Source organism: Calonectris borealis, chromosome 10, assembly GCF_964195595.1.
Source record: "Calonectris borealis chromosome 10, bCalBor7.hap1.2, whole genome shotgun sequence".
Lineage (NCBI taxonomy): Eukaryota > Metazoa > Chordata > Aves > Procellariiformes > Procellariidae > Calonectris > Calonectris borealis.
The window spans coordinates 18,366,254-18,510,432 of NC_134321.1; the positions used below are offsets into that span (position 1 = coordinate 18,366,254).

General features: G+C 40.5%; 1 long non-coding RNA gene across 1 annotated transcript; it reads right to left on the bottom strand.

The window, feature by feature from the left end:
• Positions 1-17,593: 17,593 nt before the first annotated feature.
• On the bottom strand, positions 17,594-103,040 carry LOC142086307 (uncharacterized). The gene is made up of 8 exons (XR_012675079.1): positions 102,992-103,040; positions 102,595-102,892; positions 101,461-101,509; positions 99,046-99,171; positions 98,332-98,375; positions 79,721-80,153; positions 77,371-77,811; positions 17,594-17,912 (listed from the first exon to the last, which is right to left on the bottom strand). It is a non-coding gene; the product is annotated as an uncharacterized LOC142086307 (long non-coding RNA).
• Positions 103,041-144,179: the final 41,139 nt, after the last annotated feature.

Consider the following 144,179-nt stretch of genomic DNA (forward strand, 5'->3'; position numbering starts at 1 on the left):
ATTAGAGCATGATAATAAATAAATTGTGCTGAAAGCTCCTCCAATCACTGCACGGAAACACTTGCATGGACACAAAAAGACAGACTTGAAAGCCAAAGCTTAACTGAAAAAGCCTGTAAGAGTACATAATATAAAGATGTACCAAAATGATGTGGGAGACACCATGACACCCCAGCCTCCCAGGCAAGACAGACAAGTGGCACTTACCTGGCACTGGGACACTTTAGTGACCTTACAAAACACGCTGCTGAGTCCTTGTGAGCCTCAAGTGACCAGCGCTCAGGGAGCTGGGTCCCATCTAACGGATGGGGCCTCGACAGCATGCGCCAAGTCTCAACAGAGTTTTCTTTCCTCTCCATCTCTTGCTGCAGCACCTCTCTGGCAGAACAGATCTGGGGGAAGAGGGGGAAAAAAGCAGCTATGCTATTAATGTGACTGTAGAGAGATTTATAAACCCAGCACAGAAAGGGGAGCTTCCTTTGAAGCCTGTTGTCTCTTGCAGTACTGCCAAGAGGGGGGAATCAGAAAGGACCGATCATATTTGGTCTTCCACAAAGAAAAACACCTCTTCCCCCCCCGCCAGGCTGAGTGTGTTTCAAGGAAACCAAACATTTTCTACCACCATAATGAAGCTTATGTCTAATCAGAAGGCAACAAGAGAAAAGGCTTTTCAATCTATGATAGATAACCTGCACTCCTGTCACAGCCCAAACCAAGTGCTCTTCGTAGCTCAGAAACACCCCGCAAACATGCAGCAGCCGCACGCACAGAGCTGCGCTGGGGCACGGCAGAGCACGGGGTGTGCCAGGGAAGCGGAACAGGGCTGCCGGCTCAGCTGGGCATGGAGCGCTGCAGAGGGCGAGCGGCTCAGCTAAGAGCTGGAGAAGCGTGTGCCAGCTCGACGGGGTGCCTCCGTCCCAGCCTGGGCATTTATTTGCTGCCTTGGAGAATTTTCTGCCTAATTAACAAACTAAGTGGGGGGTTTCTTTGTTTTCCAGACCACCGGGTCACAGACCAAAAAAGCTTCCTTTACTTCTCACTCTGACTCAATTTCTGTGCTCGCTGCTATTCTCAGGAAAGAATCGGGCATGTTATAATCATCCTCAAAGCTTTATTTATCCCCCAGTGCATACCGGCTTTACCCTGCTGTTTTCTCTGGCTGAGTGGATAGTATGTCTACACAACATGTGAACGTGTGACGTGTGGTGCAAACGCCCAAGCAGCCTGTGCACAGAGACAGGACACCCACAGGGGCTTGCAGGATGCTACAGCTTGTGCTGAGGTCAGGGTCCGCACACCGCTGCTGCAGGGGCTGGCAGGCTCCAAGCAATAGTGCAAGCACCCTGTTTTTTTCCTGCACGCGCAAACCCTGAGACTGGTGAGCATCTTGGTTTGCAAAACTCTGTTTTGCAACTCCAGCTTATGCACGTAAAGAAACCTGCGCTGGCTCTTAACAGCCTGCAAACTGCTGTTAAGGCCTCTGCAACTTTCATCACAGGAGGGATTCAGCGTGTGTCACCAAACGGGCACCCGCAGCAGTGGGTCACTGAGCCAGTGGTGGTGTGGGGAGTTTTGGGTGCTGGCATTTCCCCCTGGGGAAAGGCACAGTTATAAGAAGAAGAAAAGAAAAGCTGTTTGGAGCACTTGCACAGATCAGAGGAGAGACAGACACTGCGGGCAGCACCTTCTTGTAAAATGGCCACACTGGGGCTTCAGCTGCTTGTATCTGATGGACCAAAAGGACTACGACCAGAAAGGCACAATGGAAGAAATGCCTATGGAAGGTCACCACTTTGCTGGAAAAGCTGGGACCAGCTTCAGGTGCAGGAAGCTGCCTCGAGTGCAGGAGTACAGATCACCCCCTACGGCTATTTCCACATGGGTCCCTGCATGGAGAAGCACCACCAGCTGGCTGCCCATCCTGCCTCTGGTTGCGCTGTTGCCTGCTCCTTCAGGGACCCTGCACACCCATAAATATTAAACAAGGCAAAAGGACCAAGGGGTTAAAACCACTTCGGCACCAGCTGTGTTGGATAAAAGCATGGAAGATGTTCTCACTTAGATCAGAATAAATCAGAAATACCTCCACTGACAAAGAGGCAGCGAAGTCTGTCTGGGTGAACAAGGCTGGAATCAAGCTAACAACAATTAGGACTCTCTCACTATTTTTCTCCTCCGCTCCAGTTGTTTACCTCTGCCTCCCTGCCTGCTCCCTGCTTTTGACATGTCAACTAAAACGTATTTGTTCACAGTCTCATGAATCCTTTTTGCAGAGCCTTCCTTGAAATGTTCAGATTTCAGATGGTCACAGGGTTTTGCCTTTAGATTTCAAGCTCCTCAGGGCAGAGACAATGTCAAATCAGTGTGAGGCACTGTGCATACTAATAAGGCTATAGAAACAGTAACTGTACATATAGTTAACATATCTTTTCTAATCCACATCCTTCAACCATTTTGTAATCTACACTGCCAAGAAACAAGGGCAGAAAGAGCAGGGATGTCTTGCTCCTTCCATTAGATTTTACAGCTAACAAAGTACTTTTTCTGGTGTGCTACAGCATATCCAACTCAAGCACGGCCATACACTGTGCTCTGCAATCAAGGATCTTTCTTCCCCTCTGCCACACATCTTAAATCACTTCAGTCACTTACAACGTGCTGCTGCCTGGAAAGAGTTAATAAGTCTCTGTAAAAGGGCTGTATTATTACAAATTCTGGCAGTGGCCCATATATACCAATCACCTCAATACAGGATTTTTGGCAGGTATTTATGCTTAATTTTCTATTTAAATGCCTATTTTATTAAGAAACCACATGTAGTTGCTTGACATTTCGCTTTAGCATGGATGAACTCTGAACGACACCTCCTCCTCTTTCAGTGGGTGCTGCACTCCTGGACTCAGTGCAGACACACGGACCGCAGCATCCAGCACCCAGATACCACAGCCTCCTACTCCAAAGGATGGAGAACAGGAGGTTATTGGTGGGGCTACATGAAGTACATCCCAAAATAACATCATGACTTTAGATAGACATGATGAGGAATATTTTACTGAATGCTTCAGGATTTAGAGATGGGCAGCTGAAGACCATGTTGTTCAGATGCCTTCCTGCCTCCCAGATGGCAGACGTTGAGCAAGATCTTGTGCCGCTGAGGTGACCTTTTCTGCTCCCCAGAGTTCATCCTCCCAATTTCAAATGTTAGTACTTTAATGTCAGAATCTAACACAAGCCAACAGTTCAAAGGTGAAAAGCATTTTATAACAGAATGAAAATCATAACAGTGTTCAGGAGGCTCAAAATGACTCATTTCCCAAGGGGAAATTATTGATATTCTCTCTCCAGCATCTCTGCTGGTGTCAGTGTCATTAAAAAGAGGGAGTGGGAAGACAGATAAACAAAGTCTTAAAAAGCAAATATGTTCTAACTAGTGGTTATCACTGCACTTAATAATTAGGGTACTAATTAAGAGGGTAAGTAACACAGTAGGTATTAGCTTCTAGTAATTAGTGTTTTTTCTCTAGATAATAACAAGCTGAAAAAAAAATAAAAAGACCTGAATCCATTTTGCCATTCACCCTGTCCACCACATGAAAACCTATTACACATATTAATATTAATCATTAGCACCACAAAGCAATACTTTCAGATTTTGCAGCATCTTGTAGCTCAGCATTTCAATGTGTTTTTTGACACGCACAGACTCAACCTTGATGATGTCTAACGGGACTACCATTATATGCATAAGTCAACTCCTTAAACCACCCAGCCTTAACACTGGCACGACAAGGTAGCTAAGAGATGCACGCACACACAAATGATCCAGAGCTGGGCAGCATAATGCTACCATAGCAGGGAGAAAGCACAGAGAAAGCCTTTTTCTGAGAGCAGGGCAAACATTTTTCAGAGCAGTGTTCTCATAGGTGAGAGACCTGGATTTAAATACCTGAAGCTAAATCAGGCAGGGAGTGAGGCCGAGTTGTCTCATATACCTGTCAAGTTGTGCTCAGGGATAATTTACCCCATGATTTACAGTCCTTTCCTCTGTGACACAGGGTTTTCCTGCCTTCCCCCTCAAACCATGGCCCTGCAAATGTTGTAAGAAGTGGAGAGCAGTGCCCTGTGTTAAGGCAGGCGGAGGGGGGTGATTTCCTGGCCGGACCCAGCACAGGCCGACCTCCCCCTGCCTTGTGGTGCTCTGTTTTTGCACTTATAGCCTCAGCGGTGGTCAGATAGCAAAAATGGATCAGAAGTGATGTTTCTTGGATACCCTTTAAAGCTGCGATGGGCAGGCCTGTAAGCAGGTGGTATCCAGTCGGTGCATCTCTGCCAGCCTTTTGGTTGTTATCAGGAGGGAGCAAACCTCCCATCACCCTCCACTTACTGTGCTTCAGTTCACAATGCAGAGCAGTGCTGGAGTGTGACAGCTGCATCCCCTGGGGTTAAGCTAAACCAGAAATTGCACGTGAGCTGTGCACCTCATATGCTGGCCCTCGGGACCTTACCAGAGCTTGTGCGAAGCTGCCCCATAGGAACGTGCACGGTGTGGATGTGGGTCCCCAGCACCTGTGGTCTTACCTCCACATCCATGGCACCACAGCGCTTGCTGATGGAGACACAGCCAGTGATACAATTGCTCAAAAAGGATCTCAACTTGGGAAAGAAATGAGCCACCTGGCTGTTTTTGACTACTTATGCAGAAAAGATGATGCTTGAATTACGTGAATTGGGTTAAAAGTAACTAAACAATAAAGAATTTGAAAATTCTTGCATTTCTGCTTTTATGGAGAAAAATTATCAGATGACGATTTGCTTGTACATGTTGCTTTCCTTTTGCTGATTTCAGGGGGTTTATTAAGATGATGAAAATACTTAATGCTGAGCTGCATTCTGTGTGTTCACTTTTAAAATAAATCTTTGTGTGGGTGTAATTTAGGCTGTGGGTAGATTAATACTTTCAGATTCGCCCATGGATAAGAATATCCCTGCAGCTATATTAGTTACAACAAATCAATAATGTAAAATGTAATATCTTGCTAAAGCATCTTTTTTTCCTGAAAGATACGTCAAATTACGATATCACTGAACACACTGTAAAGGTGTTAGATACCACTGAAATAGAGTACTATCTGGGGTAAAAGCCAACAGCCACTCAAGCTAGCAAAGTTACAGAACTGTAATGAAAGACAGTGAAGAAAACGTTACATCTTATGCTGCTTTTAGACTTACCTCTTATATGTATCTTCTCAACACTGCTAGAAAGCACAGGAATGGTTCTCACACTGCTATTGTCTTGAGTGAGCTGGACTTTCCCTGACTTTTAGAAAAAAACCACTTGAAACAATGAAATCAAGAGTTATTATCTGCTAAAGCTGCATTCCTATACTCTCATACATTTCAGGACCATTTTATGAGCAGACACACGCACGTGCATATGCATTGGTCCCACTGGGGAAACAGGGTTATTTAAAAAAACCCACATAACTAAGAGCAAATATGAGCTGCTTAGAATTTTTTTTTAATTTGTATTATTTAAAATGCATCAGTTGCTAAATTTAAAATTGTTGGTAAGTAAACAGTAGGTAGCATTATAGAGAGCCACTCTTCATAAAATTCTAATTATCCCTTTCCTATTTGTTGTGACATGCCTTCGCGCAGATTATGGGTTTGGACTGATGCCCAGTCTTCTACTTCGAAAATGCAAAGTAAGCACGAGAGGTTTGTATAACCTCCAATTGGTTTTCTGTGCATGGTTAGGACATTTTGTGAAGCTGCTGCAAGTGAAGGTAGCTCAGGCTGCCTCACCTGCTTCTTCTCATCCTTTCCTCCCCCCCGGAGCAATCAGTATTTCTCCCCATTGCACGCTCTGCAAAGTGGAACTCCTCCAAGACCCTTGTTGATGGGCCAGCGATGATCCCTACAGAAACACACTTTAAAATCATTCACAAAAGGCATTTCTCTCAAGATACACTCCATCAGTCCCCCGGCAGGATCCCCTCACTGAGCCTGATGTCGTCCATGCAAGGTTGTTGGGTCAATGCAGCATTGCTCGGTCGCTCTCTTGCCCTCTCATGGGAGCAGTTCCCGTTGATGTTCCCATCTGTGCTCTGGGATGTTGGAGAGTGAAAACAAAACACTGCTCTCAAGTCTTCCAAGTTTCGAGTGGGAAGCAAGGAAGAGAAAAGCACCAGTGGGTTTGGGTGCATCCAAGTCACCAATATTTCTTTCAAATTAGCATGGATTTTTTGTGTCCCAGTTTTTTGCGTCTGAATGCACAGGGTAAAAGACTTCCAAGTATGTTGTACAGAAAACCTCCCCTCAACCCTGAGAGCCAAGGAAGCCCAACTCACAGGACACGGTGGGCGCAGTGCGCTGACCATCTCCACGGCTCAATGACTGGTGCAGTGTGATCAGCAGTAAGGATATATGTGGCAATAACTACTATATCAGCTCTAACATACTGTATTGTGTATTTAACCTCAAGGCTATTACCATTATCCAGCTTAGCCAAATGAATGTAGTAGAAAAACATTTACAGTTGCCAGAGGATTAATCTTCTGAATGATGCATGGATTTTAGAGAAAATGTCTTTGATTTATATAATGCTATACTAGGGGATATAATTTCAATTACTAATTGCTAATTTTGATTTAGTATGTTACACACTGGATATAGCAGGTTTATTATGGTTATATTATCTAATTTATTATGATATATATTTACTGTAATGGGAATATATATTAATCAATAGATACGCTTATTAACTAGCGACTATTCACTACACTGCAACACTGGAATAACACAATCAAGCCAGTAACAGACACAGAGTATTGTCAGATGCTGTGAATGATATATCTAATTCTGAATTTTACCCTGGAACAAGTACAAAAAATAGGCAATGATCGCCAGGTTCAGAAATGAACATAACTGTTTTAACAGGCAGCATTTCAGATGTAGTAGCTAAGCTACTTGCCCAGAGAGTCCAATTCTTCTCCAAGTGGATGATTTATATATTTTAATATGAAACGTATCACTCACCAAACAGTTTCTTTCAGTGTGTGATATATACAGTCCACCTGTCAAGTACATTTTGATACTGTAATATATCCCGTTGCCTTACTTCTTTCAGGGGAGTCTGTTTCTAATTCTTTACATGCTTCCTGTGTCAGAACGGTATCAATAGCATCTTTCATGAAGTTAGTCTCATGATGGCTACACAAAAGCTTTGCTTAGTGCTTTGCATAGAGGATTGTAAGCAGCTGAGTTGCCCTGGAGAAATCAGGACCCGGTAATGCTTCCTTTCCTGCTCTGCTCTTGGGCATGCCCCATGCTGCTGCCTGGCAGCACGGGAAGCTGCTAAAGAAATAAAGAGCTTTATCCAAAAAGACACTCTTTCCCCCAGTCTCTGACAAAAGGTGTGGGAAGCTGTAAGACTGAAGCCAGAGGGACAGAACCTCTGACCCCTCACAAGCCCTTAGGAAAGCTGCTTGTGAGCTTGTTCCACTGTTATGCTTACAAAAACATGTACCAAGTTAAGGTGGGAATAAAGGCTCTGGCTCTTTGGTTTGAAAGAATACCGGCACAGCTTTCTACAAGTCTCTGTCTGTCTTTTCAAAGCTGAGTTTCAGTGGCAGTCTACTGCCTTGATGGACAGTGCTCCTATGCTGAGCAAATAAAAATGGAGAGCTGGGAAAGGCCTTGCGAGATCTTCTAAGAACCCCCTCGGTGCAGAGGCAAGACAAGTATCCCCAGACGCTCCCTCTTTCTTCCAGCCTGTGAATTATTTTACACATATAAGTCAAAAGAGCAGGACATTCCCAGCCGTCAGATGGAAGGAAACCAGCACTGTGACAGTCACCGACAACTCCAGTCACACCAGTAAGTGAAGGGTCATCCTCTTTTGCCCTTCTTCTTTTAGTGACCTTCTTCCAGAGCTGCATTCCTCAGGCTGTTTTCTGCTCAGGACCATCCGCACGTCCGCCCACTGGAGCTATAGCCCTCAGCAGATCTCCAGCATCTGCAGTTCCCCAGATGAAGACAGCCACTTTCCTTCGTCTGTAAGGACTCAAACAATGCCCCACGATTCCAAAACCTGTTTGTTTAACTGGTTCTCCAAAATATTCACAAGCTGCCTGTGCAGCACATTGCACACTCTCAATCCCCAACAGTCAAGAAACACTTCTTAATACCCATTTTCTTTGCTGCAAATTCTACATCCTTTTGATTTGCTCTTATGGAGAGAGAGACAGAAGACAACAGGGAAATAGTCCCTTCATCTATGGGATGGCTACTGTCATAGCTGAGACTTTTCTTTCCTGTGCTGAAACTCTGCTTTTGCTCACAGATCATTTTCTCTGACCTCTTCTCTTTCTTATTGCCATCTTTCAGAACATCTCAGACTTGTCCATATCTTTCTCATCCCACGTTGCTCAGAACTGGAGGCAAAGTCAGACATAGACCTTACCAGTTTTAACGGACACAGAATAATAACATTTTGTGACATAGATAGGATACATCCAACAGCACATCCCAGAATGACACACGCCACAACGCACCACATTGTTGGTCTATATTTAGTTTGTCAACTTGAACTACAGGTCTTCTGTCATTTTTATGTCTAGCAGCATTCCTCCATTTTGTGCTTGGGGGCTGATACACCACTTTTATCTCTCCGGACAGTCATCCTCAGCACCCCATGGACAACATTGCTGCACCCCACCATGAGAAAAGGGATGCCAACGGAGAGGCCAAGCTCCGAGATACGACCCAGATCAAGGTTCCTATACCCCATTCACATCCCGTAAGTATCCCCACAGCAGCAGAGCAGTGACCCACACGCTCCTCTCTGTGGTGGGTGCTCTGGCTAACGTGCACCCTCGTTATTTGGCCTGGGATCATAGAATAGTGTGGGTTGGAAAGGACCTCTAAAGGTCATCTAGTCCAACCCCCCTGCTATAAGCAGGGACATCTTCAACTGGATGAGGTTGCTCAGAGCCCCATCCAACCTGACCTTGAATGTTTCCGGGGATGGGACATCTACCACCTCTCTGGGCAACCTGTGCCAGTGTTTCACCACCCTCATCATAAAAAATTTCTTCCTTATGTCCAGTCTGAATCTACCCTCTTTTAGTTTAAAACCATTCCCCCTTATTCTATCGCAACAGGCCCTACTAAAAAGCCTGTCCCCAGGGATGAGAGGGGAGAGCAGACATTTGGATGATTGTTGGATGATAGACAACAACTAGAGAACCTACTGCACCAAAATGGGAAAGGGAATTGTCACCTGTAGACATTAGTGATTATAAATCATGTCAATGTCAGCTGAGATCAAAAAAATACTTCCAGCTCAGCAAAAGTAATTGGAGAACTTCTGAGAAATGCAGGAGAGGGTGAAAGGCTGTTTGATTACCAAAACCAAACTCCTCAACTCCTCTTCCCAAGGCAGATCTAGAGAACACAAAACGTATTAATCTACAGGATTTTGAGGGCCAAGTGCACCAGAAAAGCCACTGTTTGCAGAATAAGCAAAAGCGCTACTTAGCATATGAAGAGCATATGCAGCGGAGGAAAACAGAGGCTAGTTCCAGCAATGAAAAAAAAAAACAGCTCCAGAGTGTAGATTTGAAAACCATATGCAGGTTTCTAAGTAACCAGCCCGATTTTTCTGATGTGTTGAGGGCTGACTAGTTCCCAGTGAAATCAATAGGAGATGTCGATTGCTCGGTACTTTTGAAAATCAGGCCAACTCTTCAGAAGCATAAGTAGGGGCCTGAAATGCCTGATTATGCCCCATTTGAAGTCTGAGCCTCGATGCACAGCAATGCGCCTGCTGTTCGGAAACATGTCTCACAACATGCGCATCCTCTGCGAGGATGAAAGAGGAACCCTCCCTGCGACAATCAGACTGGGGACAGAAACCTCTATTCCCTCCCCCCCTTTTAAAACCGAATATGCTAGCTTCAATTATGAAACAGGAAAAACCCTTTTATAGATGCTGCAGCGCATTATCAAACGCTGTATGTTATATAATGCAGAGATAAAGTAATGGAAACTTAAATTTGCAGGAAAATAAAAGCCGTGATGTGCGTATAACTGTGACCTGTCCTAATCTACTCACAGGCAGAAAGTAAGCCAAGAGGTGAGGAAAGGGTGAGGCAATCAGAAAGTTAAATCCAAGCCTTACAGAATATATTTCCTAATTAAAAAATCCTCCAAATATTTGCTCTGAAGCTTTATTTTTCTAGTGCTGGCTACTGGCGTGCTTCAAAAAGCACTTTGTCTGGGTTTGGGGCAGGTCGTGTGCTCAGCCGTTATTTCCTTTATTACCATTTGGTGCCTAACAGCTGCATCGGAAAACACATCGCGTCCTTCTGTGAGCACCTTCCCACCTGATGCATGCTCTGGCATCTGTAAGTAGTGATTTACTGTTGAATCACGCAACAAAACTGACTATATCCTTTATAAATTCATAAATCCCGAGTAGGACGGTTTTCCTATTATGGCTGCAGTATTGTTTCAGCGGTGTAACCCGCGTTGCTGAAGGAGGGACAATAAATCGTGAGGCTGTGAAATCCATTGTGTTTATATATGAGGCTGCTTTTGGTCTCCATTTCCTAGTCACAAATAAACTGAGATCTTTTGAGTTTGCCACAGGGATATTTATAGATTGCAAATGGTGACACATTAAATCAATTGGCTTCTATATTTTCTCCAGGATATTTTATTGTTTCCTGCAAGTCAATGAATATTTTCCCCATCCTACAGACTCTTTTCCATGTGGAGAAAGTCTGGATGAGCTTAGGCTTTCTTCACAGTCTTCCTTTATACTTATGAGGCTGTGATTTATACATGTACACCCATGCCCTTCTTGCAGCAGACAGAAGCAGCATGAGAAACTGTATTTGTTATATGGCTTTTCTGTCACTTTTTTGTCTTTTACCTACTAATGCCTCTCCTTGGAGTTACTTATATAACATTCACAGAAATCCCTATTATAGCATTTATAATAATGATTATTCAAAGGTTTTTTTGAGAGTTTTTGGCAGTACCATTGTATCTAGGATGTGGTCCTGGCCCAGGACTAGAGGTGTTAGACACGGTCTCATCCCAAAATAAGGACTTTCTGAGATCTAATCACCATAGTTATAAAGCAATACACAGGAGATGCAGCCAGATAGTCATATACTCTCCTCTCGTCCCCCAAAGTTAAATATCAATAGTTTTAGAGGACCACAGCAGGGAACATCTCCCACTCTAAAAATCACTCAAAAACTTAGGAAGAAAATTAAATCCATGAAACTTACCTGAGCTGTGTGCCAGCTGAGTGAGGGAACAAAACAAAAAAACAATTTGTTTTTTAAAACAAATCAACAATTGTGCTGGGGAATGGAATCATTCCGTAAATTTAAAATCAAACAAAGAAGATAGAGAACAACATAGAAGGTATCAGTAGCTAACTTGATGGGAACACCACCAAAACAAATTAATATCTTTTCTTTCATCTCCTGCCAATTGTGTCTTTAAGTAGTGGACATTCAAAAGACAGGATCTATCTGTGCACTGTATATACTTTGGGATACCGATATAATTGTCAGGTAGTGTGCATGGACTGGTCTGTGGTGCTGTGGGACCTATTCAGCTTCCTGAAGAACAAAAAAACCCAACTTCTGTTTCTTTATTTTCTTCCCTGGTGTGGCGATGCTACCAAAAGCGTATATCAGGATTTTCTCCAAGTTTTGCAGCAATCCTGTCCACAGCAGCTATATCAGCAAGACTAATTCACCAGGTGCCGATGAGAAGCTAAAGTGTTTGGAAAGTGGTGGTTCTTTTTTTGCCCTTTTATTCACATGCTCAAAACGGCAATAAAGATTCAGGATTTTTATTTTGTTCTGTTAAAGTACATGCATTTATGCTTAAAGACTTGAAACAAATTCTGCTTACTGCTGAAATAGCTTTATGTTCAAATTAGTAAAATATGAGAAATGTATTGTTGGATACTGTAGCTTGTCCTTCTGCTTTGACTTATTTACTACTTTTCTGCAGTACTAAGTAAGTTTTACCAATAATTCTGTAACTCTCTGCAATCATACTTCTACATGCAAATTTTGGTGTTCAGATCTTGCCTTTTCTGTTATAGGCTTGAGCAGGATGTCTAAAGAATATCTAGAGCCGCAACACAGACAAATCTGTTAAAAAAGAAGGCAAAAAGCTCTTTAATTTCTTCTGCATCTGTCAAAACCAGAGCTCCACATTACACAGAACACCAGTGACAGGAGCAGGAGAAGAAATATAAAGTGCAGTTCTGTGCTCAGGTTAAGTGAGAAGCGATTAACATGTTTTCCCAGTCCGATTTTGAAGTTTGAAGCTCTAGTAATCTTCTGGCATTTGATTAATCCTTTTATTTCTAGAGCAATGGTTGTAAAGATCAGAATTTAGACAGGACTACAAATGATGCAAGATTAGCAGGCCTCTAACTCATCATATAAAGGACAAGCTGTTAACACGGTATAAATAGGTCTAGCAACACAGGAGGCTAAGAAAGCCTGAAGATACTGAACAAGGACCAGCAACACCCATCCAGGCTCCAGCAGTCATCATGCCATGGCAGCGGGGTGCAGAGGGCTCCCCTTACCCAGCTCTGCACTGGGAGCAGAGCACCGTGCCAGGAGGTGGAATAAAACTCTTCCCCATGGCAGGTGGTAAGACCAAGGCTGCAGCACCGGACTGGGGCTCATGGTGATGCTGCCTCTGACAGTGCAGAGCACCAGGGGCACAGCTCACAGACCCCAGCCACAAACATCTTCACTCTTTAGAGACTAAAACCTATTTTGGTTATTAAAAGCCAGCACAGTTCACCAACAGAACACGCTGAAAGATGCTCAGGAATTAATAACATCAGGAAAGTGTCCTCTTACTGCAACCTAACAATGCAGATTTAGACACCTCCCTGTCTGAGGACTCACCAGCCCCATCATTCCCACACCCTAGTGCTCTGCTGACCTTCCAGCAGTTCCTACGGCAAGAAGCTGGAATAGATGTTGCAAACTAAAATGATCAGAAACTGATTTGGGCTTAAATATATAAAACGCAAACATTTCTCCTACCTCTAAAAAAAAAAAAAAAAAATCTGCTGCTGTTAATCTTCTTCCCAGAGAGCAGGGCTTTGCACATCTTACCCCTAACTCAATAAAGTTCTCACTAAAATTTTAACTGTTACAAAAGATCTTTGAGTCCTTACTCTGTTTTATCATCATCAATTCCAAACATACACATCTCTCGGTAGCATGTTGTAAGCTCAGGGAAAGATGAGCAGAGAGCAGTGGTAAAGCTGTTGCTGTAAGCATGATACAGTTCCTTAACACAGAAGAAACTGGAGGATCCTAAATAGCTCTGTGTCCTATTTCAGAAGGACATAAACCCAAAGGTCCCTGCCTGCTCCCCGCGCATCACAACACTGGGTATTTAGGTTTCAGGGAAGCAAGGTGTGTTGAAGTCATTGAAGAATGAGAATGAATAGCACATTCAGTTTCTCTCTGAAATAGCTGCAAGTTACTTGTAAGAAAAGATAGGATGTTTCTGTGGTTGTCTACACAAAAACTTTGCTTTAATTTTAACTAAATTAATGGAAACAATTTAATCAGTGCGAAGGCCAAGCTGGGCTGCTGTTCTAAAAGTTTATCTTTTGCTGAAGTCATCTTTCTGCCTGCTGACATATCAAACAGGGCAACAGTGTCAGCAGAGGATGTCCTGGAGGAGGCAAAAGAGAATTGCCAGAGAAGACATCATGGGAAGAGAGAAGAGAGCATCATGAAGGTTAACAGACAGTAGGAGAGAAGGTGGGTAGCGGGAAAAAGCCTTAAAAATTCTAAGAAAATACAAAGCAGCAGATAAACATACAGGGAAATAAGAAAGGGCAGCAGGAAAAAAGAGGAAATAGAATAAAGAGAAAGTTGAAACAGTGGGTTGATTTACCAGGTGGTGTTCTGTGCTGTAGACAATACAGTTGTGCTGTAGATTAGTTTAGCCTAGGACATAAAACGCAGTGGAAGTTGCAGAAGAACCTATTGTTCACAGGTTGATTGGTTTCAAGTATCCAGCAAGAAGCCAGGAATATCTGGACACATTGCATCCTTTTTTGAAATACCAATGGCCTCTAGGAGAGTTGGAAAGTTAGCACTAGCACAATAATAATTCAAACAGATTGAATCTCTCTTGCCTATTCCCAGTGAGCTCCCAGACAACATGCATGCAAAGCATGCAGCACAGCAGAAATCCCGTCTACGCTGAAGCAGATACAGGCATTTACATGGGAAGTTTTAACTTCAATCAGTTGGTGCATTCTACAAAAACAAACCAAAAAGTAAAACAACAAAAATTAAAATGTGTCCAGTGTGCTGCAAGAACAAACTCAGTACCTCCTTCCCAGGTTTGGATGCACATCTGCCTGTTGGGAGGCTCAATCCTTCCTCCTGAACATGTTCTGACTCCCAGGACTGCCTCCCGTCCACTGCCTGTTGCAACCACCTTCTTTCCTGCATGGCCCAGCACTCCCAGTTGGCATCAGAAGTGTCTGTGTATAAGGACAGGAATGAAAGCTGTCCCTTTCAGCTTCCTGCTTCTCTCCTAAGTGCACACAGAAGTGGAAGGGGGGGGGACCTTTGCTGCAGGCAGCAGGGGCTCAGCACCTCTGCTTCTCCTGTATCCTTTGCCTTTCCATCTGTCAGGGGATTTCCAGCTGCAGCAGACACAGACATTAAATTCTAGGCCCAAAAAGGGGCAGGCAAAGTGAATGCAGTTTGAATTTTGGACTGGCTTTTTAGCCATGTCCTTCCCAGAGATAGTGCAGGCACCTTCAGGTCTTCTTCTAATTGCAGACCTAAAAGCCCTACTCTCACCTCCCAATAGTCAAAGTGAAATTAGCTACTCTGTAAAGCTCTAAAATGCAGCCACTAGACTGAACTCACTTTCAAAGTCCCTGCTAGCAACTGATCTCTGCAGGAAAAGTACTTGTATTTCACTCCAATTTTCAGGTATTTGTAGAGTACAACAATAGGAGGCGAAAGACACAGGTGCTTTGTACCAAAAATACTTTGCACATGCACTGTTGTGTTCAGCTCACACAGAAATTCCATGTTTAGATAAAGATGTTTTGATAAAGGGGCAAAAGGATCTGTTGCAGGTACAGAAACAAACTGCTGAAAACCCAGGGAGATGATAAGAGCCGAGTCCCCTGAGCTGTAGCGCTGTGCTTGAAGCACAGCCTCTTTGCTAAACGGATCGGGGAAAGGTTGCTTTCCTTACACCACCTCGAAGCAGCTGATTTGAACACCACTGTATCTTTTCATACAGACAAGAAATTAGGTCAAAACTTTCTAGGAAATTTCTGCCGCCTATTTTAGAACACAGTTCAAAAGATCAAAGGAGAGAAATTCTATAGAAACCCGTATGCAATCTCATGTGGAAATGAAACATTAACAGGAAGAAATCTTGTGACTGAATACTGCTGAGCTGACATCCAGGGGCTTATCTTTTTAAAAACCTCAGCACAGCTCTGCAAGGCAAAGAAAGCGAGTAAACTTAAAAAAACCCCTTCCATCGGCACCCACCCCAAGGACAGAAACACCATTCATTTTGTTAATATTATGGCATCGTTTCTCCCTGCTCCCATCTCCACCAGCAACTTGGCTGCAAAGAGCCACATTAGCCTTTTACCAACAGTAACAAATCTTACCCGAGCAGCGGAGTTTTTATCAGTAGTTAGAGCTCCTCGCTTATATTCAGTATTAAAGTGTTCTTTCTTCTAAAGCACTATTTTGATTAGATGATCTCTTCCTTGAGAAAGAAAAAAACACTTAGGGCCAGATTTTTAAAAAGCTATTAGGCTCCTGCTTAATTTAAATGCATAACAGCAGGCAACTCAGCCTAATTCTCTACTTGAGCACAGAGTCTCCTGATTTATACACACAAGTGGAATAGCTTTTGTGGATGCATATTTTGCCTCTTGTTTTATCCTCATGTTTTAATAACTTACCTTTACTTATGATTTTCTTAATTCAGACTTAAATTACACAAATAACCATTTAGCACACAGACTGCATTGACCAATTTCCTCTGTTGCTATGAAAATAGAGTTCATTGGACTCCCTTTATTCCAAGTCATCTTGTGGTGCAGGAGTTTTGGACCAGTCCTACGTTTGAGAGAGAAACCTGGCTCTTGTTGCGAGTCACGGAGGGGGAAAAAGCAGAGGGTTTAGCTCCACACATCATTACCTCCTCCCAAACAGCCAGAGGGAACACTGAATCTCACAGTAAGACAACTTCTATCGCTGATATATCTTCTTGCAATTTCCACGCTGATCTCTCCATAGATTCCTTTGATTTATGAGGTCATTTGTCTGTTGACAATTGATTGAATTAACTACTCTAGAAGAGCATTTCTGTCCCAGAGCAGGGGAGGTTTTTTAACCCTTTTTTGCTAGCTGTAGTTAAAACCAAGTGATTGGACGTGCAGCTCATCTCTATGTGATGGCTACACTTCAAAACATTCCAGAGACGTACAACTTTCTTTAAAAGATTCAAAAGAGACAAAGATCTCCTTGATCAGGTGAATAGTGTTTTTTTGCACTGAAGAGAGTAGCAGGTTGCAGGATGTAATATTAGGTAATATTTCCTAAGCATATAATCACTGCTGATTGTAATTTATATTGGAATACAGCTCAGCTAGCATCAGTTTCCAAAACATTTCCACCTGATCATGCAACTCTTCCTAAAAGGACACCAGAAAATTAAGCTCCTACTGAGAATGAGATTACCACCTGAGGATAGCGTAAACATACAAAATAACATGGATCGGACACTAATTCTGCAGACTTAGTGGTGCACAGACCCCAAGCCACAGATAAAAACTCTAATAGACTGGGGCTGTGTAACCTGAGTAGGGACAATTCCTAATACTGTGGGCAAGTAGGGACTGAGCATCGCAGAAATGCCAAAGGGGATGTCCTAACGCTGACGGACTTGCATTCAACATTGTGTGGATTGCTTCATAGATTTACAACCCTAGATAGGTGGTGGGGAACAGGACCCAAAAGAAATGGTTAGAGGAGAGAGTAGGAAAGGTGAACTTTTCACTTGTACAGCTACAGTTGACCACAGAACACCACCAGTGTTGTTTAGGCAACCACTGACTATGCAACCAAGGCTAAGGGTTACATTTAGTCTTCCTAGAAGGATGTTGCTCAGTTAAGTGCCTCCACTTACTATATTTTCAGTAATGCATGGGTTGGATAATAACAGAAAGGGTCAGCCCAGAGCAGCTTTATCTGGTAATGATCCTTGTTCATACCGGGGTCCCCACCAGCGGGGAACAAGACCTATACTTCCTTGAAACTCAGCAACTTACCCTTGAACAAGACTTGTCCTTGCAGGTTGGGTTCTTAATTGCCATGTTATTACTGTTTCTTAATGCCCTTGAACTTACCAGAATTTCAACACTCGCATTCTTTTCTTTCATCTATTTCTGTAAAATTATGCTATCTAAGTTTTTCTTTCATGCAATATTGTATTACCTCTTTTGAGACATTGGTTGTACTCCATCATTAACGTTCTCAGTGCATTTTTTTCTTTAGAAACAGTTCTTTGGACTATCTTGTTTTTTCTGGCATTGATTCCCTGATTTTTTTTGTTGTTGTTGTTCACAGCTCACTTCTCAAGGCCAAAACTCCACAGGCAGGATTTCTATCAATTTTAGTTGGAGTTCTCACCTGATTAGAAGCTGCAGCAGAAAGTTTTATAATCGCACCCAGAGCGTGAGGTTTCAGCTTCTCCTGACGGATCACTATTTCCAGATTTGATTTCAGTCCAAAGTGTGCATTGCAAGTTGGAATTAAAAACCGGTTCATTTTCAAAATTCCCTGTAAAGGAGAAGGCACTGAAATAAAAATGGTAAAAAATTCTTCCCCTCAGATTAATACTGAGGTAACTTGAAACACTGGTTTTTATTTAATTGTTTATGTTTCTTATTTGACCTGGCTGTATGACACACCAGTAACAGTATTACTTTCTAATCACAGCATCTAATCACAGTATAAAAATATTTCTTGGTAATGCATAACAGTTTTTCTGAGCTGAGAATAAAATGTAATGTTCATCTGCCTACAATATTTAAAGTAAATAAAAATGAAATACACTATTGGGATTACACCATATGAGATGATTGGAAATGCTGGCGTGATTTGACATGTAACAGCCCACTTTGCTGGTATTAGCAGGCCGTGAAATCATATAAAAAAAGTAATAAAACAGAAGAAAAAATAATGAGTTTCATAAGAAAAATGCACTTTTTGATCTTTTCTCAAAAAGAAACTTTCTGTTCTGCATTTTGTCCCACACCACTTTTAGGGTTGTTAAGGAGGAGCCTTTTCACAAACTGCACTAATTAGTCAGTAAAGTAATGAAACCCTTTGCAGACCAAGCCTAACTGAACCAAAATCTAACTGGCAGTTAGCTGATCCCTGACTCTGTTGGCTTCTTCAGCTTCCGCCTGTGTTGGCCGCTGTTCAGTCTCTATCAGACAGCTCAACTGGTGAAGTTTTGCAGCAATTCCAGCCATGGTTTAGCTTCACCACATGCCCACGTTGTGACCAAACTGGTGACATTGTCCTACAACCCCACTGGTAGTCAGAAATCCTCCTGGGGCAGCTGAGATGCTGAGGGTGAGGAAACCAGGGCCACTGATGGACATGACACCCTGTAGATGAGGGCAGGCCCAGGCCTGGCGTGCACTGCAGACTGGGTGGATCCAGCCCCTTGGACTGAACGGGTCACTTCTGTCTCTCCGGACAGCCTACAGTGCATGATGCATAGCAGAAGAGGTCTTGGGGTTGCTCCGCCTTTGCCTGTTCTCTACCCAGATGTTTAGCAGGTGAAGAAGGACAATCGTCAGTCTTTGCTGCTGTCTGTGCTGTTCAAGAATTAAATGATTTCATTGTATTACCCTTCACTTACAGACAAGTGCCTGTTGGCGCTACAACACGGGAGCCAAGGAAGGAGGAAGAGAAATAATGACGGAAACTGCCCCAAATGAAAGCAATGCAGTTAATGATCAACAATACACTGAAATCACTACAGCTGAAAATATGTTTTCCTTCCATTGAATAGTCTATTCATTAGAAGGAACTTAAATTTCACTGGCTCTCAGGTACTTTCTCCCAGCTAAGACTTTTAGACAAGATCTGGGTTACAACATCCCCATGGAGGTCTTACGGAGTTATGGTCCTACTCCCTACTGTCGGCTTTTGAGATGGACGTAATATATCATAAAATTAACTTCTTTTGAGGTATTTCTCTTTGTGGTATTAAGACAATATTTCATCCTGCAAAGAACACATACACAGAATTTTTGCTCCACGGACTCCTGAAGAGTTTTCTGTGGAAATGATTCAAACTTTTTAAACATGACACAAAAGCCTTTTACTTCATGGATCTGAGTATAAAACATACGAGGAGCTACAGAGACCTGCTACCTGAAATGAGGGAAAGCAGTTAGATTTCACAAGATAAACTGAACTGGCCAAGTCTATCAGTTGAGGGCACATCCAGGAGGATACCCAGTTGCTGAAGGAGCTCATTTGGACAGACAATGGTTTCCCACCTGCACTGACCAAAGGCTCCAACACCACGGGAAATAATGTCCTCTCAGCCTGAGCTGCCACTTCAAAAGTAGCCAACAGCAGAGAAAACCAATCCAGAATATTTCTGTAGGATAAAATGGAAACAGTCTCTTTTTTAAAACTATTGCATTCTCTCTAATGTCAGAGACATTTCATCAACGTTTTGTAAAAGCACACAAAGTCATTTGGTCTGAAAAGCACCACATCAGTACATTCTGGCTTTCAAACATGCATTTTTCCACAACCATCATTTTTATGCATGCAGAAACTTCAAAGGAAAAGATTAGAAGAAACAACACTTTTTATTCCTCCCCTATTTTATCTATCATCAGGATGGTAATCTTTAATACCCACTGCAACTTCCGCTTCAGTCAGCACTGAAGCAAATGAGTATTATCTGCTGAGTAACATCATTATTTCATCAGCAGTTCCTCTGTTTCATTTGGAAGCTCCTGACCGAGGCACTGCTCCCGCCTTGAGCCTGGTTAGTGCATTAGCCCTGGCAAGATCACAGCAAAAGTCGTATGAGCAAAGGTCCTCAGAAATGGAAATTACTCCATGAGCTTTTAATGCAAATAAGAAGAGGTCAGTCAAAATAAGCACCCACAGGAAACTAATTGGAAGTGAAATATGGACTCAAATGATAAAATATAGCTCAATTTTATACAGCTTGATGCTCACATGCATTTATTTCTAACACCCAAGGACAACAGTATGAAAACATCAGCCTAAGCAGCTGGTTTGCACTTTTCTTCCTGTCTGTAGTGATACCTTTCAAGCACAAAGAATCAGCAAAACCAAAATGATCTCAGGTGGGTAACATTATCGCTTGAATCATTTCATTAGAACTTCAAAATATTTTATTTAAGTAACGTCACAGTCCTATAGGCATCATTGACTGAAGTGACTTGTTAGCCTATAAAATCTGAACACACGACAGACACGAGGCTTTTAGACACAACAACAGTTATTAAAATTCGGGAAAAACATACAGACATTTGTGAGGATGAGGACAAGCAAGCCCACGTGGTGCTTTATTGCCAGTTTAGGACCCACATGGAGCACAGAGAAAGGTATTTTAAATTAGGACTGTTAATAGGCCCAGTTTGCTTCAAAAATTTACAAATTTTGCAGTGAACCTGCCCAACAGTGAAACTGTGTTACTGAATGGATGGAGGAAATGGGGGCTGCAGGCTCGCACCTAACCTGGAAGTGCAGGGAGGTACCAAAGCAGCAAACAGCAACACCACCGAGCTGCAGGGCTTACAGCTCCCTCCAAGGTCTGCAAGATTAAGAGAAAGGACCAGCCATACTTGTGTGAATTCTTAAGAAATTGTGGAAATTAATTCCAAGCTAAATACAGACCTCCGTTTGACAGCTGACCCATAGCTATGTTAGAGCCTAACCTAAGACATGGAATTCTCTTATACAACTCAAATGCTTGTAAGTGAAAGTGTGCTGCTGAGGCTGCTCCTGCCCTTCCAGCAGCCTCTTCTCCCTTCCCCAATCCTCCAGTACAATTAAAAAGAATGACTGGACTGAAGCAGTGTTGGGGCATAGAGAGAAACCACTTCTGTGTTCTGCTAATAAGTCATGGGCCAACTTTCAAGCAGGTGCACATGTAACTTGAAAAAAGAAAATAAGAGCAACATGCTGGCACAGCTCTCCTTTGGAGAGGTCACAAACTGCTCTCCCTTCCAGCAGGTGAAAATCATGCCAAGGGAAGGGGGCTTAGCACCTGCAAAATACTGACTGATCATGGTGAATATATAAGCATCTGTTTTCATGCACCAGATAATTGGGTCCTTGGGAAGCAAATTAAAAACACGAAGAAAATCTCTAAAATTCAGATTTTGTTTTAAGCCACTCACTTTTTGCCAGCAATCATTTTATAGAAGAGCAGTGACCGAGTACAGATGCAATTGCAGTTGTCCTGTCAAGCAACCATCCATATTTCTTGGGTCCTATTCCTCTCTAATGGGCATCGTTTCCCAGAGATCACGGTGTCAAAGCACTACCACTTTTTACTGTAATCTTTTTTTTCACCTCTTCTTTCTCCCTGCACCCACTGAAATCTGTGTGAACACCTAAAAATATGTATGGCTTGGCAGATCTACGCTGGGGCTCCTCACACATCAGCAGTCTGCCTAAGGCGTTGTGTCCAAAAGCTGAACATCATTATAAGTTATCCAACTAGCTGATAAAAATGTTACTTCATTTTTGTTTCCATGCGTTGATTTCCCCCTTGATGTGACAGCCCAATCTCCCACTCACTCACTGTCAGCTGCTGTTTTCTATTTGATGCTGACATCCAGTCACTCAGTCTTTTCAATACACACCGTCATTAGCATTAAATGTACACTTGCTATGGGTTTGGCATGCTGAAATTGCTCAGGAAAACTTTATTTCTTTAGTTTAAAAATAATCTAAAATATTTCTTCATTGTTTAAGGTAATCACTTCCCCTTGGCGAATGACATCATGCTGTCTTTTATATATGTATACTGTATATTGCAAACAAATATATTGCATATATTTATATTTTATATATATATCTGTATTTCATGCCTTTTATATATATAAAGCCAAAATCTTCAGTGACCACTTGCAGTCACTATGGATTCCTGACCACCCATCGGAAGTCTGCACTCAACTGCTCACCAAAGCCCCAGTAAGGCAGGTGCCCACCTTCACCCTCGATGCCTCTAAAGTTCATTAGCAGACCTAGCTGGAAAGATATGCTTTCCTTCCTCAGCTAAACAACCCATCAAGCTTAAGGCCTGTATTCTTGCTGGGATTCAAACAGGCGAACCAGGAGGCACTGCAAGTCATCTGCAGATAATTGCATCTTAAAAGAAAATCAGCATTCATAGACTGAACATAGTGCATTTGTTTGATTTGATGTTTCAATTCTCTGCAGAAAACTGGGAATGCATAAAGCACTGACATTTTGATTGCCAGGGTTGACTGTGTTTTCTGCGTGGTAAAGTTGGTCTGATATGTCAAAGCATTACAGCCAGATTTTTGGATAATGGGTTTTCTGTTAGTGACTGATGTTCCTTCCTTGAGCTTTGCATCTAAGTAAAGCTTTTGAGATGGTCTTTCTTTCTACCCTCCAGTTATCCCAGCCCAGTCATTCCCCAAATGGTTAAAGCTATCCTGACTCTTCATACAAGATAAAGGGTATGCGCATCTGAAGACCAGATTCAGCTTGGCTGCTGAGTTCAATCATCCACTGCTGGGAAAGCATCAACATCACGTGCATTCTTTAAAAAAAAAAAAAAAAAAAATTTTGAAGAAGGAGCAGGTGCTTCCACTCCCAGTGCCCATCTTGACACACCTTAAAAAGCCTCATTTTCTGAGGATAAACATTGAGTCAGTTTAAGATTGTTAATTCCTTTATATTCCATTTTCTAAACTTTCCATAACATTCAGAAATCTTTCGCAAGGGAATAAGTAAATCGAACTTTTTCTTATAATCTCATAATACGTGCTCTAGGTAAGTTCTGATCACTCTCTGCTCCTTAAGGGGCACTTATCACATCCCAGTGATGACCCTTACACGTCCTCTTCAAAATAGTGAATGATAAAACAATGCAGTCATGATGAACAGTGTTATAGTGAACAAATAGTAAGTATGATTAGAAACAATGGTTAAGGTAACTGTCAGATCTGGAGAACACCTTACTGAGAGTCAAGTTACAAAACATATCTTCATCAAACAATGACTTGCCCCCACAACAGCACTTTTCACCATCTCTATATGAAACCACTGTCAAAATTGTTTTGTTTTTTAAGGTTCTGGAATCACTTAGCATTTAAAAAGTACTTGGTTAGAAGAAAAAAATGAGGCCAACTTCCCTGGTACAAACCTTTTGGAATTTTTAAGAAAAAGAGAACTATATTGGACAGTGTGAATTTTGCATATATAAGTGTGTTTTTGGAAATTTGCAGTTTCCAAATGTCGTGATATGCTCAGTATTACTCTTGATGCCTGTAGCTACAGGTTGTCAAGAGAGAGGAAATGGCAACAGTCAGGCAAACAGCAAAAAAGTCAAATCCAATAGCAGTAACCCGCTATTACCGTCTGTCACTTACACAAAAACAAGCAAAGATGAGCACTGCAGCCAGACTACCAGGAGATATACTTCTTTACAGATGGTGGGCAAGACAAGCAGAGAGCCCTTTGAGAGGTCTTGCAGTCTGGACCTGATCTTTACTTTAATCCAAAATAGCCTGAACTATGTGGTATTTGGCATGCTAGAAAAATCCCAGGTTTTACAGGATTTTTCACAAGGATATGCTTCCTGTACAGAGGAAGGTGAACAAAAGTTCCTGTTGCTGCTGCTGGGAACTGAGTCCAGCAAAGGATGTGCTTGACAGCAAAAGAGATTTCTATCATGGCTCTCTCAGCCTAGGGAAAATTACATTTTAAGTCTAAAACAAAGGACTGAAGGTCAAATTGCAAAAGAGCTGGTATTCATAATTGTGAACAGATTTTAAAAGAGTTCCATGTATATGGGCTGAGTACTTCTGAGTTTCTGACCACAAAACCAAACACTAAATTTTTATAAAAGCTCTGATGCCTCAAGCCATGCTACAGCCTATATTAAAATATCTTTTTAATATTTCAAGGTTTTCTCAGTGCCAAGCTATTAAATGTGTAGACTGATTTCCTCAGAGCAAAATCCCTCCCCAAAAACCCAGACAGAATGTCAATCAAAATAGTTAATTACTAACCAAAAAATCCCAGTAATTGACTGCATGGATTTTAATTTTATGAGATAGAGTTATCCTTATGAGAGCTCTCCAAGCTGAGGTTGGAGAACAATGGCTCCCTGAACATGAAAGCTTTTTCCAAATCACAGCAGAGATGGTAAGGTTGAATTTGACCTCACTGGCTCCAACAAAAATTCAGGTTATGTCCATAAAAATGAGTGAGAAATAGGTAACAAAAGGGGTGACACAAGAGGAGGAGGGGTTTTTTGAGGGACCCTTTTGCAAAAAGCTACAGCTAAAACTGCCTTGGGCCTTTCATCAGAAATGGTCTCTAGGAGGTAAACAGTTTAGCAGACTGCTATCTACAAAGAATCACTACAAAAGCATCTTAAAAGTCATTATTACACAGAATTCTTGCATATTGTTTCTTCCCTGCCCAGCAATAATTGGTCTCAAACAGGGAACAGTGACAACGCAAGTCCTCCACGCCAGGTGATAGGTATTCTCACAAAGAACGGCAGTACCCATTGTCAAAATTTTGTCTCAAGTTTCACACTTGGATTTTTTTCTAGAGACCCTGCATTTATGTAAGAATCACCAGGAGGGTATTTTAAAACTATTATTAAGGTTCAAAGTTGTGGTGGAAAGCTCTGAAGTGTAACACAGAATAAAAACTGCATTGCCAATGCTCAAAGCCCAAAGGCTAATTAAAAGGCTCCACCAGCTTCTGGCTGCAGAGCAATGCCGATTTCGACTCCTCCACGTGCAAGGTGCCCCACTCACAAGCGCAGTCCTCCTGCTCTGAGCTTTGGCATTCAGCGTGATGTTAGCGCTGAAAGGGGAGAGGACCCAGAAGAGCCATACTGAGATTTGCGTGCCATGTCCATCACCTACAGCACCAGCGTCGATTATCCATGATGTTGCTTGTGCTGGTTTTGGCTAGGATAGAGTTAATTTTCTTCACAGTAGCTCGTACGGGGCTGTGTTTTGGATTTGTGCTGGAAACAGCGTTGATAACACAGGGATGTTTCGTTCCTACTGAGCAGTGCTGACACAGAGTCGAGGCCTTTTCTGCTCCTCACCCCACCCCACCAGCGAGCAGGCTGGGGGTGCACAAGAAACTGGGAGGGGACACAGCCGGGACAGCTGACCCCAACTGACCAAAGGGATATCCCATACCATGTGACGTCACGCTCAGCATATAAAGCTGGGGGAAGAAGGAGGAAGGGGGGACGTTCGCAGTGATGGCGTTTGTCTTCCCAAGTCACCGTTACGCGTGATGGAGCCCTGCTTTCCTGGAGATGGCTGAACACCTGCCTGCCGATGGGAAGTGGTGAATGAATTCCTTGGTTTGCTTTGCTTGCGTGCGCGGCTTTTGCTTTCCCTATTAAACTGTCTTTATCTCAACCCACGAGTTTTCTCACTTTCACCCTTCCAATTCTCTCCCCCATCCCACTGCAGGGGGATTAAGCGAGCGGCTGTGTGGGGATTAGTTGCCAGCTGGGGTTAAACCATGACACTGCTATTCCAAGAGTCTGGCTGCAAAGCAATCCAAAGCTAAGAAGAAACTGCCATTCTGAAGCTAAATAAAGTCTGTTCTTTGAAAATTCAAAACCGGGACAGACAAACCATGGCACTCCCATACCAAATGGAGCAGTATGGGTATTACAGCAATTACCGCAGGATATGGAGCGATGCTAGACAGTCTTCCTTTCAGCTGGTGGGCACTGGCAGGCAGATTTTCTCCTAATACAGAACTCACTTTCAGATATACCTATGCGTCTCATTCAGTGTCACCTTCCTTTTCTCACAGATATTGTTTTAGAAGTGTTTAAAGATGAGTAGTTTTGCCTAGGTGTCCGTAAAGTAAGCTAAGGAGATTTCTAGTAACTCCCCCCACCCCCCTTAAAAGGTCATTACCTAGAGGCTGGATAAGCTGAAGCAGCTCTTACTAGAAGCAGCCGAATACCTTTAGATTTTTACTAGTCACAGCACCAGGTAACTTCAAAATTTTGAAGTTGTTTATCCCCTCTTGGTTATGCTATTTGGTTCAGCATGGGGTTTTTATTGTTTCCTTAACAATTTGACATACCTCCATGAGCTAAAAATAGCAAACTGATAGTGCATCCATCAGCGGTGTTTCCTAGAGAAAACTGCACATACTGAACGTTTGAATCCTATGCAGTGATAGGCCAAGCCTATGCACTGTCCTCTGCTGGAGTATCACTAATTTTGCCCACTTTACCTTTTTTTCCTCTTTTATTGCAAACAAACTAGTAAAGCATGCCCGTGTTTTACTACACAGGTGGCCCTTCTCTGTATTTAGTACACCACACCCCAAAACCATGGATAAAAGGCTCAATAGATACAGTGTTGCCTGCACCGAGTGGAAATCTTTGAAGTACTGTAAGACGTATTTTAGGTCTGAAAGTTTGTCTCTGGAAACTTCAATGAAGTCCTTACATACAGATAATAAACAACTAATGCTCAGTGCTGGTGTGACTGACATGTGGCGATGTTCTCCGAACTGGACAGTTTCTCCAGCTGGAAGCTCACAGTAATAAAATTTATACCTTTGCTTCATGTCAGCAGCAACTGAAACAATGTGGGACTAATAAGTGGCAGGTTTAATTACAGCTCAGTTACTTCATTAAAACAGCTGTTAATTCAAACTGGAAGGAGAATCCATTCTTTTGGCTGCCCACCAGAAGTGCTCCCCACAAAAGGGGAGTTCTGCTCATCAGCTCAAAAGATCCTTTGAATGATGCACAGGAGAAAATTAACACAAGGAAATGCAAAGGAGATCCTGTTTATAGCTGGTACCACAGCTGGATTCCATTTGTGAAAGACTGACAAGAATATTTTAAACTCCCAATAAAATTTTAGGCAAAAGCAGAACATCTTGGAGAAATCACTTGAAATTTTGTACGCAACTGTTCTAGCTCACTATGCCATCCTAGTAGCTTTACAGGTGATATAATTCTGTACTTCATGTCACCATTCTCCTTTATGACCAAGCTATATATTTTAGGTAATAAAGCAGGTAATAGTTCCCCTCTGTTGGCCATTGCAGAGTATTTACAGAGCTCCACATAACAGTTTACTGCAGGATGTACAATTCGGGCATAGACACTTGCTCAGAGAAGAAACTGAAGGCAGAGAGACACCCAACTGATGTCTCAGAGATGCTTTGCTTCTGCTTTGGCAGAATAGAATAGAAAAGAAATTTCTATCCAAATAGAAAGTTTTCAAGTTTTCAATGAAAACAACATACTTAGAAAAAGGAGGGGGGAAAAACCCTAATGAAATCCCATTGATGCTAGTTAAGACCACCGAAAACATGCAGCAAAGGACATTTTTTGACCACAAGATTTCAAAACAACAGTATCTACCACGTTATATATTTAATACGATGTAGCAAACCACGGACTTGAGGATCTATTATTTCCTCTTTTCTGGACAGGCAAAAGAGAGCCAAGCCTGTAACTTCTTAACCTCTGATACTGTCTATGTTATATCCTATCAAACAAGAATACTGCTTATACAGTGTGTGTATATATATATAAAGTATGCTGTATATATGATGCTCCAGCTCCCTCCACCTACCCAGAAAAACCCTAAAAGCTACTGTGCATTCTGCTGTAAATTAGAACATAGAAAAAAATCGTTCTCATTTGTCTTCACAACTACATACAGTTTATGTCGATGGGCAACGCCTAGGACCACATTTCAGCACAGCCAGGACTCTACCACACTGGGGTGATCACTAACCATGAATCCAGGGTCTCTTCCTGCATGTTTCCCACTTGCTGCAAAAGCCCCAGGCTCTGAAAGTGGAGGCAGGGATCTCGCAGAGACAAGCTCCACTCACTGCCCAACCAGGATTTGTTCCCTGATTCATCTGACACATGTAGCGAAGGAGCAGAGATCCCATGGAGGAAACAGCAGTAATTATAGAACAAGGCTAATCACCATGTGCCAGTTCAGTGAGGAATGTGCAATTTAGGAAACAAAAAGACATAGTTATTCACATAACTGTTCATACACACAACTACATTCAGCTAAACTTAAGCACACATGAACAACAGTTCTCAAATAGGACAGAGGTTGCAGGAAAAAGCGGCTCAAAGAGTGAGTGACTCAATTACCCAAAGGCAGTACTTGGCAGGGTTGAGCCTCCAATCAAACAGAGGGATTAGACAGTCAGGAGAAAAGTGGCATAGCAAAGAAAAACAAAATGAAAGGAAACAGAGATGAAATAAGATTCTCTTATTGATTTGCACTGAAGATGAATTACTTGGTTATCACTGCAGTTGTAAATGAAAGCCATGCCAAAGGGGTGTAACTTCTAAAGGAAAACAAATTAAATATGTTTTCTTCCTTGCTTTGTGTAGAGAATGTGCCTGACTTCAGAAAGTCACTGCAGCAAAAGCTGAAAAACAAATAAAACAAAATAAATGTGTCCTGCACAGGGAAAAGCAACTTAAAGTTGTGCATTTAGCAAATGAGTTCACAGCAGTCCTACAACTAGAATCATACACTTCTCACACCTAAGGGCATAGCAAGATTGCACAAATGAGGATTTCCAACAGAAACCAGCAAACTTGGCATCTCGAAGTCCAGATTGTCAGCAAGTGCTGAACCTCCTCCTTACACAGAAAACCTGCCCTGGGAAACCACAAGTCTAACACCCAAAGATGAGCCATGTGTGTAAGATCCTAACCCCATCCTCTGAAATCACGGAGAGGCTGTGTGGGCTAGAAGAGGAGAGACCAAAAGGAGAACAACTTCCAGTATTCTGTCCACTGGGCTGGTGCCAGGGAAAGACTCCTGCCTCTCACGTCCTTGACCTGTTGTTCACACCAGTACCGCATCAAAGGCGCCGGCAGTGCTACTCTGTTTTGTCATTGCTACTTCATAATTTTTCATAAACGAAGCCAGATACTTTAGTGATAGCGAGTCCGACTTACCAAACACATTGTACACTCACAAATGATCTGAAAACTGTGTTGGTTTTGGTGCCGATTAGACTTCCTATGGCTGAGAGTGAAAGCCCAGTTGATGTGATATGCAGGGAGTCCTCTCTCCAAAAGAAAACAAGTCTCTAACCCAGAACTACAAGATAATGGACTTCAAAGCTGTGCGGTTTATGCATGGAAAACCTGTCACTGGTGTAGGACTGAAACCTGCTTATCTTGGCCTTTCACATGGTGTAATTTGACAGAGCCCATAGCACGTCTAAAGGGAAAGAGATGGAAATGCATCTAACTGTATTGAATTTATTTACTTATTTATTTTTAAATAGTGGCAGAAGTTACTCTCTTCAGCTTGTGAGCAGTCCCTGTAGAAGTGGATTAGTACATGGGGCACAGCAGGTAGTAGAAAGTAAAATCCTTTACAAGGTTTGCCCATGCTGGTCAGAAATATATCTGTAAGTTGAAGAAATCATTATACTCCTGAGAGTCCTTGGGTAGGAAATGAGTTTATCATTTGCTAGCAAATGATTTTGACCCTTCTGGCAAAGGTTAGAGGACAAAGATATGTTAACTGGAGTAATTTAAGTCAAGTGTAAAGTAACAAAGAGTTACATGGCCTTGGGGAAGAGTCTGAAGTCTTAGTTGCTGAAGATGTTTCAGCATTTGGTGGGGTTTACTATTTTAAGAACAAAATTATCATCATAAATTTCTGGGTTTTTACCTGGATGGGACTGGAACAATTTAAATCTCTTAATAAAGTTTATTGCCACTTCATCTGTCACTTGATACTTATATCACAACACTACACCAGGCTGCCAGGGTTATGTTGTCAGCTCTAATACAGATCATCTTTGTGATCACAGAGACAGCACTTGCACTCCGCTATAATCTTCATGGGTGTAACTGTAATTGAGTTTATTTTGGGGCTGCACAGCACTGTCCATTAAAGTTCGTGAAGAACTCAGGTCCTCAGATGGCTGGATGAAGTATGTCAGATAGAAATATTTTAATAGATTCCTCACTTTACCCCTATAATCTAAGACTTGTTTCAACAAGCAGGAGCTCCTACGATGGCCTCCTGCCACCTGCATGTCCCACTTGCACATGCAGCCCATGAGCAAAGCAAGTTTCAAAACCAACTTGTGTTTCCAGATCAGGATAAGGCAGCTCAAGCAGAGCCGAGAGCCTGGTCCAAGCATGCACCCTGCCCTGTGCACCCCCCACTCTCCCCTAGTCAAAGCCCCAAGGAGCCTGGCACAAAGTTGCCTTTGCAGGGAAGTGTCTGCCGCAAACACTTCTGACTGCATCATGCTGCCAGTGGCAAGCACTCCTCAAGTAGATTCTCCTAGAACCAGGATGGATGTTTCTGAGTGCCACATTTACTTTCTCCTCCATAAAAATCAGCCATATGAAGACAGTGACATGCAATGCAAAAATGAATAACTCACAGGAGTGTTACTCTCATAACAACTCACATAAACCAAACAGGCATCCTTGATATGGTAACATACTCCCCCGAGTGATCCCTCCTCAGCAGCTCATTGTGCCCATATCTCACAGTCCCACAGCTTTCCAAGGAGCTCCTTGTGCACGGCAGCACCTGAACATGTTGGGTTTCGCAGTCACCCACAGAGAAGTGCTGCCAGTCCCCAGCACAAGCATTAGCTTGGTGGAGGTCTCCTACTTGCCTGAGGGCTCCTGAGATCCTGTTTCATGCCGTGGAGGTGATATACTCAACATAGATGGTGAATTATCCATGTTATAGTGGACCAGAACAGCAGCATCTACAAACCTGTAGGCTGAGATGAGAGAGCTTGGGTAATCTCAACTGTTAATTCTATTAGTTCATTTTTGTTAAAGTGTTTTTTCCAAATGCCTTTGATTTTTAACAAAAAAAAATATCCCTCACTACAAACCTTTCCCAAGACCTAGCTCCCTCATTTCTCCCCCTTTCCTTCTACTCCCAAGTAATTCTAGGTACATTAGGAAACACATGCAACCAGATTTCTACCTGACTTCTCCAATAGTTAAGGTCTGGACAGGTCAGAAGATATTATTACCCAAATGATCAAGAGTTTGCTTCCTAATTTTATCATGCGTTGGCCTCTCCCATTATCATTTTGCTATGATATAAGACTACCACTTCCAATTGAAATACACTTTACTATAATACCCAAGGTAAGAGCTTGCTGAAGCAATACTTAAGTTCACTACCTTAAACAGTATATAACTGCTTTTTCAAATCTCAAATGGAAAGCAAAAATCCCTGTTGTGCTCAGATGCCTTGAACTTTGCTAATTCTCCATGTGCTACCCAGATTATTGCTCCTTACGTCAGGCATGTCAGATGAACATGTGTGGTCCTCTACTCTCACTCTGCAACATAATGAAAACCAGCTTACCTCACATCAGTTTCTAGAAGAGCTCAGCTATCTAAGGTTATCCAGGACTTGCTCTATTTTCTGCCACTAAATTAATGTTTGGGGGGGGAAAAATAGCATGTGAGAGATGCAAATATCATTACTGAAAACAACCAGTTAAGGAAGTTAACCCAGTATCACATACTGACAGCGTTTGAAGGCAATGCACAGAAAAGCTAAATGTTCAGTCTTGCTAACATGGTTTTGGAGGGTTATCTACAAGTAGGAAACACTGAAACAGAAGCTTGGGAATACGACGATTCAACTCTTACCCAAAATGTCAGCTAGCCAAGCCAGGGAGAGACATTTCTTCCTAATGCTGAGAAAATCCATCCTAGGGAAAGAGGTTATGTGCTGTTATTTTAAAATTGGCCTAAGTTCTCCCACAGTTTTCAGCTGAATGATTTTTCTTTTCAGGGTAGACTCACAAAATGGAAGAGGACAATAAACACCTTCTACTCAACATAATAAGGACATTTACACAGAATATGGAAAACCCAGACATTCATTCTCTGCCCGATTCACAACACGGATTTGAAACAAGTCTTCCCATTTCTTTCGCTTTGGAACAAGAGTGTGTCCCAAGGCTGTGCTGTGCAAGCTACTGAGCACGTCCTCCTGGTGAGCATGAAATGTCTCTAGAGAAGCCCCAAGAAGTGAATCCTTTAGGGCTGCCGCTCCGCAGCCCAGGGAAGCGGGAAAACAAAGCTTCAGGACCTCTCTTCCAAGGTGGCAAGAAAGGCTCAGCCTCTCCACCGCTCATCCAGTTTATAACAAAGACTAATAGCTGCTGAGCTGGCAATGAAAAGAAAGTCTCCCTGGCCTGATTAGAGCATCTACTTAACAGGCGGGACACGGAGGTATCAGTTCTTCTCTCATAAATATTTATGTTCTTTAGACAAACTAGAAGAGTACTAACAAAAGACTGAGAACAACCCTACAGCCTCTACCATGGTGGCTTGAACATTGGCTGCTGAGGTCCTTTTAGGTAGGAGTTTGTCACACCTTCAGCAAAGGCCATCACCCCGACGTACAGTGTCTGAGGAAGAGGGGTATCTGCACCGCCTCCCACCTCTCTCCCTCATGGCTCTGTATAAATCCAGCTCTTCATTTCCTTTGCTCCTGTGATGTTAAAGATATGTTTAAAAATGGGTACGACTTTTTTCCTCAGTCATGGATTTGATCCAAATTAATTTCTGCTTTGTTTTTTATCTTAATGAAAAGAAGTATTTGTTAAAATTCAGACAAAACTGACTTTTTCTTTCCAGCAATAAAAAAAGTTCACACAGCAATGCCTTATACTTCCTGAGACTATGGAGAACAAGGAGAAAAAGAAAGTTTTAATAATAGTAACAATATTTACAGTTTAAAAACAACTTTTCCATCTCAGTGTTATTCATGTTTTGTCTCAGAGAGTGAAACTGGTGCACCATTCGCTAACTCAAACTGAAATCCACAGCAGAAGACAACCATGAGTCAAACACTGTAGATCATGCTGCCCTCAATGCCATTTGTCAGTGCTCAAAGAATTTTTTGTAGTCAAATATGAGTTGAAGCACAAACTACATTTTATAAGATACTATCATCACTCTTTTGACAGTTCACAGAGTGAAAAATCCCATTTTTTCTATGACAAAGTAACTTTTCCTCAGAAAATCACAGTTTTAGTCTAAAGAAAACTCCAGCTTGCATTCAATGAAATAGCAAGTGGAAAAATGAAGATGAAGAGTTTTCAAGAACTGCAGCAAGATCTTGCCAAACATTTGTCTGTTCTGGGCTATTTTAGCATTCAGCATTTTCTAATGGCACTTACTCTTCCTCTAGTCATCTAAAAATTGAGGTCAGATGGTCTATTGAAAGATTGGGCCCTAATGTTACCAAGGTCCCAATTTTCACTTTTAAAAAATATTTTGAATGGGGAAAAAAATCACAGGTAACATCTTTTCCCTGTGATCTCTGCAGCAGCTACAATAATCACGTCCGTCTCAACAGTTGCCTCCAACAATGGCCTTCACCTTCTCCCAGAGACCATGAGCCCATTACTCATCCAGATGTTCTTCCTTAAGTAACTGCTTTAGTGCGATGAATGGTTTCCTTGGTCCTGGCAGGACAGACATCACAAAGAACTAAAAAAAAAAAAGAGCCTGAGATCATTTTTTTAAAGACAGAGGGAAGACAGAAGTCATGCAGTTTAGCTACAGCACAAGAGATGACAAAACTAACAACCTGCCAAAAATTATGAATGCTGTGCTCCAGTTGGGAACATACCTTCTTCCCTCCAAAGTAACGGCCCCTTTCTGTCTACCCCTTACTTCTGAACAGCCATCTGGATGCAAACCAAGTTCGCTTACTGACTTGGTCATAATTACCTTGAAACTTGCTGACAATTACTGCGCCGGCAGCTCGATGCAGCTCAAAATCAAAAAGAGCTGAACTGCCCTCTCCTGGGAGCAGTGCAATCAGCAGGGCAGCCTCTAACAGTCAAATGCATCATTAGCAGGTGGAGAAAGCTGTGGAAATGGGAAATGAATGCATCAGGCAGCCTCCTCCAGATGGACTGCCCAGCTTTTCAATTTACAGTTTCACTAAAATTGGACTTTGTGTTTTGGATTCAACTTAAACAGCATTTCTTCTGCAGTCTTCAGAAATAGGTCTTTTTGCATCAATTTCTTCACAGGTTTACACAGATAGGAACCTACCTGTATTTTAAGATTAAATCAATAGGGCAAAGATTAAGTGAATGCTGTGTCAGAACAAGAGCTTACAGAGGAGTTTTACAAGACTGACATAACGCAGTCTGAACAGGTAACTGGTACTGTACATAAGCTTGTTTGCACTTAGGATTTTTCCAAATCTCCTGTTAATTTACTAGAAAGAAAAAGGGTCCCAGGTCTATGAGTGATGAGGGAAAATAAATCAGCCTCCAGCTATAACCCAAAAGACATTGAAAACTTGAGCTTATCGAAAACAAAAAGAGCTTTCATTGTTACATGTTTTTATGATACCAGACTTGAAGCAAAAGACCTGTAACTGGGGGACGGATTAGTGACAATAACATACACTTCAGTCATCATCAGCCTCCCCTTTCAGGTCAGAAAGTAAGGCGTTAGCTTAAAAAGGCCGCAGGAGAGATGTATATATATACACACACACGTTTATTTCTTTTTAATATACATATATAATATTTTTAAAGTAGTTCTAGCGACAAGAAGCTGGAATTGCCAGGAACATCTCTCCACTAAGTTATCAAGAGAAATCACAAGGTGGGTGATTTCTGCAATTTAAAGAGTGGGAAATGGCAGTCATTATGCTAATTAGGAGAAGTTCTAGGGAAAACATCTAAAGCAAAACCCACCAGGAATAAGATGGGTATATGTTTTTAAGATTAAAAAAATATTCAAATTGCCTACTGTAGCCTCAGATGTTTTTGTTTCTTTGGGGGGTTTTTTGTTTTGTTTTGTTTTAAAAACAAAGTTATGTTTCTCCAATAACTTGTTCTTCTTCTGCAGGCACTTGGGATAAGGAGGATCAGGTGAGTCACTTCATGAATATTCCTGCATCCATATGGCACGTACAGGAAATCCATTAGAATTAATATTTCTTTGCATGGTTATTTATTTGAGTAAGCCCTCCCTTCAAAGTGCTGCTGCTGTTCTCTTAACATAATAATCCTGATAAATTACTCTTCTTTTCAATGCCCCGTAAGCAAGGAACATAAAGACTCAGTGCTGCTATGTTAAGACCCATTACTCTGGCTCATTGCAAAGAAAACACCATATTTTTAAACACATTTCCTCCAACAACAGATGCCTCTCTACATTTTAGAAGCTTCAGATGCAATTTTTAAGTAAGAAAAAAACCAAGTCAGCCACCACTTGTAATTATTAAAAATTAATTTGTTTCTGACTGCTTATTGCTCCCACATAAATTTGGGAGACACTACCATTCATTTCCTGACTAACCGTAGCTGCTTCCGGACTTCCAGTCTGCCTGGGGTCTTTGACAGGGCTCTTGATGAGACACACACAGAATTGGCTGAGTATTTTGCATGTAACTGGATACAATAGCTAGATCCTCACTAGATTTAAGCCAGAGTCACTCTGCTGAGTACAACTCAGCTAAGCAAATTGCCACCTGTTGAGGATCTCCTGAGCTTCCCATGTAAGTCACTCCCATTTGCATTCAATTCCATTCGAATTAATTTCTCTGAAGAGCAATTGGGGTTTTTATTGTGGTTTGATCATAATCAGGTTCACTAAGGCTTTAGATACATGGGCTGGTTTGGAAAAATTTCAGTACGCTCTACTCTTCATATTTAATTTGTGGCTATAGTTTTTCTTGAGGAATACCTGTAAGCCGTGGGAGGGAGCCCTGTGAACATCACATCGAAAGCCTGACCTCCTTTCCAGGACCAGCAGCTCTGCTGGACATAAGTCACACTCACAGGACCGAGGGGTCACAGCGATTTCTGACCCTTCCTTTAATATTCTCTTTCCTCCTCCTTCTCCTCCCCAGGCTGGCATCCTCCCCTAACTGGCCAGTATAGTTCAGTACTAAGCCTTACTCTTACAAGGACGGGAAGGGATAGACAAAAAGGCACAGAGCTGGCAGCATGAGCTAGAAAGCAGAAGCAGAAATGGCAGAAGAACCTGAAGACTATGAAGCCTTAAAGAAAAAAGGATCTTATCCTGTCTGCCAGTGGTGGATGGGATGAGGTGCTGCTCACAGGAGAGGGTGGGAAGGAGAACCAGAATAACACAGTTACTCTCTATGGACTTCAGGAAAATAGATAAACCTGACTGTCTCCTCCTCATCTTGCCCAAAACAGACTCCATGGCTAGGAAGCCTTGCAAGGAGCAAAGCACTAGCAGCAGGTTGTGCCATCTGTCCCACTCTGATCCCTTCTTGCTCAAACAATTTATGTCCCAGTTAGTGAGGAAGGTAAAAAAAAAAAACAACAAAAAACAAAAAAACAACCCACACCTGCCTAATAGCCAGGGAGCGGGGGAACAGGAGGCAAGGAAGCAGAAGGCTAATTTTAGTTAAATAAAATAAAAATAATAATAATTTTTTAAAAAGTGACTGCTAAATGATGCCTTCTCTCCATGGTCTACTTTTTTGCCCCTGTGCCTGAAGATGAATGATTAGATAGAAAATCAAACCACAGTATGGTTTTACCAGTAACACTGCTGCTTCTTTGGTGTGAGAAGATACTGGAGGCTGGAGCAGGACGACAGCCCCATGATGCTTCTCTTCCAGCTTTTCTGCTCTGCATTGGAGGGAATGTAACTTCAGAAATTATTACCTGAACATCCTTTGTGCCCCACATGTGTGCGTGCAGTCTGGTCTCCACTAGGCAAAGCCAGCCCACAGACACTTCAAAAATATTTTCTTGAATATTGCATGCAGTGTGAGTGGGAGCATCCATGAGACAAGCACAGCCGGAGCTGCCATACGTGCAGCCCCACATGGTACTGGTATTGCTGTGCTAAAGGACTGGAAAGGGTGTGTTGGTGTCGTGGTTTAACCTGGCAGCAGCCAAATACCACGCAGCCGCTCGCTCACCCCCCCCGCCAGGTGGGATGGGGAAGAGAATCAGAAGGGTAAAAGTGAGAAAAACTCGTGGGTTGAGATAAAGACAGTTTAATAGGGAAAGCAAAAGCCGCGCACACAAGCAAAGCAAAACAAGGAATTCATTCACTGCTTCCCCTCGGCAGGCAGGTGTTCAGCCATCGCCAGGAAAGCAGGGCTCCATCACGCGTAACGGTTACTTGGGAAGACACACGCCATCACTCCGAATGCCCCCCCTCCTTCTTCTTCACCCAGCCTTATATGCTGAGCATGACGTCATATGGTATGGAATAGCCTATTGGCCAGCTGGGCCAGCCGCCCTGGCCGTGGTCCCTCCCAGCCCCCTGCACATCTGGCAGGGCATGGGAAGATGAAAAGTCCTTGACTAGCATAAACAATACCTAGCAACAACCAAAACATCAGCGTGTCATCAACATTATTCTCACACTACATCCAAAACACAGCACTATACCAGTTAATAGGAAGAAAATCAACTCCATCCCAGCCAAAACCAGGACAGTTGGTATCACAGGGTGAGGTTTCACATGCAAGTTTGTGTGTTCTGCTGCCAGGCAAGTTCACTCACCTCCACTGACTTCCTTCCTTCCCCTGCAAACACCAGAGCCCAAATCAATAAACCTTTCCACCTGCACAGAGCAGTCTCTGTGCCCTTGCAGTGCTGCACGCTCTGGGCAGGTCAGCGAACAGTGGAGCAAAGTGCTTCCCCATCACGCCAGGAACCATGTTGGAGAGGGAGACCAGCTCTCATCACTCTCTCTGTTACTTGAAAGTTAATACAAGTATCAACAACCCCTGAGCCAAAATACAAATGCCCAGGCCATGTTGGGAGAGGCTGCATCACATCCTTCCCTACTGTTATCACTGTCTAACTTGAGTTTCCCACTGCAGTACCACCTTTATGAAACATGGGTAGACACTGCCTGGCGCATCCACCCTTCCCTTCTGTCACCTGGGGCTGATGTACATCAGACAGGTTTGCACCGTTTCCACCAGTGTTGCTTTGCCTATGGCCAAGATAAGGCATTTTCTCTGTCAAATCTATCTTACGTGTCACAGGCAGTATCCTCTCTTATCTCTGTGATATATGTATATGTATATATATGTTCCCATGTATTAAGCACTCTGGAAAATGCTGAACAATAAATACCAGCTCCACACTATAAGCAAGACCCTGTTGCAACCTCAGCAAAATTAACCAAGACCCAGCGTGCTCTTTGGTTCTACACTGCATGTAGCATATGAGAGGCAATTTCTTCCACTTGGACTAAATCAGGTTGAAAGAAATAACACTTCATTCCCCTGAGCTCATGACTAACTTTTTTGGAGCAGATGTCAAAACAAACACCTTAAATACAAGATAAAATTCATGTTATAACAAAGCAGCAACACACACCCCCCCCCTCAATTTATGAACTGCAAGAGTTGTAACTAAGTTATGAGAAAAAGAAAGGGATTCAATTCTGAATGATAAGGAAGAAATGACAGAAATTATCTGGCACAGCTTAAATGAATTTTATTTTGGAGCCATTCAGAATTTAGACTTTGGATGAATTCCTTATTGAGGCAAATAAAGAATTTGCTGGCACAATGAGGAATAATCTCCTATCCCAACAAATGAAACAGAGTTTAATTTGACTTAATTTCCCCAATGGTGCAATGAATAATATTCTTTCTGGATCTTGTTTCCACTGACAATGATTGTGCTATTGCTGTGCTTGACATGCTCATGTTGGAGACATTTTGCATTGGATGTTATAAGAGAAGAGCTTAGAGGAATCAAAGATGTCACCATGCTGCTATTGTACTTCCCAGACTTGCCCATCCAAGCACTGAACTGTGGGAAATATCATTTGATACAGGGTATGTATCAAGATAAAGATAAGAGAGGAAGCATGGGAGGTGGATTGGAAGGGTTGGAGGAGGAAGGAGAGAGAAGGTAATCCCCTTTCTGTGCCATATACTTCCTAAAAGCGATGCCTGAGCACACTAAAAAGCAATAGTGGGCACATGCTCCTTTGCAAGTGGAAGTAATGAAAGAAGGACTAAACCAGCAGTTGCCATCCAGTGAGGAAGGAAAGGACCACTAGACCCACCGAAGGGATTAAACACACTGGGCCAGAGCAGTTCCTGGAACAGCTACACAACAGGAATTTATTCCAGAGATTAACTCAGTTTCTGATTTTAATTTTCGCACAGCACCACAAACACCCTTTATCCACCCTCTGGGTACCCCTTCTCTGGAGACAAAGAACATCTAGCAAATGCTACCGCATGTGCTTACCGCTGCTTGCACTTGGTTTTGCTTTGGTTTTTAAACACTGACTTTCCATAGTTTAAGCCTACCTAATCATATCAGGGACTTCAAATTTGGTTTTACTTTTAAGAATTCAAGTTTCCTCCCAGTGTGACATGTTTTAATCCACCTCCCAGACATGAAATCAGGCTGAAAGAGCCGTTTCCATACGCTCTTGTTCTGAGTAGGACCAGAGGTTGCTGTGCTAGAGGACTTGCTGCCCTTCAAACACCATTTTATAAACTCATGTCTATCTTTTGGACTTGCATGGGCACTGACTGTTTTGCAGAAGAAAGGAGACAAATCTTCCAGAGCTTTCCCCTTCTCACTCAGTACGAGAACTACACCTTTTTTTAAATAGACCTCCAACATTTGGCCTTCAGCACAATAATTTTCCTGAGGCCCAGACTTCACATCCAATTTATACAGGGTGACAGTGCAATGAAGAATCATTGAATACTACAGAGATGCCCACAATTGTCCTGAGATTATTCCTGTGCTATTATAATATTGAGCATGACTGAAGCAACAAGGAGATGTTGCACAAAGTATTTTCAATTCTCTGTTGGCCACACCACAAAACTCCTGAGGCCCCTGACCAGGATGAGACAGTGATAAATCTCAGGACTCTTCATGTTTGCTATTCCACACTCTTCCCTCCAGACATCCATGGCAATTCACAGCCAAAAGCAGCTCTGACACTTTCCAATCACACATAACTTCCAATGGAACAGGAAAATAACATAAACCCTCCTCTCATCACAAGCTTGGCATAACCCAGCAGCTTTCATTCGCATAGGGATGCTCTGCTCCCCATGTCATGCTCAGAAGTGCAGTACTGAGCGTTTTGACTAATGCAGCACAGAGATGGGCGTTTGTGTTACCTTTTGGGAAACCTTGAGCACAAACACTTCCCGTTCTTCCTCCTCCCCTTACAAGTAGTTATTCACAGTTCAGCAGCAAAGGCAGGGGAAAAGGAGGCTGGTGTAGGGCTCATGATACAATAACCACAGGTCGCTAGTAACCAAACACATCTCACTTCCAAGCACTGAAAGACATGAATAATAAGCATAGAGACGTTCCCTGTTCCATCTGTATTGCAAGCACTGGAGTATGAAAGCTTCAGGCCTCCTTTGAAAAAGTCCTCTGGCAAAAAGGAATGACCCAACCTAAGACTGCTCTATTCAACAGTGACGAAGCAATGAAAAGACAACATTTTCATTTCTGCTGTCATTTTGAAGTCTATTTACTTGCAACCTTAAAAGGAAGTGAATTACCCAAAAAAAAAAAAAAAAGAAAGAAAGAAAAACCAAGGATGACTGCCTGGCCTCCATAGAACACCTCAATACCAGATAAATGTTCCTCTTACAGAAATGAACATTAGCACCCTTGGATAGCATCTTTCATTCTATGAATTGCCCAATTACTTCAGAAAGATGTAGTATTGAATGCTGATATAAACTCACTGATCTGTTCCCAGGCTTACCAGTACACAAAGGATGGGAAACACTCCTGGCTCTGAGTTTCTATAATGTGTGTCGTGGTTTATCCCCAGCCGGCAACTAAGCCCTACGCTCGCTCACTCCCCCCGCAACAGGATGGGGGAGAGAATCGGAAGGGTGAAAGTGAGAAAACACGTGGGTTGAGATAAAGACAGTTTAATAGGGAAAGCAAAAGCCGCGCACGCAAGCAAAGCAAACCAAGGAATTCATTCACTGCTTCCCCTCGGCAGGCAGGTGTTCAGCCATCTCCAGGAACGCAGGGCTCCATCACGCGTAACGGTGACTTGGGAAGACAAACGCCATCACTCCGAACGTCCCCCCCCTTCCTTCTTCTTCTCGCAGCTTTATATGCTGAGCATGACATCATATGGTATGGAATATCCCTTGGTCAGTTGGGGTCAGCTGTCCCAGCTGTGTCCCCTCCCAGTTTCTTGTGCACCCCCAGCCTGCTCGCTGGTGAGGTGGGGTGAGGAGCAGAAAAGGCCTTGACTCTGTGTAAGCACTGCTTAGCCATAATGAAAACACCCCTATATTATCAACAGTTTCCAGCACAAATCCAAAACGTAGCCCATACTAGCTACTGTGAAGAAAATTAACTCTACCCCAGCCAAAACCAGCACAATGTGCCTGATTGATTCTCTAAAATTCCAAACTCTGCATTTGTTTACACACATACTGCACAGCAAAGCTCCTGTGCATAGAAAATGACCTGCCCAATTTTTTTCCTTTTTACTGAAACGTTTTGTATAAAAAATTAAATCAGTTGTAATACATTTGTATTACTCAATTACATTTGTAATTGCTCATGTTTACAGCGCAGTTTTACTGAGAGAGAAGTAAATGTGGATTTGTACAATGCAGTGATTTTTCAGCTCAGACTAGCACAGCTTTAATAAACTTGTTCAAACTTGTCTTAAGAATGTTGGACTCCATGTGGTTTATTGACCGGTTTGTCTGTCCAGGGCTCCAGAGCTCTCCCTTCACCTGCAGAGTCCGGTGTTCCCAGATCTGCAGTGCACAGTCACTATACTCACATACATACACACACAGAGTTTATTTGAACTTACATAAAAGCCACTTTTCCTGCAAAAGCCCAGGGTAATAGGAGTCAGGAAAACACTCAGTTGCCACAAAAAACTTATCACTTACTTTAAGAGTGCTTTCAAGCTACTTTAACACTGCACAAAGCTTGTTGTAACTAATGCTGCAGCTGATCAGTAGGATTTCAAGGTCTGGTTTTGGTCTTTCCACTGAAGTAATTGCTAGTCAGAAAGATTTTGTTCTCTGGCACATGCCTGTTCTCTTCACCCTCAAATAAAGTTCTCACTGATATTACTTCAATCTCCAAGTGTGAGTTTTTGCCAACACAGTTCTACTGGTACTGTCTACCAACTCCCTGGTACTGTCTGTCTTACTAGCCAGACAGCTCAGAGCTAAGAACGAACTGTCTTTTCTTAAGTACTTTACTTATTTAACGACTTCTGAAGCAGAGTAGTGTCCTTCCACCTACACTAAACATACAATAGTTGTGTTCATCAGGCTTGGTAAGACACTTCTCTGAAAAACCACAGGAAGCAGATCTGACTAAGAACATACAATTTTCCATAGCTGGCTTTGGAATAGATCAAGATTTGCGCCATACTAGTTTTTATCAAATTACTGGGCATCACAGCCTGCACAGTACCCCCATGAGCAGAAAAATGCCCAATGGGCCACATTTGCTTTCATTACACCTGCAACAGACCGTGCAGAAAGCAAGGCAGGAAGCAGACACAACCTCCAAATGGTTTTATTCCAGTGTTTCCATGGGCTCTCATCAAAACAGAGTGTACTTTGCAACGCACAGCACATGCTGCTCTCTACAGGGTAAATACTGTGTTTTCTCCTACCTTCTTTTGAGGTGGAGGTTGATCCCCAGACTGACTCATGCTCTGTACAGCTGTCTTGGGACAGGTAGGTCGCTTGCTCCAATCCTCTGTGGAGCTCAAACACTTCTGGGGGTTGCCTCTGCATCTCCTCCTTCCAACCACACAGTGCCCAGTGTCCCCGATGGGGCTGTTAGCAACCCACAAACTTCCAGAAGGCACGAGTAGAGCTCACCAGCTCTCCTGAGCAACTGAAAGGAGAAAGATCATCAACAGCAAGTGGGTTGATGATCTTCTGGGGTTTAGGTTCTGAAAAGGAGCAGAACAGAGGGGGTAAAGGGGAGAAAACCACCCAAAGTCCTAAAGATCATCTTCCCCCTGCCCACATCAAGGGGTGATGATTTGTCCCCCGATGACCAGAGAAGCAGACACTCCTCCCATACATCTGCATGCAAACTAGAAGAAACAGGTTAATGTGCAGCTCTGATTCATAAGCCATGTGCTGTCCCTCCCCCCAGGGATGTATTTCACCCCTAGAGTTTAATTAAACTCTCCTCCTTAAGTAAACAGTATATTCTTAAGAGATTCTGAGGACTATTTATTCTTCTCAGTTTATTTTCTTCCATTATTGTATGTAGTTATCTCTTATTTATATCACATCTTTTGTGTATTCCATATAGCAAACCTAAGTACCACACCATTAGCATACTGTAGCTGCACAAGATCCTTCCAAAAATTCACAGTCCCAGGCTTACCCCAGCTAAGTACAGAAAGTAAAGATCAATTTTGCCACATCTGAACTAGACAGGATTTAATTCCATCCAACACGTTCCAATGACAGGTCAGGAAATGCAAGATTTTGTAAGGTCCTGGGCTGAATTACGACCAGTATTAAGGCAGTAGACTGGACATGTCAATTGTGGAATATCCTCGAATCGCTACTCCTACAACAGACTGGCTTGTGAAAAATCATTGTCCATCCGCTCCCAGCTCACATTCGAGGATAAAGGACTTGCTTTCATTGCTGAAGTGAGAAAAAGTCGTTTGAGTTTAAAAAGCACTAGAAATGCCTCTGCTATCACACCCAGTCAGTCACACCCACAGAGCTGCTGAGCTCAGACTGTTTTACAGGGGCACTGACACAGCATATCAGAAAAATTAGCGAAGCCATTTAAAGACTTCAAAATCTCCTGCTCCGGAGCCCGGGCTGAGGCTGCCACATGCACAGCTGGAGCCGAACGAAGGTCAGCTTCTTTTAGTCTCATGTCACCGTGCCAGGCACTGCTGCAGCTACTCTGAAATATTCTCCATCTCCCAAACCACCTTCAAAAAATTGGTTCAGCCAATGCCATGCACTTTTACTTGCCATTAGCTTAAGTTAAGAAAATGCTGTTTCAGCATCCCCACAGTGCTCTTTAAAATGCTGCGCAAAAACCACACAGTGGCCAGAAATGAGTCATTAAGGACTCTTAACTTCTGATGTTTGTATTACCATGTAAAAATGAGTTAACCAACATCCTCTTGACAAAAATCACTACTGAGAAGCCTGATACAAGTCTAATTAATTGATTGGGTCCAGAGTTTAGGAAGTTAATAAATTAAATGTACACTGCACTACCTACAAATCTTCAGGCCCCAGAACTAGACAGGTTGCATCGGGTACACTGACATGATAATACTAATTAGATAATAAAACTACAATGTAAACCAAATGATGTCTAGATAAAAAACATATAGTGGGTGTTGGAGGTTTTCTCTGTGGGGAGAACACAGGCACATGCATTATTCCGGAGAGAAGTGAAGAATGACTTATCTAATTGAAACTACGGGGGTGCAGAGGGAAGGGGGCAAGAAAGACAGAAGGTAATTATATGAGCTGGAAAGTGGCCAGGACACTGGGGTTAGCAGCTACACACTTTCAGAAACCGTCATGAGATCTTATGTGATTACAAACCATCAAGCACCTAGTTTTAATTCTTATCCAAGTTACATTTGGCAGCAGGGTAAGGCAGTAGTCCAAGGCACTGCTTTCATTTGGGCTGAAGGACAGAAGTCACCTATACCTTTGCATCTCTGTCCTTTACTGCCAACTTCTTTTACTGGTTTCTCATCCAAATACTAGCAACGCCTTGGAGAGTGAGTCCCTGGTGAGATGTCACACCCCTGGAGCTGTACAGCCCTTGGCAACCGTCCCCTTGAGCAGGGCTTCCTGCAAGCAACTGCAAAAGGGTTCATGAGCGCTGCCTGAGCAGTCAAAGCTCTGCAAGCAGCGCTGCAGAGGGTACAGGGCAGTCACCTCTGCTGGTCATGTCCCAACAAATTCCCATGTTTGCAGATGCCCTCATGCAGCCCCCTCTGAATGATGCACAACCATCACCTCCTTTGGGGACCAACAGCAGCACCACGGCAGCAAACAAGCAAACAAAAATTCCCTCCCCCAAACCTTTAAAAGCCAAATCCCATTTCGTCAGATCTATGACAGCTGCAGGGATCCTTTCAATCACAGGGAGTATGGATTGTGCTGCTGCCAAGATATGGTGCTTGTTTCTGCTTCTCATGCTCTTATTACATATTATTCCCCCAAGTTTTATTTGGAAAGGACGTGGCTCTCAGTTATACTTATAGCACTTTATTGTAAGTAGCAAGGATACCATGGAGCCATTCATTACTGTCAGACTTGCAAGAAACTATCACAAGAGTTAAAACGAAATGCCAATACCATGATTTGCTGTTTACAATACAGTGCATGTTATTTCCAGACATAATATAGAAGTAGTATAACAGCTTAAGTGTATTAAATGTGCCATAAACATCTAAATTGCTGTTGATATTTTTTTAAAGGATCAAAGAGACTTAAATAAATATCAGCCCGCTTAATTGCAGAATGTTTGTCAGAGTCCCCAGAGACCATCTAGATCCACAGCCCCAGGTAACTAGGGCTGCAGAGATGAAGCATGAGAGAACATTTTCCTCAACAGAGGCTTCCCATTAAACCCCAGTATGTATGGAACATGCATTTATCGGTACCAAAAGAGCCACAGGCCTAGATTTCAAAATATAGCAACTGCTTGAGGCCCCCCTCTCATAGCACTTCAGTTGACTTGTGTTTTCCCCCCAGAACAAACCATTAGTTTTAACAGTGTTTATATGAATATGCGTAATGTTCTTATGAATGCTGGACTTGTGGGGTTTTTTAAGGGTGTGCTTCTCCATTCATTAGTTATTTTCATATTTGTTTCCCTTTCTGCTTCAAAAGCAACTCTCCCTTATCACATAAGATCAGACCTACTTTAGAACAACTAACATTAAAAAAAAAAGCTTTTTTTTTATCTAAAGAAATGCTACTCTAAGCTTGAAACTTCCCAGAAGATACTCCTATATATTTCTTTCCAAACTTCAGCCCCATGCATCATCCCGAGAAATTATTTTATAATAGGTAACATTACAGAAACATAAAAGTTGCTATGGAAAAGGCTCTTCAGGCACCCCCCAAAGCCCAGTGGTTTGAAGCATAACACAATTTCATACAGGCTTGGTCAGGAGATTGGTTTTGGCACTCTCAGTACCTAAGATACTAACTAGCACTAAGGCACGCCTGGCCAACCAGATGTTCCTGAAAGGTCCACTGAGCCCCTACTGAAGAAAAGGGTCCAAATCCCACCATGAGGGATGCACATTTTGTAGTATTTTGTGTCCAGAGTGTGGACTCCATGATACTTCATTTGGAAAATTATATTCCAGGTTAGTAGATGGTGGAACAAGAGAGCATTTCATGGTACTGCACAGGATTTTCTCTGAAGGAAGGGGACAAGATCTGTTATTCAGCACTTCGGGAAATATTTGCCTTTGAAAGTGCTGTTGAGAGAATGCCAATATTCAGGACAATCCAAAGGCTGGGACATTTTTGGCCCCAGATAACATTAAGGAGAAAAAAAAATAAATTGAAAGGCAAGCTCATTCTCTTCTTAATAAAAATGTTGTTATCTCTTCTCTATAAATTCTTGCTCTCAGGGTTTTATGTCTTGGTCATTTTTAAAATCACATCAGGCACCAACTTGCTACACAAGTAACAAACCTCCAGGCAGTTATTATTCAACAATGGACTTAAAACTAATGTAGCAATTTTTAGTTACCTCCAAGCAAAACAAAAACACATTTCCTAAAGTTTCCAACTTTAAAAAAGAAAAGAAGATGCATCTGTCTTCTTTAGGAAGCAACAGAAAGGAAGTGTACAAGTTGTACTGTGAGAAAAAAATAAATCATATACGGAAGATGACTTCTTGTAATGCTTCTCACTGGCTGCAGTGCGTTTTCACTTGGCTGAATCTCACCTTTTGCAGGCCCAGAAGCAATGATGACTCCAACAAGCGCAGCAGCCAGAGAGGATAGGATTGCACGCGGCCGTCCGAAAACACCAAAAAACTCTGAACTAAGAGACACCGCTAAGGGACAATTTCCCAACAGGCATTCAGTAGAGGCTGGGTTTTTTTCCAAGGGTGGAGAAAGAAACAAGGCTTATCAGCATACATTTAAGCATCAAAAAGATAAAAAGAAAGAATGAGAGGAGAGGACCAGTTCAGCCTCATTAGACACTAGCTGCTCAAGAAGGTGGTGTTGACATTCTTTTGCCCTGAAAATGGATGCATTTCTCACTCCTTCCCCCAGCAACTTTACACTCTACTTTTGGGTTTCTTTTCAGGATCTGATATAGCAATGAGGCACACACAGACACTCATGGGTGCAGATTGCCATCCTGGAGGGCTGGAGACGGCCAGGGAGGTGAAGGGCAGCTGCTATGAGTGGCACTGGCACAACATTAAAAGCTAGAGAGAGACCAGACCCCCTGACTCGCCTGTGTTTTGCTGCTGCAACGCTGCTCAGCACGGACAGATGGATTTCCAGGGATTACTAGGTGTGCAATGCAGAAAACTTTGCACTTTGGGAAAGTCCCAGAATTCTTTTTTTTTTTTTTAATCAATCATATCCAAGGTTGCTCTGAGAACAAAAAAGCATTTAGTAGAAAAAACCTTTACTGCAAGAGAGAGTTGAGTGGTGGAAGAGATGCCTGTGGCTTGCTCTGCATTTCACTCAAGGTGAAATTCCTCTACAGGAGAGTCCCCTTCCCAACAGGGATGCTCTGAGAAGCAGAGCCTCTTACATGGCATGGGGGGACCTGTCTGTGCTGGCACAAAAGAAGGTACAGATCCCCACAAAACCCCCTCAGATGAGAAAATGAGTGTCCTTTCTGTCGTGTTAAATATGGAGAAACACTAGAAAGGAGGAGGTGGCAGCTCAGGAATACAAGCCTCAGCAGATGTTAGTGTGTAGCATCAATGGAAGACAATGTTGTGGAAAAAGCCCTCTGTGGGCTGTCCATTTAAGTCGCCACTTGGCTCTGAATCTTTCTGAGAGCAGATTAACCTCGGAGGCAGCCCTGCCAGACCGACAGTTTGGCGTGAGAGGAGGCAGACAAGTGACCCAGGTACCACGAACATAAAACATGGGCTTGCTTTTTAATTGCACAGTACCCAGCCAGAAATATTGTCGTTGCTGGCTGGTCTACAAGACTCAACATGCCTTTTGCTGTGCCAAAACACAACGACATTTTATTCAGAAATTCAGCAAAACGACATCTGCTGCTGCAATGGCCAAGTTTCTGCCTCGGCGAAGTCTCCATCCTCCTTTCAGTGTTGGCTCTTCACAGGGATGCAAAGGGGCTAACACCTAATTTTATAGGTGTAGAAAAGCTGTGCACTTCAGATTTCTATATGTACCACAGGCACCAGAGATGTCTTGCTTGACTTCAGGGAATAACTGAGTCTGTGTGAGGAGTGCTAAGGTCAGCGGAAAGGGAAAAGAAGGAACATCAGAAATAGGCCTTAGGCACCCCAGAGGGCCATAAAAAGTGGGAAAGCTCTGGGTGGGAGAATGTACTGCCCTGTCTCCACAATCTCTTGTCACATTCACTCTATGTACAGTCAGGATGCAGGAAGATCCAAATATAGCAACTCCTATACACCAAGTTTTAGAGGAAAGAAGGGGAGAAAATGGTGTCCAGAGACATCCGGAGCACTACCAGGCACAGAGGTGCAAACAGTAGGAAACTAGTGCTACATCCCCACAAAGAGGCGCAAGTCACTGGGCTGGAGAAGTATACAAAAAGTTTCCTGGAAAAGCTTTTATCAAGCTACATAATTTTGCTGTGTTTTGAAGAAGTTCGGATCATCTTAAAATCAACCAGAGGCTACTGAGAGAAAAAGGCCTGCAGGCACCAAACAATTTAGCTTTTTTTAGTGCATCAGCTTAGCAAAGTGAGCAGCCAGGCTGAGAGCAGCAGAGGCTCTACAATCGTAGAGTCAAGGCAAAGTGGAGGCACCGAAATCTGCTTTCCAGTCAGTAAAAGGCTTCAAAATGTTAACGAAAATTTGTGTCTGCCAAAAATACAAGTGTCTTTAGGTAATTCTTCAATCACTTTTCTTTACTAACAGTGTCTATATCCACAGTGAAAACATTCACTGAAGTGGGAAGGGCATGACACAGGGGAGGAAGAACGAGGACTGGTGAAACTTCAAAAGTTTCCATGTTTCATCCTTGGATTCTGCAAGAGATCTGGACACACGTCACCCCAAACCCCACGGAAGCAGTAAGTGCTTCGCAGCAAACGAGCACTCTTAGATGGATGTCATCACTCAGATCACAGCCAAATACTTCCAGACTAATACCTGAAAACCTGGCAAGATTAGCTCACACTGTGCAGCAGGTATCCTGATTCATGCCTGCAGGAGACAAGAGAAGCCATGGCCTCCTCACTACTGTGGTCATAACATCCCTTATTTCAAACAAAATTCAAGGAATGGGTGTTTGGGAAGACTTCCCAAATAGCTTATCATGCAGGACACAAAGCAGGCAGGCTGCAGGGGCAATTTCCAGAGTTATTGCATGCACAGATCCTGAGCTGGTAACTCGTTGGATTGAGGGAGCTCCCTCTCCCTCAGCAGAAACTTGAGAGCTTGTCCCTCCAGACAGCTCCTTGCCCCTCCGCGAAGCTTGACTCTCAATCAGCCTCAGAGGAACAGCTCTCTTTGTCCACAGCCCCAGAAGGGAAAGGCAAAACCAAAAATGCCTTTTTATCATCACGGGTAGGCTGTGAGATTGCAGACCAGCTGCATCCTCCTCCTTACACAGAGATCACTCCTCGGCTTCTCACAACATGCCTCGTGGCCCCAGCTCTGCCAGCAGCATGCTCACAGCACGTGTTTCTAGTTATTCCCTTTTAACCCCTCTGGCTTCATGTTACAGAAGACCAATATAAGGAACCCAGGTTCACTGTAGGTGGATGGGAGCAGGAGAACTTGATCCAAAAGGAGCAAAATCCTGCAGCTGTCATTGAGGTGAAGACGGAGCATGAAGTCTTAAATCACAGTGACCGCCAGAGGCTGAATTGCACGTGTGCGTGGGATTAAGTCACATCTAACTCCAGGCTTCCTATGTACAAGCATTTTAACAGCTACCTCTGTACATGCAGATTAAAAACATAAGCAAAGAAATGTAAAAACCAGAAGTGTGTCTTCAGCGTGCGCAGCTGGAGCCAGCTGGCACACGGCTGTCATGAAGCCCTGCACCACTTCGGCAAAGTCTCAACCAAAACGCAATCTCCCCTCTCCTTGAAACACTCCTGCAACAAAGCCTCGCAGCCCAGACCTGCCAAGTCTCCTTTACTTGGACTGAAACTCACTCACACTTGGCAGCAGTTCGGTGCAATTTGAAGCTGGCTCAGACCTAAAGTGAAAAGATTAATGGGATATTTGAAATCTCACTCCCATTTTTCCTCAGATCTCACTTATGTAAAAGCTCTGATGTTGGTTGCTGAGCTCCTTAAAACATAATCTGCACAATGTGCCACAGTAAATAAACAGATTTAAGCAGCAAGTCTGTTTAAAAGGAGTTTATTTAGAAAGCACATGCATCACTAAAGAGAGCTTATTTCTTATCTAACTCCAAGCACTTAGAAGGAAATCCTTCAGGGGTGTTCTGCAGGCAGTGCGAGATTAATTTTGTTTGCAGCAATTATTTTCAGGATGTTCTCCACTCATATTAAGAGGCTGAAAGTTCAGTTAGTTTTTTGGCTTGGGGATTAGAGAAAAGCTGGAGACATTAAAAAAAAACTTTGGGCCAAACTTACCCAGAAGACTGGCCTTCAGCAGAGGAAGCAACGAGAGTCTAACACACTCCGACCTGCAATCGGAGGATCTGACAGACCACGATTTCAGCCCTACTCCTCAGCAGTGGCCTCATCCAAACAAGTTAAGGCCTTCAAACAGTGCCTGAATTAACTGAACTCTCACATGCACATTTACTAGACAGACAGACAGACCTGGAGTTGCTCTTCCTGCAGAGAGGCTGGAGAGGACCTCAGCAACCACCAACAGTCACATTCTGAACACTGACCATCACAGGACCAACCACACCATCCATTTTTGAAAGCCAGACCACCCTAGTGACAAGTTGTACCCTTTTCACATAAATCACAAATGTCCAAGTTCAAGTAACAAACAGCACATGTTCAACAGCCTCTAGCAACAATTCAGGCCAGCAAAGACTTGAATTCCCTCTGGAAATCGGGGAAAAGTTGATATTTTCCCTCAATCTGGAAGCTCCTTCAGGGCCCACTGAAGCCTGCTTATGTTCACCATGGACTCAAAGCTCACGAGAGGGCAGGGGCTTTGATTTAAAAGGTAACATGAGAGATGGCAACTTCAGCCCATAGATTTCCTTCCTGCCACGCTGATGAGTTGGTTTAGTGCTGACTCAAGAGAACAGCAAGCAGCTACTGAACCAATAGACACATTTTCTTTGCCGCTCATTCATCTGCACCTCAGGATTTAAATGTGGAAGGGGAGAAACCCACAGCCTCTGCAGCTTACCTCAGGAGTTAAGAAGCCAAATGAATGTTTTTTAATCTCAAAATATTATAATGTGGTTCAAGTTAGAAAAAGATTTGCATATTGCTACTCCAATAGTAGTGATTTAGTCCTTTCTAGTAGCAAGGAACCGTATTCTGTTGTGTGGACTCACACTTTGGCATTCACACAAAGCGTTCCCAGCATCCTAAATCCCACCATGCCATTTCCTTCCGCCCTTTCTTGCTCCCATTCCCATGAACGTGCCCAAATCACTAACTTCGACGCAAGCGAGACTGTAGGCTCTCTCTGCTTTTTAATTCTGGTTTTCAGTGCCTTGTACAATACATCAGGCAGCACTGTCTAACTGATTCAGGCAGCTCCTGAATGTTTCTTTATCTTTTTTGGTGCCAAAGCCTGTGGCTGCAGATCTGAGCACACCCACTTGGTACCAAGCCCATGCTGACTGCCTGCCTGTTGAGTAGAGAATTACCAGCTACAGCAAATGGCAACTGTGTATAAAGTCATTTGTACATTGCAATAGTGGTAAAAATACTCTGGAGAAAGTAGGTGCCTCCATTGTTTCACGAAATTAATTCCACGTGGCACCCTATTACCCCACATTGTCAAACGCAGTGTTGTGCAAGTATACTGCAAACACTAGCTCTCTGTCATGTGCATCAGAAAACATGCTTACACTTTACTTCATGTATAACCCTTCACCCATGAAACATAAGGCTTATGACTGACTGGTATGCAGAAATGACAACCACAGACTATTGAGGAATACAAGTAAATAGTTGCATACAAACCACATAACCCTCTGGCAGATCAGCGAGAGTGAGCTGACCATCGTGACCCCCTCTCTCACTGAAGAGGATAACATGTGGCCAGGGATGCATGCCAGCTTGGTTAATTCAGGGGGTGAGTGCACTGAATACTGATTGTAAGGTATCACACAAATAAAAAATAACTTTATTTGCTATGTTTGCACAGTAATTTAGAAAAGTCACAGTGCCTTGGCATCTGTCCTCCGCAGCCTGCTTTTGTCCTGTAGTACAAAATCTTCTGCTGTAACTTCTCCAATACTTCATTGTATTGTATTTTTTACCAATACAACAACAAAAAGTGGGATTAAATATTGAATGGGATTTTCAATACACAAATAGCAAGACTGCTGAGCATAGGCGATTTTTCTTACATTATTCTACCAGTAACTTTCTTGCAAGCCCCTTTGGCTTTCAGATTTAAGGCAAATAACACTGTTCTTCCTGCCTGCAGCCAAGAAGGCTGAGCTAAAGTCTGTCTGCCTCTAATTTGATTTTAGCATCTTTACACATTTGATTATTTACTGTAACAAGGGACAGGCATTCAGACAGACCCATTTTTCAAACAAATCAAGTCAAACATTTTGAAGACGTCTCTAGCTACCTGGAATAATTAAATCAAAACACTCTGTAAAAGCAGGGGTCAATAAAACCAAGCTACACCATTATGGCATTTCATAGATGACTTGGCCGAATACAGAAATGTCATGGTTTTTCCATTGCAGCACTCCCTGACTCTCTCTCTGGGTGACGCTTTCTACGAATTTTTAGTGCCATGAGCCTTTCCACTGTCTTTCAAGGTCACAGCATTATGTGCTCTGACGCCTCTCACAGTTACTCTACGTTTCTCAGCTTCTGCTCATTACTGCAAGCTGGCAAACACAACAGTTTATACTTCAGATTTAATGCTGTAAGTCCAAGTGGCTCAGTTCTAGAGAGAAAAAATCTCCAAACCTACTCTTATCGCCAATATACCCAAACACCACTCATGGAAGGAGCTGAAAGAAAAATGCAGGATTTCTAGTCTTTGGCTTCTCCTTTCAACCAACTCAGTTTCCTAAAGAAACACAGGACAAATAAGTACCAAAATTTTGCAGGGAGCATACAGAAGGGACTGTGCAGCTCTCCTGAGCCAATGTAGCACACTGAAATGTAAGAATTGCACACAAATTTCTGTGCGATTTAAAGCCATTTACAGGGTGAGGATCCTGCAGAGTGCTACATATACACTGCGGTTATTCATATTGGTGAGCTGCATCTCGCCTATCTCCTCGTTTCTTTCAGATGAACCCTTTAAGTAACAGGTTGGACCTGGGATCCCTATGCTTTAGCCTTTTGAATAAACTCAAGTCTCTGGATTTCAGCTACCTGCTCATCCTTCCCGGACACCTCCGGCAGCAGTTGCAACTTCTTTCAACCACTCCAATAGGGAGCCTTCGGAGACCAACCAACTCACTGAGCACCAGTTTTTTAGATAGTTATAGAAAAGAGTAAAACATCCAAACAAATGCACAAAAGGCCTACTTACTTTGTTTTTACCCAGCCCCTTTTTCTTCCTTACCTGATGCATTTCAGCTTCTGAAAGCCTCGCTATTTCTCAGGTTTCTCCAGTGATATCTCCAAGCACCGCTGCTCATTTCTGCTTACGTCACCTGCATTTCTAGGTAGGCTCTTTTTCATAAACCAGATACTTTTGGGACCATTTCCTTAATTCTGCCAGACTGGCAATTACATCCATGTTCTCACAGTCCCTCAAGTATTTTCTTCAGGGCTGTCACATCTCTTTATTTTCCAGGAATAACAGGCTGTTCTGAACCAGTCCATCCACCCAACAGAGCAATGTACTTCTTTATCTAAAAGTTACAGATTATCCCCAAATTCTTCATAACATAGAAAACTCTCTTTGGCAAATGTATTATTTGGCAAAGCCAAATAGCAATGTAGCACAGACCTCTTGCTGACATCATCCAACCTTACTGTGAACTTTCTTTGTATTGTGAAGTTGCTAGTAGGCAAGACTCTTCCACAGAGCAAAAACATGAGTAGGAAGAACCTCCAATAGTAGCATAAGACTTTAGCTGACAACGAGTAATTTCCCCCTTGCGGAACACATGGGACAATACCATACAATAAGTACAATAAGTTCATGGTTTGTATCAATAATGCAGCAGTGAGATGTCAAAGCTTTAGGTGACATAACTTTAGAGACACAAAAGAAGAGCTCTCCATAAATGAAATTTCTGAAACCATCCTAAGCTTCATAATGCAACTGTGCTAGAAATAGGTACCCTTTTTGCTGCGTAATAGAATTTATACCTGCAGCGATCCAAACAGCACTGATACACATCTGCTTCTTTCTAATGGTCTCTGCGAGGGCAGCCCTGGAGATTTTTGTTCAGAGCAGAGCAGGTCACGAGTGGTATTATCCCGAATCTTAACAGACACTGACCTTCCAGCCTAAACCAGAAGTCCTCAAGCATCTTGCTACAAAGCTGATATCAAATGTGCACAGTGGGTGATGATGTCAGTGAACCAAAACCTATAATCCTTTAAGAAACATCAAGTCCTCTTCAGCTTGCAAAATTGTCTGAAAACTCTGCTACAAAAAGCCAAAATGTCACACATTAAAAATGTGTAGTTGTAGCTTGTTAACAAAGGTTGTTCACAGAGCTTTAAGCAGGTAACAGGCATGAATAATCTTCTGGATGAGGTAAAACATGCAAAAACATGCGATGACTTACAAGTATGTTCAAAGCAAGCCTTCCACTATTTTAAACAGTGTACTAACCATATATGACCAATTCATTACTCGATTCTTCAAACACAAATGACATTTGAAAGCTGACACATCTGTCCAGACCCTGCTATAACGGACCCGCTAGAATTTACCAGTTCTGTTTCCTGTGTTACCACCACCACAAAACCATTTGAGAAGCCAAGAAAACAGGCTCCCAAATGCACGTTGCAGCAACCAGCACCAATCCTCCTCCCATGCACCCTGGGATGCTTAACCTGTGTTTGGCTCATAAAGCTTTGGACCAAGAGCTGGTTCTTTTCCTTTTAACTTTCACATAGTACTTAGTATAATAAGGTCCAGGAATGCTGATTCTACCAATCGCCATAAAGCAATTAAAATCCTACCTGCCTGCCTTCAGCCTTTTTACTACTGATTTACTACAATCAGCTCTAGAGTCTTCATGAGTCTGCCTCTGACCATTAACAAACCTCAGGATTAGTAGCACAAATCCTAGCAAACACCGATCTCTTGATGTCTTGAAGGTCAGAGACGTTCCTTTCCACAGAGCAGTGATACCAAGTTAAACGAAAACCACTGCAGTGTGAGCCCCATATAATGAAAAAATTCTTTAAGGGGGACACTTCTCCTCCTCAAGGGGTTGGGGGGGGGGGTTTGTATGCTATTCTCCCCCTTCAAAGTTGACCCCAAGTGGTGGGAACCCCTCCAGAGATGGACAGTCCCATTACTGTCTGTCCCTATTTCAATGTCATCCTTACAGGCATCACAGCTACTGCTGGAAGGACACAGCTGTATTTATCAGTGGTTCTTCAGATTGAAAAATTAAGACATTCTCTTCACATCAGATGCAGAGCAGTGGTTCATAACTCTGGAGAGGGAAAAGGCAGGGTCTGATATATTTAGTATTGTACCTTATCTATGTAGTGCTTAGCATTATGCATTAGCTTTCTTCATGCCAATTATTCAGTCTGTGGTTCATGATCAGCCCCTTTAGCAAGAGCATCAAGAGCTGCTCAAGAGCAGTTGGGTCACAACCCAAGATACACAGCATCATGCACCAGGCCCCTACAGCACCCACTCCAGGAGTAAGACATGGAGAGCGGTTATGTGAGCTCTGCCCTAGGCAAGTTTTCACTTACTCACTAATGTCTGCACAGGTTTTATGTGACTTTTTACTTAAGAATACAATAAAAGTAGTTACCATAGCAATTTCCACATCACTCGATACTTGTGCTACCTCTGAGAGTCAGAGCACCTTTTTATAGAAATTCTTACCAACACACCATGTGAACTTTCTGATTTTTAGATGTTTTTGGAGGAAAAGAGACATCTTAAATTTCCTGAGATTTCAGAATCCTATTAAAAAGTGGTGCCTTTGTTTCAAAGGGGAACACTGTATATTACACAGTAGAAACTTAATGCATTTCAGAGGAGATAAAAGAAAGCGGCTCATTCCAGAAGTATTCATCATCCACAAAGAAGATGGAAAAATGTCTGCCAAAAAGAAGCCTTTTGCTCCGTCAAAGATACAGCATGCTTAAAGAGAAGTTTTGTTTCCATGGTGACTGAATTTGGAGTAAGAACATCCCCTGCATCAGACATTGCTAAGTCAAAAACCCAGTTGCTTTTGTTCATGCAGCGAGCTGGGGTTTTAACCCTGCCTCATCCAAACAAATATTTAATTAGTATTTTGCTCTCCCATTTTGCTGTGTATGGCTTCTTTTTGTAAATGAAGCAGGAAAAAGAAAGAAGGTACAACTAAATATGAGAAACCTGATCATGCAATCTTAATAATTAGAAATAGCTCTAGTTCTCAATAGCATAGTAGTATTTTTAAAAAACACTTTTTAAAAATACCAGCAACAAGCTGTCCGTTAAAGACAATTACCAGTTATGCATAGGCCAATGATGTACAAGTTCTTCTTTACTTTCCTCATCTCTCAGATATAAAAGCTAACCCTTCTCTCATCCTATCAATCTCACACTTTTCTAAAGAATGAGAAAAAACAGATTCTCAGCAGCCAGCTTTGAAGGGACGGCTACCTGGAGCACAGTCAAACGTAGGAAAAGAGCTGAAGGTCCTCAACAGCCACATTTTGATCAGTCATCTGCCTGTTTAAAATTCTGATCTCACTTATATCACAAAAACTCGCGATGGCTCCACTTCAATCAGTCAGATTACTGCCCTTCAGACTAATACCAGGCACTGGACTCGAGACAAAGGTCATTAGCTTGAGCATCTCACCTGATCCATTGCCAAAGCACTGCACAATGCAGAAGATCGTGTGAAGACAGCAAGAGGTGAAATGGGAAACCATAGCTTTGTGTCAGAGCAGTACCAACAGGCTGACAGTGTCGTAGCTTTTCAGCACTGCATGGCTAGATGGCAATGGGAAAAATGACTGAATCCTTCGCTGCGCTGGGGACATCTCTCTGGTGATCCCACGCGTAGCATATCATTTTTGCCACTGCAATTGAAGGGCCAATTTTAGCACTTGAGTTTTGGCTACAGTCACTGAAAGCAAAATCTGACACAGCCACTAAAGCTACCAGCACCTTCTCGTAGCTGCAAATGATCTATTGTCATATGCAGGGTATGGGAGCTGTATAGAAACGGAAAAAAGTCCATGATGGCTCAAAATAAAAAAAAAAATATTGTGTTTGAGATACAGAAACCAGAGTTAACTTAAAAGGGTATTGTACAGAGTTAGTTGCTCTAGCATTTCTGGCCAACATTTGCCAAGTTGCACAATTCTCAGCATAGAGGAATTTATTTTTTCCAGCAAACAAAATGCTTCAGTACTTCTTTCTATATAAAAGAAAGAATGCCAGCTGCACACAAGAAACCTAGTAAAACAATGGACATTGGATGTTTCCATTTAAATGTATCTGAAGGATCAGAGTCATCATTATCCAAGTTGCCCAACACTTTCCAGTATAAGGCCCTTTGTCAGTTATTTATGCCATTGCCAAGATTTAGGCTGAAAGTTTACATGCTGGGCGTATGCCTCAAGCAATTTCTTTTATCTTTTTTTTTTAATTTCAGCTAAAGCAATACAGCTGTTTCTGAATTAAAATGAAGAAACAGTACGCTCCTTTGCCCACAATAAAAAGCTTTCAACCTTTACCTCGTTTCGCTCTACCCACTCTGCAATTGAGAATGCAACTCAAAGCTTTGGCAACTAGTGGCACTAGAGCAAGAACATTTTCTGCCATCTCCAGGAAAATTCATGCAAATTTAGCCGCTTTGCCAGCTTTGGAAAATAAAACCTCAACTGGTATGCGCCTATAAAAATAAGTATTCAAGATCCTTTTCCTGAAGTGTAGCGCTCTACATTTTAAGGCCAAAGTGTAATGTTTTGTTGACTACTGTCAACAGCACTGTTCAGAGTCCCATGTTGCATGCAACCAAGCAGGCAGAAGCCTGACACTGAATAAAACATACCTCTTTCAGATCCCTTGGCTATGACTACTTTTTCAACAGCACGTTGTCCCATCAATAATTCTCACTAGACTGACTGTAGAAACAAACAAAAAGAAAAAGGCACAAAAAAAATCAAGCCCAATTAATTTGGAAATTCAAAAGGTTCTTCATCAGCTTCTGAAGATGGAAATTTTTCGCATCCAGTTTCAGCAGAACCTGCAATACGAGAAACAATTGAGACTTTATTTTCATTTAGAGCAGAGCAAAATAAGTCTTTCAATTAAGTTTGTATACAAAAGCTGAGGTTTTAAGTCCTTCCAAAAAAACATTTTCTTCTACTTTTATTGACTTAAATGAAATGTTTTCACTCAAATGTTATCTACAAACAAGCCTGTTTACTAAGTCCAATCTTGTGATATCAACAGTTTAGTTCTTCAGAAAATATGATGATGAATGGGACTCCTCTCGGCTCACTTAATGATGGGTGTCTAACAAGGTGGAACGAAGTGGTCTCTAGAGATTCCTGTCTCTCTCAGCTGGCTACTGAATGTAGCTAAGACCAGACACTTAATTTCTAGGCAGCAAAAGCTAGACGAAATGAGTCCTATCCAAAGATGAGTTTCATTAAAACTACTGGATATCAACTACTTCTGCTCCCAAAAGAAGGAACTGCAGGATGAAAACTTGGCTCTCCTCACTTCTGCGTGTGCTCATGGCCTTATGTCAGAGATTCCAGCTGCAAGCATCAGCTTGACTTGTGTTGCTTTCATCGTACTTTAAAGAGTTTTCTTTAGAATTGCAACATGAAATACTTAGAAATACGGTAACAATTTATTACTGCTGAGAAGCATTTCTGGATCCTACAGAGTCAGGGCCTGGGACGAAAGGTTCTCACCATGTCACAAAGTGCAGAAAGGATCCAGGATGGGGATATGGCCCTTTTACAAGTCTCAGCCATGACTGTCATCTTTAAAAAGATAAAAGAAAGGAAGCAAACAAAACCTCTTTGTTTAGACATGCCACTAATGTGAAAGCATGTGCCACAACTCCACTGCAAGGGAGCAAAACCAATCCATCCCATTGGTTCGTGTTGGCATGCAGTGAATTTTGCCTCTAATTCCTATCAAGGGAGCTCAAGTTCTTCTGTCTCACGGCCTCTTTCTTTGATCGTGTTACTTGAGCTCCTTATGGCTGTCCAGTTTAAAGTGATAGCTGAACCTTTTGTTTTATATTCCAAGTCAAATAGTCCCCTATAAGGGTAAATCCAGCCTGGATTTGCTGATATATTTTGAGGTAGACATTATAGCTCAAGTTGCTGCTCAGATAAAAACAAACTTTGCTTTTTACCATAATTTACTACACACAGCCAGACTAGAAGCTCAGTGTTGTCCATTTCTTCCACAATTTATGTTTAGTCTCATTAACTTAACAAGTAGGTGACAAAACAAATATATCTATTCAGCACAAATTGGGCAGCATCCTTTTGAGCTTTCTTTCCAACTTTTCCTAAGTTCCATGCACCTGAACAAGGAAATGAATACATCAAGCACTAGAGCTTAATAAATGTTTCCAATTACTATGTTTTCCTCTTCAATCTTAAAACTGACATTTATGATTTAAAAAAAAAAAAGTTGATATTATGAAAACGTTCAAATACAGAAGAAAGTATTTGAGATCTATCGTGCATAGGCCAAGAATTTTAAAAATGAGACTGGGAGGAGAAGCGCATTGTATTTTCAAATCAAATAAACCCAGCGGTCAATAGGTTATAAATTGTTAAATAAGATGCCTGTTCATACAGAGCTCTCCATGATTTACTCATTAGCACTTATGAAACAATACGAGTTTACTAATACAATCACCGGAGCCTGTTACTCAAAGCACCCTTTACAACCTTCTGACAAGTGGCCTTTCTGAAGGATGGCAATGAGCAATTTGGAAGCAGAGCACCATGTTACTCAGCCCTATCAAAACCCACAGACTGCAAGAAATTAGATGGCTTAGTGCAGTGCCACATCTCCAGCAGCACTTCAGCCTGTCAGCATCTTGGCACAGGGAGCCAGCAATTCTGCATTAGCCATTGCTTGTCCTGCAGATCCAAGAGTCTTTCCAGGCTCGCTGGTGCTCTCCTTCCAGTTATTCTGATCCCCAGAGCATTGTGATTTTCTGTCAATTTTGCATACACTGCTGTTTCCAGAAATTCCAGTTCAGTGTTTACACGTGTTTCACAACGATCACTCCTAACAACCATTGAGAGAGACAATATTATCATGTTTTAATTTCCTACGAACTGCTGGCTAAGACTACATAGAAAGTTGTGAGTGCCAGATGGTCCAATTTATTTTATTCATTCTTTCAGAATCTTTATAGAGCCATAGACACTTTACACATTTTGCCATTTAAAATCATAAACAATTTGCCAACCCCTAAAATTCTGCCAATTGCCTTGGCTATTACCTTTGCTATATCATCAGTTACCAGTCACCATCACAGGCTTGCCAGCACCATGGCTGAAGTACAGTTAAGAGAACTACAAATCCCGAACTGAAACACCTCTTAGACAAACTGACTGTCAGGCAAAGCCTGACTGGTGGGCAACCATATTTTTTACTGGGAAATCCTCTCATTGACCTTGGACAGTGAAAGGCAAGTATACAAAGCACAACACAATCAGCAGCATTTACTTTGTCACGGCTCAGATCATGATTTCAAACACTTTGTAAAGATAAGCAGAAAGTCTGAGAGCTACTATTTTTATTTCTCCCGTTGGCTTTAACATGGCTGGCTCAAGAAGATGGGTTACTTACATCAATCATTGATAAATAGTGGAAGGACCATCAGCTGGCAGTGACTGTCTTGATAACAGACAGGAAATGCTGATACATTCCTATCTTACTTTTAAGTATGTCTATGAAGAAAGACTCTTTGTCAACAGCCAAATAAAAAAGAAAAACAGAAAGTTATGAAAGGCCATTTGAATTTACAGCTCCAAATCAGCAAGTGTGGAAGTAGATACTTAAGTGTTTTTCTGAGCAGAGATGGGCTGGAGCACTTCGCTGAGGCAGGATCCACCTCCCCATGCAGGAATAGTGGAAATTGTTAACTAGTCTTTTAATTGCGGTATTTTTTTTTCTGTCTGAGAATTCCCGTGACAGATCCTACAACACAAAGAAAAAGCTGCTTTCCAGTCAGTCGCAGATCTAGCCAACAAGAAAGTGGGATCCTTACCATCTGCTACCTGGAAGCAGTTCAACATGCCTCTTTTCTGCAAGAAAAACGATGAAGGCAACCGTTGTGTTACTCACAGTTATATTTAATAATAAAACCCCTAAAATCTCACTTTCTTCCCAGTCCCAGGGCTCCTGGAGCCCATTGTCAGAGCTGCCTCTCCTCTCAAGCACAACTTGCTCTGGAACTGTCCCCACCCTCTTGGTGTCGGGACCTTCTGCATCCTACTAGCTCCGATCCCAAACAGTTCGTCTACACGCTCATTTGGGGGCAACTAGCAGAGAGTCCTAATCAAAAGAGTGTGACAAGCATTCCAGTATTATTAAACATTTCCAGTTATTTTATTGGGGATCTTAAATTGACTTTTTCTTCTTTCCTTTGTTTTGGGACTTACTGAGCTATTAGATTTAAAAAAAAAATCTAATGTCAGCAGGGGGCTACCTCACTGAGACTAGTAGAGAGTCTGGTTTTATTATTTATCATGCCACTTAGGTTCTCCTTTGTCACCTGTGTTGCTCAAGTCACTTTACTGTACTCTGCATTTACCCAATAGAGAATTACTTCTCTGCCATAAGAGAATGTGATAACAGGCCAGTCATTCAAGCGAAGGAACAGCTTCCACTTCGTTTATATGGAAAAAGATAATTTGCAACAGCCTTAACATGTGAAATATTCTGGATCAGATAACATAATCAGCAGCCTTTGCTCCTCAGAGGCCAGTAACTCTTGTTCAGCATCTCACCTAGGAAGAAAGCTTGGCTATCTGAAAAAAGTGCTAATTAACTAAAACTCCGTTTTGAAAAAACAGTATCTGCGCAGGAGAGTTTGGCAAATGTTTCTTTTCTGAAGCATTTAATTTATTTGAACAAAACACTGCATTTTAGCTTTAATTACAGTTTGACCAGCTATACTGCTGCTTCCCAGGGAACTACAAATCTGCAGCACAGAAGAAGCCATACCAGCTGGATGAACTTTCTCTTCCCCCCCCCCTTTTTTTTTTTTTTTGGAAGCACTGTAAAAGTCAGCTGTTTCTTTATAGTCCAATTGCAAACCCACTGCCTGGGGAAGCTGCTAATCCAGAGCCCTGCAGCTGTATCATAACCTGAATTAACATTTCTGGAACTGCTGAAGATGTAGAAATATTATTACTCATTTGATAGATGATTGGAAGGAGTTTTCCAGGCAGGCAAATTCAAAGCATTGTGTAGGTGTTATTTCTTAGACTTTTCATGTAAACATCACTAGGAAGAGTAAAGGAGTAGGACGGATAACAGTAGCTTCCCAGCTCAAACCATACCCTCACAGGGGGGTACCTGGGTTGCGGGGGGAAAATTTTTTTTTTTTTTTTTTTAATGTAAAGACACCACTTAAGAGACTCTCAGGGCAAGCACTGAATGGTTGTTTAGAGATTACCAAGATTACATAGTCATGGAGAATGGAGTGAGGAGAGCAGCGCTGAAAACCTGTCTTCATGCTACACAGGAAGGATGTTTTGGGGGGAGTTTCTAGACAAGCTGCAATTGAGCCTGGGTATTATTTATTCAGGCATCCTGAAAACATCTTTCAATTGCTATGTGGGGGGTGGCAGAAGAGTGCAAGCAACATCCCCTGGTTTGGAGCCAGTAGGGTGATGGCTGAGGCTTCTTTCTTTGCTTCGTCTCTGTGGTCCTGGGAGGAGATGAGACTGACACAAGCTGATGGTACAGGAGTCTCAGAGACACTGGCAAAGTACTCTCTGCTTCACAAGACAGTTCCCAGCACCTGGCACTGCAGGGTCTCAGTGCTCCCCGCTGTCTCATCTGCTAAAGGATACCCAGTGCGGGATTCCTGAGGATCTCTTACCCAGCTCCTGGATCGTATTGCCACCACGATGGAAAATTAATTAAGGCGATGCTCAAAATTGCAGAACAGAAAAATATTATCCACATTACTAATATTACAGTGGACTTGTTTTTTTCATTTCAAAAATCCCCAGATACTCCATGGGCATCAAGTTCATGATCTTTCCCACTGTAAGTACAGTCTGAGTAACACAGCTTTTCACATGGGGCATTTCCCACGACTCAAGGAGTTGAAGTCATCCTTGCCTCCTGGCATAGCCCAACACAAAATCCACAGCTACCAGAGCTTCGGGATGCTTGCAGTTCTTGCTAGCGTGGTATTCTGCCTTGGAGAGGGAGATGACACAAGACACAGTTACACATTGCCCACCAGGTCTTCCCCTGGTGTGGGTATAAAATTGTGGGCCAGGCAGACAGACCTTGGTTCTGTTCCTAATAAAAAAGGCTATTGGTCCCACATGAGTGTCCCTCGAAGGACGATGAGGAAGCATCGCCTCCCCAGTAATGCCATATCCTCAGTCCACACAGGGACATTTCTTGTCTATCTGTTACATATGGGTCAATTTTGAACGTACTGTTTATGTCTACCTGTCTTCACAACTCAGGGTGACATTACAGGAGAAATGACTGTCCATGACAAGCGGCTGGGCTGTGGCAGGACTCGCACAGGGGCGAGCGCGGTGTGATGGAAGGGCGTGTTTCTGCCGGCACACACACTGCACGTCCAGCCCATGTGTGCCAAAGCCGTACTTGTGCACAGCAGCGCACCAGCGCTGCGCGGCTCCGGCTGCCCTCTAGTGACTTGCTCACAGGATAACCCTCTTCCAGCGCGAATTTGGCTGCTGGCTGAGCCCTTTTGGAGCTGCAGCTCTCCTGATCCAGCTAGCAGTTGATGTCTATAAATTCAAACATGGTTTTGATATGCTTTACTAACTACACATTAGCATGCGCTCTCCATTTTCAGAAAAAAGGTATTTCCCATCAGCAGAAGCCAAATCCACAGATCACAAAAATGGGCAGAACTAACAGATAATGAAACACTGTGCCCACTCATGTGTGTGCTGAAATCGTTAGTGCTTCTCTTTCTAGCAAACATTTCTCAGCAGTGAATTGAAATGTTTTCAATCACATTCTAGAATTTTGTTACATGCAGAAATTATTGCTCACCTGCCATGTTTCACCCCAATTTACCAGTTTTGACAGATCATCTTGGGAAGGGCACCTCTGTTAGAGAGTAGTGTTTCTGCTCAGAGCCTACACCCTCAAACACTCAGCCAGGCCTTTAATCCAGCTCCCCTCTACTCAGCCAAGGGGCTCTGGGTTACTCCAGTTGTTTTTTTTCTTTTAGTCCCTAAACATTTGCAGGACAAAAAGATAGTTTTGGATCAGCCTCCTGCTTCCCTGATACTTTCACTGTGCCACAGCTATATCAGACACTCCTGCAAGCCTGACTGTTGAAGCATCTATAAAGAAAACTCGTAGTGTTAAACAGCTGCACAAACACCTCTTGGGATATTTCAAAACCACCCTTGTATGTAAAATTTCAGTCACAGAATGAGCTTCAGTTTTCACTAGGTCAAACCTCATTATATTCTGCTCCCACAAATGGTGGAATTCTTCATCTTATCAGTCTGATGAGACTCCAGTGCCAATGTTCCCCTGACCCACATACTCCCTTCTGAGCCATTTTGAGGGAAGAATCTAAAGACCTATGCTTTTTAATTACTTTATAGCATGTGATTAAGATAACTTGGAATAAACTCAAGCGAAAATGAGGGCAGAAAAATTAACTCTTGAGAAAACCGCAAAACTTGCTAACATGAAGTATACTCACTTCTTAAATTAAAAAAAAAAAAAACAAAACAAAACATGTTGTGACTCATCACCTGGAGTTGCCTCCCCAGTCTGAAAGCCAGCTGCAGCATTTAATTTTTCAACTTCCTAGAAATTCACATTTGAGTTTGAATTCTGTGAGCCAGTTTTAGCTCCCAGACAATCATATTAAACCACAGAAGCCAACACTCCTCATCCAAGCTCAGGCCATTTAAAATCGTTACCCAGGATGTGATTAGAGTCCGAGCTAGTGCTTCTAAGGGGACACAGAGACCACTTTAAGTGACTCAACTTTGCAACACATTCTCCAAAAGTCTCATTATCCCTTTCCAGCCCTACTCAGCTGTTTCTTCCTTCACAGGCTGGATTATCTCTGGCAGCTGCCCATGGCTTTCCTGCTGTAGGTGTGTGGTGTCCACCCCCAGCTACTGACTCAAGCCCACAGACCAGACATCTTTGTCTTGCTTTTGGTGAAGTAACATAGAAATGGTATTATTTCACTAATCATTCCTGTTTCACTTGTGCTATTTATTCCTTTTTTTTGAAGCAAGAGTATTAGTGATCATTACATCAGCACTGAGATTTCTGGACTCTGATGTTGTGGCAGGAAGCATACAGCCAGACATGCTGGGCTGCAAAGACTCGGAGAATATATATTTTTAGAGCCCAGACGAGTTATTGACAAACAAAATCTACAGGTGTTTCATGAATTCATAGACATGACAGATACCCTATCACTGGCAGAGTTCACACATGATAAAATTATTTATCTCAGGGTAAAATGCGTTGCTTCCTTTAGAAGCAAATGACAAAAGTTAATGATACATCTGATAATACCAGGTTATTTTTGTTTTCTTTTAATCAGTAAAGATAATTCCTGTGAATTAGTTTTATTTATAGCTGTTCAAACCAAACCAGATAGGAATTCAAATTGTGGAGTTTCAGATCTTTGTAGAAATCTCTAATTCACTATGCTATTATTTTAACAAGATACTAGTTTGCCTGGTTTATGAACTAGGTTAGTTCAACTTCAGGGTTCCCCCACATTTTACAGCCCTGTCATAGACCCTGAAATCACCCAGCTCCAAAGACAGGCAGAGCAAGCCTGAATACATGCCTTCGTTGTGCTGCTTATGTAGGATATAGTTGTGGTCAGTTTGACCACCAAAGCAAGCTAGAAAACCTTCAAGCCATTACAGTAATGCTGCCAACATGACACTTCAGAAATACAGATGTTTTCTAAAGACACTGTTGAACCCCAATGTGCTTTGTGTCCCTAAGTCTTGTGGCATCAGTCGTTTCAAAGCAGCTTGTCATGGTTTAGGAAGTGTGATTTTCGTTTTCCAACTATGCAGCTTGTTGTCCCTATAACACATTTACAGCAAAACCCCAAAGATATCGACCCAGTAGTCAAAAGTCCCAGTCACATGAGACATTTGCCTCTGAATGACAACCCTGGCTCCCCACGGCTGGCTCATTGCCAGCCCAAAGCAGACACATCCCCACAACTACAGAAAATATAAGAAATCTGAGCTTCTCCTTCACAGAGGTTTGCCTTTTCTAACAATCAAAACAGAACACAGTAATGAGTAGCTCTGTCCCTGTCTCCAGAATTGGCTGCTCCTATTGCCCTTTCCCATGCGTGCTCAGCCAGCATCCTTGATCCCTTCCACAGTGCCTGGCCCCTACCTCCCTCCAACCTCAGGGAAGAAATGGGCCGTCATCTTTGTGCCCATCATCGGCAAGCCCATCAGCAGAGCTGGCCAAATCCTCCCCTACCCCTCACCGGAAGATGGGCGTACGAACAACGCAGGAGGAGATCACAACTACAAATTTTGCCCCTAATTAGTTATGGATAAGGGGAGAAAATACAAATTAGTTAATGTCAGATATATTCTTTCTCTCAGCATTTCGATGACCACGTTAACTTTCTGGTTTGTAAGCTGTCATTTCGTTTTGGGGCCGAATTAATCCCCCCAACCTGGCAGCACATCTAACACTTAATGAAAGTAGCACTTACACTTCCACCTTAAGCACTGTATGTTGTTAGGCTTTAGCAGGACTGGGCCTTGTGCTTCTAATATTTGAAGTCCAGGTTTTAAGATGATATAAATTGTCAATTTAAGAACTAGTTCTGTAATTCTCTCTCATTTTATCCCTTGTTTTAAACAAAGCCTGATTTAACTGGTCTAGTCTTTTTTTCCTTGTAACATGCAAAAGTGCCCAAGCTCTTTGAATGTAGAGATCTCCAGGAACAGCAGTACCATGTGAAACCAAGTGCTTACCATTTAATTTTTAGTGACACTAATAATCCTGAATGCAGCACACTGGCCTACAACTTTACCTTGGAGAGACAGGCTATAAGAGAAGGCAATGTGATGGAGCACAAAGGAATGAGGGGGGGTTCTCAACTAATATTTGTAAGAAAATTCAGAGGTTGTAAAGGTAGTAAAACAACAATTGATTTTACCACTACGTACAGGCTGGCAGAAGAATACATCCGTTGGTACTGAAGGATAGAAAACGATGCTGCAGAAGTGAAAGTATGCAAAGCTATCCCAAGGGAAGCTGAAGAGAAAGCTTGCTACTTGGTCTCAAAGATTTTTATTTCCAAAGGTCAGGATTTCTCAGCAGACAGTAACTATATCAAAAAGATTATATATTATAGAAAGATTCTATATCTATTAAGGCTGCCACACCTGTTTCCTTTTTATCCATCAGGAAAAAAAAAATCAAGTCAAAGGCTCTATCAAACTTGTCAAAACAAGAGAATGTTCCTACATGCAGCCTCATCAATCAACTGCTGCCACTGCAGGAAATGCAGTATTAGGTTTCACATGGATAATAAACACTTTTTATATTTGACATTGATTTCTAGCTTGTCATTTTTTTATTAATACCTCAGCCCAAAAAGGAAGAAAGAGTGTAAAGCAAGGCAGAGAGATGAGACTCTTAGTGGACATATTGTATTTGATCTTGCTGATAATTCGTATTGGCCCTGTTCAATGAAGAAAGTAAACTCTATTGTCCAGGACAACTGGTCTTCTGTGCTGTAAGGCTTTTATAAGGCCATCCATTTCAATCTTGTTTTCACGGTTAGAAAAGGACATGAAAGGTAATACTACAGGTGGGAGAAACATCTGGTTTCCATACTAGTTATATATTTGTCCAAAACTGAAAAGGCTAGGTAAATCTCACTGTGTTTTCAGATTCATAATACTTTATCAATGATTGCTGTTAATTAGGAAAGTAGCGGTAAGCTTCATTCCTATGGCAAAGGAGACAGCATTTACAGAAACTGTATCTATTCAGCTCTGCATACACCTCAGTCTAATTTGGCCTCTGTATCCCAGAAAGATAGGATGAAATCAAAACTCCCGGGCCCACTGAGACACAGGGCTCCCTCATGGCATCCATGTGTTGAGACGCAGGGGTAACCCACTTCCACTTTTGGCAGGATGCTTCACCTGAGGCAAGTAACTCATCCTTGGCTGCTGGGTTTTTTCCATCTGTATACGAAGCAAAATTACTACCTGACAGCAAGAGGGCGAATGATTAGTTAATGTTTGTGAAGTGCTAAGAATTGTTATGACAGACCTTGCTCCTGCCAAATGCAGGAAAATCAATTAATCCACCTCAGCACCAATCCATCTCAGTTCCAATCAATCTAGTAATCAGCTGTCTGAATGCTATTTTCTATCAGTTGCACATATATTTTTCACCTTGTTTTAATACAAGCATAGTTTATTGGGGGGGTGGGGTGTGGTGTAAGCCCCACACAAGCGTGAAATTAAATTTCACACTGGTTTTCCTTCCTCACAAGTGCTTATTCATCTTTAATCTCTATTCTAGCATCAAGCCAGGCACCAGGGAAATACATATTCAGGTTAATTTCTACAATCAGTACCTTGATGTACCTTGAATGAAAAAAACTGACTAAGTAATGATTAAGATGCAAAAATGTGGCTTTTTGGTGAAGCAAATTGTTGGAAGTTGCTCTCAAACTACACAAAATTGTTTCTGCTATGATGTTAGGCAGCTGATGTGCTGTGGCTGCTGTTTATTGTAGTAACTGTTGTCTCATTGCTACCTCCAACCCCCTCATCTATTTGGTACAGTCACCTTTTGTTTCTCACAACTAAAGTACAGTGTTTTTCACAGGAATGTGCTTTTGTTCTGTGTCCTGCCTTGCATAATGGGGCCTTAGCACGGGCTTCTACATGCTAAATATTAACATTTAGCTTTTTCATGTCTTCCTTTATGGCCATTCTGTGTTGGCTTGTGCTGCTGTAAGGGAAAAATAATCAGCTGCATGCCTCCAGGGTAACCCTGGTCTTAGGGGAAGTTAGAAACTGAATTTTGAATTCAACGCCTCATAAGCCAGGCAATTTCTGCTGATTCAGGTGTGTGTGTGAGAGCAGCTGCCCTGGGGAACCCAATGCTGATCTCACACCCACACGCTCCACAAGACAGAGGGGAAACCCTTCTGCTTGTATCACACCACAGATGAGTCTTGGGACAGCTGTGCCAGAGTGTGAGGATTTTAAACGGACATTAAAGACAGGTCATGCAAATAGGCACACAGCTGAAGTGGAATTACTATAAAAGCTGGACTATAAAGTCTGCAGAGACACCTTCTTTAAGAAAGCACAACTCTGCAGCCCTTGGGTCCCTAACTCAGAGTCTTGGGACCTATTTTTCCAGCAGACTTATAGTATGCTGAACAGTGCCATACAGCAAAGTCATGATAATCAGGAGAGTCTCAGGATAAAGTGGCAACACATAAAGCTAATTCAGCTGTGTTAATAGTGCCCCAGGAAACACAATACCTGTTCTTTAAGTGTGTAGTAGAAAGCTTCATTAAAAGTTTGTTTTGAAGTAATTCTTCTGCTCTTTGTTCTCTCTCAGTTCCTTTAAAGTTTTTTTTTTCCCCTTGAAAACAAATCATATTTAGAATAAAGAGACTGCTGACCTACATTCTCACAGCTGTATTATACTTAATTGTGAGGCACATCAAATGAAATTCAGGAGTGAAGTGATCGGCACCAAGACAGGCTGCGAAAACACCTATGTCTCAAACTCCTAAGCCTCTCATTTGAAACCATTAGAATAATCTCTTTGAAAGGTCCAAGCAGGATTTCCAATGGCTGAATTTTTCTTCTGAGACACACCGGAGCAAGACTTTTCACATCATAGAAAAGCTACTTAACTCCAATGCACGGACCAACCTGAGCCAAACACAGGCACATTAAAATCAGAATATATGTTGCCTAAAAACACCTCCATATTCAGGAATGTTATGACCAGATTGCTGTGGTCTGTCAAAATAAGAGCAAGGAGTGTACACCAAAGCAGGAGGTGCCCACACCTGCATATTCTAAGCTAAAGACTGTTAGGGAACAAATAAAATAATACTGTATTAAAGACAGTATTGGTTATTTTGGTTTATGCACATCTAAAAGGAATGTCCCATCCGAAGGTGTCTAACTCTTGGGGAAGAGGGGTAAAAGCACTTAGAAGATGCTCTTGGAGTAGGAAGCCCGATTCTGCTCGATTTTGCTTCAGTGTCCAGGCACTGATCCTTGCACTATCCCCAGCACAGACTATGGTGTACGGCACCACATGGGACTGCTGGCCACGGCCGCATGGTAACAGGCCCATGAAAAGTTCTCCCTGACTCTGGACAGGAGTTGTATTTACTGGCTAACAGGTAAGTACCAGTCCCTTCCCAATTCAAGACACTGAGTTGCTAAAGGGATGCTGTAAAATACTGGGAGATTTTACAAATCACCCTTGGCCACCATGCCTGAAGTCACGTTACTTTTGGGGAACAGTTTAAAACAGGGGACATGCCTCAGGCTGGGTGAAGGGTTTGCACAGGCCCATGACCCTGCCAAGCATGGGAGGACTCGGTGCCCAGCCCTCTTGCACAGTCCCTCAACTGTTTGGACACACTCGTTTTGCTGCACAGTTAGCAAGTGTGTTTTACCCAAAATCACACTCAGAATAAACCTTTGAATATAACAAAGTGCCACAAATCAAGGTGAATTTGAACCCTGTGAGTAAAAAATTCCATAAATCATGAATTTACCCGGTAACAAATGTACCAGGAAGTAAATCTCAGATACACATGTACAAAATATGTTTACATGCATATATGTGCAGACACAGCTTATATACATCTCAAATAAGCTGTTGCTTGTATAGTCATTATTCTTACTTCAGCTTCAAACTCAGTTACAGCAATGGATTTCAAAAGTTTCCTTGACTGTGCACAGCTTATATTTGGTAGATTCTTGACTACTTTCAGAACAAATGCATATAAATGCAAAAAAGAGCAGGAGCAAAGAGTGCTGAATATCATTCTAAATAAAATCAGCTAAAACCATATTGTAAATGTGTCTATTCCCATACACCATTGTTCAAAAAACACAGCTGATTTGAGAAAAAGAATGTTAGTGAAGACCAAGGAGATTCATCCAGTCTTATACCAGCTTAAAAGAGAGCTATAGATAGATATAAACTATAGATAGATATAGTATAGATAGTAAACTACAGATAGATATAGATGAACAGCTTGAAGTCTTTATTCCGTTTGCTTATTTAGATAGCACTGAAAAAAAAAATCTAATCTCTTGCTGTTAACACAAAAAAAAATTCAGAACATGCTACAGATTTCTTGTTTCAGGCAGCATACCATTTCCTAAGACTATATGTATGTTTTTTTCTTTGTGCAGCACCAGAAACTCCATAAGGGATGAAAGGACAGTAGTAAATTTCCAAGCTCATTTTAAGAGGCTTTTGCTTATCTTGCATTATTTTGTTCTTTGTTGTCTCTCTCAATGGTCTCTTGAATGAAACAGCTAACACTTACAAGGGTGACAAATTTTCTAGCAACCAAGCAGCATAGGAAAGATAATATTAAACACAAATTGTCAACTTGGTGCAAATATTAACTCTGATCTCTGAGAGGGTGAAAGAAGAAGGTCTCTTCGTACCATGATGCAAAAGCCTTATTGTAAACACTGGGCATCAGGGATGTTTGCTATCACATACTTAAGTTAGTAACGAGGTACCACCACACCTGGGACAAGGAAGCAGCCGAGGCCAATGAGCTGCTTTTGCTGGGTTTGTGGGAGCTTCCATTGGGGAAGGAGGAAGCTATAAAATAGAGGATGATTTAAAAAAAATCACCTTGAGTTGAGCAGCAGCCAGAGATGCTCACTGGATGGGATGAGTTGTGTTAGGTGTCTGAGAAAAAAACAACAGGCAGACCTGAGTCTGGACCTCTCAGAGAAGCTCTCAGAGAAGGGGTAGAAGGCAGACTGGCACTTAAGAGAGTGCCCCAAGAGCTGAAGTTTGAAGGAACACGCCTGGCCTCAGTCAATGAGGCCAGAAGCACAAAATAAGCTAAGTGTGTCAGATTCTGGCATGGTGATGCTCCAGGTGAGCATTTCGGTGACAAAAAGCAAATCCTTCTACTAACCTTCTGACCGTGCTGAGCTGTGACTCTCAGGCTAGAGGAAAACACTACTGCCTCAGCCCTGCTGTCTCTCTTTTATTCTGGCAGCTCATGAAATATCCTATGGATGTTTCATCCCGTGAAACATCCTCGCTCACCATTGCCACTTGGAAACTGCTAATTGCCAAGACATGGCTCTTAATGAGTCCCACGGTATTTACAGAGACACTGTTCATTTGGAGTGATGTTATCTTGCAGATAGTTTTCCAGCATAAGCAGTACTGCAGCACACCAGGGCATACCTGACAGTCATCATTTCTGTCACCCTATACAGTTGTACAATGACTACCCTGAAAATTCAGGTCAAAAATATCATTCTTGTTAGACAGAAAACACAGCTGTGCCACAAATGCACCAAGTAACACAGTTTTAGATTATTTTAAAGTGAGATTTGTCCAACCTGTCCTGCATTTTCACGATATCAAAATTCACACAATGCAACCAAAAGAAACTCATCTCTCTCATATTAATCTCTGAGAAGACATGGTATATTTCTGCTGTTCTCCAGACAGTACAGCATCTATAACTGAAATAATTTTTTCAGCTCTTGTGTAATAATAGTTTTAAATAGATTTCTCATGAGATGTATCCCAGTCTTTATAAAGAAAAGGCTATTATCTTTTAAATACATTATTCTGGATCCATATTTACCATTCTTCACCAAATCTATTTAATCTTTGTTAATTTTTAGAGTCCTCAAAAAACCACGACAAAAAGAGTTCATGGTAAAAAGTTAATCTCATCAAGGAGCTGCTCCATTCAGGACAGGACATGACATAATAGCTACTGATCTGTTGATGAATTCAGTTTCAAAACATCCCATCCTGTACCTAACACCTACACCAGCGGAGCAGCAGGGCCTCTGTGAGCCTCAGATGTATTTTGCAGTCTTTGCTCCCATTTCTGCCCGAGTAAAGACAAAGACATCGCCTTCTGTGCATATAAAATGAAGAGAAAATCCTCCAATCTATGCCAGTCTGAACCATCTCAGATAAAAATACTGAACCTAAAGCTCTGCCCAGATCTTGCTCCTGACAGATTTCCCATTTGGTTTTGCTAACATAGTACATTGCACTCAAATAAAGAAGCAAATATTGTTATTTATGCAAATGGAACAAGTTGCAATGGAAACTTTTGAAGTTTGCGTGTGTGTGCTTCAAAACCAATAAAGAGTATTTTTACTTTGAACCTTCTATCTCAAACACTACACAAAAGGTGCTTTTCAAGTAAACAAATACAATTCAAATCAAGACTGTACATGCAGTGTGAAATCTTCCACCACATTGTAAGGCCGCAGGTACAGTATTATAGCTAAGCTGTACGCCACTAAGACCAAGATTTTGTAGTAGAAACATTGACAGACCCGTAACTATTATAGTGCCTCCTGGCAGTGCTATAATTAGATTGAACATAACTATTAGTCATCTTAATTAGTATACACATTCCTTGTTTAGCACAATAAAAATTACAAAGCAAGGATGCCACTTAATTAGGTGACCTGGGAATTGATGCCTGCCTATATTTCACTTTTATTTTAAGTGTCCTTACCAAGATTAAATCTAATATTTATAACTAAGTCTGGGTATTTATATGGCTCTCCACCTGTACATAAAATCACCTGTTAAATTAATATATATTAAATACTTCAAGGACATTTCTGAAGTTACACTAGCAGTTCATTTGGAGCTGTATTCCAAGGAAAGAAATACATCACAATTTTAGAAACTCAAGGTTAATTGCATATTCTAATAAGTGTCTTACATACCATAAATTTAAAAGAAAAGAAAGTGCATTCAGTTAAATCCCCCATCATCCTTCCAGTTCTCCTGATGATGTCTCATTGTTTCCCTAGTGAAGTGCTTGGACCTCTTTAAAACCTCTGCCACTGGGACTGCCTAATGGTTCCACTGTTGTAGGGAGAGAGGAAGGCAACATCAGCCCTCCAGTCCCACAGAGCTTCACCTAATCCCAGCAGTACAATATCTAGCCGTAATCAAGAACACAAATATTAATAACTATCTTACATGTGCCTGAAAACTTCAAGCTGTCAACCTGCAGCTCAGGACCTGTCTGTGGATCCTCCATCAGTGCTCCCACATTGTTACTCAGCTTTAGGGCACAGGTATGCATGCAAAGAGGGTGCATTTGCTCTATGGCCAGCAGTAAGGAGGAGGAGTTGAAGTTTTGGAAGAAAGCACACCATTTATTTAGTATGATGAGGTAAGACCTCTCCTAAAAACAAATTCGCATGTACTCAGGACTGGAGCTGTATTTTCTGCTCTGTTGTGACTTGGAATTCACCCGCACTTTCTTCTTTTTCATTCCTTGCCTTCTCCATAATTGTTGCAAGAGATTCACTTTGGAAATTGGAAAACTGCTCGGCGGTACTTTACTATTTACTAGCACAAAGACACTCACAGTGTGTGACAGGATGCAACAACCCTTTAATAATCTTTGGTTGGCTAGGTACCTTTAGTTTTGAAGGTCTAACAGACCTTATAAAAATGCTGGCAATTCAAATCATAGGAAAATACAACGGAAATCACCACTTCAAATACTAGTTTTTGATGATTTAACACCACAACATTCACCATGTTTAGCACCAAGTCCTCAAACACGCTTTCCAGCTGCAATTTCTGCAGATTTTTTTTTTTAATAGTAGAACTAAGTAGCCACATGCTTTTATTAGAGAGGTGTTTTTAAGTGTGAAACTCATTCATCACATGTTTTAAACCAGTGGAAACTTAGTATAAGTAATCCCTGGTGCTATGAAACCCTGCTGCACTTCACAAGTACCCTGATTTCCGCAGTACTGAAAAGTCACCGAGAACATATCTAGGGCATCCAGCAAGCCGTCTGGGGACCGAGGTTTGATTTTGGGTCTCTGTCTTCACCTCAAAAAGTGGCAGATCACGGTGGTCTGTACACTTCCCCATTTCACAGGTCAACTGAGGAGTTTTATCTGAGGCTTACCGAAGCTAGCGGTCTAAAATGAGACCAGATGTTAGTCTCATAGCATCAAAGATGCTACATAATTGTTAATTATGTTTAACAATTTTGACTGCACTAGTTTCATACACAGATTTCTTGAAAACAAAGTGTGCCCACTTTGCCGTACACAGATACGGCAGTAGGAGACACAGAATAAAGCAAGCAGTCGAGAGCCTCTAGCGTGCGTCTTTAACTGTATGAATGCAGTAACACCACTCTGTGTTTAAGCCTTGAGTGGGCAGAGAGCCTTTCAGTCTACCCAGAGTGCAATATAGCATACAATAAACAGCTTCAATGTGATACAACAGCATTTTGCAATAAAACTGCTGCTCAGAACAAGAGCCCACAAGAAAAATGAAGACAAAACAAAAATGTCATGACATTTGGTATAGAAACCAAACGTGCTTTCTTGCCAGGTACCTGCTGACATTGCCAGACTTTAACCTCTTCCCTCCAGCCCAGAAAGCCCACCACAGCAGTTAGCAATCTGTTCACAGCATCATTAAACCGATTATCCCTTAGTGATGGAAAAGTCTCTACAAATGCCACAGTGCCACTGCTCTGTGACAAATCCCATTCCTTCTAAATAGAGTGCATTTAATACTTACTATCCCCGGATTAATTTGAATTTAAAGAAAAAAAAAAAGAATTAATGAAGAAAATTGCTTTTGTAGGCAGACTATGGTAAATATCAATATGTTTCATCAGAGCTCCTCTTTCATTAGTTCTAGACCAATTACAGCAACTATTTCTTCTCCAGGATAATTCTTCAAGCTATTAAAAAAAAAAATGTGGAAAAAACAAAATTCTCTCTCACTTCCTCACTGCAAAGGACTTTTAAATGATAATTGTTAAAGATATGGGAAGAGTGGGAGGGTTATTGTTTGCCACAGATTAAGAGACTTGCCAAAAAACATAGAAGAGTTGATATTCAATGCACCCAGTGATAGAAAACAAAAGAATATAATTCATGTAGGCAACAACAATAGAGGTACAGGAAGTAATTTTTCTTACCATGACTGGTTTTCCGATTTCTTCTGCTCCACCAGACTGGAAATGTTCAGACCACGGGGTCCCCAGTAAATCTTTCTGGATACTTCAGGAAAATCTTTCGGTGATATGGCTCCAAGGCGCTGGTGTCAGGCTGTCAGGGTCCAAATCCTCCTGAAAACATGCACTCTGCTGGTGGATTTCTTGTGCACCCATGAATAGCGAGAACAGGCGATCACTGTAAATGCTTTGTCCGTTATCCCCAAATAGCCAGACACTTCTGCTAAAAAAGTCTGGAAATGTAAGTGTTTAACACTGACAGATAAAATGATGTTGCAGGGCTTCAGCTTTGACACGCACAAAAGTTGAAGTGGGCATCATCTATCCAATCTGATGAAACAGCGCAAGTCATTCTGCATTGGATCACATTATATTTGCCAGATTTCCTTCATAAATGATAGTCTGCTAAAACAAAATGAAACAAATGAAAAAAGTACAAGGCCAAGCTTCATGAGAAACTAATGATGCCACAGAGAAGAGACGCTTAAGTAGGCGGCAAGAGGGACTCAACTGATCAACACAAAACTCAGCAACTATTCACTTAATTTTGTTTCTAGGTGAACATAATTCTTGTTACTTTAAAACATAGTCTGTAGACTGTGCACCTTCCTGTCCACTTCATCAGTTTGCCTGAGGGGGGACGTTAGGGGAGACAGCATTGAAAGCCTAACATACAATGTATTTATAATTTCAAAGGCATCCTCTGTCCTCAAGTCCTCCTTGCTGTCTTCTCCCATCTCCTCACTCCTGTAACAGACTGAATGTTCTCCTGCAATAGCTCTCTGCTACGGCCTCTTTAAGAGCAGCTTTTTTGGGTCACATCTTTCAGTTCGGATTTAGTACAGGCTCCCATTAAAACTAATAATGTAGAGCAAGGCTCTACTTAGCTTTCTCCTCCTGATTCTGTTTATGTTCTTTCACACAACCACTGGAAATACCTTCTCACAGCTCCAGTGACATACCTCTTTTTCCCTCACATCATTTCTCCAAACTTACATTTTTTCAGCGCAGGCTCCCGTGTCCCCGTGCCCAGGGGCTGGCATCGGGGCTGCGGGGGGCTCTGTGAGGAGAGCCCGGGGCTGCCCCGAGCCGGACCCGGCCGGTTCCAGCCGGTTCCGCAGCGGCCCCGCCACAGGGCGCAGCTGAGCCCCTCGGCCTCTGGGAAGGCGCGTTTAAGAAAGGGCAAAATGGAGGCCGGCAGCGAGGGTGAGGGAAAAAAGAGCGCGGAACGGCCCCGCCAGCACCAAGGTCAGAGAAGGAGGAGTGCTTATTATCACCTCCACTCAACTTTGTAATTCATTTCTCCACTTCAAGTTCCAGCTAGACGCCAATCTTGACAAATTCTGGAAGTTGAAATAAAGAGGGAGCAGGCGAGACATTATGTGAGGAGACGTTCTGTTCCGAAATGAAACTTTTCTCGCAAGTACAGAAAGAGTGAGCTTTCATCTCCACCACAACAGTATTTTGCGCCTGGGGAGAACTGAATAAGCGATGTAGATTCTGCTTTTCCCCCTGAAATACATGCACTTATTTTTTAAATATAAGGCTGAAGGATTTTTCTCTAAGAAAAGTTTATTCATAATAAATAAAAGAAAAATAGTTTCAAGCTGAACTGCCTTGCAAATTAGAGTTTGACTTCAGCTTTTCCCATTTTATGAGTCAAGCCTTTTGCTTTTATTAAGGGCTGTTGAAATTTCAATTTACTCATGGCCAGAAATAGTTCTTCGTTTAACCCACAAAAAATATTCGATTTATTGAAATGTTTCAGTTTCACATCATTCCAAGCTAATATTTGTTCAGTTCAGCTAAACTGAAAACCAGATATATATCTGTATTTAAGTATAGTAGAATAATTTCTTCCATCCCTGTATCTATGTCAGCCTAATCAGGTCACCGGTGGGAACTGTTGACTGGTAGAAACACAAGGCTTTCTCTTTATGAAAAATGACTGACCTTGCTTTAAAGCAATTTAGTTTGTGTCAACATTGCCTTTCTCATTAAATAATAGGCTCTAAGTGGCATATCCATTCTTCTTCAGTACAGACAAGAGCTCTCCAGGCAAGTCCTGGGATGCTATTTTTAGGCATCTCATAGTAATAACATGCTCAATGCACTGTTTGGAGTATGTCTACAATAATTATTCCTTGTCTGCTCTGTTGTATTGGTCAGCTCCAGAGAAAGCTCAGAAAAATGTTAGATCTGCACCCTTACTTGGATGCAAAAAAGATATCAAATAAATGTTAATATTCGGTAGCACTTGGTTAGCTGTAAAGAATACCATTGCAACAAGTTCATTAAATATAAACACACCTACCTCTGTCTGAAAATGTTAAACAACTTCAGCTAATTCTTCCTTGTTTAGTTGCTGGAGATGACTACTCTTGCAATCACTTGTCACTTATTTCCTCTGTGTATTACCTGGCCAGTCATGCAAGTATTGGAGATGATAACACAGGTAATTTCATCTGCCAGAACTGAACCAGCAGTGATCGAGAAATATTCTGTTCACTTGTCTTTTTTCTTTTTTTTTTTTTTTTAAATATTCCTTATTTTTCATTCTGGTTTTTTTTTCCTCCTTTTTTTTTTTTATTATTATGGCCATTTCAAATCATCTCATGCTGCTTTGTAGCAACGTTCTCAATCCAGATCTCAAGGTGACGTGTATTACACATTAAGCCTGTCATTAACCACAATAATTCCTCAGAATGTGCTGTTGTGATTACATAGTTCTCAGGAAATGTGCTCCCCTGGAATTAAACATTAGAAAAAGGCAAAATCAGTCTAAGATAATCTAATTAACATATTCAAATACGTATATATGCCATCCACGATATTAGACCAGGTCTTTAAATACCTTTTCTCTGTGTTTTGGCTACTAAGGATGTAGGAGAGCCAATGTGGCTTACTCAAACTGTTCTTTAGAGACAAGTCATCTCTACTGGGAAATCATTTGAGATATCAGTCATGTTGTAGCATAGATGCAGCTCATCAGAGCTTCTTAATGATTTATTAATGTCGTCAATCTGGTACTGTTTTAGCATTGGTTATTAGAGTGCTGCAGTTAATAGTGTTGATTGTAGGGTATAATATCCTAATGTGTCCTTTGCAAGGTAACACAGGCTAGACTGGCACTGCTTTGGCTAGACCTAAGTCTTATTTTAAGAAGCAGACGTCTGTCTGCATCTAAAGAAGATTTGTCTTCTGCCCTATACAGACGTTATTTATAGGATCCCTTAAGGTTCTTGATCAGATCTAGTGCAGTGTCACATCGCTATCCTTCCTCCAGGTAATGCTGTTAATCAGCATGATGTGATTTGTCATTTCTAGGTTGATGACATCCAGCTCTGTGACTTTTCAAAGCTTAGCATTGCATATGCTGTCACACCATTTCAAACATATTGAACTAAAGCAAAACTGCTTTCACTTGAAGTCAGATAAAAGAGAAGGTCTGTTAATGGATCTAGGAACTTCTGCTGTCTCCCAGGCTAAACTCTGAAAGTGGAAAAATAATTTAAATTTTTGTGTAAGGAGTTAGAGTGTTAAATTTGCTTCAGCTTGGTTCAGAAAAATCTCAAAGCAACATAATACTTTAAGAAGAGGTTCTTATTCCCACTCGAATAGGTCAGAATAAGCTCCACTAGAAATAGCAGTGCAATGGCAGAAGAGCAGACAGTTTGGCTACCTGCCTTATCCAGACCATAGCCAGAGATGGAAGCAACACCCATTTGGCAAACTAATTAATAGTATATACATTTCCCCAGAGAAGCTTATGCTTTGAACCTCAGAAAACAAACTGGACTGAAACATAGCTGTGCAGCAGCACACAGCACCTTCGGTGCCAGGCAGCGTCCAGGGAGGGTTCACGTACTTTATCACAATGAGTTATCAGTGATGATAACATAAACTTGAGAACTTGATCCAAAGTAGGAAACAGTTACCGACAATGCCAACACCAAGACATTTTTAGTCCCATTCCTAATAAAAATACCACGACTACAATAAACCTCCTTGCTTGTGACTTCAACAGCACCATGGCTAAAACAGATATAGGAACAAGACCATTCCCCACGCCATACAAACAGGCTCTCAAAGGAAAAGAGTTTGACTCTTCACTGCGGTGAAGTAAAAGAAACTGACACAAAAGCAACAAAGGATGAAAGAAAACCAGGTTTGAACTAACAAGGCCAAAGCAGTAAGTTAGTAAAGTGATGTGATTTGCCGATTTCTCCAGTGTGAACAAGAATGAATCCTTTTTTTTTTTTTTCCTTGCTTGTTTTTCTAAAATTTAGTATTTTTTTCCCCTCAAATAAGTCTCCAATCCAGGCAGGTCAAGGTTTAACACAGGGAGGGATACCAAAGCAGTAAATAATTTAAAAGGCTGCTTCTGAGATTGTCAGTACCGATTATACACCAAAGCAATCTCCTGATAAGCATGAGTGAAAAGGAGACCAGAATATTTGGCAACATGAAACAAAGTTCTGATTCATTAAAGATTGACAAGGTCTAAGTCTGTTGTGTGATATGCACATATTTATCACATTAATACCAAGTGCAATGGAGAAGTTTCTTGAGACCTGATGATTAAAACCTAGTCCACCAGTTTTAAAAAAAACTAGGCTAGTTAGGAAATAGTAAGGAAAATTGTTGAAGAGATTGCTGCTACTTGAATTAATCTCCTTGGCTGTTTCAACTTTTGTTTTAAAATTATTTAAAAGGTTGCAAAATCTTTCTTAAGAAAGTTGTATTTTGTCCAAATCCCCAGGAACTCTACCTAGTTAAACTGTTTAATCAAATCATACAAATTGTCAGAAAATTAAAACTGTAGAGTACAGATTACTTCTAATGCTGGAGATGTTAAAGCTCAGCATGACAGTTAAGTTTCCAGAGCTGAAGTCTGAACTTCTATAAGGACAAAAAAGTAATTACATCAGAAAAAAAATATGGAGAAAACCTAATTAAGATGCAGAGGAGGCCCAGAGCAGTTCTGGATTTTAAAGATGAAATAGCACTTTTTCATCTCTAGCTGAAACACTTTAGTGCCTTGTGCTTATTTGCCTGAATAGTGAAGAGATATCCAAGAAAAATGTAACAATTCTCATTGATCTCTAGGACCTTCCAAAGATGCTATTCATTATTTCTAAACCTGTAAAATGCCTGTTGACAAAGGCATCAGTACTGGAAAATAGGGGGCTACTTGTGCATCCAGTTTTTCTGGCATCACAAGCAGAGATGCATTGAAAGGCTTTCCGGGCTGATTGCTGTACTGCACTACTCGGGGGGGGGGCGGGGGGAGAAAGGTTTTGTTTTTGCAAGGTTAAGCATAAGGTTTGGAACGCCTTGGTATGAGCATCAAATAAGCTCACGCTGCAAAGAGTATATGTGTGTGCCAATTCTTTAACACAGTAGAAACCACAAGATGCACTGCATGACCAAAATTCTACATACGCTATTCCTGAACCTCAATTACCTCCGACAGTGTTAAATTATCCCTCACGAAGAAACAGTGAGTACATAAAAACAAACAGACATGCTTCCATGCAACAATATAAACTGTTTGCCAGTAATACTAGAAATTGAGGACTTTGCTACTAAACGGCTTTAAAGCCCATGAATTTCTATAATTAACAGATTATGCCCTATAAATATCACTGCAGTAATCCACGTTCCCAATATTGATATAAACTTGTTTCAAGAGTATTAAAGTCAGTTTACTTTAAAAGTAAATTTACTTACTTATGTTTTTGCAAAACCCAGCTATCTTTCATATATCAGAACACCAAGTAAATATTTCTTTTTTCTCTCCCCCCTGCCTCCCCCCCAATAAATGCTGTTCCAGCAGTCCAGAAATTCCCAGTAATTCTGATGAGAAAAGTAGAGACACGAGAAATAATTCAGAGGTTTGAGCTTAAAGAATGAATAAAACACTTGAAAAGATACAGAGGTATTTTAACTGATGTTTAAACACTCATAATATTGGAAACAAACTACAAAAAGAAACTGAGATGTGGTTGTATTTAATTTCCGCAGAATGTTTCTGCCAGTCTTCTCTTCCATGTAGGCAATGAATAAAGCCAGAAATAAATTCCTGTAGAAAGAAGAAAATAGAAAATAAGATAATTTGCTGTGATTTTTTTCTGCTATGGGAATTGTCTGTAATCTACAGCACATGGAAGCAAGCAACCAGTTGGAGCAGCTCTTGTAGAAGTCCTTTGGAGAACAGAAACAAAACCACTGCAGGTAATTTTGGACTAGGAACAGAAAAAGTCACAGATCAATTTAGAATGTTACATTTTTAGAACTGGAAGCATTGTCATCCTTTAACCATAAGAGCAATCACTTATTCAAGTTGAGAAGATATAATCTTTTCACAGTACCATAACATTAATCAGTTCTAATTGAATTTAATTGTTCCTTTGTTGCCACGTTTGTTAACATTTTTATAAGTATTAATAAAAGACATACAATTTGCAAATCTGAAGTTCTGTGATGATGGTCAGTGTTGGATAAACAGCTCAGTTTTTCTATGGATTTTGATCTTGATATTGAAATCCCATGAAAGGATCATGGGATGCTGCATTCAGGCTTGTGGTTCAGGTTCTGAGGTTGATTTATATTGTATCAAAAGGATATGTGAACCAGACAACACTTTGATGCAGATATTTTTCTGTTCAAACCCAGTGGGCTTTGTCCCCTAGTGGAAACATTGGAATTACAATAGTGTACAGGGAGAATGTGGTTTAGAGGACTTCCAGGGTTTGAGCAACCTAATCTAACATGGAATTTAGTCCTGCCTTGCGCAGAGAGGGTGACCAGGTATCGGTATCCCCTGAGGTCCCTTCCAACCTGAACTATTCTTCGATTCTGTGATTTTGCTGTCTATTAGTGGTTCAGAATTGCAGTTTATATTGGTGCCAGATCATGATGCCATACACACTGGGTAAGTCTTCAAGGCTTTTGTTCTAGATCACTAGTTGAACTGAAGCACAGGGTAGACTGTAGATTACGTTAAGCAGCTTTTGATCTCTCTTCTGGAGAAGATGTCCTCTAGGATTACAGTACCCATTTGTGCACTTGGTCCTTAAAATATCTTAAAGCCTCTCTCAGCTGTTGCTTCATGTGGCTTTGAGAGGGTCACAGACTCTGTTTCTCAGCTGACCAACTTGCACAACAGGCCACAAGGATCATCCTTGCTTCCCAGAGCACTGAGAGGGTTCAGCGAGGAGAGCTGGGCACAGGCACTGGCCACATCCCACCTCCCCGAGTCCCTCTAAAGCCAGCATACCAAATCCTTCTGAACTCATATTTACTTCAAAAGACAAATTATCTGCACAATGATTTCATATTCCTCAGTTTCTTGTACTAGTGGAACTGAATATCTCTTGCTTTATGAATAGGGTTTTGAGGAGCTGAATCCAAAAATAGCTACAGGTTATGCTTGAAGCTGGATGGAAGAAGTAGGGATAGGAAGGTCAGATTATCCCAGTAATATCGGTAATATCCTACACATCTACAAAAAAAGAAAGCTTCTGTAATGATAATATGTTATCCAAAAACTCTGCTGAAATTCAACTGTGATTCAGCAAGAGCAATTCAGGTCACAGTTTAAGCTTTTCACATAATTAGTTTACATTTAATCAGACTGCTGGTATGTAAACATAATTACCATTCTCAGACCTTTAATTGAAATTGTCACAGCACTACCGCTAGCTACTTCTCCAGATCTGCTAAAATGGATTTCCTGTTCACGGACGCTAAGTGGGCACGACAGTTTTCTTGAAGGCTCTGCCGTGCACCAGGCTAACCCATACTGGGCAAGGCTCTTCCCAGTCACACTGGTGAAACTAGACAAAACACCACATTTGAGTCCTAATCATATGTGTAATAAATTAAGTTCAGCTGGTGTTAATCAGGCCAAATACATTTTAGCTAATGCATTACCACCAAAATCATGTACAATAGTTTCTAATCATGCCAGTAAAGCTTGTCTCTAATGGGATAAATATATACAAACTACGATTTATGTGCAAAAGTATCAAAGACCATTTGTGACCTTTGACAGGGTTTTTGCTTCTTGAAAGAGCTTACAATTCACCCACCTGGTCAGAAAATGAAGTATCTTCATTAAAATAGGTGCACAGTGTTTCTAAAATTAAAGTTATGCCTACACCTAAGTCTTAGAAAATATCAACCCAAGTATTTAGAAATAGTGTTAAAAAATAATTTCTTCCTCTTAAATATCCATTAACTTAGCATACAATAAAAAGGGCAGGAGAGGAGCAGCCTTGTACACACACACTTCTCACAGGTGTGCCCTTAAAATAAGACACCTGCAGGTCTTCTCAACTCCATCACCATTGTCTCTCTCATTCTGAACCACTCTCAACTAGGGCTATTGAATATTCTTAAATATTTTCAAGAACTAGGCTTATCTTTATTTTTTAAATGCTCTAATTCATATTTTCTTTTTGATAAACTCCAGGAGTACCAGCATCAAAAAAACTCCTAAGCTGGTACTGAACTTTCACCTTCCTTGTGGCCTTCTGAACAGCATGGATGAGATAATTGCCAAGGAAAAGTGACAGTTAACTTCATTAATCCCAGCTCAGGATGCAACATGTTGGAAATGGCCTTTTTCTTCTTTTTTTTTGTTTGTTTGTTTATGTTTTTTTCTTTAGCTCCTCTTGTTTGCTTGGCCTGCCTGGCTAGCCCAGACTTGATTATCTTTTATAGGGATGTGGAGTGAATGCAATTACACTAACAGCTGCTCAATATTTGATGAGCAGCAGCCAAAGTTAGCTGGAAGGGTCAAGACAGTGTGAAGCTGGGGGGAGATAGTGTGCACTTGCAAATTTTAGTTACATTCTCCGCAAGTTTAAATTATTTTTAATGAAACATTAACTGAATATTTGACAAATGACCCCCTGAGACTTAAAGTTTCACAGGGAACTTGCAGTGAAATTAAATTAATAGGCAAATTTTCAGCATGCAGTTTTTGCTGTTAAATCAAAATCTTTTCACCACTTAATTTCTCCATATTATCTTATTAGGTTACACTCAAATCATTTTCCCCTGTGCAAATAATACCTATTATTTACTCCCTCATACTTATTGATGTCAGAATGTCTCTGACCCAATTCATTTCAGAAACTGAACATCCTTTGAAAGGTATCTCCAAGATCTTGCCTAGCACCAGTAAAGCTAACTAGGATTTTTCACAAACATTTAACACAGTCAAAATATTTCCTTTGTGCTGCACACTAGTTTAACTTCTAGCACATTTTCCTCCCAAAATAAAAATTTTAAATGAAGAAGGTATAGCTTCATTGCCATTTCTGGGGGAAAAAAAAAAAGAAAAAAAAGGAAAAAAAGAAAAAAATTATTTCAGTGTTGAACTGAGCTTCCCTCAAGCAGATATGTGAACATTTACAAATTTATCTAGAAATTACAGGTGCAGAAACAATACTTTGTAAAATGATGCTTGAACTGTGCAGCTCTAATAGTTTTCCATACTGTCTTAATACCATTGCTTTTGGAAATGGACAGTGGTATAAAAAGGAAAACAAGCCTAAAAGTAACCATTTGATATCTTCATAAATCAATCAGGCAGAATTCACAGTCAAAAATGCCTACCTTAGGTAAGCAATTCAACAGATAAATAGTCAGGTCTCATATTAAGTGACTAGATCACCTATATCTTTAAAAGTTTTCCAAGGATTAGAAAGTACTAAAAGCCACTTGCATGCAGCAGGTAAGGTCTCACATCACTAATACCCAATTCCAGACTGGTTCAAGACCACAATGACTAAGAGTCTGTAACTATTTCTTATGAATCGGTGACATAGTTAACGAACATCAAATATAATAACAGTGCCAAGAGAAACGGTCTTTGCAGGGGCTTTCCAGGGGCCCCATGGGTTTCAGGGAGAACCCAAGTAGCTCACAAACACTATGGAAAAATTTGCCACAGTTTTCTTAATCTTAAGCTTGTTACTAACCCAGCTCCATTAGGAGCTCCCTGGAGTAACAGCTGTCCCATATTTCTATGGCACATGACATGGTGTGAGTTATATATTTGGCTCCTTTAGGTGGGATTGGAAGAGTGATTTCTAGATGCGAACAAAACACATCCAGACACTAAAGCATCTGACATACCACACAGTAACTGGCTGTTTCCCTTCTTATTCTTCTAAATCCACATATATTCAACGGAATTGTCAATATTTCAGGCTCACACATCCCCACTGATATTAGGGACACAAATTAAATTGTACAGGTCACATACAGCTGTTTAAATAGAATCATAGGATCATTTAGGTTGGAAAAGACCCTTAAGATCATTGAATCCGACTGTTAACCTATCACTACCAAGTCCATCTAGAATAGAAACATTAAAAAACAGAATAGAAACATTTAAAAAAAAAAAAGAATAGACACATTTTTTTAAAAATCCAAATTATGATATGGAAAAAATCCTACAAAACAATACAAAAAAATACTGACTTCGTCTGGAGGCTTTGAAAGTAAATACTTCAAAAGACTATTCAAGTTTGTGGGATGAAGAGCTCACAGTGTTCAGATTGACAAAATGAGTGCTGAAGGTAGCAAGGGAAAAAAAGAACCTCCACACCGAAACCCTGCACCATAAGGGGCACAGTGTAGGTACCTGTGATTCTTGTATTGGAGGCAGAGATCACACAAACTCTGTAAAGTGTCTATATTCTTTCCCCTTCTGGTATATTTATAAGAACAACTTTCTGAGGCACACAGGGCTAAGGACACAGTATATATTCCCCTATATAGGTATCTTAAATCTCAGCTTTTACACAGAATCTTTTTGTTAACTCTTACTCAACCTGGATTGCTGAAATCCAACTTCAGTGATTTTTGTCTGCAAAATCAAAGTCACAAAGCATTTTTAAATGAAAAAGAACAGATTACACCTGTTCCCTTAGTTCAACTTTTCTTGAGGTCTAATAAACTAATTTAGCTACACTAAATATGTCCTAGTCTGTAACCATGATCTCATTCATAAATAAAACACTGAGAAAATTTCCTATCTTAAGAACTGAAAAATTCTAAGCAAAATACGTATTTATAGTCATGTGCCATAACCATACAGCATGGCTCATGATCTTCTGTGTATAATTAAAATGTATTTTCTCTCTGAACACAGGAAGCAAACAAGATTCTCGGACTTGATTGAGCCTCTTATGTTGGTGTAAAAGATAACATACAAAATTGTAATCTTTCTTGGGTTTTTGTTTGTTTGGTTGGTTTTTTACATTTATTTTTTACATCTAGATCATAATAAGTTGCAAAGAGATTACTTTTTGTGGGATCTGAAGATTTGTCTTGCAGACACAATTAAGGAAGAAATGTAGAAGTCTATTAACCAACCCAAATGCCTGTGCACATAGGTAAAGTCACACAGTATTCAGCCTAAACTAAGTTGAATTTTGCATGTAATGCGGAGAGCTCTTTTTCCATTACTAGCTCTTTCTGGCCAGGTGGGTCAAGTAACTTAAGCCCATTATTCAAATAAACTAACCCAATTTATGAACAATAAATCTGGCACAAGCATGAGAGCATGTTTTTCTTTCGTAAAGTTTTCTGAAGATTCAGTCTGTCATCCTCATTCAGGAAGATAACATGTAAGAACAAAAACTACAATGCAGACCTGCAATGTGGCTTCTGCAGCATGTCTCATAGCAGAAAGAAGGCGCGCTGTTGCAAATAATATAGACAGGAGTCCTTATTAGGCTACTAAATGAATGAAACTTTATTTTCCCTAGTCCTCCAACCTGGGAACTAACCCAGAAGTTTTGCTGACCCATGAAACCAAAGATTGTCCCATGACGTGGCCTGAACTTTGCAGGGGAAAGGACTACACTGACTTGTATAGAAGTTGGCAGAGTAGGGAACTTTCTAATAGTTCCAGAATTACACACGCACTTTCTGTGATCTCTTCTTTCATGGCAGATCAGCAACCCAGCGCTCCAATGACAGTATCTAAAGAGCCAATTCCTCTGATTAGCATTTGGCACATTTGTTTTGAAGAACACGGCTAGAGAATGTGTTCCTGTGCAATTTAATTAACCAGTCATCTCTGTTCCATCAAACATCTGTGCTCTGGCTGACCCACTTAAAAATCTGAATGAAATAGTTGAGCTTCGTCCTTTTAAAAGAATAATCCTGTATTCTGTACTTGGGCTTCTCCCATAGCACTAACACAACAAATACCTGATAATTATTAAATTGTAACTCCTTGTGCTAGCAATAATCATCCTTGAACACTGACTTCCTTATAGACCAGGTTTTGCCACTGTTTAATGTAAATTCATTGTCTGGGTAAATTCATCAGACAACAAAATGAGCTGAGTTCTAGGTTATTCCGAGATGAAAGGGAAAGTAACCTCATTGCATGCGCTGACAGCCAGGAGTAAATTGCAGGCCTCACTTGTCCATTTTGGCTTTAAAACAATAATAATAATGTCCGATTCTTCTACCACAATGGCTGAAAGTGAGTTCTGCCTTAGCTCAGCATCAAAAGCCTTCCTGAGGTCAGTGAGGGGGGCTGCTACACAATGCTATCTCAAATTTCTTTCACCAAGGTTCTCAGAGCATGTTGCTATTTTCTATTACAACAAGAACTGTGATTGCTTCTGCAGTCAATTATGGGTGTTCAAAGGGAGCGATAGCTGCAGGAATGCATCACTTGATGTTATAACATGTTATAATTAGGTTTTCAGCCCTAATCACTGAGAAGGATAAAAACTTCCCTTGCAACTTTATAAATGCCACTATCAACAAGCAACATTTTGTGGCATAAGCAATTCATGTGATTGACACTTTTTTTTGTGGAGCAGAATTCCATATATAAGTTCACTTCAGGCTGTCAGTGGGTTTAGTGAATTTTGTCCTGGAGAACACTGCATAAGCATTCACTATTCCAACAAGCAGCACTATTTGGCTGATCACGGCCCATCAACAGATAGCTTATGCCACCGAGTCCAGAAGATTAGCCCACTACTCCTTCGTATTTGCTTTACACCTGCCTTCATTCTGGAAAGGGAAGCCAAAGGTCAAAGAAAGAAAATCTTATTTTAATTGTGTGGGGAAAAAACATCTTTGTAAAATTCATCCCTGTTACAAGTAAGAACTATAACAAAACCCTGCAATTTTACGGGATAGTCTGCAATTTTTATGTGTTGCAGATTTATTACAATTCAAAAGAATAAAAACATTTGCTATGACATTAAAAAACTCTTCAGGGGAATTCATTTTGGTTTCCACTCTCTTTGACCATGTAACAACATAAACATAAGCAATAAATTTGTCTTGGAATAAATTCCCTAAATCTGCTATTTTGAAAATGATCAAATAAAATTTTTTGACTTCATCATTAGTTTCTTTCAATTTTTCTTAAGTTGACAATCTCCTACTGAAAGGAAGAGATTCATGAAGAAAAGTTATGCTTCAACAACAGTTTTTTCCAAATGGAAAATCACAGAAAAAAGTTATACTAGTTCTCCTTAGAGGCAAGATGGGATGCACTTGAGGGGAAAAAAAATATATCTTCACCAGCGGTAGGGAAACAACTATTCAACGAACTCAGTCCTGCTCCAGATTTTCTGTTAAATACATCATTAGTACATGCTCCAAATACAAAACTAATCAAGAAATAAAGCTGTCAGCTTTTTCTTTCTTTCTTTTTATCTCCCTAAAGCAAATTTAGTCATAAAGCTGTGCCAGATTTCTGTCCTGCTGGAGAGGAAGTCTTTCTGGGCAGAACAAACAGCAGTAGGCACAGCCCCTGCCAGCGCTCGCCGAGCGCAGCCTGAAGGAATGGCCTGGCTGCACCCGCTGCCTTCCTGCTGCTCCCGAAAGCAGTGCCAAAGTGGCACCAATTAGCAACAGTTGTGGAAATTCAGAGGGACACCTCTGAGGAACAGGGCTGATGTAAAGGCCAGCTTCAAAGGAACAAGCATTTGTACATAAAACATAGTCACAGCCAGTAATGCAGCACAAAGACCCGTGTGTAAGCCCATTTACAGCTCTTCTACCCAGCTCTTGACACTGAAGCTGTCCTAGAAACCTGGAGACTGAACTCGATATTGTCACCTCTGGTCTCCACTGTTCCCTGGAGAGCAAAGGATCCCTGAGTCACACTGAGTCACGCTAACATTTCTCCCTCTTTCATCAGAGCAGCATGGGCGATGGCTGGCCTACAGCCACAGAGCAGCGGTCATCTGCAAACTCTGCAGCAGTGTTGAAACTGGCCTATTTAACAATTTATCTAAGATTTAAATATAACAACTGCAGATGCTAAAACTTTCTCCCCTGTGCACGCACCCTTTCTCTCTGTCAAACCCTGATTTGGCTACTCCATTGCAATGATCTATTTAGCTTCTCCAGCAGAATTACAACGTTGCTTGATCTGAAAAGTCACAGAGTGGCCGGAGCTTTTCTTTAAACGGCACATTTCCCCATGCAGACACATGCACACAGCGGGAGAAGCTGTAGCTTTCAACACGCTGTAGTTGCAAGACATCATGGCCTTAAAAGCATCACCAGAGAAGCAGTCAGACACTGACATTATCAGAGGACTAGGAAAGCAAATGGCCAAATAATAGCATCTTTGTCAGTGCCATTTTACTCCTTGCAGGAGTGTTGTAGGTGATAATTGACATTGTCATGATGTAAACAGCAATTGCCTCTGGGCACTAATGTGGAACATGTGCTGTTCTGAGTCATCCCCGACCTCTGTAAATGAGCAGAACAGTCTTGGCAGCAGTCGTGTCATGTATTAGTCAGCAGCTTCAGCACCGCGGCTGCTGCGATTCGGCTACAGCTGAAGGACTTGCTTTGCCTATGAGTGCATGATAAATTTTTTTGTAGACACAACTGATTTTCAGGTCACTAGTCTTACCTCACTGGAATCGAGAGTTGTACACCAGATGAGTGTTCAAACATGCTGATCATCTGATATCACCACGCGAGATGCGTGCTGAACTACATGACCTCTGGAGAGGGATACACTGCGTGCACACCCTGACTCTGGCATCACATCTTCTGAGCATCCAAATCTCCTGCAGGTCCACAGGGAAGAGTGTACACCCATAAAGCATGCCCAGTGCAGGATTAAGAACATGGATATAAAATCCCCTCCATATTAGCATATTAATCCCTTTCGATATTAGCATACCGAAGTGCAGCACCTAAAAATGTTGATCCCGATTCTCCAAAAATCTGTGTGCGCTTAAATTCACACAATCTGAAAAGTTCCATTAATGTAAATGGCATCTCCATAAAGCAATGTACCCACAGAATAATTTTACAGGATCAGGGCCTCAGTTAATTGCAGTAACTCATCAACATGCAACAGTCATTTATAAGACCTTTGGCTACAATTTGTTAAAATTAGATTTTTTTTTTTTCCTCCTTGCACTAAGAAACAGTGATGATTTAGGCAAAATGATCAGTGTTCTTCCACAGACACACAGAAACACCGCTACCAATAAGTAAAATCCAAGTAAAATCCAAGAAATCTAGTGTGGAGAAAATGAAGAGCTATAATAAATGTGGTGACTGTAGGAACAAAAGTAAAATAGCTTATACTGCTGTGTATTTAGGGCGAAGTCCAAAAGCTGTCATTTATATTAGACTACTTTATACATTTAAAGGGCAAGTATAAACAGAGAAAAAGGTCCCTATAGAACAGACACTGGCTGTTTTAAAAGTCATTCTTAAAGCAAAAGTGCAAAATAGGAAATCGCTGCCAGTTATAAATACGGTAAATGAAAAGAAAGAAATCTTAATGACATGAATTACCTAGGTACCCTTACTAAAGCCCTGTATTCACTGTTCACTTGAGCATGCAAGCTCCTGTCAGAAGGATACTTCTAAAAAACATGTTCAGGTATTTCTGAATTTATTAAGTGCCTGTTCAGGGAATATGCTTGTGCCAAAGTGAAAATTAACCCAGTTGTCTGTTAGAGGTTCTAAAGTATTTTTTTGGCAGAGAAATCTTTTTTTATTGCGCTCTCTTTATTGTACATCAATGATTGGTAAAGACAATTAATATATATGACAAAGGATTCCCCATAGTACTTGGAGATAAAAAGGATGGCAGTCTGACTTACGAGTAAATGAGTCGGGCTCTGCGTTCCTTGCACGCTCACAGAACGAGAGCCCAGTCCCCGCTGCGTGGTTTTCCTGCCGAGCAAATACACCAGCCATGGCAGCACCCTTCCTTCCACACAGCTATGCTGGTGGGCCTTTACGCTGCTCTGAAATGGCTCTTGCCTCGAAGGAAAGCTCACTTCCAGAGTCAATTGCCTTCATTTATTAATTCTATTCTCTCTGAGGCTTCCTGTAATTTCTAGCTGCTGGGATTGCTTTTGTGATGAAAACAAAGGGTGAAATGTAACTAGAAAAACTTCTATTACATAACTGTATCGAACTGTAAGATACTTTGTTAGTATTGCCAAGCTGTTTAAGGTGTGAAGAAATTGCCCTGAGTGGAAAGGGTCGTTACATTACTAATGCATGATGCTATCTAGATGCTTTCCAAAACTGCGCTGACCGACTCTGCAGAAGGTACTCTACAACAAACCATCATTCAAATGCCTTCTGTCCAGCAGTGAAAAGTCCATCAATAGCATCTGGAAGTATAGAATTGAAGAACTATTCCCATGGCGATTTCTACATGCCGCAGTCCAATAAAAACAATTAGGAATTTCAGACAAGAGTGAGAGAGTCTGCAAGTGATGACAAAGAAAGCTTCAACTCCCAACTCACTTGCTAAACCAAGACCCTTTACTGGGATCTCTAAGTATTAGCAGGTGAGAGCCAACGAGAAGCCTGTACAGCAAACTACTGTAGATAAATACTAGAAAATAAGATTGATAGTGGGAACTCTCAGGCAGCCTCAATAGGTGACATTACCTACCCTGAGTATGATATCATGGTTGGAAGTCTCAACACTGAAGATCACTGTTGCAAGCACAGAGAAAACAGTAACCTAACCAGAAAATTGAACTATGACTAAATACCTCCAATACCGAATAGGCTAAGAAAGCCACCACAAGAACTAATAAATATAAATAATGAGTAAATAATGGCAGCTTTTTAAAACTAAAAGATGTTACTGATAGCTGTTTCATTATTTAGAAAGCAAGCTAGTCTAAAAGCCAGCTGTTTTGTAATCTAATGCAAAGACAAAAATCATTGCTCTGGGAGAAGGAATTTTTACTGAGCTACATTTCTGCAACTGTTTTGCTTCAGTCATCCTCCATTTGAATATCAGATGATCTAACAAATTCAGTTTCACTTGCCAGATTTCTGTTTGTGTGTAAAAAGTATAACAGCCAGGCATTACAGCATCAACAGCATATGCGGCTGTTGGAAAATTTCCTTTACGGAAAGTTTATTATACTTACTGATTTTAGTCTGGAAAACAAGACATACAGGAGAGGACAACATAGTTGAGAAACTTTGGTCAGCCTCCCATTGTTAATAAGATGGCTTCACTTCACCTAGCCTTGCAGAGAAAACCAGACTCCATCACATGTTTCAACACTGTCCATGAAAAGGTAATGAGAGTGGAGTTAATCATTTTTAAGTACCACACCAGGGAAAATGAGGTTAAATACAGTCATTAAGAAAAAAAAGGCTGTGTCTGCATAGCACGGTTCACACTCATTTGTAAAGCTAAGTCTGATTGTTAGCTTTCAAACACTGGTTAGGTATGAACTATCTGTAAAAATAAAGATCACAGAAGTATAAAAAAACTAGACAGTGCCCTAACAGATTCCACATAAGAATTTCAAATTTTATACATTTTTCACAAGTTGGATGGTAGGATTTCAACAGCTAGACATCAGATAAAACACAAGAGTCACAATGTCATTCCTCCTCACTAAAAGAGTCCGTATCTTCTCGTTAGTACCGCCCTAACATTTCTATCCCGTTTCATTGCCTGGCAAATTTATCAGAAGGGATAGCGCATGAGCAAGATACGAGCAAAGGCTTACAGGAAGGTTTAGTATGGCAAAAGCATGACAAGCTGAAGAACGTGATTTGAGAGTTGTAGTGAAATAAAACCTATTAATATAACACCAAGCATGTTGTTTGTCATTGTTCTTCAGTGCACAGGAATAAAATCCCACTCTACTGAGCAAATGCTTTGTGCAATTTTGTTAATGTATTTCTGGCTGTCAGTTTTGTTGTTCTCTTTGTAGGAATTCGGAAAGATGCTCTGTATAATTGAGTGCATGTTATCCCCCACAACGCATTCGCAGCATTTTCACAGATTCACAGCAAAGGATATTATTCTCTTCAGTATGCCAGCACAAACACAGATTCGAATGCCTGTGTACAACATGATGTAGCAGGAGCATTTATAGCCTGGTATTTTAGGAATAAGAGAAGTTTTCAGGGGGAGAGAATATGTCAAATAAAAGTGATATAGCTGGAAAAAAATTTTGGGCACAGAGGACCTTCTACAGACAGCTGGAAAACTGAATGAGGTTTCTGGGATGCAGTCCCTACTTTACTAGGAATAAAGTATTAGGTTTTAAAAAGGTAAAATTATTTCATTTTAACTTCTTCATGCTAGCAACTTCATACAGTTTGTTTACAGACCTGGGCAAAACAGAATAACTTACTGTCGACGCCCAAGAACCTGGTGTTAAAGGTGGGAAAATGCGATTGTTTCCCTTTTCAAGCATTGTTTTGTGGTGCGAAGCTGGCCAGTCTCACAAACTCCACAGAACTTAGAAATATGCATAGGAAGCAATTTGCTTACCCAGAGACTGAGTTGAACCTGTGAAAAATCATACAATGCTAAAAACCTGGAGTTGCAGATGTCCTAACTTTTGGGAAAGCAGTGACATACATGTTCAATGTCAACTCTGCATTGGATCCAACCAGAAGTCCCAGAACTGAACAGCTACAAAGGCAGAAAGCTGAAAATTAGCCTCCATTTGCAACACTTTTACCCATATTTATAGCCAGTGCTGAGGTGCCTGTCCATCGCCATGTGACATCTGACAGCGGTGTATCTTCACGCTTGCCATAGGCACCATCACTCCTTCCTCAGAGCGCTGGGAGTTATGATCCCATCAAACCAAACTCACTTCACTTTCAGTTTGATTTTGCTTCTGCTTTCATCATCCTAAATCAAATGGGAATGGCAGACTGACAGGCCTTGTGAACACACACTGCAAGTCGCAGCAAGAAATCTCCTTTTGAAGTTTTCAGTCTGCTCATTATAGCAGGAAGCAACAGTGCTGATCATGTGCCACATTCGAACAACCCTGTCCACATCCATGGATGCTCTGAAAAGCATACTGACATGTTTCCATTGTTTAAGAAGAGATGCATTTATACAACAAGAAACCTACCCTCACTGCTCTTCACTTTGCCTATAGACTTGTCTCAGTGTTTCCTTAAGACTCCAGGCTATAACAGCACATGCAGCAATGCAAAAGGTACTTAGTGACTTTATCATCAGTGTTTTATTATGGAGATGAGCATATTAGCTAGGCAATGATGCCACAGCTTCACAAACACACACCCAGCTCAACAGCCTCTATCTCCCACTCTAGTAGCAGCATGAGAATTCTTTGGCAGGGTTCAATGAAGCTGCAGTAGGGCAGCTTGCGCCAGGACAAGACAGACAAAATGAAAACTGCCACATCAGCAGGTAGCCACAACTTGCTATATTGTCTCAAGACATGATTCTTAATGAGAACAAAGCCACCAACACTTTAAAAGCACAAGAGGATGTGATCATTAAATGAAAAATGCAAAACTACTTGGTTTCTTCTTCCTTTGCTATCTTAGGCTCCCCTCCAAGGTAAATATATTAAATAAAAAGTAACTACAAAGCAAAATAATTACCTTTTGAGTCGTCTTTTTCTTTGGGGAACTTTCTTCAAACTTCTATAAAAAAACCTAAAAAACACATTGCTTGTCCTATTCTCATCAGCATTCCTTATACAGGTGAACCCACCCCTGACACCTTCAGCAAAAAAAGGCAGTCAAGAACACCACTCCGAGCTCTAACTTTCCAGGTAAGGAGTACAGCTTTTTCTACTATGAATATCTCTAATTTTTTGCTCAACCTTCCAAATTTCTTGGCAAAACTCAATCGTTGCCTAGCTCTCCTGAGCTCACTGGAGTTAACCTAAGTCTGAATTTGGCTCTCTTAGACACTGATTTCTCTTTGCAGTCTTTTCTAGGTGTGCACTCCATCCGCTCCAGGAACAGCTGAAAACAATGGAACTACCAAATAATAAATTGAAAACAAATGTCAAATGTGGTAGAAATCCATGCAGAATAATTAGAATTACATGAATTAATGTGCTAGGAAGACTAATAAAGAGATTAGAATATTAAAAGGATGAAAGATATACAGAAAGAAAAAGCTTTGACATGTCCATGGGTCTCTGAAGTCTGCTGGCCACCGTTGGTAACAAGTACCATGGAATACCCGGAACTCATGGGAACACCTGCATCCAAACCCTTGTACTTCAGGAATGACTTAGCAACACACACTGATACTAGTAAATACTCATTCTTTGCAGTTTCTGCTGTAAAAAAAAAAAGGGTACACCAGAAAAAAACCCTTTAGACTCATTGCAGAATTGATCTTTTTAATGATTCTCCTACACAGGTCTCATTGATCAGCTCCGTTAACAAGACCTACTGAAGTTTTGTAGAATCACCACAAAAACAACAGAAGAACTATGAATCCTGAGATCTTCAGTAAGAGGGCTTTGTTATGCTGAACTATGTGGCCATAGAGAATGAGATGCAGTGGTAAGGAGCAAGCACATTCAACAGAGGGCTTGCAGAACAGGTCAGGTCTGGATAGCTCTGGTTATGCTATCTGTCAGCACTTAACAAGTCCTTCCTTACCTTAAAACACCATTCATGCTCCTGGAAGTTACAGCTGTCCCAGACTGGAGAGGAGGAGAAGGAAAAAAGAGTGCTAGGTATTACTGCACACTCTATTTAGAGTGTTTTGAAAACTCACACAATGCACACACGCTCTTCTATTTATGTGAGGTCTTAAAAAAAGTCAGCAACTTGAGCTAATCCGAGTCCCGGCCATCCAAGTTTTAAGAGGATTCTCCAGGAACCGTACAGTCTTATTATTCTACTAATAAAGTTTTATAAGGCACCTTAGACTAAAGATGTGAAGGGTGGTAAGGAAGAGGGTTTTACTTACCATCACTGTCAGCAAAAGTGCTGATTATGTGTGTAATACTGTACAGCTCTCCATTTTAGGTAACGCACTACTTAAAATTTTGAGTGAGCACTGCTATTGGCATGAACTCATCCCATTACATTGCAAATAGGATAACTGCTCATGCAATCACGTGTTTGCCGTCTAAGGAAATGCATTGAGTATTACGTACCACATGTCAGATTTAGCTACTGTTAGTTACTGGCAACCAAAATCTCATGCAATACGATAGTTGCCAAGGTAACTACTCTTCCAGAGAGAAGATGAAATCTGACGACGGTCTGTGCGCACTCTCTTCTAACAGAACAGCTGTCCGACGTAATTTAGGCACCCCACCAATCTGAGTGGATCTCGGTGCTTTTGCATCCTCAGCTAAAACATACCTGTCTGAGGGCTGCTCAGGGAAAGATCCGCTCTGTACAGATTTGGGAATTCTGGAGTATCGGCCTTGTGTAACCTCGGTTCTAACAGGGCTCCCTCTGCCCATGTGAACATCACATTGTTCCAGCCTGCAGAATGGAAACAAGGATTACCTTGGAGGGGCCAATATAATTGTCTCTATGACATTTTGAGTAGCTGCAAGGCAACGTAAGTTCTTCTTGACAGGGTAATTTTTGAGTTATAATGCACCTGGAACTGCTAAAAATTTTTCTGAAAACAATACAGTAGAGGTCTAATATTATCCAGGTATCTGAGGAGCAGGGTCCTTCGCGCACTGACAGTAACAATCTTCCAAAGGCAACAGGCAAAGCAGGGAATACAAGGGATGTAAAACAGTTTGACAATCTCAGAGAATCATTCAGGAATTCTTCCCTTCTTACATATGGACTTGTCGCTATGAACTGCATGCACAACGCTTCAGTTCTTCTGATGGAAACAAAGGCACCTCCACTAGCTTGTGTCAAAAGGCATCTCAGCCAAGCAAAGAAATTGAGCGAGCGTTTATTAGTGCAGTCTTCAAAACAGGGGCATGAGTAAAGGCTGTCAAAGTTGAAATGCATAATCCATAAACTGTATTTAAAACAAAATCTTCAAATTTTTAATTGTGCATATGTACCAAGAAATCAGATACAGACCTTGAGTGCATAAATGTTTTCACAATAACCACAAGGGTTTATCCACTGAAATTAAGCCTTACTCGGGCTCTAAATTGCATAACATAATCTGCTTGCAAGGGAGATGATGTGACTGTTGGTATAAAAATATCGTTTTTGCAAATCATTACACTAGCTTCAAGAAATCTGCTTGAAAAAATCTGGCTTTGATCAATGGATTTCCTTCTCTCAACCACTGACAATTTGGTGCAAGAGAGATTTAAGATATAATTAACACAGGCTGTTCCATACTAAGAGTCAGATACATGATATACAGAGTCAGACTGAATATTTACCCGAGGCTTGAGAATTCATACAGTGTACTCCTGTGCTTCCATAACTATCACATTGTTTGGTATTCTTAGTCCTACTCTCCTTCCCTTACACTCCCACACAGAAACAAACCAACCAACACTAATTTTCCAATGAAACAATCCTTAATACATAAATCACCTTTCATTCTAAGGCCATTATCACAATGACTCTTGTGGACTAGAACTGCTGCATCCTAATAGAGCAAGTGGAATAGAAGTATCAGTCAAAAAGGCAAAATTTAAAGCAATCAAATAATGCCAAGGAAAAAAAGAAAAAAAACAAATCCTCGTATCCCAGCAGAAAGTTAGAAAAAGCTTAAAATCCAATACATATACACGCACTTTTAGATTGGATAAATGCTCATCTCATTGTGTTACTTGCTCTTCGTAGGCATGCTGTGTTATTCTCTGAACAAAACTTCTAAAGATGCACAAGTCTTAGTGGAGGCTACTAAATGTTTCCTTGACATCTGTGAAGTTAATGAATGTTTTTAGCCAAGCAATATACTCCATGTTTTTAGAAGTGCAAACGTGGCAAGCATCATCACCTGGGCTGAAATTCAGCTTCACTGCAACCTTCCTGACACTGGAGAAGAGACCCTATGACTGAAACTCTTCTACTGTTAATCTTTAGCACTAGCAATAGCTTTACCCATGAGCAACATGTAAGTCTGTTGTCAATGTTTTGCACAGCCTGGTTAACTTGTCACCCGTTTTCCTCATTCACCCCTTCTCCACCTTTTCAAGGAAACATATCCACTAGTCCAGCCTCCATCTATAGCCCTTGCGGTGCAATTAACTTAAGAAATTGGTACATCTAATAAAAGTTATAAAGCTGATTTAATAACACGAGCCAGATCTTCATTCTTTGTGGCAGGAGGAGTTGCACAACACAGCAGCTGTAATCCTAAGGAAAATCATATTGTTTAAAACTTATTGATTATTAAACCATTCAAGAATAAAAATAATCTCAACTGACAAGGTAATGCCAAGTCAAGTGTCAGCCCTAAATACTTAAAATGCTTCTACAGTTTTGTTCAGAGAATAACACAGCATGCCTACGAAGAGCAAGTAACACAATGAGATAAGCATTTATCCAAACTAAAAGTGGATGTGTATAATAAACATTAAAAGGGCATGCACTGATCCATATATTAATCAGATTCATAACAATAGACCAATTTTTCTCTCTGGGGTGTGAAGAACAAGGTTATGAATCACAACGTGAACACTTAAAGATCACACTTGAATAACCTAATTGTGTACAACAACGATAGGATGAAAAGAAACTTAATCAAACTCTGAACTCTTGTTAGATTTCATCCTCTTAAATACAGTTCTGTGACATGACTCTAATAAATTATTTCAATAGAAGAAAAGGTTGGTTTACCTTACGAATATTCTGAACCTCCTCTGCCCATTTTCTCCATGCTTCATCTCTTCATTTGAATAGAAATAAACACAATTACAAAGAAAAATATCTTGGTTTAATGCAAGTTTCAATTCTTTTTTGTTACAAATCAAATAAATATATACTTTTAAAAAATTTACTGCCTTACAGAGGAACTGGAGTTTTGCTACATGTGAAAACTGCCAGCTGATCTTTAAATATTTATCTCTGAATTCCCCTGGTTGCATGTACTTGCGAATGTTTTCATAAATACATCAATAACTGTCTTGTACAGCTCATTAAGGAAGCTTTTTATCCTTTAGTGTAATAGTTCAGTTTACAGTTGCCTGTGAATCATTTTTATGGACCTCCATTAAGCATGCCCTTCAAACTGCAATTATTTGTCAGATTTTGTATATACGGAAGCAATCACCAGAGAAACCATGAAAGCTGAGAAGACGCATAAACATTTGGAACCAGAACTTGGCCCGTCTCCAGCAGCGTATTCTCTCCTCTAACGCTGACTCCACAGTGTACGAGACGTACTTAATGGATCCACCTACTCAAGATAGGCAGATTGTCCAAAGGGCAGGGGGGGCATGGTGGCTTACATTAACCAAGACCAGATGGCTTGAATTTCCTCCTCAGATCTGTCATCGGTCTTTCTCTGAGGTCCCAGGACATCACTCCCTCACTTGTAGTTTTACCACTTCCCTTACGATCTTCTATACTGAAGAGGGGACCTCCGCCACCGTGGAAAGCCGCACCCACTCATGTTCCTTGCCCCAAACCAAAGCAACAAACACCAGCAAGCTTCTGCTATAGAGAAAACTTACTTACAGGTATGTTGCCCTTCAACCTAACATGCCAAAGTTATTTTTACTTCCTAGAACTTAGAAAAATATAGACTTATATAAGTAGGTTTATAAATACCAAGTTTGGGAGCTTTTTTTTTTTTTAAATGCCCTAAGTATGCATATGTGTGGAAAACCCTAAAGTGCTTCCTTCAAGAATTAGCTTCCTGGAAACCTTCACTAGCATCCAATTATTTTTCCCCAAATCTAGTTCTGTAATTGAGTTTCTGACAGATATTTTCACCTGCCAGGTCAGTGTGAATTCGGTCAAACAGGTTACCTTACAGTGAGCTGAAAAGGATATGCAACAGGTTTAAAACTCCAGTCCACTGCATTAACAGCTGTGATTGTCTACACAAGCACTCTGTAAGGGAAACATAAACCAAACAATGGCACCCAAGGCTACACTCGATTGATCCATCTAGTCAAGACAGATGGCAATAATGTCCAAGACAAGGTAAGGAGATGAAAATGAAGAAAGAATTGCAGTCGACTTTCTTCCAAGTGGATGTGCTCTTCCTGCCAAGGACAGGCAGCAATAGAAGCTAGTGGCTTAGCAGCGTCCACAGAGAGTTAAGCTGTAAGAACAAATTAGATTAACATGATTAATTGCCTGATTTGTGTATCCTGACCCACTGCTGTTGAGATCTATTAAATATTTCACTGCCAAATCTCACCTTCTGCAAGGGCTGTGGGTCACAAGAAGTTAACATATGTCATCTATTGTAGTTAGATTATATGCATTTCTGAATGTCAGCGTCATGAAACAAAATGCTTTTGTAGCACTACAGAATATCTATACAGATGTGGCTGTTGTAGCTTCTGTCACTGTTGAGCGTCACATACTACATTCCTCCTACTATCAAATCAACTTGTGACTAACGTTATAAATACCAAAGCATATTCATAATGTTTTTCCACATATCGCAAAATACTACTGCAATTTAATTGTACAGTATGCTTACATTATTAAAGTAGATGTTAAACTAAACACTAATCAGTTATCTACAAGGTAAAATATTATTAACATTTTTAGTGATACTGGGGAGCAACAGAAGGACTTTTGTTCAGTTACAATGCTGGAGAGGAACGGCGAGGGATGTGATGGCCGGCGATAGCTGCATTGTGCATACGCTTCCTTCATTCTGATATTACTGATGATTTCATTGCTCCTCACATGTTCATGAAGGCAGCAATAATGGATAAGAAAAGGTAAAACTGGAGAACAAAGGAAAAAGCTCATTCAAAAGTGAAAGAAAACCTACCTTTTATCTTTCAAGGAGGTTTTCTTACTTGATGCGGTCATTTCCCACGATATCTAAAAATATCTAACTCCAAATTTTTTATTATTTTTAATTCTTGCTAAATAGGTCATGTCTGAAAGACTATTAACATGTTTTTAAACACTTTGTCATCCAGTGCTGCCACAGTTTATATTCTTTAAAATACATTTGCTTGTCACACTTGAGCAGGTGGAAAAAGGGACTTCATACTGTAACACATCAACTCTGCCTATCTGTACCAGTAGCCGTTTTTTTCTTGAATAATGTAACAATTTTTCTAATTACCATGTGCTTTGAGATACTGCAGAGAAGTGGTGCCCATTGCTAACAGCTGCTGTCAGTAAAGATTCTTCCATGGCATGAACAGGAGCTTTTCACCTCGGGAGGCATTAAAAGTTCTTACCTGGGTTCCAGAATTCCAGCAGCATTTCAAAGCACAGCAACACTACTTTCATGGCAACAACTCTGCACCTTTAACTCTGTAGCCTTGTACCATAGGAGACCGGGACCTCTCAGACTCAGAAACAGAGCAATGACCCAGTATAGCAACAGCGCATATCCAGAGACCCTGATGAAAGCAGCAAGCAGGAGCATCGAGCGCTGCAACCCTCTTAAGTCTGGCGATCACACAGATTCTCAAGCAGCTGCTAACAGCATGTTGGCAAAGTCCACAGAGCCACTGAGCAGATCTGGAAAAACATTCAAAACTCAGTATCCCAGCAATGCTGACTGAGGGACTGAGACCTAGCAATTTTTAGCAAAGCTGAAAACACAGGCATGTGCATTTGCGTATGAAAATGGTTTATGTCTCTTGCTCAAATGTTTTCTGAAGTGAACTTACTCTTGTAACTTGAGACTTTTCTACACATTATTTGCACTTTGTCCAACTCTGGTTGGAATTTTGTCTCTAGGACAGATGTTAGCCTTTACATGCAACTAAAGGGGGAGGGGGAGGGGGGAGCGGGAATCAATAACTAGCATAATTTAATCTCCCACAAGCTTCTTTGCAAGAAGTCAAATTCACATTCAAAGCTGTCTGCAAATTTGAAGCATGTATTATTTATTAGTCTTACAGAGTTGAATAATGATCTTTTTGCTACAGAGTAGTGTTTACAGAAAGTTCACAGCGTAAAGGAGGAAAAACTCCTCCTGAAGAAAGTTGCACTTTCCCACCATTAATTTCATTATGTAAGAGACAGGATGACAGCAATTTTCTTCTGCACTACAAACCCACCTATATGCAGACATCCTGGCAACTGTACCCTTGTGTGTAGAAGCCTGGTATTCACCTAAAAATAGGCTTAGAATAAACCTACAGCCTGGGTGCCTCGCTATGAATTTCCAGCAAGCAGCTGCAATGGTTAGAGTTGAAGAGTAGAAAGCACCCCCACGATAAGCACTGCCTGCAAGGTTTTGCCTTGGTCTAAGCAACACTGTTCTTCCTAGCTTGCCATCACTGATGCCCATGGAGCAATGTACAAGGTGACACCGGTAGAAAAGTCTTGCCCAAAGCTGTTTTTATAGAATAAGGCTCAAGGTCCCAGTAACTTACTGGCCTGAACCAGAGCATGTCTGGACAGTGTGAATCTTGGTCGTTTCCACAAGGGACGTGTCACGGTAACATTACTGCTTAACAAGTCTCTACCACCTCTCTTACGAGAAAGTTCCTTTTCCAGCTGATCTTGCTTTTTAACAGAACTCTGCTCTGTGTTTTTGAAGCTCCCTTATTTGGGGGGAGAGAAAGGAGGGGTGGTTTTATTTACTTTGGCTGTGTATCAAGGTGCTGGCAAGATTATCAAAATATACATAGAGCACGTTCTGTGGCAATTATTACAGTGGCAACAATATAACACCTAAGAAACTTCCAAAGTAAATAGTCAGTCTCTATAAACAGATGTTGCTTTCTACATCTGAAGCTATATGACTCAAACAAGAGCCACCCTGTGTGCAGCTTTTCCTTGCATTGAATTTCTCATCACAAAAATCATTCAAAAATCACAAACAAGCACCTCCGGTTACTCAGGTGTTGTCATAACGCTGACACTTCAAGCTCCTCCAGGCCCGTACCTATTTCTGATTTCCTGTGAAGCTCCAGACAATGGAGCTCCACATCGTAACGATTCATGTGATGTTCCTGATGCTTCCTCCAGGATGCCAAACACGGCTTGCGAGGTTCTGCACACCCTCAGCTCGGCTCAACATGTCAAGCACCTTGAAGGATGGCAGAGAGAGCCCCAAGGCTGTAAATTTCTTCAGTGTTTCAAGAGTGAAGAGTGTGTTTGTTCTATATGTTCAAATATTACACAGAAGTTCAGTGACCTATACATATTATCTAAAACAACAGCACATTTAACCCAGCAGTTATTGCATATCAGCTAAAGGGATATGCATTCTTCTAGACTAGTTAAGAGGAAAAAAAAAAAAGCATCTCTTCTTTTGGTTTGTGTACTACACAGAATGTTCCAGAGACTTTATATACCAGTGTTGGTATATAAATGAAATAAGCTGCTGCACAGGCAGGCAAGCAAGCCGAATCGATGCACTTGTGTACTGCTTCTACATTATTTTCCACAGCTCTCCAAAAATGAAATGCCATATACAGAGACTTGTTCTTCTCTATTGCTTAATTCATCACTTCCACAGCCACAATTCCTGGCGTAGCGGGTGACACTCTACAAAGTAGCCTATCGCACACTCCCCTAAAATCAGCAGCAGGATAGTTCTGTTTTGTTGCACTGAAATTATGCATGTTAAATGATCCTTTTTATATCTTTTTCTTCAAGAACTGCACTGCACCTGAGAAACCTTTTATTCCTCACACTATGTAAAATGATTAATGCACTTGTTGTGCTATAAAGAATTGTAGTGAAAACTACAGGTTGCAGCAGGACAGACACTTATTAGCTCCTTGCAGCTTTAAATTCAGTGAAATTTAATCATACAGTTCCACTGCACAGAAACCAGTTGACTGGTGGTATGATGTAACTGTTAGTTTCAGGTAACACCAACCAAAAATGTTTATTATTAGGATCTGCAAATTCAACGTGAAACCATTATCACAAAGTTTTCATCTTTCTCTGAAGACTGAAGAATTGACAAAAGGCTGTCAAGGCTGTAAAACACTGAAAGTTAAATTGAACCTTTAAAGCAGGGACATACAGTACAACATAGGAACAAATTCAAGGCCATAGATATAACCAGATAAACAACTCTGTCTTATGCTAACTTGGACAGAAACCAAATAAAACAAAACAGAGCAGCTATTAAATACAGCTTCATATTTCTCCAAGATTAACTAGACTTTGGGTTCTTTTGACAAGGTATTGCTGCAAACTTTAGTCTTTTTTTATTTTGCCATATTATCAGCCATACTATGCAACTGTAAGGTTTCTACACAATGTGCCATGGGAGAAATTTTATATTTCATTTACCATTACCTTATATCTATGATTCCTCCACTTTGCAATTTCAGCGATGAATTAATGCTCACTTGAAATGTGACTTTTTTTTTTTTTAAACAGCCAAGTATCACTTCTTCTATGGAAGCAAAGCAACATGGTTTTAATTCAATGTAGATTTGGCTTCTTGACAATTTGTTGCTTTTGAATAAGCAGAAAAATAAATTAGTCATGTGCAGTGCTTTGGAAGCAGAAATGTTCATTCTAAAGCTGAGAGCTATTAATAAGCATTCACAGCCTTACAAATTAATAATTGTAGGGAACCCAAACGCTGGCCTGAATTGGCTATATAAATTTAAACACATAATTTAGTCAACAAATTTACTAGGACATACGACACAACAAATTCAAAGAAAAATAGATATTAGAAGACGCATTTTGAATTGGTGTCAAACTTACCTTACCTAGCTTTCCGTATTTTCCCTATAATATGGATCAAATTAATCCTTCGTGTTTCTTTCAAAGCCAAGCTATACTCTTCACCTGAGGTACTTCAGGTTTACAGTGGTGTGACGAAAGTCCCTGCTTGCTTTGTGGACTTGAACAAAGTTACCCTGGAAATGAATTTGCTGTGTTGCATTTAGCATTAGAAATACACCCAGTGTAGAAAACAAGCATTAATAATGAGATTTAATATCAATATTCTAATCCAGAATATTTTTTACGGAATATGAATTCTTCCTACCTAATCACTTTGTTCTGTTTCAGCTGAATTTGTTCTTCCTTATTTACAAAATCCAGATGATCCAAACCCAGGTGAAACAATCCACACATTCACCTACTTTGTAACACTGTCGGACGTAACCTAATTAAATGCTTTGTAAATATCTTATCCATCCTCCTGCCAATACAACCTCGCTCCTAGAAAACTATTTGCTACTGCTTTCTCCCATCAATTTTTCTTGTGCCGAGCAATGGGTCTTTTGAGCCCAGCTTTTTATCTAAATAATCACGTTGTTAAAGTTTTTCCCCTATTATTGATTTAATCTTTCCTTTCCTTCCTTTTTATCTCTTTCTCCTCATTGTGCTTCGTTATGTCTTCCTAACCGCAGGAGAGAATGACAGAAGGCTGTTCTGAGCTGAGCTCACACGTTAGCTATTCCTACCCAAGTCATGCCTGTTAGCGACTTCACAAGTTTCCCCAGTAGTCTAAAGCAGTTTTGATGAGCCCAGGTTTGCTCATCTCATTCATAAAGCATTTCAAACCCTGCTCTGAGAGTGATTATTTCCTTTTGAAAGCAGCACTACCTCATGTTAACAATAAAGTCTGACTACTAGCGGCCGAATCTTTAATGAGTAAGGTAACGAGTACTGTCTTGTAATGCCCCCCTGCACATTTTGGCAAGGACCTGCATTTTAATTTATGGTAATACTTCAGTATACACATAAATTAATTGTATTAAAGTGAGCAAAATGAAACCTTGGTAATGAGACTTCACTTCCTATTGTCGCATTTAAAAACTTATTGTAGAGGTATGAAGAGAAACCTACCAGTTTTTGTGAAAATTATCGATAAGAGGATCTACTGCACTGGCTAGCCTTCATAGCATGGGAGATTGGTATGTTTAGCCCATTTTCGAGAAAAAATGGTATGTATTCCCATTTTACTTCGCATCCACTTTACTTATAGATTCAAATAACAGAGTTTCCTATGGAAAAGACTTTCCCAGTATTGGTAGGTCACAAAGTGCAGGGTCCTCTATTGCTAAATTTCATTAAGACAGGCAGTGCATTATTAACTGAATAGCACAAATGGTGGAGCTGCTGCAGGGATGCTACAAGGTCTAGCAAGAGAGGGAAAGTGCTCCCAAGAGCAGCTGCTTGTCAGTGTCTGAACAGTGGCAAAGGAGGTGCAATACTGTATTCTGTGTCACCTCATTACTTCTGGGTTGTAGGTGGTAGGAAACGAGACCACTAAACAATCTTTCCGTTTGCTATTCATATTGTGGTAAACCAAAGCCTAAATATAGCAGTCACCATTAAACAGCTTGACACTGACTGTCTTAGTAACTTCAGTTACCATGGCATCTCTTCACATAATACCATTCTATTAGATCTACTGCGGAGTGGTGAATACTGGGTTTTTAAGCTTTTCACACACACATTTCTTATAAAGAAAAAAAAAACAAGAAAAACACCCAGAAAATACATTATTTAACAAGACACGCTTCCTTGAGTTTCCTAGAATAAGCTTCTGAAATGTTTGCTTAGTGTTAATCCCTTTAAATTTAAATAAGGAAACGCAAATATCACCCTAAGACATTTGAGCCTAAATTTATGAAGTTACTGATTTTTTTTTGCTGTCCAAGTGAACACTAAAAGTGAAATTCATCTTCAAATTGCTGAGTACACATCATCTTCAGATCACTTACCGAAACTGCTGGATTGAGAAGTTAAAACCAACAAATCTGCAGAGTTGCCAGTCACCTGAACTGACTGACAGCTAAAAAGGAAACAAGCATTAAACCAATTCAAACACTCCAATACCTAAATTATGTTAATCTCTAACATAATGATTAATGAATAATGAAGGCTTAGAAAAATTACATCGAAACAGACATAATTTAAAAGACAACTAAAGAATGAAAAGGTATGTTAAGAGTATTTAACAGTTCTCTAAGTGGGAGACTTGCAAATCTAAACAAAAAGAGTGTGACTAATTCTAATTTCCTACATCCATATTTTCAGTCTTTTGAATAGCTCATTTTCACTCCTACATACGGACGCTGTACATGTTTAATAATCCTTATACTTTTACAATCTTATTACAATCTGGAATTACAACCAGACCAGGAATTTAAAGTCACATCCATGCAATAGGAAAATGTCATACAGCAAATTTCTCAGCCTGTGCCTGACGTAGTTTGTCTGACATTAGGATTCCATGAATTACAGCTTTTGTGCAATTAATATAATCCTGAACCTCACCTTAATGTTTCTTAGCTTTCATTTCACAAAGTTTCAATGTTGTTTCCTTGAAAAAAATTAAGATCTACATGCAGTACATGGCTCTGGTTAAAAAATAAATACATTCAGAAGTTCCTAAGCATACTACAAGCAATGTTCTGTTCATCCCCATGACTTAGTGGATCAATAGGCCTGTCTAGGACTCATTTACAGAGTAACTGTCATGGGTGGCTGATTGGCCAGTGGTTAAAATTGAATTTAGTCTTGTTATAATTCAGAGCACATTCTATTTACTTCATATTAAAAAACGGATTACATTTTCCAAACTATCTCATGTAACCTTCTTGCCACATGTCATAGAAGTAATAAGGCCAGATTAAATGCTGACTAGGGGCTCTGGTTTAAAAAATAAGTTTTTGACAGAACCTCCCACCTAAAATTCGGGTGTTTGTATTGCTTAGCAGCTATCACAACCCACAAGCATTTTTACAGGTGTGGGGGTTCAGATTCTTTTGCTTTGCTTTTTTGCTTACCTGTAAACCTTTAGGAACCAGAAAACAAGTGGCCAAGTACATTATTGAATATTCACAAAAACAGAAAATGGATGGCAACACCACAGTTAGTCATTGGTTACCAAGATTAGAAACAAACCAGACTCCTGCCTGGGAGGCTACTGTTGTTCAGAAACTCCATGGAACCTGGTGGTCGCCTGTTGGACAACTGAATGTGGTACAGTTCCTCTGTTATTTTGCTCCAGTTAAGCAAAGTTGGTCCTCCCTTTGACACTACCTCATCCAGTCACATGGAAGGCATCTCCCAAAGCTCCCAAACACTGGTAATCAAGGGCTGTGCAAGACGCCTACAGCTGGACACCAGTAAGTTATTTACATAGAGCTCAGAAGTCCTCACAGAGAAATGGCGAACAAGGCGAGCCACCCTGAGACAGTCCCGTGCTCTTGACCATGTATAGATCAGAGCCCTGCTGCTGAAATTAGAAGACCTTGCACAAGTCTTCCACCTGCAGCTTCCATTACTCTGTCTTGCACTGTTCAACTACACAGCAGTTGCATTTTCTGCTATACCCATAAGGTGCTTCCCCGCAACCCCCCCGCCCCTTTTTTTACATCTTTTCTCCAAAAAGAAAGCTGAAGCCACAAAGCAAAGCAGAGGCAGGAAGAACCTCATGACACTCACTCCATCCTCTCTACTGCAATCCCCAGAGAGCCCTGGGGAATGGGAATGTATCAGGGGTACGTACGTGCACATATACACACACCAGTTTAAACAAACGAGTCAATACAGTGATGATGCAAACTCAGCTCAGTCCTGGGCTACAACTGAACTGATTGTTCGAAAACTGTGTTGTTGTCCAAACTGAAACTTCAGCTTACTGGGGTTTCTTATGCATTCCAACTCTCATGCTGACAAAAGAGCAGACATGCCTTTTACAAATGACCCATGTATTTTAGAAAGCATGGCTGCACTAAAAACCTTTTCTACATGCTCTTCCAACAACGCAGAAGTTTGTATGTGAACAACTGCTAAACAGTGGCTTAGCTGAAAACCACAATTGGCAGAGTTCTTTCCACTACCTTTTCTTTATGTTCTTTAACAGTAGCAAAAGAATATTAGATATTTTTAAGCCAAGAAGAATGGAGTCTGGGGAGGCATTTTACTATTGAATCAAACATTAACCAGACATAATCCTATGGCTTCAGAACATCAACCTCTTTGCATCAGCTACCCTAGCAGCAAACACACATAGCTGTAATCCATGCCTTACACCTCAAATCTAAACTGCCAAGGTTAATCCGTTGTCAGCCTCTCACATTGGACATATTCTAGCTGAAATACATCCTGAATGCATAAGAAACATTCTGCAGAAATCAGAATTGCATATATTGCTGGATCTGATTTTGCAGTCACGTCTTTAAATTAATCTTTTACAAAATGACAAACACTATACAAAGGACTTGGCAATGCTGCAATGTAATAAGCAGTACTAATCAACTGGAGAAACTTAGAGCAGGTCACCTGCCTCATTCTAATGGACTATTTAGCAATTTTTTTTCTAAAAACATAGTTGAACCTCTATAAAAAATAATAAAATAAAATAAATACAACCAACCTAAAACATGTACGACAAGGGAAATACACTTTTGGGTATGACAAAACCCTCCACTCCTTTAAATTCATAAATGAATAAACACTGGGAAAAACTGTACATCTCTTGTCCAAAGTCACTGGAAAAACTATTTAAGTGTTAAAAGTGAATGCTTAACATCAAAGAAAATACACGAAATTCTCCCTTTAACTTATGCTGCAGACCATGGAAGTATGGACAGAATGTTTTAATATTTAAATAAAATAAAAAGGCACAGATTTCTCCCTCCAAATTCCATCCTGCATTTCCATCCAACCTGCAGTTAGCGTTCTCCTTATATCAGATGTTATTAAATTATGACCCCAGCTATTCACAAAGCTAGAAAATCAATAGTATTTATATGGCCTTGAGCACTCCGGAAGACATTATTAACGATTTGATGCTGATTGCTGTTGGATGCCTTAAAAATTAACTCTCACAGTCATCAGTCTCTCTGAACTAATTTCAGTAGCTACTGTGAGAATTTCTCTGACTTTGTTCTCCTGGTGATATGGAAACACTTGATGTCTAATCCTGAACTGACTGAACACTGGAAAATCTCATTAAACTGAATTACCAGTATTTAGTCCCTTGGTCAATCACACATGGGGCTGTGGTGGCAGAGATGCTTAGGAACAGGAAGGACAGAGCTGAGCAAATACCTAAAATAACACCCCTTAAGGTTGGCTCAGACAAGTGTAACGGATTTAAATTGGTTGTGCTCCATAGTGATTTTGCTAGTAGAAATCGTGAAATTTAACAATTAGGATAATCTCAGACATCTCTAAAAGTATAGAAGTATCCACAACAGAATCTTTACCGATTCCTTATCCAACCTTAGCTACGGAGCACAGTCGAAATCTATGTAAACTGTCAAGTACTGACAACTGCTCCTGAATGGTTTCAAGAAATCCATGATTTTATTTCATTGAATTTGGCCAGTGATATTATCTCTCAACCTAAATGTTCACAAACAGATTTGTGAGTCGGAAGAAAGAAGAATTTAGATTATCCAAATTATTTGTCCATAAAGTGTGTTCTTGATATTTTGCAGGGCACTCATCAGCATGATCAGTCTTTTCAGCTGTTTTTTTAAAGTCTGTCCTGTCCCTCCAAACCTGTAGAAACACTTGTATTAACTCAGAATTTGATTATTTTGCTTTTCTTTTTTCTTTTTCTTTTTTTTTTTTAAACCAAGTTTTCTGTACAATATGCTTTATCTGAAAGGACAGCAACTCCGATCTTTTCAGAAACGCTTTGCTAGTCCAGAAAAAAAATCTGTCCTAACAGAGAAGAGATTTTTCACTGTTGGCTGTTAAGGCACTGAAAAGCTCCAAACTGTCATCAAAATTGCAAAACAAAAGCTTATAAGTGCTACCGGCAGCACTAAAGAAAGTTAATTCCGTCAAGTTCTGCCTTGTGCCTACAAAGATCTCATTAGAACTAACAGCTGCTTTTCCTGACAGCAGATGTTTCAGACAGGTAATGCAAGTGTACCGCAGAGCCATGTACTTCCACCCACGCTGTCTCACCCGTTCTCAGTGGTCTTCTGCAGGTAGCAAACACAACAGGGAGAGAGACTTGGGCAACAAGAGGTGGGAGAAAAGTTACTGATAAACATTTTGGTTTGGCTGGGGAGAAAAGGTTTCCATTTCAGGGCATTTCAGTTCATCACAGCAGCTTTTGAAGGGTCATCAGAATTCAGAGGAAATCAGATCCAGCAGCAATCAACACTGTGCATGTCCCTTTGCATGTGTTTGGCCTGATAAAGGTCAGCTATAGAGGAATTAACGGCCTCTTGAAATCACACCCTTGCCTGATAGAGACAATCAAGTTGCTGGGAGCTAACAGCTGTCACCAAAGGCTTCGTTACAAGTCCTCAGTTGATTGTAAAAATGCCCACGAAGAACAGGCAAGCAGTTGAAGCAAAGTCATTTGAAGTTTCCATCAAAGTTAAATGTGCTTGCAGTATATTGCAACCATTAAAATGACTAGTTTTTGCCAGTGGTAATTACTGAGATGCCAAAAATCCAATGATGAATTACTTCCATAGGAAGTCCAACAGAAGAGGAGGGCAGATTCATCTTACACAGCACACATGCTCGCCCAGGACACGATGTGTTTGCACAGCCTCAGCACATTTCCCCCCTGCACAAAGTTTGGTGCTGTACCTGCCTGAGGTGAAGGGCACATTTCCTCACAAAAGCCGCCAGTTCACATCTTTCACAACTTGGATCAAAATGCATTCACCAAATGAAACGGAAATAAAAGCATCATCTCAATACCGCATTTAGTGATTCAGTGAACCAGAAGTCAGGTCACATACTTGGTGACTGCTGAATCAATTAGCTCATTAGGAGGAATTAAGTGTGGCCAGCTTTGCGTTTACTGTAGGAAAGGAAAAACTGGAATTTGAAAAAAAAGAAAACCCTCTACATTTACTCATTCCTCATGACTGAATATTTTTTAAGTTAATGCAACTATATACAGAACATTCAAACACAGGGACAAACAGAATATCCATTTACTTAAAGTTCATTAAGTTAGACCTCACTGCATCTTGCTACTGAGCTTCCCAATAGAAATTGTTACTGAGTTTAAATTTTATATAAGATTTATTCCTTAAAGAGGAAGAAAATTCTTAGCGCTCTTTATTGGTAAAATCAGTTTTGATCTTCTTTAAACTGCAATTCTTCAATTCGCAAACAATCTTGCTGGAAAAGAAGATGACTAACTTTTTCTCTCTGATCATGCAGTGTTTGTTTGCAGGCTCTATTCACACGTGGGACTTGGTAAAATCTGGGTGAGGAGGATGGAGAAGCATTTAACAGAGCAGACACAGGTGTCCTCCTTTGTCCCAGCCGGTCAGAGCTCACTGGCAGCACCAGTAACAGCTCTGCCACCCTCCTGCTCTCAGCTGGACACTCCGGCTAACAACTACCAAATTCTGAGTTGCAAATTATCACTGGAAAGATAAGAGGTCAGCTACAGCTCTAGAAATCAGTTCATTCTCCCAGCATCCTTTGTACCTCCCTTTTTATATCCGTGGAGAATATTATCCATCAAATTAGTAATACATAACGATTACATAGCACTTTTCATTTGAAGATCTCAACGCTCTTCACAAGAAGAGGCAAATATATTATCCTGTTTTCAAGATACGGAATTGAAGTGACTCAAGATGAATCAGTGTTTATTTCAGGAAAATAATCCAGATCTACTGAGTTGCAATCAAGATGCTTTCAGTGTCATAATATTTGTTAAAGCGTTTCAGACCATTGTGTCTGGATTTGAGCACAAAAACTTCCTTAACACATGGGCATATATCTGTACTTTGCAGGTCAAAAAAAAAGAAAAAAAGATGGTGAATTTTCTGTGTGCTCATTAACAATGTATTGTTATTGGTTTAAAATGCAGCAGTACACCCGTATGGATTGTATAGACATACTTCCACCTCTTAAAAAATTCAGCCGCTTTTAAAGCATGTCCTACTCTCGCATTGGTATTCCATTAAAAAAGGGTCATCTCAAGACACAAAAACATTTTCAAATAACTTTATAAAAGGGAAAGTGAAAACACACAGCTCCAAATGCAGATCTCCAAGAAACAACTTGAGATACCTTCATTCGATACATACTTGTCCTGAAGATAAAATGTTTGCTTTTATAACCTCTTAGATTACAAAACCAATGTACAGATTTGAGCAAAAAACAGTTTATGTCCTGCTAATCAAATGTTAGATATTGGAATGGGAAGTTCAAGGATGCTAAACATGCCAGAGCAATAGAAATGTTGTTTATGATATTATGCAAATACTAAAATTGGTGATTTCTGGGTGGTTTTGTAAACTTCTCATAACACAATTTAACATAAACTGCCAGTACAAAAGCTGGGTAGTCCTTTGACAGAACAGGTCTTAGGCAAATGCTGTTTTGTTTTAATTGCATAAAAACACATTTTTGCATAATGAATCCGAATGAATGTTCATAGATACGCGTAAAAACTGTTTTTTAAAGCAACTAATAAATTTCCCACTGATTGTGAGAATAAGTTGTAAGTTTGGTCCACAAATGTTTAGCAAACATGATAGGACAGGATTATAGTTGACCATTACAACACTACATTTCCTTCCCATGGTGCCAGCAAAACATCAATCATTGTTTCTATGGACTTAGCCTTCACTTATGTAAGAGATTTAAAAAAAAAAAAAAAACAAACCAAAACCAAAAAACCCAACACTACAGCACAACAAACCTCATTGATTTCACAAGATGTGACTGCTGAGAAAAATGGCTTTCATCACACTTCATAATAAATTTATCTAAAAAGTCATTTGTTTAAAGTATTGCCTCAGAAAGCTCCCTTGAGACATGCCATTTTGATGGCACTCTTTTCATTATTCAAATATAATGAAGTGATTCTGCATGGTTATGCTGGACTATAAATCACTGCTGTAAAAAAAGGCATGTTCAGCATGTTAACAGACCAAAGATCAGATTTTGAAGTGTGTTTTATTATTGCATATGCACTTTATCTCTTGCACATACTTACCAGATAGCAGCTCATACTACTGTCCCAAATTCCATCATTATTAAATTTGGGAGCTGACAGGGGAGAGAGACTTTGAACAGGGACTCATATTTTGCAGTTCGTGTCCAGTGCTATTGCAAATATACTGTTTAAAACCTCCCTGAAGTCTCACACATCCACACTGAAATACTGGAGAAAGTCAGCAAAAGCAGAATACTAGCAGTAATATTTATTGCAACCAACTTCTGGTTAACAAAGAATTAAACACACATTAAAGGCTACATCTAATCAGCATCTTAAGAAGAAGAAAACGGAGAAAAATCAGCTAATATGAAAAGTCACTTCAAGAAAAGAGTGAAAGGAGTCTAAAAGGATTTGTGTTCCTTCCAAAGCTGCTGGGAGGTGAGTCGTTTTTTTCATTTAATTTATACCCAGACTTATAACTGAGTAAATGTCAAATACTTTTCTAAGGTTGCAAACTAAAACCCAATGGCAATCTGTTTCACACAGTGGATTATTCAGAGTGAAAGTCATTCTAGATTTATGGGATAATTTTTTTAATTTAATCCTGGTCATGCCTCACAGAAGTCTGGAGATTTCAGTTCTTTAAGAAATACTTAACTGAAAATGAGCAGGATCCCCTTTGTCAGCACCACACAGACCGTAAAAACATTGAATTATTTCAAACTGGTGAGAAACTAATTAAAATTATAACCTTCTATGATCAATGTAAGCTAGCACTTATTTAACTTCTAGGCATAGAGGGAATAACCCTGTATATGTCCCACTGCATGGTTTGCAAATGCTTTTTCCTATGAATTTGTTCCTGAAAAGTGGTGTGAATTATTGAACAGTCTAGCCAAGCCCCTACCAACCTCAAGTGAGTTCATTGCTGCAGTTTTACCTTGGAGCCTATGACCTCATGCGCATAACAGCATTTTTAGAGAGATCATAGTAAGATTCAAAGTTGTACAACTAAACAGTATCAGTGGAGTGCAACGAAATTATAGTAAATATGATAACCTGAGAAAGGCACTGACACTGTGTACTTCACTTCTGTGTGAAAAAGTTAAGATTAGTAAAAGCAGATAACAAGAACGTTTCAAAGACTGCATTCTAGTTAATAATGGCTTTCTTTTATCAATTATGCAGTTTTGCCTTGTATTTTCATTGCCTTTCGTCTCTATATCATATATTCATTCAGATCTTTAAAAACTGAGCCAGAAGATAAAAAAACATTACCACCACAGAAAGAGACGTAAGCTACAATTAATATAACGTAAGATAAAGTATTTCAAGACTTCATAAATCATTTCAACCTTAAGGATGCAAATCGGGAACGTATGCCAAGTGAGTAATCACAGTGGAATGCCATTCAACCTAGCTGACAAGAAAACCTCAAAGATAAGTGATATTATAGTGGAAATCACAAAAGGTTAGTGCACTTAACTTTTACCAGACTTGCTAAAAATGAGAGATCTGAAGGGTGACCAACAGAAGATCTCAAGATCAGGAGATCTGCTTAAATCTTAACAGCAATTGCAGCACTGCGTATAGTTAACAGTTCAAATTACAACAGGCTGAAAAGCTAAATAAAGCAGGCAACATGAAGGCTGAGTTGTGAACCAGTTTGGTGCTCCCTTAGGTATGAGAAACTGCCAAAACCAATACATCTTACAAAACTCAGAGCTAAATGCTTGATTTGACGAAACAAATTCAGTTAGCTGATAAGGAAACAGCAAAACTCTGCTTACTATTTTCAGGGGCTGCACAGATGTCAGCAAGAAGTTACTAACTTATTGCCCATACTCCCACACAGGGGATAAGCAATACTTCTCCAACAAAACCTTGCAGGTTTTCCATACAATACTTTAAAATGTGGATGCTATGTAAATAAGTCTGAACAAAAGAAAAGAAAAAAAAACAAACACAAAACCAGATTCCTATTCTTAAATGTACAGAACTAACAAAAAATACCAGTGCCACTGAAGAAATCAGAGGAAGATAGGACTGGGCATACTAGGAGATATTGTTGTCTCAGAAGACTATTGACTACATCTGTTATATTATCGTACTAGCATCTCTCAATCGTTCCTCAAAATTTTCAACCCTTGCAGGTTTCAGCCTGGACAGAATCTCCAAATCACATCTATATTGGAAAGAAAAAGATGCTCAAAAGTCTGGGAGTTAGGGAAAAGCACTTAGCAAAAAAAAAAACCCAAACCAATCTCAATGCTTTGTTTCATATCTGGTTTAACCCTAATTCAGATACAACCCTTCCAATTTCTTGCTGTTTTTTATAAAAACAATTTAGGTTGGAATATTTTTGGGAAAGGACCTATGACTTGAAAAAACAGTTTAGGAAAGTACAGAGGGTTGTTTTCTTTTCACACCCAACAGAGGACTTCTGCTTGAAAGCAAAGGGACAGTAACCTATCCGTATCTCACAATTATGCATTTCTAAAATACAGGTGCTAGCAACATGCATCTCCAGTGCCACTTCAGCAGACTTTAGGCACCCAAGTCCTCAAAGGCATTTCAGGATGACCCTTCAAGCTCATCTCAATGGCTGCAACTAGGCCAGGGAAGAACCCTTCACAAAAAGTCTGAAAGTCTGTGTCTGGGTACGCCTAAGGCGGCTCACTGTCCCCTGATACTCATCTCCAAGTACCATCTGTGAAATGCGACTTGGCATGACAGTGCCCAACGTTTGCCAGTAATCATGGTCATGATTAAAGTGCTTGATGGTAAGCATGCTTTACCCAAGAAGTGGGAGAGCTCATTTCCCGTCCCCCCTCAGCTGAAGAGGTGAGGACAGACACACGTACCGGAGGATAGCGGTCTGACCTATCTGCTCGTACTTGAGCTATTCCAAACCACAGTTTCTCCATTCCCCTGTGGAAGCAGGACCACGGTGCTATCAGGCATGTACTTGCTGCGCACTGCATTCAGCCTGACTGCAGATGCTGTTACTCATAGTACAGCACATGGGATCACAATCAAACCCATAAGAAATATGGGTAATAAGAAAAGATAAGAAAAGATAAGAAATACCGGTACTCTGTTCTGTCACAGAAACAAGGTTAGTTACAAATTTGGCTAACGCCATCTATTCATATGCACCGCTTCACTATGTTCAGTTTTACCCTTGCACTTAGCATTCCCACCTATATTGAACTGCATATGACAATTTAAACCTTAAATGTTATTTATAAAATCTGCCTCATCTTATAAAGTATTGTGAGAACAATTAAAAAAGAGAAGCAAGCGTGAAGGGCAATGTGGCACACATATCTGCTGCAAAAGCTGATTGAAACATATTAGTTTAGGCAAGCTTCTTATTCTTGCAGTGATCAGTCAAATTCATTCACGCTCTAAAACACCAGTCATTAACCACATCGACTACATACTAAAACAAGTGAAGATTGTTATCTAATGGAAATCACCAAGTGAGGCTTTCAGGAGCTTTATGTTTTACAGCAATGAAATTCCACAAGTTTCCAAAGAGCTTTTTATGGCTATTAGAAATTAGCCACTAAATTACTACCTGATAAAACTTAATTACACAAAAATATACATTGAAAAAGCAGAGTGTAAGTATTTTTTCTGGATAGCTGAACTCTTATTCTCCATGAACTGAGAGAGACAAAACTTTCTTAAAATCCAGGATTACAAACTATGTTTCCATGCTTATGGCACTATATATCACAGAATGGCCAAAAATTTCTTCAGCAAAGCACTGACAGAAAACAAGATAAGACATTTTTAGGCTTTTATAATGAAGCCAAATTACAAAGTGTTCCAAGCCCCAGTTTACTGTTAAATTAAAGTTGGAAGAAAAAAATAAATTATATTATGCTCCAAGTTTCCAGGCATCAGTTTTCAATAGAAAACACCCACATCTGACACTGCAAACAACACAAGACAAAACTATAAGATAGGGGCTATGAGTGGGATGGAAAATATTGCTACATGTCAGGCTCTTCAACATGAAAATTGTTGGTCATTTCAACCTATTTTTTCCTTTAGAAAGATTTTCACAAAATCTATGGAAATAGCCCAGGCAACACAAAAGACAAGTCCAGGTTTCTGTTTCCAGGTACAGAAGATCAGACTATTTTATGTGTAACTCGAGTTAAGGAGAAGACATAAAGAGCATCACAAAGAGCCAAAGTTGTAAAATAAAACTGTGGATCCTGAGTCCTTTGTTAGCTCATTTCCTTGGTTTTTTTCTTTCTTTCATATTCTCCTTCAAAAGAAAACTGCAGTTAATTTGTTTCAGCCAGCAGAATAGGCAGAGGTAAAAATGTCTGGATCCTGATTCAACTTTGGGATTCAAACATTTGTTTGAAGACTACTTCAAACTTGCGGCAAGCTACAACATTAACAGATCAACCTTATTCTGAAATCTTTCATTCAAATTCAGTAGTTTTTACTGTGCTCACTTTCCCAGAAAAGATCTGTACTAAACTGAGAATAATGCATGTTTGTGGGCACATCTTTATTAACAAAACATACATCATATGTGTCAGGGACTGGTGTTGACTTCAGCATGTTGGGCTAAAAAAGAAAAGAATTCTCACCATCAAGGATTTCTCCTACCATCACCCTCTCCCTTTTCACCAAATACCAGTCAGCAATTTCCCTTCTCCCAGCCCTTCTGACAGGTGTGGAAATTGCTGCCACAACTACGCAAAGTTTCATCCTACTTATCGTTCCTGGATTGTTGCACAACAATTACTACACTGTGATTTACCCCCAGTTTCCAATGGGATTGAAGCTGCAATTCCAGCGTGGTACACACACATCGAATTTTAGAAGAGTTAAATAATTTGGATCAGCATGGCTTTAAAATACACACTGAAATGAAGGTAATCAAACCCTTATCAGGTTTGCCAGGTTAGAAATGCTAGCAGAAGTAACCTGTGCAAGGTGCATAAAGCAAGCTGTAAACAGGCATTAAGAGAATGAGCCAAGGGGGAGGAAAGGAAAACAGAGGACTTGTAAGGGCTCCCAAAATCTTATTCTATCACCATTTTTAATTGCTCTACCCTTTAGCCACCGCCTGCCAAAAGACAGACTCACCAACCCAAAAGCTGCCTCTCAGGTTCAAAGTACGTTTCTTGTTTGCAAGTTTGGGTGTATTTGCAAGTTTGGGGGGATCCTTTTCAGCGCTTAGTAATATAAAATGGAAGCCTTTGCAGAAGATGAAGGTTTTAATTACAAGAAAGAATTCTGACATTTTTCTTTTTAAAAAAAAAGAAGGGTAATTATTCAGTTTAAACATCACAGCTTTATGCAGATCTCTGAACTGTGGTCTTCTAATAAATGAAATGGCTTTCCATGTACTCCTTCATACAAAACTTTAAACCCTTCATATTTCTCTTTTCTTGCTGAAGCTCTTGGTATCAGTAGAGCGAATAGAGCACAGAAAGCAGCCAAAATACTGAATAGTATCTTAATAGTTATGGAAAGTGATAGACATACTAATGCATAAGACAGATCTCGCCTTTCACCTTTAAATCCTTTAGCTGACATGTTCTGAAAGGCAGTCACACTTTAAAACCATATATTATTTAATACAAAGTCCACGTTAAAAGGATGAGGAAAACTCCACAAGTTTAGCACAAATAATATGGAAACTGAGACACACTGGTCTTTCCAGTAACTTCTTTCCTGTTCTTATAATACTTAACTGTAGCATTGCTCATAAAAGAACATGCTTTCAAGTCCAAGAAAAAAAAAATACAGAGGCAACTAAGGAAACGGAACAGACTCAGGCTGAGGCCTAGATAAGAAGATGGTACTTCTGACATTAGAAATATGAATTATGAAGTTTTATGCACGGAAACCATTTACAAAACTTTTGATGGACTAAGCAAAGATGCAAAAACATCTGCTATTTTACCATGGGCTAATTGTGTCCCATCTGCAGTAAGTAATCTCCATGACAGTCAATACAGAAATGACCTACAGTTTTTATCTTGCCAACTCTCCAAATAAGTTGTATCAGGCTTTAACACTATTTGGCCATGAAACTTCCATTACTGGAATGCCCAGGAGAAGCAGAGCCGGCACTCCTCTGAGACAGTAAAAACTGATGTCCCACTTTGCCCTTGCTGGTCACTGCACTGAGATAGTATTTTCCAGACAAAACGCAACATTAACCATATTCTGATCATTCTTGGTTAAGAGCATTTTGTTTGTAAACCATTAAATAAGACAGTTCATTTCCTGGCTATATTCCAGTTTAAGTATTTGCATTTGGCCTTCCTAAGTTTCACCTAGTAGTTTTGATTCATTGCGACACTTCTTTTTTTTGGCCAGCCTCAGTTTCTCCCTTGCGTTCGTCTGCACATCAGACTGCATTTCACTACAGGAGTAGCTACTTCTCAGTGGCAGGCGACTGAAGATCTAAGGCATGCACCAGAGTTTGTAAAGCATTTTGTCATCTAGACAAAAAAGGTTAAAGATACTGAAAAAAGCATTTTGTAGTCTTTACATTCATCAGAATATTCTTAAAATACTGAAAGGGTATTACAAAGATGGGAACGTACCCAGCTTGTTTTATAGTTATGCCCATATCCATGAACAATCCTAGGTGCTTATTGCTGGTTTTATTGCATCCTTTCCTTAGTCACTCTGTACATTTTTCAAAATTCTAGAGACTCTATAGCTTTGCTGCTCACTCTTTACAATCATTAAAACATGGAATGTGATTTTGAGTTTGCAGTTGAAAGATTGAAAAATTACCTCTTTCATATTTTACAAATCATTTGCACAAAGGAGATCATCAGTTAAACACTAAAAAATGTAAAACTATTGCAAAACAAATAGCTCTTGCAAGATATCTTCGGGGTTTTGTGCACAAATATAAAAAATATGAAACATGAATGACTAAGGACCTAAATACATGGGTGAGTTTTACTAATAGATGCGGTACAGTTAAACAACAAAGCTCTGCCATCATAACTCCCCACGTTTGCCTTCTTATTCAAGTATGTCTCCTTTAGTCAAGACATACACCATGAAAACAAAAAAAGACCCAGTTCCTATTACACCAGAAGTAGCATCCATGTAAGGTTTTATGCTGCCATAAATCACATGAAGTTTTGTTTTGACCAGAAATCCTAGCTGTACTGATGGGAGAGTATGTGCTTCTGCCAGTTTTGTTCTTTGCAAGCCAGTATTTTTCAACTACAAAAGTTTTCTCAGAAAGCTCTTGAAATTGTGTTGACTTCAGATGAATAAAATTTCTTCCTATTCAAGTAACAAATTATAGATTTCTGTTTGTTCAACCTGACTAGCACTCATTAAAATGAGAATTAATCCAGTTGATACTTCCTCTGATTCTAAAATCATCATCAGAGTTTTTCAAATTCCTGTAAACATATGATAAGTAGGGATTGAACAACTTTCAGTCTACAGATCAATTAGCAGTGCTTTTTTGGGATGAATTACTGCTTATGGCATAACCGGGACATATAGTATTTCTGGTGTTTAAAAAGTTCAGCAAAGTGTTGCAGAACCCACAAAACACAACATTACAGCAGAAAAAGTAAAACGAGACACAAAAAAGGACCTGCTCCTCACCAGTTTCACTTACAATATAACACAAGAGCATACACAAATTAGGGCAGTGAAAGAACCCACCTCCACATCCTACACAAAGTCCTGGAGAACTTCCTCAGTCACCTGCCTACTTGTTCCTCCCTGTTCCACAGCATCTTCTGTGCTTTAAAAAAAGATCTACAGTCTTACACGGTAAGAACATTAGCAGTAAGCTGTTAAATTGATTTTATGAAACATAAAATATGAGGAGCATACAGCAATTTAAGCATTTAATTGACTAAAGGTGCAGAGAGAATGTCTACTGAATACTTCCTCACCATCTCAGGAAAGAAAACGACTTCCACATCCTGCCTTTTGAGAGAAGAACAGGAGATTTTAGCATGCCTTTCACTTAGTTTTCAATGTACCTGTCTTATATATCAAACACCACTGTAAGGAATACACAAACTTTTACCCTTAGGTATTGAATAAGGGCTAGACAGGAAACTTTCCCAACCACATTTTAAACAATAAACTACTTCATTACTTCCTTTTGGAGACTTACCAAACATTTAGTAAAGTTTCCTATCTTCCTATTAAGTTACCCATATTTTTTCTTTTTTTTAACAGAAAATTTCCATTTCCACCCAGCCAGCATAACTGAGTTTATGATCCCTTGACTCAAAGATATTTTCCCCCCCTCTGTATTAGGGCTTATATGAAAACATGCATACAAGCAAGCAGTAGTTCTTTCTCTATTAGTGTCTCACCAGTTGCAACAGGAAAAAAACATCAATAACAGTTGCTTAGAAACTCCCAATGCTTCTTTTTCTACCTTTCCTACGCTAACAAAATAAGAGCTGCTGCAAATATTTTAAAAATTAAAGAAACAATAGTAGAGTATCAGCCCATGCAGCTCAAGAGAAGGGTCTTTATTGCAATGTTTTCTGTTATCCATCCAAAGTTCTACTGTTTCTCAGATGAAGAAATATAGCAAAGTGTTCTTATACATGCCTAAAGAGAAACCTCAAGTAAAAAAGTTTGGGGTTTTTTTTCCCCATTCTTATCAGACAGAAGCTAACACAGCTGCCAACCACAGAATACAAAGCCAAACCAGTTGCAACCCCTGCTGGTAGTGAAATACTTCTCACATGACAAATAATTGATTTTGAAGCAAAGATACACACAAGTCATACACATTAAAAATGAAAAAGCCATTTTTTATCTGTATAAAATATCCCTGAGTTCTGTAGCAGCTGGAATACAACCTAAGTTTATTAACAAAAGAATAGCCCCTTGAGACATGGACTCACTGAATTGATTGCTGAGTACTGTCAAAAATATTATGAGATACAATCCAGACACTAAATCTCCACTGTTAAGAGATCTTATTTAATTATTTTCTTGAATGGGGCATTTCTTGACATGGTGGGCAAGGGAATTCACTGCTGTCAAGAACGCAACATAATTAATTGTGTGGCAAGGAACACGCCCTTTCCATTATGTGTTCATCATTGTGCACTTGAGATGCTGTGTTACAACCTACTTGTACTTCTCTTTTGGTTTCTCAACTGTTCTTCAGGTTTCTCTCCTCTCTTCCCTTTCTTTGGAAGGTGAAAGCTATGGAGATGATCACCTTCATATAAAATTGCTTCTACACTAGCCTTAGCTGATCAAAAAACCTAAGAGCCAAAAAACCTGATCAAAGAGCCTTTTAGGCCAGAGAGGTTATTTGTTATATCAATCTTCCAGAGAATGTCACTATCTGTGGCATTAGCACAAACAGGTTGGTCTGCAGTGAAGATCAGAGAGACAGCCATATAAAGTTGCACAAATTTGATAACGGTAGCTAAGGCACAAACCTTACATCACGACATCTTTGGTCTTGGTGCACTTATTCCAAGGTCAGCCTTCACCTTCAACAGACCCATCCATCAAAACTAACAGGTTGCAGATTGAATCAACTGATAAGAGGCCAGAGTGCAAGATGCAGAGTAATAGCTCTCCCACATCAAGGTTATAGCTTTTGACTTTCACTGCACAGCAGGCCAAATCTAATATTCACATGTGAGCTGTAAGAATCATTCAACAGACTTCATAAGAAACACAAAAGAGTATATTGAATAACTAAGAGGTCCTCTTATTTCCTGACGTACGGTTACTGTGGTAGCAGACACACTTCTCAATAAGTTTGTATCACCCATAAATTACTCAGATAATAGAAAAGTCTGAGTGAAAAAAGCTCTTTAATGAAATTTTGAGTCTTCCAGACTTGCAGGGATTTTTAGAACAGGGAAACGAAATGTTGCCTTTTATTTTGTATTTAACTGTATTTTTATGATGGGTAGATACAGACCACAGAAAAAAAAAATGCATGAAAACAGGCATAATGATGCAAGTGAAGAAACTGCCCTTCCTTTGCAGGCAAGAGTACCGTAGCTGTAATACAGTCACAGAGGTGAGCCCAAACTCTGCATAAACTTTTGAAAACAGAAGCAGACTGCTGACAACAGAAGACAACACTTCTGATCAAATTCTGATGTCCAGCAGCTACTTATGACAATAAAAAACCTTAGCCAAATTCATCCCTGGTGTAACTCATCTGACCACAATGCACAGGAACAAATTTGGCACCTGATTTTCAGCTTTCTCCTAATTACAGTGCTTTGTATCAGCAGTGGGAAGTATATATATATATACAGACATTAGAGTAAATTACATAAGCTCAGCTTCTCTCCTGAATACAGCCTGTCAGTATTTGTGATTCGTACAATGCAATAGTGTTAAGTTCAGCTGTTTCGCCAAACACTTCAAATCAGTGTCAGAGCATAACGTGACCAGCAAGCACGGTTCTCACCATTTTGCTAATGCAGTATGTTCAGTGCCTAAGCACAAAACCATGAATGAGAAAGCCAATGCAAAGTGTCCCTTAGAAAACCAATTTAATATTAAAGGCATACACATAGACTTATTGAGTGGCGGTTTGCATAGTCACAAGTTATAGTTTGGTTTCCACTGACAACACTCAAGGAAACCACCAAAGCCTCTGAGAGCCATGCCTTCAGTTCTCCAGTCAGCTCTGCCCTGGGCAGCAGCTTGCAATTCATACCACAGAGCTATTGCTAGCAGCAGGTTAGCAGTGCCTCATCACGAAAACTGTGCCAAAGCAGGTGAGAGAAATTTAGAATTAGGGAGCACCATAAACAAAAAGAAGTCTACAGTATATAATAGCTGGGAGGCAGAAAGCAGGAATATTTTACCAAAAAAAATTTCACTTAGATTGTAACCTTCTATGCTTGTTATTAGTGGTAGTATTTATGACCCGATACAGGGATTTTTTTTTTTCCATCCAGTGGGTTATGCTCTTTTTGATGAACAAAGTGTATGAATTTTGTCATTTGTCACACTGCTTTCAGTTAGAGAAATTATGATAATGCATAAATTAAAAATTATGATTCATTGTACGAGCAAACAACAGAACAGTATATTTTGACTGGAAGCCTTTTCAGAACATGTATTTTAATCAGTAGCCAGAGAAAATAAAAAAAAATGCAAACTCTTTATAAAGAGTCTTGTGTTTAAGCACTAGACATTTTCAAATTTTCCCGAGAGAGAAAATTCAATCTGAAAGTACTCTGAATGATGCAGGCATGAATTCATCACCTGCTGGCTGGCCTATTGTGTCACAGCATTTTCTGATTTCCTTCTCTACATCAGTTGTAATAAACAGCTATTACCATAAGCAAAGTCATGTTTGTAAAGCTTTAATATTGCAGATGATCAGCTTGTAAGACAAAAGATGTCTATATGGGAGAAGCGGCACAGTTAAGTAAACTGCACAGTGGGCTGGGAAGATTATTTGTTACTGCTCCACAGTTTTGAAGACTTAGTGTTACACTCAATGAAATGTTGTAATAAGTAGGAAACACTGCAGAAAATCTGTATGAGCAAATCAACAGCTCTGCTCCTAAACATTTGTTATGACTCTATTGCCCCAATAAGAATCACAATTTTCACAGCAATTTCTATTCTTTTTTCTGTTCTGTAGCCTTTTTCCTGTCCCCCAATGGAGTCCCTCTGCAACTCCCTACAGTGTAACATAAATGCCCTGATATTTTATGCCTGAGACCGGCAAGCATAAATCATCAATGGGACACAACAGCCAGCTAGAAGTGAACGCGGGCAAGGCGCAAAGAGTATTCTTAAGATGTTTCCTTCATATCTCATTCATATTGGCCTTTGGGCCTTGCACTTCTTTTGGGACAGAGAGGTTTTAAAATAATGGGCAAAGAGAAAAAGTAGCAGGCTATCTTGAGACACAGCACCCGATTTCACTGAATGCCCACTTAAGAACACCTAGTAGCTATAATCTCTGGCTTTTCTAGAGACCACATAAAATTGAAAACTCTGTGCAAAGTTTAACTTTGCATAAATAGTTCTCGTGCCTGAAGCAAGGCTTCAGATGCTGCCACATCTGTGAGAAGTTATTAAAAGGCATCTGCAAGAAAGTTGTGTCTTCCTTCTCACTGCCTATTACCAATCTCTCGAACTCCACTGACTGAATCAGCTGGCCAATTTATAAATGCTCCTTCGTCTTTATAATTAATAAAGTTGGTAAGTCTACTTAACATTCCTTAAGTCCTTCTAAATGTCTCTTCTTGGTGCCTATCCATCCTTAAAAACTGCTGCCTGATAGAGCCAAATTGGAAAGCCTTGTGTTTCTTTGACTTTACATGCTTCAAAGAACACTGGAGCTGTTTATAGACATTAAGACTGAGCATCAATAAGTAATCAGCAAACACCTTAGGAACTGCAGCTGTTTCACAGTTAAGCATCTTTAAAAACATTACCGGAAATTACTGTTAGGCCCTGCTTCAGGTGCATTTTAGGAGTTTGCTAACACAGAAAATTTTAGCATGAGCCGCTCACAGGAGTCTCTCCAGCTAGAGGTGCAGCTGCAGCCTCTCCTGCCCTAGGCTGTAGCCTCATAAACATATTCTGGCAAACGTCTGGGGAGATGCACTGTGATACTAAATACAGGCTTGTACTTAACTACATGTATTAATTTCAAGCAGGTCACGTCCAAATGAGCTGAGCTGCTGCTCAGCATTTTTGAGGATGAAGTTTAGACTGTCAGTAAAAAGATCCTTGTTTTAAAAGGAATACAAATAATTTGCAGTATATTACACTAAAGGCCACATGCAAAATTTGCCATAAACACTTGACATTTTCAGCCCGAAGTCAGGAATAATTGAAATAAATGTTGCTTACATCTTTTCATGGCTTCCTTACACCCCGTTCCAACCTCCTTCTTCTGTACCAACAGGCAAAATTCAGTTCCAAAATTTCAGCATTACTCCACAAGCTAAATATTGGAGGCTGTGGGGGAAATAAAGAAAATCAGCATTTTCTGCTCCCTTTTAAGACCTGTATTTATTCATTAGTCATAAGTATCTGTGAACTGGAAGTGGGTGGAATAATGACATGAGTAGCCAAGAAAGTGGGTCAGTACCACAGATAGAAAATGCCAGACATATCATAACCTAAGCCTCCATTTGCTTTGTAATTCAAGCAGTCTGAACTACAAACAAATAAATCTAGTCTTAAAAGGAGAAAACTATCCATGGAAAAAGTATCTCTGGAGTGTTCAGAGAAAACAGATTTATCAACACAGACTGTATTTAACTGATTAGTCCTTCACATTGCAGGAAACTTCCTTGCTGTCTCAATGTTTCAAGGTAATAGAGCCTTGTCTGCCTTTACAACATAAATGACACCGGGAGAGTCACTTAAACTGATTAAGATTTTGCTTCTTATTGCAGAGGTAATCCAAGATGCTTGATGCAACACTCTTAGTCTTGCCATACATTCTGCTCCACACCAGAACAGCAGCAACTAAGCATACTGCAGAAATAGCCAGCAAGAGCAAAAAATGAAGCCTCCACACTTCACAAATGTGAAAAAGCATCCACATCACAAGCTCAAAATAAACCTAGAGACACAAAAATCTTGGGGAAACATAGCTTTACTCAAGCTATGAATAAAGTGATTCCTCCAAGTCCTCCCGTGGTCAGAGAATTTGCACATAGTTCCCTTCTTTGGGGAAGGCAGTTGCTGCGGTTTTGGAGGTCGGTCCATTTGTTTCAGCTGGGTTTTGCATGGTCATCTGTGAATATCTGCCATGGCATGTCTCATACAACAGTCTTATTGGGGCATGAGAAGTCTCGCACTGGGTGCCCCAAAACGTTTACGAAGTTCATTATCTCCTGAATTTTGTTATTTAAACCATCCTTTATTAGCTGCAGAAAGCATATGGGACCCTGCTATAATGAAGATATTCAATATTTTTAGCTGTTTAATTTTGGATCAACATATCATCTGGAGCAATCACCCCTCACATTTCACTTTAATTGGGCTATCTGGAACAGAAGGGTTGAGAAAGCCGCACATGCTCCATTCCTAAGCAGTATGTTCAACTGGCTTATGAAAGGTTAAAACCGGGAATAAGAAAATAGCTTTATTCCCCCAGGAGTAATGTCAGTTGATCAGTTTAAACACAGACGTTTTAAACTCCACATCTAATAAAGAGTATACCAAGGCTCCAGAGATCTGCACAAATAGGGAAATTCCTTCCCTTCAAAGTAGATTCTCATTATAATGTCTTCTACTATGCAAATATCTGACAAAGAAATTAAAAAAGCCAAAGCAGTAGGTGATCTGCTTGGGTGACAACACTGATACATCTCTAGTTGATGATAATATGTGATTTGTTACTGATAAAGAGCACTCAATATTCTCAAAATGCAAATGTTTACATAGCCAGACAATCAACTGATCAGTCCCATACAGACTGAAAGATTAATGCATATTCTTAACCAGGCTTCTGAATACCTCAAGGGAAATAAAGACTCATTGCAATGCCCAGCTCTTAAGCATCACTCAAAATAAGCAGGTCAAATGCCTTTTTTTTAAATCACAAAACTTGAAAGCTGTCTTCTCCCTTAAAGAGATTATCGCAATAGTCCAAATCACTATATAACATTGAGCAAATATTTGCATGTGAATAAATCATGCTCATGAAGAATTTAGTTAACTAGTCTTTAGTTTAAGTGTGAGGAGTACTGCAGGGCTCTATGCTAACAATCGAAGCTACCACAGTAACGCAGTGCTTAAAGAGTGGTTCTGGGTAAGTAATTGTAGTGCAGTGGCAGTTTGTGATACGCCCCACTCCCTCACTATATACTTTCTCCTCTCTGTTCATCTTTCCTCCTTCATTTTCAGACTACTGCCTTTATTAGTTGAGTGGTTTGTTTTCTACCATCTTGCAGAGGGGTAAGGAAATTTATGGATGTCAAACAACACAGCAGCGTCTTAGAGATTCATCCGGGAAAATAGTGAACCTTGGATTCATTCTCAAGAAAACTGGTAACTATAACTCAGGTACTTCCCAACATGTCACAAAACAATTCCTAAATAGGGTTGATATTTGATGACGTTTTATAGCAACATCCTTGAAGAATCTGACAGGCTGCCTAACAGGTCCCCACAAAAAGCCCTTCATTCCCCTGTACCGTGGGATTCTGTGTTTAGAGGTAAGAAGTATCATTTAATGGAGGGAGAGAGGAGAAAAGGAAAAATTAATTGAAATTAGTTGTTACACCCTGACTTACCACAGCTAAAGATGGAAACAGATGGAAGCAGTCTTGAAACCGCGTTTTTGGTAAATAGCTAAACCTCATATTGAACAGGTAATATTCTTTTCTTTAAGTTATCTCTGCACTCCATTTTTGTACCTTAACCATATTCCTCAAGGGTTTGATGCTAGAGAGGCTTAAAAGAGTCAACATAATCAGTGAGCCACATCAGGTTCCAAACACATAATCATGTAGTCCAACCAGGGTGACATACCAGGACACAGCACTTGGAGCAATTGCAGCAGCTAGGGACAGGTGTAATTCTGAATATCAGTGTAACCAGCTCTTTGTAATCTTTCCATGGTCATTCCTGAATGCTGAATCTTTGACATAATTACAAACTACATTGTCAAAGATGAACAAGGCTGTATTGACAGTCCTGAGCATTTAAAAACCACGACTAGTTTCATCGCAACATGATGAAGACCTGCATTTGCCCTATGATATGAGTGTGGCAGACAGTATCTCAGGTATTTGTCATTTAACCATAGGTTATGCTCCTCTAAAACTGATTGAATCTCACAAACCCCTGGGAAGACAGAGGATGTGCCATCTCCCAAGAGCATGAGCCTGCTGGGGAGACTCTGGGCACACCAAGAGGAATGTGCTTCTCAGCCCTGGGCTGGCAGCCTGCATTCCTTTGGTAGGAAATACTGGCAACTCAGCTAAGTTTCATGGGTAACAAAAGAAATTTTCTGGGGATGGAGGGGACCGTGCCAGGTTTCCTCCAACTACAAAGTTCACGAAATGAAGGACCAAGACATGTAGGTTTGGCTGAGGCAGCAGTTTGCATAGTTGTAGTTTACGCTGCACTGATTTGCAATAAACTGCCCATAATTCCGTCATCTTCTCACTATTAATTTGAGGGTTTTGAGAACTCACAAGGTGAGAAGCAGCATGGGTTCCCCCCACTCACTCATGAGGTGTCCTCAGAGCTGCCTCAGCTCTCAGTAAGGTAGATGGGACACACCTGGCCAGTGCTCTGTCCACACACTGCAGCGGCGAAATCCAGTGCACCCTTCTAGAAACGGCGGCACCACAAAAGCATTGCTGGTCACCAGGGCTACTGAGCCCACGTCACCCTGAGCAAACCAGGCCAAAACACTATATTGAATGTTGTATCCAATAGGTTAGAAACAGGGGTTTGTTTTTGCTGAACTGGATTTAACATTACTTTCCAAGAAAATAATGCTTAATTATGGGGCCTATATCCTCAGCATCTTTGTTCACTCCACAAATACTCTCTCATTAGATATATTCATTATCATCTCTAAGGCACTTTGGCAAACAGAAGTCTCTTAGAAAATGCTAAGTAGTAGTCTGCATATGTGTAATTTAGGTTTGTGTTTGACACTAAACTAAGAACAAAACATGGTTTGACAAGGTCAAAAGAGAATGCTGAGTACAGCAGTTTGCAAGAGAAACTTGGACATGGCAACATAACTACGCTGATGTACTAGTAAAGGCATCCCTCCAAGAACCCTCCAACACCCTGCTTAGTATTCAATAAAACCTATTAGTACAATCACTTTGACTTCTAATATGCTTTGTCTTGTACATCACTGGGTCATTATTCTTTGTGAACATGTTGTCAGTATTTAATTCAACTAAGTTTGTATCCATGGCAATGGTTAGGAGTAGACTAAAGAAAAAGGAATGTAGTCATAGGCCAGTAGCTCAGTAAGAAAAAAACCCACCGCAGCCCATTAATGACGTGAGAGGAGGTGAACAGGAGCTAGGAGAACGCCAACAAAAGAGCGGGGAGTTGTAATGACAGTCGTGAGGGAGGGCAGAGAAGTGTGGGAAGCTGCCGAACTCCAGTTAAACTGTAATTTGGCAAATCTTGTCTTTTTAGTGTTACTGACGTTTGGTGGTCACTTCCAGCATTCAGGTAAATACAAGCAAACTTGGAGGGAGATGCTGACTAATTCCTCACCAAATTAAGTCTGTCAAAATGCTTATCTACATAAGTGTCTTGTGCTGCTTTATCTTCCACAGAACAGCAAAGCAGCATGACCCTCGCCTCCTAAGCAAATTCACTTACATGGATTTAAAAGGTTTCCAACCTTCCTTAAAGGATAATACTGTTGTCAAGAAGGTAACAAGGCCCACACTAAAAACTCTGCCTCTTTCTAAAATAAGTGTCAGCAGAATAAACTTGTGATCATCTTTTCTATGTAAATGACTTACCATTAGCAGCTCAAAACAAAATCCCAGGCTGTGAATCTACACAACCCTGATGCTGATCTTCAGTGAAAACTATATATCCCCATTAGTAAACCAACAGGAAGGGGCTTTAATGAAATTCACACAAACTGGAAAAGTGTTTGAGATATTTTCCAGAATTACCACAGGCTACAGTGGTTAATGAAACACAAACTATACGAGCATCTTCTGGTTTCATTACAAAAAGGTCTCATCCAGGTTTTAAGGCAAAAAGAGTACCTCAAGCTGTTACTAAGTCACTCAGCTCAAAATCAGAGTTTATAATCACATCTCTTTCTAACAGTACCTTATGCCTTCCAGGTTTTGATTCTGAGAAACTGAATTAGAGATTAATACCAACACAAGACATACCATCACATTCTTATGCATTCTTCTAAGGTACAGACTGCAGTTTTTAATATATAAATTGCCAGCTACTTATGCCCATTTCCAGCTAAAATGGGTTAATTGTTTCTTTCATAAGGCAATAAATGCTCTCTAGTAACAAAAAGTATCAAATCTGCCACGCACATGAAAACAATTGAATTCAGTCGGCTTAGAAACCTGTATAGTTAAAATTCCTTCTGCATGACTGCTCTTTAAACAACGTATCTGAAATCAGCTAAGCAAAACTGCAGAACACCTTGGAAACTGAAGCATCTTTGTCTACAGTAAGATGTTGTTGCACTAATTTAACTAAAACACTTTCGAAATCACTTTAGCTACCTACTTAACAGAATTCTCTCATGTATAAGACTGCAGACATCATCTTGCATCTTCCTTAAATAAAGTGGCCAAAGCCCCTACTTCTAACAAATTATCAGGAATAGAAAACATCTGTTGCCTCAAATATTTGATGGACTGGAGAACTAGGAAACATTCATTCACAGTGGCAGCTGAACATATGTGGGTTACCATTATACACATTATTAGCTTCATATTTTACTACTTTTGCCACAATAGACAAACTCAATTTTGGTATGTAAACAGAAGGGCTATCTCAGAACTGCAGGAATGATCTTGTAAGAAGGTGAAAAACATCAGTTCGGACAAACTATTTCTTCTTGTAGCTCATGGTAATGTAAGGTAAAAGATATATAGGCGAAAAGGTGGACTAAAGCTTTTTCAATTTAGGAATTCTTCCAATATCACGTTCCTCTTCCTTATTTCCACAGTGTACTTCAAGCCATTAAATATGGTCCTGTGGCCTCTGAAGCATGTAATTACTAAGATAAAATATGAAAACCTCTATTTGTCTTTCTATGTTGCCAGCTCTACGGGCTGCCAAAAGGAGTGTGCACTGTGCTACATTCTCTCAGGCTTTGTCAGAAAGATTTTAATTGTCCAAACCAACCAGAGCAGATACACCAAAATATGCACTGCTATACCATCTACATGTAAGATTTTTCATGTTACAACAAGAACACCCAAAGAAAAGGACAAAATTCACCCATTACTCCAAGGACAGCAAGTAGGCACATCCAGTACTGCGGCAACTGTCTGAAATCCCTCTTGCATGTTGTGACAAATGAAATAAAAAACCCACAATGGCTCCAGCACCCACATGCAGCTCCCATAGGACAAGTTTCTAAAGGAGAATTCAGAATACCAGCTACCAGTAGTCTCCTCTGCAACTTTTCCTGGATCTGGGGTTGTTTCACAGTCAGTTGGACCTTCAAATAATAAAAAGCAGTGTAAAAACAGATTCAATTAAAAACATATTTCTTGCCACTTAGTAGTTTTCACAAAGTAAATAAAAGCAGAAGGTTGGAGATAGCCTCAATATAAAACTTTATGATTTAACTATTAAATTTGTCATTGTCATAAGTAAAAAAAAAAAAGAAAGAAAAAAAAAAGGAAAAAAAAAAAAGAAAAAAAGAATGTCACATCCAGCTCCGTAAGCTCCCTAGCTGCCAACATGGAACACAACAGATGACTGCCACAGCTATCACAGCCAACAACATTACTGGAACACAAACGATCCTTCAGTGGAGCTGCTTGGAACACACCGGTTTATGTTCACAGTTTACAAGCTATTCATGTTTTGTAACATTGCCTAAAGCTAAAGACCTCTCAGAACTGTTCCTGCTGGATTTTCCTTAAAGAGTAGCTGTCGTATAAACCTGGGAGGGGAGGAATTAACAGCAGAAAGCAGCTCAAAGTCCTATTAAGTATGTTTATTTTCACCTCTTTTTCTGGTTGACTGCTAACTATATTTTCTCTGACAGAAACAACTCCAGGCATCACTGAACCACACGGATACGTGCAGCTGCCCCTGAGTCAATGAGTCCACTGGATGCAAAATATTTCCTCAACTCTTCAACCAGGTATCAAGCCCACAACATCTCAGCACTGTGACATCAGCCTTAGAGTAATGGTTGCTTATTAACCACCTTCCATCATTTCAAAGAAATGCAGAATTTGAGTAGAGGTGGTGGCCTAGTACCTACCTACCACTGGGATAGATTTCACCTCACAGACTCAAGCTTTTCACACAACTAAATTACATACAGGTGTACAGAAGAGACTAAGGGAAGCTCTGTGTGGCCCTCTTTCTCAGGTGACATTTTTTCCAGAAACCAGAGCAGCAGAAGGGCTGTCCAGACTAACTTCAGAACTACAAGAGACTTGTTTTCAGTGTAAGGTCAGCTCACAGGTTTTCTGCTTTTCCATTATGTCTCCTCTATTACAGACTGTAATAGAGGTAACAAAGTCAGAAATTGTCCATGCAACCAGAAATTCTCCTGTGATTCTCTCTGGAAGTTTTGGGGTCATATACACTATTTACTAGAGTTCAAGATACAGCCAAGATTAATCAAAAAGACCATCTTATCCTTAATTTCATTCAAGGATAAACACGCAGCTTGCTTATTCCTTAATTCTTTGCAGTACTCTGAGCTACACACCAAACAGAATTAGTTCTACCGAATGAATTCATTAGTTCTATCAGAAGTTAAATTTTTAAAAACTATATTCTCCCGCTTTTCCAAGTTATTACTAAACTTGAGATTGCAGACTGAAAGAATGGATGCCAAGTTTCCTTTTCTGCCCATTTAGAGGGGGAACAAATACAGTGCCGTCTACTGTCATCCCTTCCCCTAAACAGCATAACACCGATCAGGATACTGTCAGTATCATTCAAGTTGCAAACCAGGTAAGAAGGATTTATTTCCTAGATGTTCTAGTAAATCTTCGATCTTTCAGCTTTATCAGCCTTCTATTATCTCTGATACTTGCCAGAATTTCTAGCAGCTCCTCTATCCAGTAAGATTGTGGTCCAATGGCTAATTTTTTTATGCAGGGACAATTTTAGCCCTTTTTTCCCCCTCATACATATATATATGGGGATATATATATTGGATTTATATATATTATTTTATATATATAAAAAAAGAACTCATGTTGGTTTTTTCCTAGCTGAACCCCACTTTGAGCATTTCTACCTTATTGAAAGCGGGCAATTTTAAATGTAACAGCCAGCATCTCTCACAGTTATCCTAAACTTGAGTATATTTTCCTTGGGTTTTGGTAAGTATCTGATGTAAGTTGCTCCTCTGTCCCATGACAGAGGAGAAGTAGTATCCAAGAGCGCATCATTTGCTGTGGAGTGGAATGGCTGATGGCATACACCCAGGAAATTTTTGTGAAGTATTCCTTTCTGGGAATAGGGCCATGTTCAAGACCATACAGAGAGTAAAACAAAAGGCTCAAGTCACACTTTATCCAGGCAGGCAGGTTAGCTTCCAAGATGAAAGATTTAACTGAACTTAGAATCAGCCATCAGCATGCCTAGTTATTTTGCAGTACATTCACATGAAGGGAGAGGGATGGCTCAAGAAACAGAGTTAAATCATCACACTCCAACACATATATCACAGCCCTCAGGCAATTTGTGGAGACATAGTTGATAAATTAATAAATTTAGATTACAAAAGCACTTTTCAAATATAGCTGGAGACCTAGGTCTATGACTATAAGAATACAGAATGTGGCTGGGAATTGCATGAACTTAAGACCAGTATACATAGCTATACAGACCACTTGATTTCTACAGCTACTTAAAGTACAGTTACTTTAAAGTTACTGGCTGCCCCATCTCTTTCAACACTGAATAAGCATCTGTAACATGTAACCATATGAATTTGAATGATTTGTTCTAAAGAGCAAATACGACAAAGAGCATAATTGCTTGCATAAGCAACAACTGGTATTTATAGTGGGGCTGAATATGTAAGAGTTGCTGCAATAGCTCCCAAGTATTTACTGGTGTATTTATATACATATGTATACGTGTAACACGTGTGTGATATTTTTCCTGAAAGCTTTCCATTCGCACTTTGGTATTGGGAATGAACAGTGCAGTGTCATTAGGATACTGAGAAATATACTACAGATGAAGCTGTCTTCCTTGATGGTAGTGGGGATATTGCAAAGATTTAAATAAATAGAAGTTGTGCTCCCCCATTCTTCCTTCCAGCAACTGTGCCAGTCGACAGGAAAAAAAATCAAACCAAACCCAAAATTATTTTATCACCAGAAACCTTGAATACTTTCCATCTGGGGTACTTCCATAGGCGTACCACAACATTACCAGGTACATACTTACTAGCACAGCTCGCAAACTGCCTGCTTTTCTAAGGTGTTATTGCAGATGCACTTGCAGCTGGTACTTCCACAGAGTCACTCTGCATGCAGCTCAATTAGAATGGCAGTAACAGTCCACAGATGTTTATCAAATCTACAGCAACAAGGAAGGTTCAGATTAACCACTGATTGCTTGCCTTTTTTTTTTCCCCCTAAATCATGTAGGCTTTTTATACAGCAATTCAACTGAACAGAAATAGTGCAATCCCCTTATAATACTTTATTCTGTAATTAACTAGCAAAAGGATGTTGCACTAACAGAAGAGGTTCTCATCCTGTGCCTGGACTAGTAATTCTTCTCCTCTAACTACGGATGGTGATGGGAGATGATTGGAAATCTGTGTTTTGACTTCTTTTGAAGACCCAGGAAACAGTTCAGTTTTGCTGCTCCTGCTCCTCCCTCTCACATCACAATGGCACATTTTTCACTATGATAAAATTAGTTGTAAAGACCTGGAATAAGTGAGTCTACTTGCAATGAAAATAAAGTAACGACTGGGAGAACAGTAAGGTACACAACTGTGTACACAAAACACTGTCCTTAACCTTCACTAATCACAAAATACAATGTTTTCTGAAATATTTTTGACCTGGTCAGAGATGGGGAAAGTCTAAAGATACACAAAAGTCCACTCCTCGAGATTTTCAGCCCAACTTCATATATGAAAGCACTTTAGATATGGAATACAGTGCTAGATGATTTATCTAAAAAAAAAGTTTGATAATCCTGAACCATTAGCTAAAACACAATATTTCCAGTTTTGTGAGCTGCTTGAAGCTGTGTAATAAATACCTATAAAATAAACAAGGCAAGCAAAGTTTAGATGAATATCACAGAATATTTATGCTAGCTGGTAATAATGGAAATAGTCTAGGCCAACCGCTGTATTTTGTTATTCTGATTTTCAGACAAATATCATCCACCATGTATTGGAGCTAGTCAACAGCTGACATTTAAACACATTTATAAAAGAAGGTTTATGATTCTTTAAAAAACAAAGTTGTTATTTCTTCCAAAAACATGTTAGCCTTGCACTTTTTTTGCACTGCACCACAGATTTACTTACAAGCTTTAACTTGTATTGAAAAATGCAGCAAACTAAATATGCAAACTGTCATCAGAATAAAAGCCACTTCTGTTCTGTTAGACTTTGTGTGAAAAATAGCTTAGTGTCACTGGAGTACTGCAGATAGTTTGAAGAGATGCTTTCCCAAGGTTTTCAATGTATTCTTAAAACAATCAAGTAGTACTTTACAAAATTTCCTTTGGTCCCACAGAATTGTAAAGGATATGTATTTTTTAAAAATGAAATCATTAGACAATCAAACTTCTCCATTTTAAAAAGAAGCCTTAATTCTTCACCTATTTCAGTTTACTTAGCAATAAGTAATTGGTTATAACCCTATTCCTACAGAAGGAAAATAAATCTTGAAATCAACCTTTCATCTGAAGAAACTGCAAGTAATCTGTTTCAGCATAGAGAAGGGCAGTTAATGCCTGCACTACTGCTCTGGATCTTTGTTTTCTCCTCTCTCTTTTCCTCTCAACACCAATATGCTTATAAAAAAAACAAACCACTCCTGCAATTACAGTGTTTTCAAACATGCTTTCAACATTTCCCTTTGTGGGGCTTTGTTCTTCACCACCTGCTCAGCTGCTGATACAGTTTTATATAAACCCAGTATGCAGGTCACACACTGAACACGCCAGGCAAGCCTGGGTCAGAGCAGCAGACGGAAAACCTGCTTCCAAAGATAAGCCAAAAAGAAAGCATTTGCTCTTCCCTGTCGTTCAGTTTATGCCCTGAAAAAATGCATCAAAATGATTTTCTAAATTCCAGTGGCTTTAAGAAGTCTCTTACTAGAAGCCAAACGCCCCACTGGTCCACACACACTTGTGGACCAGTGCCTTAAGGATTCACATTTAACAAAGCACATCTGTTTTTTTTTCTTAAAAGAGGGGACCTTCGCAGTTGCATTCATTTTAGGTGTTAGAAGATGCTGTATGTTATATTTCAGTTACACTTCCTGACTGACACCGTCACCTAGTTAACACAAAGTGCTATTTTGCTGCAGTTGGATCTGTTACCAACATATGCTTGCCAACTGATTCTTCTGGCTTTGAATTAAGGAAGTTGTGTGTCCAGGTCTCTCCAGGGAAAAAGGCTGACTTATCTCAGAAAATCCACAGCGAGATCAGGGATGAGGCAAGACTACTGAAAAAATGAAAGACTTGTCAGAGTCTTGGGCTATGTGGCAAAACTAAGTTTTTTTCCCCGAAGAATTTTGCTCTACAAACATGAAGACAGTACGTCACAGTTTAACCTTCCTTAGTTGGACAAAGATATAACTAAAAACTATAAACTGCTCAAAAAGTCCAAGCTGTTACTTTCTAAAAATCTCCACTTAAGGAAATACATATCAAAGGTTTTACAAGCAGAAATTAAATCTGTGCAGAACATTGTTAAAATATACAAACAATATACCCATTTAAGAGATGTGGAAACAAAGATAAAGACGATGCGAGTTAGGCATTGCAGCCGGACAGAGGCCACGAGCAGAACCCAGGAACCCGGACGCTCGGTGCGCTGGGAGCAGCGCTGGATGCACCGCAATCACCCTAACAGCCTGTGGAAAAGCGGCACGCTCACGCTGATACAGGGGGATCTCTGATACATTATGGATGAGCTGCTATTGAATTTCATATGAAGTAGCACAAACCTGAAAACATAATGATATGATTTGCACTACGGTTTTGAGAACACAATGAAACTAATTAAAAGCTGATCATTAACAATCTTTGCAAGTGCATGAAACAACTGTTTAAGCAGAGACAATAACCTTTTTAAGGGTCTACACAATCTAACATCCATGATTTCCCACTTTCTTTTGTTAAGTGGTTCTTTCTGCAATTACTGTCAGTGCTGTTAGAAGTCAAAAATGAAAACACTTCTCCACAACCAAAAGTCTTAGTATAAATCCATTAAATACTTTTTTTTAATGTTTGAAAGGGAGAAACATGCAGAATGAAATAGAAGAAAATGTGTCTCAAAACAAAGCCTAATTTGTAAGCCACACTAGCTAGTGGACGTTTACTGGCTTCATCTCAAAGCTCTTCCTACACCAGTCTTCCCACAGAAGTAAAATGTGGGAAGGGAGTTCAAATTCCCACCTTTTTAGTTTGCCTGGGCAGAGCTGAATGTCCCATTTTTAAAAGAATGAAGGGGAAAGGCAACATTGCCACTTCTACATTCCAAAATCTATTCTTTCTCAAATATCTTTGGCTATTAGGAAGCAAATTTAGCTACTGATTGAATTTGTTTCAACTTACAAGTACTAATACCCAAGCAAACATATGTTGAACAGGCTGGTTAAGAATATTTAATGAGCATTTAGTTACCGATTTGTAAATGGAAAGTGCAAATGTGGCAGTTGCCATAGATTCTTGTAGTTCCTTGCTGGCAGTGAGCCCAGCTAGGCTTAAAAATATGCAACGTATTGATGGAAGAAAGGGAGAAAAAATTTGAATATTATGTGTGAAAATACAATTCTGCATATAGATCTTAATGTAAATTGTATAAGCAAGACAAAATAATTCTGAAAGCATTTATGTATGCTTTGTGCTGATGGGATTAATGCAAATATTATAGTCATACCATAAATTCACAATGAAGTGAATGCCTACAGGCAATTCAGTTTCCTGTCCTTGGTAGCTGTGAACAGAACTGTGTTCTGTTCTACATTTGTCAGCAAATGAAATGGTGAGGAATAATCTCTTCACTTGTACCTACCTCTTTGTGACATTTCTGCCTTGGAAACAGGAATGCCCTTTATTGAAGAAACAGCCACAGAGAAGACTCATCGTGTTCTCGTTCCTGGAAAATAGAAGGAATGCAAAAGAGAGCTAATGGGCCATTATTAAACCCTAATGCTAACAGAAGTTAAGCCTATTGCATTAATAAATTATGATAAACTCTAGTACTCCCCTCCTCCCCGGATTATCATATCCATTTATGTAAACTCTTGCCTCATTTTCCGTCCTAGCCCTTGCCTAGGAAGTAAAAGAAGCCCTGAGAACTGGGCAACTAAAGAGCTGCTACTGAAAGAGATTACTTGTCAGCACCCGCAGTTCCCACCATGGGGCAGGAAAGAATAGCCCTTATAAAAGATATTCGAGTTTGAAGAGTCTTTTCTGGGTGACCTGCCAGACGCTAGGACAGTGTGGCACTGTCCTAGTGAAGAATTTTTCCAAATGCACAGTCTGAACCTCCCAAGACTTGATTTTTGGCTGCTGCCCCTTGTATCACTACTGAGATGATGTCATCTCCAATTATTACTTGGAGGGCAGTTACAAAGCTGCCACTAGGTCATGCTTTAACCTCCTCCTTGCCAAGAAGCAATCTAATAGGAGCTTCCCTTCACTGAGCAAGCACGGCTCCCTCAACCCCTGATGTCAACTCATACCCTGCTCCCTGGACAGGCAGAACTTGTCTCTGCCATGTATTCACAGACTATCTCAAAGTAATCCAAAAAAATAGCAGGCATCAGAAAATGAAACGCAGAATTAGACATTTAAACAAGCAAGTACTTCAAAACATTGCACAGACAACATTAGTACTTTCTAATTGTCCTGCGTGATCACACACTGTGTGTGCTTTCCATCTTACAATGGTTAGAAAAGTCTTAGTTTCACTACAGACTTCTGTCACTTTAGACTCTTTCACTTTTATAACATTGGTATGAATGAGCACAGTATATTTCACACAAAGATTAAAGAAAGACATAATTGCCACCTAACTTGGCAGACCCTATGTCATAACTAGGAGTGCGATTCTGTCCGTGGACTTAGCATTTCAGTTTGTGATCGGGATTTTCATTGACCTCAGTAAGTTATAGCCAGCACTCAGCATTTCTGCATGGCACATCTGGGTGCCCAGAGACTGAACCACAGCCACCTGCAAAGCAATTGGTTTATGTCTTGTCCCGTGTCAGTCAGGAATTCTGTGGAATCAGAAGGGATAAAATCCAGCTCTCCAGAACAGCCTTTAATTGCCCTAATTACTTGATTAGTTTGCAAGGGCCCCTTTTAGTCACCACATGCTGTCACATGCACTGAATGCAGCACTAGCTGGTGGAAAAGTCCGTCACTACGGACTGCATTCGGCACTTGCACAGTCTGCGGAGTGCGCAGGAACTGCAAGTGGAAGGGACCACTTCGATAGCAGCTTCAGACCATTTATCATCACACCCTAGCAATAGTTTGTTCATGAAACTGGGGTTTCCAGAGGCTTAGATTTTGGTCATATTTGATTGGATTTTTAAAATTACAAGAAAAACATAAGTCCGCAAGTTCCTCTTTTATGGATTTCATATCCCCACTTCAGATTATAAACATATTTGAGTACTTCAAAATAAAACCTCATAAAGAAGTTTTAAAGGAGGGAGAGAAC